Source organism: Dipodomys spectabilis, unplaced genomic scaffold (assembly GCF_019054845.1).
Source record: "Dipodomys spectabilis isolate Male_0828 unplaced genomic scaffold, ASM1905484v1 ptg000138l, whole genome shotgun sequence".
Classification (NCBI taxonomy): Eukaryota; Metazoa; Chordata; class Mammalia; order Rodentia; family Heteromyidae; genus Dipodomys; species Dipodomys spectabilis.
Window position 1 is genome coordinate 10908556 of NW_024870815.1, and position 144179 is coordinate 11052734.

At 36.1% G+C, this 144179-nt stretch overlaps 1 protein-coding gene across 1 annotated transcript; it reads right to left on the minus strand.

Moving 5' to 3' along the window:
• Positions 1-14535: 14535 nt before the first annotated feature.
• Positions 14536-86672, minus strand: Fgf10 (fibroblast growth factor 10). Its single transcript, XM_042690625.1, has 3 exons — positions 86294-86672; positions 16856-16959; positions 14536-14947 (listed from the first exon to the last, which is right to left on the minus strand). The coding sequence occupies exons 1-3, from the start codon at positions 86670-86672 to the stop codon at positions 14750-14752; spliced, it is 681 nt and encodes a 226-aa protein (XP_042546559.1). The 3' UTR covers positions 14536-14749.
• Positions 86673-144179: the final 57507 nt, after the last annotated feature.

Below are 144179 nucleotides of genomic sequence, written 5' to 3' on the forward strand. Positions count from 1 at the left end.
CTCTGTTGTCTAAGTTTAAGGTTGGAGTTTCCATTTGATCAAATTTGTCAAGGTAATTGACATGTTTGAAATATAGCTTAAAATAAGAAAATATTTATGAAAAGAAAAGGTAGAATAGTTGGTAAATGGGGGGGGGGGAACTACCTTAATTAACTAACCAATGTATTACAAATAGTTCAATTAAAATCTCAAAATGATGCATCCTATAGCTTTCTCCTCTTCTTTTCCCTTTTCTTTTCTGCCACATTTTTCATTAGCATCAATTAGTTGCACAAGAGTTCCATTTTGACATGTCTATACATCATACCTTGATCAAACTTACCCCACCATCCCTGTCCCTTATTCTCCCCATCCTTCTCAAATTAGTGTCAGATTTAGTGCTCCGTTTTCAAACACATAAATGGCATATTTTGAGGACATCCATCCTTTTCCATCATTTATACTTGTGCTCCTCCCTCCAACTAGTAGCCCCACCCAAACAGCACCTGTTTTACATTCCTGTTATTCCTAGTCTATAGTGTATACTACGGTGTGCAAAGGGGTTTCACCTTGTTATTTCACAAATGTATACATAAAACCATAATCAGATTGGAACCCCTGCTTACTGTCACCTTCCCATCCCTATTACTTCATTCATTGCAATAGCTTTCAGTGAGTTATGTTTTACTGTCTCCATCCATCGATGCAGTATGCAATATATTTCAGTATTGCTTACTCTAGCATTCTCTTCTTCCCTTGAAATTGCTTCCAACACTCACTCAATTACAAATGATTCTGTGTATTTACACACACACACACACACACACACACACACACACACACATACATTTATCTTTTAGGTCTAACATTCACATATGAGAGAAAACGTAATTCTGTGCAAATTTTTACTTGGTCCAGCTGTTTTGATTGCTTCATTACATTCTGTTTTATGAAAAATAATGTACATTTCTTTCTCCTTAAACTCATGCCTCTTGAGGATTTCCCTAACATTTGATGAACACAGAGATACCATCTGTCATGTACAAGTTCTTTTGTGTGCAAATCAAAAGATCTTTTCAACATGTAACTAAAGAGAGACTGTAGAGTTGGGGTATCTTAACTTTCTAACATGTTATCAAATTCTCTCTAGGATGTATGAAAAATATTTAGATTTTTGTATGGATTTATTGTATTATTTTAAAGAAATTCTGATTTAAGGTCATAAAATATTTCTCTTGTAATTATTTCTAAAGGATGTAATGATTTTTTTCACATTTAGATTCTAATTCAGATGGAAACTTCATTGCTAACGTGTAAAATATGGATAGAATTTTATTCTTTTTGAGAGAGAGTTCCTTTGGTCATTTATAAAATAACCATATGTATGTTTTCATCCACATCAAAAACTTTTGATCCTTAATTGTACTTAGAGATCAGAAACAATCCTAGCTGAGGTAAATATCAAATGAAATACCTTTGTACAATCATATATGCTAATAAAATATGTAGTTTATTGTACTTTGGTCATTATGCAAGTTTGTTATATAAACTAAAGTGATATAATAGGAAAAATACCCAGACACATTTTACAATTAAAACATTTTCAAAATTATTACATGATGTTAAATGTATATACACTAAGACACCATTGAACAACGAACTTTACAATTTAGGTGGGGGTGGGGGAGGAGTGTAGTTGTGGAAGTGTGAAAGAGGGGATGGTAGGAGAAAAACAAAAGAGAAGGCAACAATGCTTGATAAGAAATGTACTCATGCTCTCTCTCTCTCTCTGTTCGTTTCTAACTCTCTATCCCTCTTGCTGTTCTTTTCTAGCTCTCTCTCTCTCTCTCTTGCTCTTCTTTTCTAGCTCTCTCTCTGCTCTAACTCTTTCCTCTCTCTTTCCCAGCCACGTGGAGTGCCAACCTTGCCTGGTCCCAGCAGGTCTACTGAATAAACCTACCCCTTACCTGAATACCACGTGAGTGCTGCAGTTCTTACTCAGCTACCTCTTTTTAAAAACCTAAAAAAAAAAATAAAAAAAAAAATAAAAAAAAAGAAATGTACTCATTACCTTGCTCCTGTAACTGTAATCCTTCTGTACAATATTTTCCCAATAAAAAAAAACATAAGAAATTTAACTATTGAAAGGAGGGTTTAGAACTTTCAGAAAAGAAACACTATACATACGAGGTAAACTAAATATATATTATTAACAGTTTTCTTCTGTCAAAATGATAGTTACATCCTGTGATCAGCCCTACCCCTTGTTTTAGTCTGAGTTTGAGTCTGCTTTCAAAGACTTTTCAGTTTAGAGGCTGGGAAGTTGGCTCAATGGTAGAGTGCTTGCCTCACCTGCATGAGGCCCTGGCCCCTCAGTGCCACAGACTCAGAAAAAAGCTGGAAGTGGCACCGTGGTGCCAAGTGGTAGGGCACTAGCCTTGAGTTGAAGAGCTGAGAGACAACTTCCAGGCCCAGAGGTCAGCCCCCACGACTGAAAAAAAAAAAAAAAGCTTTTCAGTCTATATTGATCTGTGACTTGTGGGTGGTGTGGAAATATTTCCCCTGCTTCCATTAACTGAATACTTCCCTTTATCTCGCTGAGATTTCAGTGTCTTCAAAGTGCTCTTGTTTTTCACCTTTGCTTTTATTTCTGACCATGACTTTATCAGGGTGTTGAAACTGGGAATTGAGAAGTAAAAGAATGGATCTGTCTGGAAAGAAATGGTTTACTATCTCAGCCTGCACACAGGGTATTGACATTAAGGAATACCAACAGGGACTGAGGCTCATACAAATAATATACATTATATATTATAAACAATATATAATAATCTCAGAGGTACTGAGAGGTGTTAGTCTAGTTCTTTCATCAGTTTTAGTTTTGCTTCTTCACTTATGAGTAGAACATTATTCCTATTTCCTATTTCTTTTCTTTTTATATATTCCATAGATGGCAAGCAGTTAGTGTGAATGTACTGGGGAAACAAATGATGTTGATAACATTTTAGGAGATTAATCAAGGATTTTATTTCCTGGATTTTTAGCTCTTTGTTTTTGAGACAAGGTCTTACTATTTGGTCCAGGCAGGCTTGAAACTGAAGTCCTGAATGCTTGGATTATAAAATGTAGTACCATATCCAGCTTCAACTTTTTCCTTTAACTTTTAGTTAGAATTTGGATTGTATTATTATTGACAATGTGAGTTGTCCTGTTACTTTCTTTAAAAATGTCTTTAGTTTTCTGGGTGCTCATGGCTTATGACTATAATCCTACCTACCCAGGAGTCTGAATTCTAGATTATCTTGATTTGACACCAGCTCATGCAGAAGAGACTATCTTCAGCACGATTCCAAACTGGAGGAATGGATCAAGTGGTAGAGTGCCAGCTATGAGTAAGAAAGCTTAGGAACATAAGACCACTCTTAGTCCTCAGCACTGACACACACACACACACACACACACACACACACACACACACACACACACACACACACACACACACACACACACACACCCCTTTTGGAGGTATATACTTCAATGATGTATTGATTGTTTAGCATACTAGGTACCTGGTTCAATCTCAGGACTCCAATTACTCTGTAAGTAAATATTTCTTCCCTTATATTTTGGATTTGTTCAGAGGCGTTAAGGGCGTGTTCATTAGAACAAAAGCTGGCATATACTAATATGCTAAGCAACAATGCACAGTGACATCTGACTGTGAGAAGTTTGCCACCTCGTTTCTGTGAGTGGTTTTCGCTGTATGGTAACTGTTAGAGAAACATCTGGTTAGCGTCACCTATGTCAGCATCCGATCTTATTGCATGACTGTCCTCTGACATTTACCTCCATGTTGGGATTTGGAGTTGGAAACCTAAAATTAAGCTCCGCTTCCAACATAATAATAGAGAATTGTCTTGGATAATGATGTTTGAGGTTCTCAGTAATGGAATTTCAACACAGCTCATTGGGAAAAAAAATAGCAAACCATTATCAGTGATTTTTCTGTGCAAAAAAATTTGCAAATACTAAGACATACCTTGAAAAGTATTTGGAGAATTTACTATGACTGTCCTTTGATAACTTTTGACTTGTGATAGATTTAAATGAATCATCATAGCAAAGTTTATATACTTCTATATGCCTCTAATTTTACCATTATATCACCTTCCTCCCACCCCAGCAAATATGTGTGTAAAAATGTTTCTTGCAATACAACTGTGTTTGCCATTTCTCAATGGGAGTTCATTAAATAAAAGGAAAAGAATTGAGATTTTTCTTTTACCTAAACCTGATATTGGCAGATATACTAACTCATAGTCTGACATTAGACTAATACATCCATTCGTCTTCTCCTATGCTGCCTCTCTCCAAGTCAGTCCTAAGAATCAGTGTTTCCTTTGTCACTTGGCTGTAAGAAAGTTGTGCATTTTAAATCTTTTTTCAATGTATTTACTAGCTCACAATGATATGTAAAGCAGAATTGAGGAGATCATCCTGCAGAAGGTAGCTACATACTCTTTTTTTAACTGTCAAGCAATCCCTGCAATGCTTTAACTGTGTCCTCAAAGTACATGTGTTGGGAATTCATTCCCAATGTACCTCTGTTGGTACATGGGGCCTACTGGAAGGTACTTAGGTCACTAGAGTGCTGTTCTCATGAATGAAACACTTCTGATTATTAAAGGTCTTGAGGCTGTGAGTGAGATTCCTTCCTGTCTTTTGTTCTTCCTTTGTCTTCCATCATGGGATGATACAGCAAGAAGATCTTCCCTTGGCTTGACCTTCCCTGCTTCCAGAACTGCAAAAAGGCATTTTAAAAAAATTACCCTGTTGCAGGTATTTTATTATAGCAACTCCAGACAGACTCAAAGTATCTCCACCTTATAAACAAACTGCACATACAGGATATTTTATGGCTAGTTTGAGTAAACAGACTCTGAGACAGAAATCCTCATGTAAGAAGTTTTGTGATGTGTTCTGGGCATCATTGATGAGGAAGTTCCTAAGGAAACAGAATTGAGAAAAAGTAAAAGTTGAAATGACACAGACGATTAAAAAAATGTCTAGTTGGTAGCAGGGGATAACTGTGTCAAATTATCTCCAGTAGAAAAGAGAGAAAGGTTGGTGAAATCCAGAGAAAAGCCTCCACTGGATGTGGTTCATGCAGTGAACGTGTAAGCTGCTTTACTAGAAAAGGTGCCCTTGTCTTGACAAGAGGAACTTCTGTAGCATATAGGTAGCATATAAAATACATAACACATAGAATAGGTAGCTCTTCTTCCAAGGTAACAGTGCTTTCTGTTGCTATTGTTTTGCTTTTTGCCTTGAACTAGGGTTTGAACTCACCCCTGCACACTTGTAGGTCTTACTTGGTTGGTTGGTATTCTACCATTGCAGCCACGGCCCATCTTGCCTTTTTTTTTTTTGCTTTTTGCTTTTGGCTTTTTGCTGGTTATTTTGTAACTTGAGGATTTGACTGCCCAGGCTGGCTTCAAACCTCAATCCCCCTGTTCTTAGGATCTTGAGTAGCTGGGATGACAAGTGTCAGAACTGGTGTCCAGCTCTCAAGGGAACAATTGAAAATGTCACTCTTGTCTGGATCGTAAACTCAACTTTCTGGTAGCGATGCCACCTCTTTAGTGGAGTTGAGATGGTTGTATTCATGTTGAGTACTTTTCTAATATACTATCTTTGCTCCCCAGTATGCCTTTGGTGCTGTAGGAAGTCCATCTTCCCATGAGGAAACATTGTGAGTCAGGAACAAAGAACCTCCTCATGAGCTGACCCAGCTCACAGTAACCCAATGTGCTGAGAGAGTAACTTTATTAGAAAATGATGGTCAAGTCAATACCCATAGAAATATTGGTTGGAGAAGAAAGTATTACTATGTAAATTAAACTTGAAATAATACCTTGAGTAAATGTGAAGCTTGATGAGAGGCTATTATTTTATCACTTTAGGAAATTTTTAAATAAATACACTTGACCAGAAAATGAAGAAAACTGGTATATATTGAACAGTCACTACTCTCCAGGCATTAAACAAAATTGTTAACAAGTATGATATCTTCTGATCGTTACAACTCTTCCAGGTGTTTATGATTGCAGTTTATTCTTCAATTTTACCTTAAATGAGATCCATTTTCTAAATTCACAGAAGCAGAATTTAAAATAAGTTTCTTTGATCCCAAAGCACACGCTATGCTTTCCAAAAAGTATCAACAAAGAGACAAGTGTCGTTAAAATAAAGCACATTCATTATCTTTCAAATTACATTTCTGAAAAAATTGCATGTTGGGTTATAATGGACATGGTATTACTTTATTTTGTTTTGTAGAATGCTAGATAATGAACAGAAAAGTCATGTTAGAATTTGGAGAGCTGCTTTATTTACCTAGCAGAGAGTTCTAGGAATGAAAATGAACTTGGGTTCCCTTGTAGTTTATAAAATTAGGATTGAGTGGAATAAGATATAGAAATATAAATACTGGGGGTAGCAATGTTCAACAAGAAATGTATGCATTTGTTTACTTACGTAATTGTAACCCCTCTGTATATCACCCTTACAATAAAATAAAATAGACAAGAAAAGTACTGTATGCTACCATGTATGTGTGGAAGCTACAACATAGATCTCATGGGATTAGAGAATAGATCAGTGATTACTAGGATCTGGGAAATGTTTAGGAGAGGTGGTGAGTGGATGATTAGTAGACTCTGGGGTGCAGTTAGATAGGAGAAATTTTAATGTTCTGTAGCACATTAGGATAACTAGGGTTGACACAGTTAATAGTAGAGAGCATTTTGAATTTTCCCAACACAAATAATAAATGTGCAAGTTGTCTGTTATTCTGACCTGATCATTGTACATTGAGATGCCACTGTATCTTTTAAATAGATGCAATTATTAAGTGTCAGTTCAAAGTTAAAATGTATTTAAAAATAAGATGTTAAAATGGGATGATAGAAATCTTACATTTCAGCTAATTTGCTGTAGTGGAGACAGCACAGAAACCTGGAGGAAATTTTGTGATTTTTATTTTGTTAGTTGTGGGTCTTAAACTCTGGGCTTGGGTGCTGTCCTTCAGCTCTTCAGCTTAAGGTTAGCGCTCTACCACTTGAGATACAACGTCACTTCCGGTTTTCTAGTGGTTTATTGACAAAGAGTCTCATGGACTTTCCTGCCCAGGTTGGCTTTGAACCGCGATCCTCAGATCTCAGCCTCCTGAGTAGCTATGATTACAGGCCTGAGCCACTGGCTCATTTGTGATATTTTGAATCCCATGTTTTTTGATAACCACCGGACTGGCTTAGCATTGAGACTTCTAATGTGATCTTTTATTTCTGTAGCTAAGTTGATCTGGCAGAAGATCTCGTTGGCTTGTTTCTTGTTTAAATATTAGAAGTACTAAAGAAGTTGGAGGTTCAGATGGTGAAGAAAGAAGGGTAAATATAAATCCTGTATATTATTGATTTCATCACACAAGGATGAAATGATACCCAAATATTTGCCCATAAAATATCTTTTTGTGTGAACTGATAATTACATTAACTCCAAATCAGTCTAAATTAGTGACAACAGAGGATCACATCCAAAGGAGAACCCAAGATTGTGAAGATTAAAAACAGTTAGCAGTGAGAACAGGCTGGAGTAAATGAGAAGATAGAGCACATCCTTGGAGAAAACTCAGTGCTGAGAAGGTGCTTTGACATTCTTAGCTGTTGCGAGTGGAGAGACTGGCACTCAAACATGTGTCCACCATGTGGACAGCATGTCCACCATGCAGAGACTCAGAAACAGTATCCTCAGCAGAAGAGAGCACTGGTACCGAGTCTTCTGTGAGAAAACACAGTTTAAAAACAGTACTTGGTTAAACTACTCAGGTTTTAGGCTACATATTGTTAAATTTATAATTTTTTTTGTTCCTAGAACATCTTTCTGTATTTTTGTAAAGGAGATGGCGGCAAGATATTGAACGGTGATTAAGAAATTTCAGTGCTAAACCTAGAGAGATGATAACTCTTATGTAACATTTTAAAAGAAGTAAGTTAGGAGAGAGGTTTGGAAAATACAGCTATGTTTACTAAAGATAGTATTTCGGTATATAACAGAAACATCCCTTTGTTTTAGATATTGTTGGTTGTGGGTGGATTTACAAAAGTTTTAGAGGAGGGAGGTATTATTTACACACCTTGCAATTGTGTTGAGTAGGCTCACAGGAAAGGAATTAATTCAACTATGTATTCAGATTCAAAAGCTGATTCTGCTATTGAAACAAACAAGGTAGGATGTACAATTATTGTGATTCCTATAGTCTATTCATGCATAGAACATAGAGTCACTTGGACAAAAACATGATTTGGAAAGAGGTAAAAGTTAGTTAAGAGAGTATTAAATTTCTAAAATAAAGTCTATTACCATAGATGTTATGTTATAGTCTGATTAGCAATGCTTTTTCATTATGTAGTCTCAAGTATGTTTGTGTAAACTACTATGAGATGTATTTATTCATACAAATTACACATAATCAAGAATTAGAAGAGGCTTACATGAATAAATTTATAAACTATGTACTGGTTAATGATGACTTTTTGGTTGTTATTCCTCTAGGAAACAGGGAAGTTCTGTATTTTCAAGAATCAAACCCCAAATTGGGTATCTATTCCACACTAAACTTTCTTGCCTACAATGAATTCATCCAATTTGTGTGTTGAAACAAGTCAAATATAATCATTAAAATATATTTGGGGAGTTGGATTAGGCAAACTCTGCAATAAATTTGAGGGTAGACATAAAGACATGATTATGGAAATGGAACAAAAATCTATAGGTTGGATAAGGGGAGTCTGAGCAAAATTTTACATGTGGTTATAAGACATTGAAATGTCTTACAAGCATGTTAAGGTTTGTTGGTATAGAAGTTCTTGCTGAACTGAAAGCATCGTGACTGCTGATCTATCATACATATATCTTTTGAATGGTGAATCCTGTGGTCTTAAGTTATAGGCCATCTACCAATTTCTTTAGGCCTCTATAGAAAAATGCTACAAACTAGATGAATTGAACAACAGATCTATTTTACAGCGTTGGAAGCTAGAAGTCTAAAGTCAAGGTGTTGACAGGGCTAGATCCTTCTGAGGGCAGTGAGGGAAAATGTACCACGCTTCTTTCTTAGTTGCCATCACTGGTGTAAGGAACACCTGGCCTGACCAAGGAACACTGATCTTTGCCTTCTTACTCATGTGGTGCTCTGGTTGTAGACTGTGTTTGTCTCTTCAGAACTCTTATGTTGTATCCTAACTGGTGATATGACTGTATTTGCAGGGAGTGCCTTTGAAAGTTCTGTAGGAAGCCAGCATCTATGTTCTAGGAAGTAAACTTATTCCAGGGAAGAGGAGGAGGAAAGATTGCTGGTAGTAGCTTAAAATTCCTACTTCATTTCATTTGTTTCTTGCATAAGAGTAAGCTCCAGTTATAAAATGCATTTTCTATCCAGTATTCAATATAGCAGGACAAAACTAAGATACTGTGTGTGTCATTATTTACATGCAACATCATCTTTCAATGTTAGAACAAGCCTTGAAGACAGAAACTTTCCTTGAATACATTTAACAGATGTTGGTTTATAAATACCACCCTGAACATATTGATTCATGACATCAGAAATGGTTATGGAAAAGTCTGGTATTTAAATACCACGTGTTAAAATATTTTCAATGTTGAATTGAATTGATAAGTGACTCCTAACTCTAATGTTTTCCATAGCTATTTAAAAACAGTCTTTTTGAAAATTTATAATACTTCACAATACACTGTTTTTAATTTACTTCCCCTTGAAAGACCTCTCTGAGAATATTTGCATTGTCAGCAGTTTAAATTGACCACAGAAATGATAACTTAAATAAATTAGAAAATTGTAAGATGATTTAGACATTTAAGATGTGTAGAAAGTAATTAAAACCAAACTTCAAGAGGGCTAAGGCCATACTGCAGTTGGTTATTCTACAGCTGGGGTCACTGCCGAAGATGTATGAAGGCATATGTTCAATTTACAGTTGTAATGAGGAACATAGGATGTTTTGATTCTTCATTTGCCGTGCTCATCTTAGAGGATGTAATTGCCTATACCAAGAAATGAACGTAGGCTCTTTTGTGAGGAAAAATAAAATAAAGTAAAATGTGCAAAATAATACATGCCACATGCATGTATGGTTGACATATGAGTTGTCTCTGAGTACAGAATTTTTGCCCTTAGCTGCTATCATGATTTATTGTTCATTATTATGCACCTAGGATTGAGACCAGTTTCTTTGCTTGCATTAGTTTGATCATTATTATTTTAACTAACACATCATGTTTATAAATGTGCTTTTACTGGATTTTTTCCCCTTATAAATGCATTTAGTGTTTTATTTTCTTCTAGTTCTGGAAGAAGAAACAGAAATGCTAATTATTTGTTTTATGATGAATGTATACAAGATATAACAGAAATAGAGATCAAGACTTTCTTTTTCCTTTTCCCTTTATTTTCCAAGTAACAAACTAATGGCATGTAATTTTCTATATACTGGCATACTTGAATATACTATTGCATACTCTGGGATGAACTTATAGAAGTATTAATAACATCACATTGTAATAAGGCAAAGAGGATAGGCTTTTATTCAACAAAACTTACACTCACCCAATGATCATTTTATAAAGTTTATAGCTCCTCAGTGTGCTAGCTTGTATTTGGAGCCCTATTCTAGGATTAAATCAAAATAAGTGTAATCTTTTTTATTAAAATGCATAAAATTATAAAAAATTACTTGAACTCTCTCTGATTTGAACATATGGAGAATTATTGGAACTGGTAAAAATGTGATAAAAGTAAATATAAGTCAGGAGCTCTTTTGACCAGATGTAGCTAACAGCCATTCCATTTCTACACCTGCCAGCCACTGCTTTTATGTTCATGCATGGTTTTTCATTCATTGTAGTCCGTGGGCTACCAAAATCTCTACCTTCCCTCTTGACGGACGTGTTAGTGAAGACTGATCTACCTCTCGACATAGTGATTAGTCTAGAAGTTGGTCTGTGAGCTCTCATTCCTGATAAGGTTTTGAGTTTGGAAGTTGAAAGAAGTAAATTGGAAGCAAGCATCAGCCAACCACCAAAAGTCAGTTTGAAATAAGAGGGAACAGATCCTCGTTGGTTCCTTGTCCAGTTCTGGTAGAAATCAAGAGTTTCCCCTTTGCCCCTGTTATCTTTCTAAGAGGTCATTTTCTTCTTTCAAAAGTCCTGTCTAGGCAAATAGACAAGAGCTCATTATAGACATTTGTTGGTTCATGGGTATAGCGCTTTATCATATGGGATTATTTCCTCTGAAGTATTTCAAGCTTCCTACCTGTATCTTTATTTAGACCATGTTTAACTTACTGAGAGGCCAAAGGTTAATTTATTTCACTGAATAATCAAATCCTAAATTAACAGCATCTAAATTGTTATTAATATCCAGTGTTAACACTGAAACATCTAAATCATGTCTATCATCTTGCTAGAGTAAGATGGCAATAACTGGCACTCTGATGAACTGTTTTCCTCCCCACTTTGTAAATCGAATTCATTGGCTTGGTCCATCCCTTGGGAATCGTATTTTTCCATCTCTTGTCTCTTGGCTGTGTTCCAAGAGCATTTCATTGTTTCCCAAGCCATCCTTGTTTTCAATTCATTCTTCTTTATCCACTGTGTAAACGAGGGGACCCAAATGCTTAGGCAAACTGAAAGCATTTGGTTGTTATTAGAGTCAGGATAGCCGACTCACACATGTAAAACATTACAGAAACCTTACAAATGTTTGAGTAATTTTTTTCTGTTGTTGTTGTTTGTGGCCGTGGGGCATTTAGCCACATCCTGCCATGCACACAACCCTCCAGCTTCTTGCTTTATTACCAGGTAGAGTTTTAGGCTGATAAAACAAACAAAGACAATATTTGTATTTTCTTTTCCCAGAGCTTTTTTTTATTGTTTTTATTTAAAGGTAACATACTATATACTGTTCAGCCTTTTGGGAGGTAGGAGAAGGAAGTAACTCTATCCTTAGGAGTCTCCTCATGACCAACACTCACATGGACACACATTTGTGGTTGACATACCTTCAGTCTCTGGGCTCGGACCCACACTTTCCATACAGGAAGAACTCCCAATTTATTTATTTATTTTAAATTATGACATTCTGAAACAAAACTTCTTTTCCTTCAGTAGTTGCAAAAGGGACCAGAATTCTCTATTAATATTGATCAAAGGTGTCATTTAAAAAAATGCAGAAGAATCTCATTTCTCCTTACCAAACTGTTTCTGTACCTATCGCTAATGGGATGGATGTGGAGGAGGAGGATGGTGGGAGAGAGGGGGAAACTGTGTTCTAATTTTGGATACTGCAAGCTTTGATACATTTTGCTAGAAGCTGTTTTAGGGTCTTAAGTACTGTAATGATGACTGTTTATACACAGTCTCTTTAGTAATCTAAATGGCTATGTGGAATAAGAATCCAGTTTTTGCCCTCTTTGCTGTCAGATGTGGTCATCTAATACCACATGTGTCTCACCAAGCATTTAATTTTGGCCGTGGGTGGTCCTTGTTTCTATGTCAGGTGCAATTATTACTTTAAAATAAAAGAGAAAAAGGTACCTAGTTCCCATATGAATGCATTCCACTACAGCTCTCAGACATAATTACCAAGCAAATTTTAACATACAGTATCCAACTACAAAAAAGATTCAACTTTTTTTAGTGTCCGATTTGTCACAAAGAAAGGTGGAAGCAAAGTATCACAAAACACAACTTAGTTCAAAATACTGTGCCTCAAATATATTTTTTTGAAATGTCAACTTTTTTTAAAAGGAGTTATAAAATTTTGACCTTTGTGGGATTATTTTGCGGGAAAATTTCACAATAAAGCTAATTTTAAAATGACAGATTTAATAGGAATGCTGGTTAACCATTGGTACAAGGAAGTTATAGGAGAATTACAATACACCAGTTTTTGTCCAGGTTAAAATTTAGTAAAAAAAAGACACATTTTGGTGATTCCTTTCCTTGTGCCAAAATACGGTGTCCAAACAATAAACAGACTTAAAAAAAGAAAACAACAAGAGATATGAAGATAGAACTGCAGCATCAATATAGTCTTATAGTTATCACTTAAAAGTATTTAGAACACATAATATTTTTTTCTACATTTTAAAAATCACTACAGACACTGCAAATAAGGCTTATGCATTTATTTAGTGGAATACAAGGTGATGACTGGTAATCTTATGTACTGTTTCCTATACCTGCTCTAACAAAATGAAGTTTGATATGGTTATATTATGGAACCTCCTAAAGCTCTTTAACTTTACAGAAAGTGAGTTTTATTTGGTTTTGTAAAGACTAGATCATACGACTTGAACAGATTTCTGTATATGATTAGACATATACCAGGATATATTTGCTCAGGTTAAACCCCTGGGGCAGTTATACTTCAAACCAAATTCCTTGATGGCTCCTTGGGTGGGGGGGGGGGGATTCATTATGTGGGATTTACAAAGAGTTCTTATATATGCAGACAGTCTCTTCACCACTTACTGCTGTGACATATGGCAAAAAAATTAGGAACTCATGAGACCAGGCTACTAAAATATATTTAACCTTTCCTTCATTTAGCATATTCTTCAAGGTGAAGTAATATATTGAAAGAGAAACGCTTATCTTTTCTCACCTATTGGTTTTTGGGAATGGAAACCTCAGGAGGAGTAGCTATTGTTAAGTGTTGGCAGACACCTCTCACTCAAGCCATGGTGGCACACTGCCATATTTATCACCAATGGTTGTTATTGCAGAAGTGGAAATCAAGTCGACTGACAGCACATGGGACACTCGGACTGAATCCCTAATTTCATCTCCTATTTTTGAAGCATCTGCCAAGTTTTTTTTTCTTTGTAAATACTTTGTCGTGAACATGCATGTGGTGTGTTGAAGAAAAAAAAAACAGAAGGTAAGGCAGAGGGAAACTGCTGAGGATACTCTTTAAAACCCCAAAAGATATTTAACATCCTATTAAATAAATAACTTAGAAAGAAATAGAAAAGGATGAAGGCAGAATGCACAAGCATACCATACTATTTGTATTGTTAGAACAGTTTCACCCTAATGTGTTATGTTTTTAACGCCTATCCAATTCTTCCATGGTACCACACTCTAAGCTCTTTTGGTTGGCTATGTATATGGTATGACCCAAGTGCTTTTCCAGTAAATGCTTGCATGTCTTCCCGCTCATCAAATTACTAGGCTTGATTGAGCAAAGAAAGTCTTTGATATGAGTTCGTATTCCATAAATAACTTTCCCGAAGATCATTCAGCAGATTGTTTCATGTTCTATCTCAGAGGTTTCAAAAACAAAAGCTCAACCAAAAAAAAAATAAAAAATAAAAACAAACAGAAACAATCGAACAGCAATGACGACAATAATGACAAAAAAAATACTCAACCACAATGTTGTTCTCTTGGGAATAATTTCCATCTCATTCGATCTGCCTATATCTTGGTTATAAGGCATGACACAGAGCTAATGAAAAGAACATTATAGGTACGTCAGCAGTGAATAAAAACATCTCCAAAGGCTTCCTTTCATTACAACGAGCAGATGTCTGTGACGTGTTTGCCTTCAGTATTATCACGTTCATGAAGAATGGTAACTGTTCTTGGCCAAAGAGCCTTTGATATCCACCAACACTGTCTTCCTCTACGAGTGAACCACCATCGGAAGAAAGTGAGCTGAGGTGTTTTTCCTTCGTGTTTTCTGTCCTCTCCTGGGCGCTCCTTTTCCGTTCAATGCCACATACATTTGTCTGCCGTTATGTTGCCAGTTAAAGGAGGCGTAGGTATTGTATCCATTTTCCTCTATCCTTTCCTTCAGCTTACAGTCATTGTTAAATTCTTTCTGCAAAGGAAAAACAATATTTCATTCCAAAGGTGAGGATTCGACATGACCCAAACCATCTGAAGAACCACCACAGCCCATAATTATGACTGCAAGTTGTCATTTTACTCAAGTGGTGTGCTTAATATGTAATGTCAACCACAGTAGAGTAAAACTCCTAATCACAAAATAGATTATGCGTTTGAAATCATATGGCTCAAATTACTGAGTCAGTATTATAAACACATTTTTAGACTTGAATTAGTGCTTTCAGGTGAGCAAAACCATGAGTTTTACGTGAACTATGTTTTATTTCCTCACATTGATATTGGTATAGAGCCTCCAACATGTAGTACAACTTTGATAGTTAGCTTATATACTCCTCCTAGAATGGGACCCAGAAATAAAAAGTTTATTTCATTTAGCATTTCCTTGATCAAGCTGAGACTGGGATAAAAAAATGCAACTACAGTCACAAACCAGTCAAGTTATGTCACCCTTTGAGTAATTAAGATACTAACGCACAGTTCCTACCTTTATCACAGGGCTACCGTGCTGTTCTCAAGTCTTCCTTGTATTTAACAAGTATGGGTTATGTAATTATTTCATAATTGTTAACATGTTGATATATATTAAATTACTTGAAATTAAGCCTTATCAAAGATATGTCCAAAAGTATCTGGCATATGGCAGGTAGATGTTCATACACTTAATCAACATATTTCTTCACAAAAGAGCAAATGGATAATTTTTTATTGTTATTATAAAGGCGATGTACAGAGGGTTACAGTTAAGTAAGTCAGGTAATGAGTACATTTCTTTTTGAACAGCGTCACCTCTTTCCTTTTTTGTCCCAGTTTTTTGCCTCACAGCCTTCTCCCCCACAAATTGTACAGTTTATTTTCAACAGTGTCTAGTGAGCGTCACGGCTGCATTTGCTCACCCTTTGTCCCACCATTTCTGTGCTCCCTCTTACCCTCCCCAAAGTGTACATGAACTTACATACAAAACAAAAACAGTGACAAAGGAGACAAAAGAACAAAACCAAAGCCAAAATAACAAGAAAATCTCTTGTTTCCATTGCTTGGAGTTCATTTCAATAAACATCATTTTATTTGATCATATACCTATGCTATTGAGCCTTTGTGATCCTCTCCTAAGAATATCTTCCTTTGGTCTCATTGTGTGAATGTCTAGAGCAAGATAAATTGTTATACTGTCTATAGTTCAGTTTTAATTACAATTGCAATGTTAATGACTTTAATTCTAAACTAGCTCTTTGTTAATTTAAATGTGACCATAAGAGAACTGGGGCGAGTTTCACTGCAGGCGGCAGAGGAATTCACACATACTAATACTTGGTATTGCTTGCAGGCACTATCAGCATAGTGCCTGCAATGAATGGTATAGAATATTTTTCCATTGATGATGTTCAAGAACAATACAAATTAATGATTATTGTCTAGAAAAAAGGAATCTTTAGGCTTCCTTGAATAACATACAAAACAATGTGTTTTTTGGTATACTTCCTCATTTCTGATTTTTAACAAAATGTAAACCATAATCCCATTTTACCTTCAGCTATAAAACAGCACACACACACACACACACACACACACACACACACACACACACACACACACCGCCAACCTACTCAGTTCAGAGTCTTCTTCCCCAAAATTTCTGCAGCTCCGGTGCCAATCTGACCAGATGCTTCTATGTATCTGATTCACAAACGCCAGCAACAGCCTGTGTGGCAGAGTTGGATAAGCTGCTGTGTGGGCCCTTGAGACTCAAAAGATCTGTCCATTGTGCTCTATTTACCAGCAATAGAACAATGACAAGCTTTTCAATGTGTGGAATAAACATTCCCAAACTGTGGCCATGGATTTGTGTGGTGGATTTTGTAAACAAGAGCAGAATACTTACTGAGCCATAGAGTTTCCCCTTCTTGTTCATGGCTAAGTAATAGTTGCTGTTAATGGCTTTGACGGCAACAACTCCAATTTCCACTGATGTTATTTCCAGGATACCTAAAACATATAATTTACAAAAGCTGATTGTAAACATTGTACAAATTTAGTTGACAAAGTAAAATCAGCTGAAACGATTTTCTACTATTTATGTATACATACATATATATTAGAATTTTTCATTGTTATTAAAAAGGTTTTGTACAGAGTGGTTTCTATTACATATGTCAGGGAAGGAGTGAATTTCCTTTTAGACAATGTCTTTCTTTTCTTTTTAACTTTATTTTACTTTATTGTAAGGGTGATGTACAGAGGAGTTACAGTTACATAAGTAAGGTAATGAGTACATTTCTTGTCAAACATCTTTACCTCTTTCCTTTGCTCTCTTCCAGTTTTCCCTCCCATCCCCATCCACAAGTTGTATATAGTTCATTTTCAACATAGTGTCTAGTGAGATACCACTGCTGCATTTTTTGGTTCACTTTTTTTTTTTCGTGGGGCCTGAACGCTGGGCCTAGGTGCTGTCCCTCAGCTCTTCAGCTCAAGGCTAGCACTCTACCACTTGAGCCACAGCACTACTTCGGGCTTTTTCTGCTCATGTGGTGCTGAGGAATCAAAACCAGGGCCTCATACATGCAAGGCAAGCACTCTACCACTGAGCTACTTTCCCAGCCTGGTTCACCTTTTGTCTCTCTTATTTCTGTGCTCTCTTTACACCTACTTGAAAAGACAGATAAATGACCAAGACAAAAAGAAAACACTTGTAATCTATTATGTATATTTTTTCAGCTCTAGAAACAAAGGCTAAAAGAAATTGGGGGTGAGGGAAAAGAAAGGAAAGCAAACCTGTTTAAATGTGTCAAAAACAAAAAACAAAAAAACAACCCAAACCTAACCAGTATTTCAAGCAAACCCAGGGAACAAGTAGTAAAGCTTTAAAAGGATTCCCTTCCATATACAGGAAAATATTGTTTTAATTAAAATGCTTCCTTTGCTAACTCTGCATTTTCAAACCCCATAAATATTGAAACAACTTTACTCATCTTAGCCTAGATTTCACAAACCCTTATCAGAGCCCACATCTGTACTATGGTATTAAATTAAATCCATAGCATATGTCAATGATATGTCAGATTTACCTCAATCTGTAAAAACATTGGTAAACTATTTTTCTTTTGTAGGACACTTAGATAAACTAAATCTCTTGGCTATACTTAACTGATAAGTTCGTTTTTGGCAAACGTGTGGACATTCTGAGATATAGACTGATTACTTCCAACATCCACACAGTCTTTAAAATAACAGAATCAATAACCTGGATTGCTGAAATTTTTTTCTAGAAAGAGGGGAAAACTGATGAGAGTTAGTAACTAACAGTCAGGTCCTTTCCCTTTTAATAGAAAAGTTTAGATTGGTGCGTCTAAAGATGATTTTGTCTGAACAGTTTGGAGATAGCTTTAGGGAAAGCATTTGATATTGTGCTCAAACAGCCCACACATTTCAGGTTAAGAAAATCTCAGGAATGAAAACCACTTATTTCACAACTCTTTAGAAAGGTAGGGTAGGGAAGTAGCAGCACAATTAGCATGTGGACTCTGGAGCCAGAAGATCTGGTTTTGACCCCTGGCTCTGCATGTGTTATTAGTAATGGCCATAGGACAAATCACAGAACTGTCTCTGTGTCTCAATGTTATTTACAAAGTGGGCACCATAGTAACTTCTCTCTTACAATCTAGTGTTGATAAATGAGACAGTGCATGCAACATGTTAAAGAGAGCTTAGGATCTCACTCATTTTTAGAGGGAAGTTTTTCTCCATAGTTCTACATTTTGGAACTTCATCATTTAAATGTAAATCCTGAATAGAACAGACAACACTCCATAAGATGATCACAAATTATAACTTTTCAGGTATCACCTAGCATGAGAAACACTGTAATAAACATTACATACAAAGGGTACATTCATATGCGTTCCAGAGCGGCACAGTAGCACACTCTTACGATGGGACTAGCATCTTACTCTTCACAAGCTGGCTTTTTGGACTAATGGAAATGCTAGCACTTGGTAACTGCAAAGCCTAATCAGAGACTTGGGCCAAGACTATATGCTGTGGAATATTCTTTCTCTGTATCCTGTACAAAGTGTCTGATCTAGCACAGAGAAAGTACATTGTTCTAGTTGTAAACTCAAACTAATAAAAAATTTTTGAAGAGTGAAGAAGACAACATTGTTATATTTAACAGTCCTTTCCTCATGCTGGCCATTGCTTTCATTGTAATCCATCCTAGCGTTTATGCCTTCTACCATTAAATACATATACCACATTTATTTGCATATTTTAAAGTATTTTTAAAATATTTCTTTAACTTCCATAGTAGCCCTCTAAGGAGTTATTGTTATGTATAATTCCAGTTGAACAGGCAGAAGATACTAGAAGATGCTAGGTGATATGATGTATTACAGTACTCTATGGTGCTACAGGGCATTATGCTTGGCCTAACATCTAAGCCTCTGGTTTTTCAGCTTGTCTTGCTCTCAGTTTCTCACTTTTCTCTCTTTAATACCTTTCTTCTCCTTCCTATTTCTGCAAGTGAGTCCTCTTGCAAAACTGTCTAACCACACTGATCGCACATTAGGACTTAATGCATGTTGCTATGTCATGAAGAGTAATGTCTAAGTCCTAAAGTCTTACCACGTGATACAGAGCAAGGCAGGAGGTTGAATTCTGGCATTAAATATTTAGGGTACTACCTAATTGTTTTACTCAAAAAGCAAGTGCATAATGTCACTAAATTGCAAAGTGGAAATACACAGAAAAGACAGCAATAAGGAATAATTTAGCCAAGGAAAAAATGAAACAAATGAAAAGTGATGGTGGGATTATGATACAGGAACAAGATTGAGTTTACTTAAAAGTAGAAGCTTATGATATAGATATTACCAAATCCTTCACTGAGGCTGCATGAGGTAGATCACATTTAGCTAAGAAGTCCCTGTCTATTTTATCACAAATGGAAACTCAGTATCTAAAGAATCACTCAACTTACCTAGATAAAGCTAACTTGAAAAGGATTTTAAAAATTTATAACATATTTTATATCTCACAGGGCATTATGTGATGCTCCAACACATCTGTATGCTGTTTTGTGTGTGTGTTTGTTTGTAGCTCAGGTGGGAAGACACTGTCAATATGGGCTCTTGCATAGCATGCATAAGGCTCTGGGTTCAATCCCCAATACACAAAAAGGATGAAAGGAAGAAAGGAAAGAAATAAAAAGGAAGAAAGGAAGGAAGGAAAGAAGGGAAAAAAGGAAAACAAAGGAAGGAAGGAAAAAAGGAAAGGGAAAAGGATAGAAGGAAAAAGAAATACCTAGGTGATTTATAGCCCCCTTACATTCCAAAAACAAGTTTTAGGTGCACCATATATCAATAAGTTATACTTTGGACAGTGACTATATTTTATTTATTCATTTATATATTTTGCCAGTCCTGGGGTTTGAACTCAGGGCCTTGGCACTGTCCCTGAGCTCTGTTGCTCAAGGCCAGCACTCTACCACTTGAGCCACAGCACCATTTCCGGCTTTTTTTCTGTGTGTATGTGGTACTGAGAAATCAAACCCAGGGCTTCATGCATGCTGGGCAAGCACTCTACCACTAGGCCACATTCTCCCAGCTGACAGTGACTATATTTATTTTAAACATTTACAAATGTAAATGTGACTTTCTGAAGGATTGAGACTAGAAGACTTCTCTACTTTTTCAAAAGGAATTTCTCCAGTGTTCTCTGCTCTTTGGTGATGATGATCTAATTTGCTGTAAAATTACTTTTGAAATAGAGCTTCATTTTGGAATGTTGTCTGATGATTTTTACATAGGTAGCCTGTAATTTTCTAGGTTTATATTTGGTATAAAACTCAATGTTCATTCAAGAGCTTCCTGAGAGAAAGTGAATGAAGAAGATACTGAAGCTCCCTATGTTTCCAGTAAATTATATGACTCGTTCTACAGTTATCTAAAAGTGATATAATTTCAAAATCAGTTTGTTTTTCAAAGAAAGCAATATCCCAGCAGTTTATCATCAATAACAGAAATTTTCATTCATGCAAATAAGGTTCCCTATGAATTTAAAGACATATTCAAATAATGAATTTTTGTGATTGTCCCTCAAAATATGAATCTCTTGGTTTTGACAATCTGTGCACTTTGTGATTTTTTTGGTTGTATGTTCTTCCCCCGTGGTACAACCCCTGTTGTCATTGTATTTGATTCTGGTGCCCTGCATCTTGTATATACATTTTTCTAATTTGGGGAGGGAAAGGGAAATAATAAAATGCTGAAGTAAGGATACAGGATGACCCATTGTAAGGATGAGATGCACAGGACGCTATGTTGAAAACGAACTTTACAACTTTGCCGGGAGGAGGGGGTTGAAAGGGGGAGGACCTAAGAAGATAAAGGCATTGTGTTAGGAACTGAGAATGCAGACTCAGATTAAATGTGGTTTTGGTTTTGGAAATTCCTCCTACTTACTGTGAACAAGAAGATAAATATACAGAGAATCATGATTAAAACATGTTACAAGGAAACCTAGCGTAATGACGAGGCAGCTTGTACAAGCTGGGTTGACAACACACACGTATCACTGGACATGAGACTTAAGATGAACTATGAAGAGTAAGAAGTGTTCAGTGGGGAAGGTGGGAAAACATGAGCAAAATCCTAAACATGAGACAGTGGGACATTTTCAGAAATAAAACAGAAGTCTGGCTTACCAACTAGAATGCAGGCAACCAGATAGAAAGTGGTGACAAGCGATGGTAAGAGTTAAGGCTCAGATTTGTAACAGCTTGTACAGACTAGAAGTACTTCACCCAAAGTAGATACTGCTTCAAAATACATGTTGTTGGATTGTGTTTGTTAAAATGTAATACAGTGATAATAATAAAATGTAAGTTATTTCTATGATACTGTTCATCATCTAGTAAATTAATAGACTATTTTCTATATGACACATGTCTTATTTTGTAATAGAGTGATTTGTGTTGTACATTGTGTATTTTTTTCTTTCAAACTTTTATTCATTTTTGTTTGGAAATATCTTAAACAACACATTGCACATAATATGTTCAATAATTAAATGTGGCTCCATAGTTAACTGTTTACTGTGAAAAGGTTAAAAAAACCAATTACAGTTCTCAGCAAGCCCCCTGTAATTCTATTAAGAAGTGCAAAAATAACTTTAAAAAAACCCACAAAAACTTATATGTTGGAACAAGCCAGGTGCCAATGGCTCAAGCTTGTAATCCTAGCTATTCAGGAGACGGAGATATTAGGATCTTGGTTCAAAGCCAGTCCAGGCAGACAACTTGAGGAAACTCTTATCTCCAATTAATGAGAAAAAAAGTGGAAGTGCTAGTCATTAAAGGAGATTGTCTTGTCCTTGAGATCAAGCTTTAGTACTGGAACACACATTAAAAAGAAATCAGCTCTTATCTAGTAGCAGATGTTCTGTACGTGGAATAACCCGAAGGTCAAGATTTCCATGTAAATTGCCTTCTCTTTTCTAGATGAGAACATATACTTGGTTTTTCTTTAGTTTTGTTTAATTATCTTATAGTAGTTGTGCAAAAGAGTTGCCATTTAACAAAGCAGATTATAAATACCATGTACCTAGAGCCTCATGAGTTCAGAACCACTCACGTCTGATAGTTTTCTCTTATAACTTACTTCTCTTAACTCAAAATAGATTATGATGCTCTATAGTTTGATAGCTTTAGTCACTGTACTGAAATGTATCAAGATTCGTATACTGAAATATATAAATCCTAACCCTAAAAACGAAAGCCCTCTCTCCTTCTCCAAAATTGTAATCAGACTCCCAAACTAATCTTTTCGATTGTAATCTGAAAACACCTGTAGAGCTACCCAGGGTTGTTAACTGCATTTGTGCTTAATGGCATTCTGGATATAGACCACATATGGACCACACCCAGTAGTAATGGGACACGTTGCTTCTAGATTTGGTCACTGAAAGCCTTTCTTTCCATATAGTCTATGGCCTCCCCCTCCCACACACACACCCTTTATTTTTTTTTACTTCCCTAACTGTAGGGAACATTTTTCTTCCCTACTAAGGTCTGAATGTGCCTGACAAAGTTTAGATGTTAGAAATTTAAAAGGGGTGACATTCATCAAGATGCATTGTACTCATAAACTGACCTGTTCAGGTGAAACCCCTTTTGTACAAATACTTAAGGTTAATTTTAAGAAAACGATAAGACTCTCAAATCTTTTGTATAACAGAGCAATGAAATAAAACTCATTAAAAAATCAAATCCCAGATTTTTATGTTAATTGTATGTAGGAATGGCCTATTGATTGACACTGGAGTCTTACAAACTTCTGTTTGTCCCCACACCTTCCTTCCTTCCTTCCTTCCTCTTTCTTTCTTTCTTTTTTTCTTTCTTTCTTTCTTTCTTTCTTTCTTTCTTTCTTTCTTTCTTTCTTTCTTTCTCTCTTTCTCTCTCTCTTTCTTCTTTCCTTTCTCTCTTTCCTTCTCTTTCTTTCTTTCCTTCTCTCTCTCTTTCTCTTTCTCTCTCTTCCTTTTCTTTCTCTCTCTCTTTCTTGGTTATTTTCAAACTTCTATCTGCCAATCTCCTCCTCTCAAGTTGCTAACATTACAAGCTGGAGCCACCATGCCTGGCCACTTCTTCAAATTTTTAAAGGAGAAGTAAAGTTATGCCAGGAAATTTGGAAGGAGGTTAGTGGAAATGGGAAGAAAGTAAGTAATAGCTGTTCTAAAGCACTTTGAATCTCAGTTTAGATACTTAATAGCTATGTTAGCTTAGATTAGTGGATTATATACTCCCTGTGTCTTAGTCTTTCATTTTCAAGTTGGGACTAATTGCATGTGGCTCACAGAACTGTGTGCAGCCTACCTTGGTATTTGTTATGTATTTACTACCTGTTGAATCAGAAGGTGATAAATTAATTTATACCAGTGGTTCTCAAACTCCAGCTTGCATCAGAACCATCTGGAAGCTAGTTTAAAAACAGATTGCTAGATCTTTGACTTTGTAGATCTATGTGGGAGCTATAGAATTAGCTGCTCTAGCATATTGATTTCCAGACTGTGTTGATTTTGTTGGTCTATGGACCACACACTGCTCTGTGCATTACCAGTCAGAGGCTTTGATGGGAAAAGACACTGGCAGAAACATGTGCAGAGAAGAACCACAAACAGGAAGAGGCACAAATAATGGCAGCAATCTACCACTAAACATTGCTTTTTAAAACTGTGAAAAGAAGACATTTCTTTCGTTTGCTTTTGACAGCTGTAGGATTCTTGACACCGACATTAGGAGAAGTTTGGAATTTGTGTACAAATATATAAGACGCATTTTATGGTCAGGGTTTTAAAAAACTTGCAATAGATGATCATCAATCAGAATCTGTGTTATTTTCCTTCTTAATAAGAGCGTAGAATTGCAGGTGGAAGGAAACTGAAGGGTTTTCAGCTACATTTACAGACATTCTGAAAGGGCTAATTATGTTGAAAGGCATTTATGGCCCCCTAAAGTGATATTCATTGTCATGAAATTGCTTCAAAGCAACAGAGATTCATTTTATCCACCATTCTTTATCCAGGATGGAAAGAATGTATTTTCTCTGGAATGATCTCATCTTTAAAAGGATACCAGAGTAGGCTGATCATTAATCTAAGGCAAATCCACCTTGCCCTGCCTGTTACAGACCTTAGCTGCCTTTTGAGTGTAATGTGGTAGAGCTATTTAGTTTCTCTATCTGCCATAGTTCTTTCAGATGCCCTTGACATTGACTTGGAATCATAGATAGAAACCAGTCCTGAATTAGAAAAATTTTTGCCATCTCTCCATAAATAATTAAGAAAAACACGTCTTTTCTAATTTCCTGAAGATCAACTAGATGGTTATTCAAGTCTCAAGATAAACTCAGTGGTCAGCTTGAGCTTGTTAATGAGGACAATAGTAAATTCTAAAGCACTTGTTAATTCCAGGCTTTACTTGATTAACAGATGTCATTTGATAATTGTCATTGACCTACTATTAAAAGCATGAGAAACTTGCAATACAATTTAGGGACACTATTCTAAATTTGTAAATAAAGCATTGAATCATGTTCAAGATCAATTCTTGTTGAATTTTAATTCCAAGTGAAATATGAGTCCAGGTCTTCTATCGATCATTTTCAGTTAATATTGGCATATGGTCATCTAATTTATTTTCTTCATTAATGGAGAGGAAGTTTAGTCTATTTAAGTTCATGAAAATGTGTTAATAATACTCAATTATTTATCAGTACTGAACTAGTACTCTGGCTTCAAATATTACTGTAAGGTCTACTCCTGGATGGTGAGCAGACCCCACCCAGTACCTGTGTTACCTAGGCAACTGGGACACTGCTGAGGTTACATCTGGATCTGATGTGGCCACACCTTTCTCCCACCTGGTCCCACCTTCCTTTACCTGGTCACACCTTTCCCTCCCCTCCCCTAGATAAGGCCTCGGCCATGGCCAGACGCCCTCTTTGCCAGCCGCATGGAGTGCCAACCTGGCTTGGTCCCAGCAGGTCTACTGAATAAACCTACCCTTTACCTGAATACCACGTGCATGTGTGGTTCTTACTTGGGAACCTCTTTTTAAAAACCTAACAATTACAATCTGTATTTTTAGGAGGTATCTACAGTGAGGCATAAATGACATTTTCTAGAGCAGGCGGTCATTTGTGACTCTTCATAACAACCTCTACTAATTCAACTAACTCACAAAGTGAATGATGGTTCTTTTGCTAGTTTTTGGAAATGTAAATACCTAGAAAATCTTGTGTGTCACTCACGATTATTGACATTTAGACCCATTCTGCAATGGGATTTAGGGTGGGAAATAGCTCATAACAGAAGAGTCTTAAAACCGCAGATAACTGGAAAAAGATGGGGAGGTTCATTCAAATGATAGCAGAGAAAAGAGCCAGTTCTTAAAATGTTTCTTCCTGTGAGGGCAACCACTCTGCTCTCTCAGAAGATATATTTTTCTAAAATTTTATAAAGCTATTTATTCTTTTTGTCGTTTCTCTCTACGTTCTTGTAATGAAATGCTTCAAAAAGTCTGGAAAATTAGAAATCCTGATTTCTTATCATGGCATCCTAGTCACACCTCAGATTTAGCTACAACACTATTGTTATTGTAACTCTTGAATTTCACATTTAGGAAAAAAAATCTAAAGAGATCCCTTGAGCGGCTTCTCTTTTCATTGAACGCTAGAAGGAAGGAGATTCTGCTATTTTGTATAGGAAAAGCTCTATACATCAGCCATATGAAAATAAAGGAAAATCTATGAAAAAATTCCACATACTATTTGAAATTTACCATGCACTAGTACAAGAGTCCCTAAATTGGAAGTGTTCTGATAAGGAAGTGTTGGAAAATATCCTGATTGCCAGACTTTCTTTCTCACCCCAAAGTTAACTTCTAGGACATTTTGAAAGCCTCCTAGGCACTATTAAAAATTCTGGTCAGGCTAATTTAATAAAATACGGATTTCAGGGTCTCAAAAATGAATGAAAATAATGAAAGTCCACTGTATAATTTTTTCTAGTGGGAAACACTGAAAGTACTTAAAACTTAAGAAAAGACTATGTTTTTAGCAAATTGTTGAGTTAGAGAAGAACTTCAAGAAATGTAGACACTGTGTGCTTCCTATACCATTCTCTTCTGTAATAGATGATGCGAGAGACTCTGAGAAACAGAAGGCTTAGCCAAGTACCTGTAGAAAGAACTTCATCACATTTCCAAAACTGATGTCCATGAGCATCCAAACATTTAATGTAAAGACAGCACAGTACAATGCCAACCATATTCACTAACTTTATGAATTTCTTTAAGGTAACTAATTATAGTATTTTTCTTCTTAATCCTAGGTAAAATGGATTTGTAAAGTGCACCTTGATGAGATGTTTTCCATAAAAAAAAAATCCCACCTGATGCATTGCATGATTCATAAATTATAAATTTGTAAGGACAAATAGTTCCATGTAGAAAAATATTAATGTAGAACAAGTCTGAGAGGGTCCAATTTCACATATATGTTGCAAGTTTGGCAAGCCTTCAACCTGGTGTGGAATAGCACATAATTAGCCTCTGGTTAGAAAGCAGGTGATTATAATAATTACTAAGGAGCATAAGCATGTTGATGTGGTATGTACATTTTGAAATTATTATATATGGACAATCTGTGTATTTACAGTCTTGCCAAACTGTAAAACGGATTTATTTTTATCTCCTGCTATACAGTGGATTTTGGTAACTCATGATATTGATAATAAGACATGCTAGCCTCTTCTGGAAAGAGAATACTTAATCCAGATATTTGAGCAGGTCATGGCTCTCTTGGTTAGAGATTGCCAGTGTTTGGTCAGACACTGAGGTACTGAGGATGCTTTATCTCCAACACCTATAGAGACTCCCTATCATTGCAAAACGTGCATTTGGTAAATAAAGAAAGCAGAACTCTAGGTTACAGACAGAAAGAGACATAGTCACACATTCACCTGTTGACAGCAGTATTGCATATAGCTGGTGTATTATAGAGTATTATGGAGAAAGGATTTTCCCAGAAACAGTAAGTTTTTGCCATGACAGTTTGCAGGCATATAAAAACATATAAATATGTTAAAACAGATGAATCAGACACTTAAGCATAGACAATATGAGAAGAGAGGCACTGAACTGAGAGATCATCTGAGAACAGGTATTTGCCTTTACCAAATGGGAGGAGGGAGAATGTTCACTAAGTGAGATAAAACTAAGAAGAATGAGCACTAGGATGCAAATAATGTGACTTGATTTTGTCTTTATATATGGGAAATGGTCTTTTAAGTAACATCCTTTTATAATGTTTATTGAATACTTCTGTTGCCCTTAAGTATTGGATTAACGAATTATCAAGTCGTTTAAATAGGGATACAGGTGGACCCATTGCAACAATGAGAAGTGCAAGTCGTTATGTCGAAAACGAACTTTACAACTTTGGTGGGGGGGGGTGAGGAGGATTGGGTGGGGGTAGTGGGGGGAGGATGGGAAGGGATGGGAAGGGGAAACAAAGGAGGAGGCTACAATGCTTGATAAGAAATGTACTCATTATCTTGCCCATGTAATTGTAACCCCTCTCTACAGTATTTTCACAATAAAAAAAAAGAAAAATTAAAAAAAAGAAAAATTCTACATCACCCATTATGAGCTGTGTTTATAATCTCAGTATGATATTTTATGTAAAAATCTCACTTTTAAACTGGTTCAGCATATGTTCTTTTAAAAATGCACCTGCTGGGCTGGGAAGTTGGCTCAGTGGTAGAGTGCTTGCCTTGCATGCCTGAGGCCCTGGGTTCGATTCCTCAGCACCACATAAGCAAAAAGAAAAAAGCCGGAAGTGGCGCTGTGGCTCAAGTGGTAGAGCACTAGCCTTGAACTGAAGAGCTGAGGGACAGCGCTCAGGCCCAGAGTTCAGGCCTCACGACTGGACCCAAAAAAAAAAAAAAAGCACCTGCCTTTTAAGCAAAAACATGATCCCAAGTTCCCATGTAAAAACTTGTGGAGAAGGTGAATATTTTCAGGAAGAACGAGGCCCTGAGTTCAAACTCTAATAAATTTCCAAACAACAAAAAAAGCAAGGACACAAATTGACTTAATTGCTTTTCTTTTTGATATCTTGCAATGTTTATTTATGGCAGTACTAGAATTTCAACTCCAGGCCTTGGTGTTTGCTATTCAAGGACTCTTCCACTTGATCCATAACTCTGGCTCTTTTTGCCTTTAATTATTTATCAGACAAAGACTTGAGTTTTTCTCTCTTGATGGCCTTGTGAGACCATTCTTCTACCTGTAACTCCAGCAGAGATGGTATTGCAGGTATGAATCACCACACCTGGTTTGTTCTTTGAGACAGGCTCTTCCTAATACTTTTTCCTGAGCTTGAATCATAACCTTTATATCTCTTTCCACAAAATAGTTGGGATTGTAGATGTGACCCATGGCTTCTAATATTTATATACTTAAACTAATTCTAAATTTAAAAAAATTATCTTTAAGTAGTTGTACAAAGGAGTTGCCATTTTATAAAGCAGTTTATGCATCTGATGCATCTAGATCCATGTCACCCTTTTTAACATTCTTATTCTTATTCTTGCCTCACTATTCTTAACTTTGTAGGTTATATGCTGGATTCTTTTTTTTAATTTAATTCTATTGTAAAGATGCTGCACCCCACTCCATCCCTTTCAAATACCAGTTTCCTGATGTTTATTTTGTTGAACTAAATGTTTAATTGTGCTCATTTCAAATTTTATCTACAATTCTTAAAACTTAACAAAAACCTGGAAAAACAACATTTAAGAAAAAGTTATCTCAAACTTATTTTTGGTATCTCTGGCAGGAAATTCAGGCTAAGGGATAGAATACTTGCCTAAGAAGGCCCTCAGTTCAATGCACAGCACAGAAAAAAAATGATGGAAAATTTCCATTTTCGTTTACCTGTCAAAATATTTCTCATTCGAAAGAAAGTCTCTTAAAATTAAATAACATACACAATAAATTGCAAGGACTCTAAATTAAATCATTTAATTCTGATTAGCTTTTAAATTTTGACAGATATTATTACTTAAACTTAAATAATTTGTTATAATATATAGTGATTAAATTTTTGATGGATATCTTTTGGTGTTCTTCCTGCTTAGGGAAAAACAGAAGCTTGACAACACTGGGTAAATATAAAAATAACTTGTTAAGTTACCATCAAAATGGCAAAACACAATTCTGGTTGAAGTGATTGGCTTTTTAGCAGGTTAGGTTAATAAATTAATGGAAATGTCAAATAAGCATTATCCAAGAGTTTCATAGTGTTCAATTTTTATTTAAATTGCTTCCACTTCTCCTGATCTTTATAGACTAGACAGGAACAATAACAATACCTGTAGCACAATTTTAATTTAATTCAATGACCGAAAAACTTGAGTGAGAATTATTATTGGATTAAATTCAAAGTAAGCCCTGTTTATTTTCATATAAGAATCTTACAAATGATGTCCAAATTAATGTTAAATTTTGTGTTCTAATCTAATTTCTAGAGAGATTTTTTTGAAGTCCTCATATTTTAAATAGATTCAGGATCCACAGTATGGTGTATATATCATTGACATTGTTATTCAATTGATACAAACATAGGTAGGTAGATCAATGATACACACATGTCTTATAAAAAAAACAAGCTAGAAAAATAACTTACAATAGAAATTAAACCAAACTTAATCAGAAGAAATTATTTAAAACTCAGTATGCCCTTAAAAAGCTTGGAAAACTTAAACTCTGGCACACTGTGTACCTTGAAATTTGAAATGAAATTCCTAAGCAGTTATTAAAGACAAGAAAAACACGCATATTTTCATTTGTTGCTTATTTCTTTCTAAAAATCTTATTTTCTTATTTGTTTATTTATTTTTATTTATTCATTTTGTGGTTCTGGAGCTTGAACTCAAGACCTGAGCACTATCCCCAAGCTTTTGTGTTCGTGGCTGATGCTGTACCACTTGAGCCACAGCTTTACTTTCAGCTTTTTGGTGATGACAGTCTCATAGAGTTTCCTGCCTCAGCTGGCTTTGAACCATGGTTTTCAGATCTCAGCATTCTGAGTAGCAAGGATTACAGGCATGAACCACCTGTATTTAGCTGTTATTTCATATTCCATTTCTGTTGTTTCAAATCTCTAATCTTTGATTACAAGGAAGGAATGAGAGTTATAGGGAAGAAAGTAAAGAGGAAATTTGGCTAGAGTGAGGAAGAGGTGAAACTTATATGTAGTTTGTTGGGAACATCTTTCCTGCTTCTCTTTATGATTCCCATCAACCTCTCTTACTTGCTGCTCTCCTTGCATAGCATGTACACAAAAGATAGTTCTGCAATAAACTAGCTTATGTGAAGACACTTATGTGTGCAGTACTCATCTGTACTTTGTCAAGCTCATCTTCCTCAAAGAGGAAAGAAGAAGGGCTGTGTGTTCCTTTTGCTGTTCACTATAGTTCATTTCTTGAGTCGAAAGAGGACACTACAGGAAAAAGGAAGCTAATCTCCATTGTCAAGTAAAGTATTCTTTCTTACACGGCATATTACAGCTCTATTCAGGTGCTCAATGGGTAAAGTCAAAAGTCCTTATCAGGGTAGGTAGAATTACAGAACAGCAACCTCAGCGTAGTCTCCAGCCCAGAGACTGATTCTTCACTTTGTGGATGTTTTGTGGATGTATATTGAACTCAGGGCATTGAATATTTGGAGTTCGATGGCCCACTTAGGAATCATATAAAATGTCACTGACCATATAAAAATCCACCTACTGGGACAAGCATAGGGAGAGAAGGAATAAAACAAATTCTAAGCCTAAACCAAAACTATTCAACTATTTAGCTCAAATTTTTCCTACAAAGTCCACTTATTTCACCCATAACAAAAGCCAAGGACTACTTTGTCCCCTTTCCCGACACACACGTGTGCAGTCATGGGAATCTTTTCAAAATGATTTTTTTTTAAGTCTTCTAACTACAAAGTCCAGTATCTTTGTGCTTATCCCATTGTTCTTTGTCTCCAAAACTTGGTCAAGGATGTGAAGGTAAATGAGGTTTGCTGCAAAGAACCAAATATAAACAATTGCTTGTTGACTCTAAAACTCTGGTGAGTGTTTTCATCCTGAGTGCTTAACAGCTTTCTGACTTTCTGACATGTTAGGAGATCCTATCTTTCTTCCTCTAGCCAACAAACAGGCTTCTCATCCCTCCCTGCCTTCTCAGTCATTCAACACTTTACCTCTGAAGAGAATGACAAAGGCTTTTCTTTAGGTTGGGACTTAAAAGACTGCTAGAAAGAGCACGACCATTTCACACCCTTCCTCTTTCATCATTCTCAGCTCTTCTTTTTATTGTTTCTCCAACTTGCCAGTTGACAGAGACTGCTAATAATTAGGTTTATGGTCTTGGGCTCTGTGATCTAATTGAACAGGCTTGTGGCTCATGTCCTGTCCAGTTACACAAAGTTGATTTCCAAAACTAGAGCTTCAGAGGCATTGCCTTCTCTGTCTTCTCACTCCCAAACTTCAAGGGCTATGCTTGCTATACTGCTGCACTTGAAATCTGTTTTCCATGCATCTGCTTTCACCTTCATTTAACCTCTCCGAATACACTTAGCCTATGTGGAGAATGAGGAGGGTACCTCTCATTGGAACCTGATAACTGTGCTCGTTTTCAGTTGCCCTTGCTAGCGGACTACTATAATAAGAAACTACATTAGAAAGTCAGAGATATTTTTGACTTTGAAATTGAAGCAAATTATTGACATACACATGCTTTTGGAGGGAAATTTTGCTAGCAATTATATTATTGGCAGGGAAAAAATGTAGTCATTTATCTGTGAAGTTACTTTCTTAGATTCTGTGTATTTCCCCCTTACCCTGTACTATAATTGCATCTAAAAGAGCTATCAGAACACGTGCTCTGTGTTCAGAAAATCATTTTGAGTGGTCTCAGAAGAAGAGGACCATATCAGGAAAATTATTTCTAATAAATTTCTATGTAGAATAAATGACTGGTATTCTTTTTTTTTTTTTTTGCTTTCCTCTTAGCAAAGAGGTTCAATAATTGATTCCTTTTGACTTTCCCAAGTCAAATCTAGTTTTTACGAAGTGTATTTTTTTTTTTTACTATTTTTGTTAAAGCATATTTACACATAATTTGGCTGACATATTTTGATCAAAGTCCTTTCAGGTGAATTGTTTTGTACTTTATCCATACCTCCAGCCTAAAGCAAAACTAACATAGTTTTGAACAATCTAAGTAGTTTATTTGAAATGACCACTACTGGTATCACAAAACAGCTGTTTCTGCTGGCAAAATTTTGTTAAGGTAAAACAACCAACCTTTAACAATGGATGACTTGCAAGATCTAGTTCCTGTTCATTTTTAATTTTAATTGAATTTCCGTAAACAACTATAAACTTGGAACAAATTCCTCTGTCTGTAATAGGCAGCTTGGCTTCTCATAGAGAATTAGAGCCTCTAAAGCCATAGTGTCTCCAAAGTATCTGCTGCTACAATGCTAGTCTAGGACAAGCTATATTAATAGCAGTTTCTTTTTTGTCATTCTCAAACTCCCTTTTGCATTTATGAACTTGTAACCATAGAAGTTAAATATTTTCTGTAATTTACTCCTCAACATTTACTTAACACCTGCTTAGGACCTGTAAATTGTTTAACCTATTAATAAATAACCTTTTTTTTTTTTAACATTTCCAAAATACTACAGTTTCAAAGCCAAGCTGGTTTAAGGAGCATTATAAATGAGGTTCAAGGAGACAGTGACAGTTGCTCTTCTATTTCTCAACATAAGGTTTATGTTTCCACTGAGCCGGCCAGCCCCCAGCTTTTATCTCTGGGAGCTGTGAAGTTGACTGCTCAGAAGGTCTCAATATCTAATTAATCCTTACTTAAAATTCGCCTAAGTCAGTCTTACATGAATAGGAAGTTGATTTTTGTTCCTTGTTCCACCTTTCACCCTGCCACACATCTGGGAAATATTCCCTTTTAGATCAGATCCAAGCCTTCTGGCATTAACTCCCCTAAAACATTAAGATATCACCAGGAATTTGCCTCTGTTTTAGAAAATTAAAAGCATATTTGAAATATAAACATGATTGTGCCACTGCTATTACTGGCAATGATTGAGAGACACATTCTTCCACAACATTGGGAAGGGAAAAGATATTTTCAGATGAAATAACTAGAATAAGTATAAACAGTATTATTCTCCACATATATACACACATATATGCATGTATATGTGGATATATAACTTTTGCAAATTCTGAAGACAAGGGGTATTGCTTACTACTATTTTCGTCATGATTGTTATACTATTACTATGACAAAGAAAATATATACACTGTTTGCATAGGATAAAACCTAGCTTATCAATGGGAAAATATCAAAATCACAATTTACACTTTTCCAGTTGTAAATTTAGAGATAAATAGCTTAACTGGGGGGATAGCATCAGATTTTGGTAAGATTTCTAGTGATTAAATTTGAAATAGAAAGCAAAAACACTACTTGAATGTTTTCTTCAAACTTTTAACATCATTTTAGTACTAGATCTCATACTTTAAAAGTGACTTTGTGGAGGAAACTTTCATTTTTTTTGTTAAAAATATTTTTTAATTATACAAAATTATCTAATAATCAATAATTCATCAAATGATAGAACTTTTCAATTGTCATTCAACAAGATGAACTTATTAATATTAAAATATTCAAAACCAACATATTGGTAAATATACAATAATGTGTATATAATAAATAAGAATATATAATATATAATACAACTATATATTGCTAAGATTAAAATATTCAAGACATCTGATTGAAAATTTCAACTGTTTTTCTTATCAGGTATATTTGTGCTGGAAATACCCATTTATTCAATGAAAAAATGTTAAGAATATTCCAAGTATTTGACTATTTTGGCATTTTCCCTATTTTCCAATTTATGTTAAAGGATTATAGACTCCCCAGTCATTGACAAAAATAAAGACAAAATCACTTAAAAGAACAATTAGCTCAAACTAATATAAGAATGAACCTAAGCCTAAGGTTACTCACATTTATATGACCTACCTCTTTTTACCCAATTCCCATTGTTGAGAGTCACACATATGACCTAACTTATTTGCTTGGCGCTTATTTCTCCTTGTCTAGATAATGTTTCTTCTGGTCTTCCCTGATTGTTTCCTTTTAATATATTATATTACTAAGTTGTATAAACTAATGTCAAAGTCTCCCACATGGATATATCGTTAAGTTACCCTAGTGATATGACTTGAAATATTAGGTATTTTAATACTATAATGAATAACTTATTTTCCTTTAACTATGCTTCTTTTTATAAAGTGACATCTTTAATACAACTAAATTATCTTTCTGCTCTTTTGGATTATCTTTCTGATTTGCCTAACACTGGCCTTTCATATTATATCTTTAATTTCCACTCTTATTAATAATAAAATAATACAAACTGAAGTTATAGGGGTTTGCATATAGGATGAACAATTTAGTCATTAATGTTTACATTCCCTTGTTTGTTCTTTCATTCGTTTATTCATTCATTTTGTTGAGGAAACGTTCTAAACAGTGATTCTTGGTCAGATAGGGACACTTGGCTGTAACTTCATTAACACTACAGTCAGTAGCAAGGGTGGTTGAATGCCATCATAATGTCAATGTTTTAGGTAAAAGTGGAACTATGAAAACTGAGGCAAGGTCTGGGATTTGGAGAGAAGGCAGAATTATGAAAAGGGTGACATTGATCAAGATTCATCGTACTCAAACTGACATGTGGAACTGAAACATTTTTGTACGACTACAAAAGGATAATATTTAAAAAAAAAGAGCAGCCAGGCAGCGGTGGCTCACGCCTGTAATCCTAGTTACTCAGGAGCCTGAGATCTGAGGATCACAGTTCAAAGCCAGCCCGGGCAGGAAGTTCGTGAGACTCTTATCTCCAATAAACCACTAGAAAACCGGAAGTGGCTCTATGGCTCAAGTGGTAGAGCACTTGCCTTGAGCTGAAGAGAGCTCAAGGACAACGCCCAGGCCCAGAGTTCAAACCCGGACCAAAATAAAGAAGAAAAAAAGTGAAGGGGGTGGGGGGGGCGAAAGCCTGGAGCTAGAGACTCATAGTAATAATCCTAGCTACTCAGGAGTCTGGGATCTGCAGACGGAGTTGGAAACCAGACCACACAGACAACTCTGAGAGATCCTTATCTCCAATTAACCTGCAAAAGGCTAACAGTGGAGGCATGATTCAAGTGGTAGAACATCATTTGTGAGTCAAAAAGGTAATCAAGAAAGCAAGGCACTAAGTTCAAGCTCCAGTACCAGAAAAAAAAAAGTAAAAGTAAAAGGAGAGATGGCTAAGTGGGAAATGCTTTTCTGTGCTTTAAAGAGAAGACTGTGAAATATTCATCTGGGAATAAAATTTACATGGTTGTTAAATGTCTTCTCATTTAAGAGTGGAAATTAAGCTAGATAGTCATTCTGATTTTTATGCATATTTTGAGGAGCTCCTATTTGTTGAGGTCACTCCAAAAAGACTTGGCTTCATCACTTTTCTGGAGTTTCAGTCAATAAGCCAGACCTTTAGAAACTGCTTGCAAAACATCTCTTTACTTGCAAATGTTTATGCCGATAAATCTTATATAAGTCTAATTTTTATTAAAGCATCACATTGATAAGCGAAAGTTAAAAATGTGCCTCTGCTTTTCACTGGAGACACAAATTTTTCTCAAGCAATTTTTCCATGTTTGGCTTAGTGTTTTCTAAAAAGCACTGACATTTAAAACATTTTTTAGAAGGTCACTTTGAAGACAAGTCAGGGTGTTGTATGTGCAATTAGAGTGTTTTTTTTTTTTTTGTAACGTTTCTCCATTTTCTTAGATGAATGAGGATCTACCAGTGCGCTTTTCAACACCTTTTTTTTTTTTAATCTGTGGGTGTGACACAATGTTGTTGATTCCATTTTGCATGCAAAAAAACATGTGGGATTGAGAATTAAAAGCAGTTACCAGCCAAGCTATTATAACAAACATAACTAAAGACCACCAACAACAGAAATCATGCTAGCATCATGCTAAAAGGAATGTGAAGCAATGCCATATTGTGGTTACTCAATACTTTGTGATTGGTTGATATTTACGTGTGGACACTTTGGGGCTTGAGATGGAGATATCCAAGCTGTGTTTTGATGATAGTGCAGCTAAGAGGGAACAAAGGGCCCTACAGATTCTTCTCCGTCTCCCACCTTCTCAGAAACAACTACCACTCATGAAATAAGTAAATTGCAAAAGTGAATCATGTTTTACTAATGAGATAATACAGAGTGGTATTTCACATCCTGTTCATTTTTTCTTCTTTTGCTAGGGACTTATTTGATATTAGTTACAGCTTTGACTTGGCAAAGTGTAAGGTTGTGTAGCTGTGGAAAAGCTAATACACCTCTCAGAGTTTCATTCCTCATCTGCCACATCAGGAGATTGCCTCAGAGGTGAGAATCAAAAGTCTTTTTCCAGCTTTACAATTCTCGAATCTATGAACAACAGCCAAAATGACAAGTAGGATTTGGCACATGATTTTTTTTTTTCTTACTGCTGGTTCCATGAAACTGTTTCTTTCATTAATCTCACATGTTGAATTTACCTATGTAATTTGGATTGACTTCTTTGCTTTTCCTATAAAGGAACTAAGCTTACTATTCCTTTGCTTCTGTGAGTGAGATCTTTCTTGAGAACTTTTAAGCCTACTTGGGAATTAAATACACTGCCAAGTGGCACATATGTCCTACTGCCCTCTAGTGGATGAAACCATATCTTCCCCAGATTGCCCACAAAACTGAGTAAGAGAGCTTTTCAAACACTGTACACAAATCTCTTAGAGTGATGACTATGTTTCTGTGTTTTGTACTCTCAGGTGGTCTTAATGCTTCTGATCCTACGATTGCATTTTGAGTTGCATTAATGTAGATGATTACTCTTCTTTGATACATAATTAGTTGGGGATAGAAAGGAGAAGTTGCACTTGTGATACGTGTGATACAAACAAAATTTCTTTTTCTTTTCTTTTGTTTTTGTTCCATGGTAGGGCTTGAACTTTGGGCCTGGGCACTGTTCCTGAGCTCTTCAGCTCAAAGCTAGAGTTCTACCACTTCAGCCACAGCACCACTTCCGATTTTCTGATGGTTTATTGGAAATAAGAGTCTCATGGACTTTCCTGCCTGGGCTGGCTTTGAACTGTGATCCTCAGATCTCAGCAAGGATTACAGTTGTCAGCGCCTGGCTGAAATTTCTTGTCAGTAGTTGATGAAGAAGGAAGAAGGGAAAGAAGAAAAGCAGAAGTGAAAGAACAGAGGAAATGGAAGGAGGAGGAAAAGAACATCAGCAAAAAGGTGGAAAAGGAGAAATTAAATCTATCTAGGTTTTTATATGGTGGGAGACACATCAGGACTTCCATTGTGTCCCACTGATGTTTTATTTTCACATGTTAGTATATTTTAATTGAAAGATACGCCACATGCCAGATAGGGTGGCACATTTCTGTAATTCCATTACTGGGGAGGCAGAATCAGGATGATTGAAGTTTGAGACCTGCCAGGATAACATTGCAAGACCCTGTCTCCAAAACATAAAACAACAAATAAGTAAAAAAAAAAAAAAAAAAAAAGTAATGCAAAAGCACATATTCTGATTAATCTAGAGAGCAGATATTCTTCATTATTGTGTAATGGATCCTAGACGGAATATGTTACTAGGGTGGTTGAGTAATGCTTCTGAACTCCTCTCTGCTAGAACTCCTTTCCAGGTAACAGAATGGTTTAAGATTAGTGCTGCAAGCATGAGGGTCGCCTGTGAGGAAGCCAATGGCAGCATTTCCACATGAGTTTATTCTACAAAGGGAAAGTAAGAAAATGGCCATGTAGCTATGTTAAAGTGTAACAAAATGTCTAGGAGAGGAACCATCTCCCTGGCCAGTGAGCATGCTCATTGTCTTATTCCTGGGCCATTACTACTTTCATGACCCTCCTGTGCAGTGTATGCTAAGCTCAGGAGAAAGCTGAAGCTGCCATAGTCAGGTTCAAACTCACATCTGACATGAAGCCCCAACTATTAGATCATCTTACATGGCTGATGATTTTCAAAATGTGCCCTTTCAATAACAGGTAAAGGTTATCCTTCCCTCGGTTTGTTTCATTTTACCTTCTTAACAGTTGCTCTGGTGAAGGGTGGGCGGATGCCTAAGCTGCCAGTGTGAATAATAAATGACGGTAGCTCGCCCTCGCCTCTCCTCCTTCGTTTGCATCAGACAGGAGGGGGGTGTGGTGGTAGGACGAAGGAGGTGCAGTCAGGGGCAGGAGGAAGAAAGCAAGACTCTCTAGTTGCATCTGTGTTTTAGGCCCAGTTCCCTAACCTATCCTTCATTGGGAGCTTCCATCCCCTTCCACTAACTCTTCTGAGCCTCTGTCTGTCTCTTTCTTGTGGGCTTTACTCTGTCTCTTGAAAAGAAAAAAAAAGGAAAAAGTGATTTTTTTTCTTTTGTTACTATACCTTCCTTCAAATTTGTCTTCCCAATTATATACCCCCAGGTGAGACCCAGTTATCCCAAAAATGTAATACTCCAGGCTTTCTCTTTTTTCCCTGAATGAAGACATAATGCCTCCTTGTATCCACAACTTCATCTTCTTTATCTACAAGTTACAATCTCTTTACAATAAGAATTAATTTGAGGGCTGGGAAGGTGGCTCAGTGGTAGAGCGCTTGCCTTGCATGCCTGAGGCCCTGGGTTCGATTCCTCAGCACCACATAAGCAAAAAGAAAAAAAAAAGCTGGAAGTGGCGCTGTGGCTCAAGTGGTAGAGCGCTAGCCTTGAGCTGAAGAGCTGAGGGACAGCACCCAGGCCCAGAGTTCAGGCCCCATGACCGGACCCCCCCCCCCCTCAAAAAAAAAAGAATTAATTTGAAAATGCTGCTGCTTCTGGCCTTCTAGAATCTTCTAGGCTATTCTTAGGATCATTCTACAAAAATCTCTTGAGGCCAACACCACACATAAGGTCTCTCTCCTTTCCTTCAAATAAATAAATACATAAATAAATAAAATATGATTGACTGAAATTTTTTGCATAATCATTTTAAACCAATAGCTTTCTTTTTAAATTACATACTCAAAACCTTCAGTGTGATTATTACATACCCACAATTACATGTAGAATCTAAATTTCAGTCTGAATCTAATTCTTACCTTATATAATCTCAAGCTATATTATGTGGAAAAAAGGAACTTTACAACTTTGGTGGGGGGGGGAGGATTGGGTGGGGGGCTGGAGGAGGATGGGAAGGGATGGGAAGGGGAAACAAAGGAGGAGGCTACAATGCTTGATAAGAAATGTACTCATTATCTTGCCCATGTAATTGTAATCCTTCTGTACAGTATTTTCACAATAAAAAAATTTAAAAAAAAAAAAGAAAGGAGGAAGATGATCTAAAATGGCAGTATTGTTTTGAAGGGTGACATTATTGGCAATTTTCATGGCTTTGTACTCATCAGTATATTCTATAACCAGTATTCGTAACTTATTTTTCTGAATACAAAGTTGATTTGCAGAAAAAAAAATGACTTAGTAATTCAAGTTGAGAGACAAGCAGAGATTCTGAATCTCTGTGTTGACCTACAGGTTCTATTGCTGTGACCAGAAGGAAGTACCATTTCTATACTGGAAAAACTGCATTGCTACCATTCAGGTTGACAAAGCATTGGTCCAGCCTGTTTGGGTTCTGAAGGCTTTTAATGTGTTTAAAAGATCAGCATAGCTTTCCCCCTTCTCTTCCCTCATTGCTGGACAAGTTCAAAGAAACACTTATTAGGAAGAGGCTAAACAGTAACAAAAGCTTCTTCCAGCTCTGAATTACAATGTAGTTTCTCTATACTTTATTTATCAGAAATGCTCCCAGAGCTAAGTTAAAGTACTCTATTAATTTTCATTAGCTGTTTGTGATTAATACCTTCTGTTTCAAGTAGCAAAAGCAAAAGAAACCTTTCTATTTCAAGTATCAAAGACAAAAGAAGATAGACATTTTTGTTATTTAGTGAGGAATACAAGGAGATCACTAGAAAATTAGTATTGTAAAACAAGTTATTTCTAGACTGAGATTATTCGATCAGCTACTTGGTGATTAATTTAAAGCACATTAAGAACATCCATTAGAATATAGATATTTGTTCTCATAATGTCAGATCAATTAACTTAATTCCCTGTTTCTTTTGGACCAACCATGTTTAATTGGCATAAACTTCTAAGTGTACAAGTGATGAAACAGTCCTTAGGGTATATTTCAAAGATTTGGGATTGAAATAAACAGAAATGAAACACAAAACTTAGAAACTCTTGAGAATAACTCTTAAGTCTATTAGGGAAAATTTCCTTCTTTCTCTGAATGGTCTTTGTTCTGTTATATCAAGACAATTCCTTGTGTATTTGCCAATTATCTAAAATGCAGTGATAACCTCCTATCAACACTCTCCACGTGAAACAGTCACCTATTAGGCCCATGCTGAGATATGTCCACTTGCTTCTTTTTCCACTTTGAGATCCTTTGAATGGTGTCTTCTTATCTTAAAGGCTTCCTTTGGCCATTTGACCCCTATCTGTAATGTCATGCTTCCTGCTCTTTGCTCTTCAGTTCCTCACCTTGCCACTTTGGCTAAATTCTTTCTCTCTTTTAGGCTCCTTATTATCTCAAACAAAGGACCAGCACTTTAGGCCATCTGCCCCCATTCTTTCTGTATCCTATCAGCACTCATCTCTCACATAGGAAGACTTAGGTCTCCATTCTTACATACTGCTTTAAAATGAGGTACAGCCTTTCCATTTCTCTTGACTTTCTCCATTATTTTGTGATAAATGGCAATAAATTAGGATTTATGGAAGACTAGGAAAAGGGAACTTCTTTGTATCCTATTTTAAAGGATATATTACTGCTACTTCACAAATGGTATTAATATATTTGTGAAGCTCATAAAAATCAAATTTAATTTTAAATTATATAAAATTCATAAAGAGGACAACCAATTAGGAAATACACAGCCAGAGATAGGACAAACTGAAAACATAAATTTGTTAACTTTCAAATAGCCTTAAACTCCAAAGTATTATGGTATAATGGAATAATTAAGAGATACGCACAGTTTTTAGAGAGCTTTAGACAAAGAACAATAGTGCCTTCCCATTGATTCCTTTCATCATTTCCAAATGAGATTTTTTTCAGAGTCTATGGGATTCATTGGAATGTGAAAAAGAGGTCATCATATTTATTCCATAATTAACCATTTTATTCCTTCTGCAATCTCTAGCTAGTACAGTTACTTAGTATCTCACATGAGAATAAAGCAGAGCTAAGTACATGTTTATCTGACTTAAAATTATAAATTTAATCCACTTTTATAGATTCTTACCCTGACATTTCAGGTCACACTTAGGGATATTTTCTGTTTTTCCATTTAACATCTAAACTTTACCCCTAGTTCGAGCTACCGAAGTTCACTAAATAATTTATATACCTATTTTATCAAGAAAGAAACAATTTGTGAAAAATTAAATGTTTGCTATAGATGTTACAAATATATATATATTAAATGATCAGCAAATAAATTACATAATCACTTTAGTAGGGATTAAAAGAACAGAGTGTTTGGATTAGGAGTGTTATGGGAAGATTTATGGCCAAACAAAAACTTTTCTTCAAACTATATAATGACTGCCAACTATAGGCCAAGCAGTACTTTAAAATTTAGGCAGAGGTGAGAAACTTTAGGAATTTTTCCAATAAAGAAAATAAAAATGTGTAGGATTTTTATAACGTTGCTCACAGTGAAGTTAATCTATTTCTTAAAAACATAAAGCAAAACAAAAAAACCCTCCGATTATTTGCTTTTAGATATTTCAATAAACATAGCAGTTTAATGATGATTCCAAATTTGGGAATATTAACTCAGTAAATAATATCTGGAACGTTAAGACAATTCTAGCACAATAAAGATAATCTAAGGCTTTCTATTGAATGATCTACTAGAGTCAAGGAATTAACCCTCTTGATAAATTCATGACATAATTTGTTAGAATCTCATTGTTATACAACAATGTGTTCCATTCACTTTGTGAAAGTTTCCCAATTGTGGAGGAGAAACATCTCACATATTGGTCCAAATTTAAGTGTGTGTGTGTGTGTGTGTGTGTGTGTTACATTCTCATGAGTAAATGAAGCAAGCAGTTCAGAGGTTGTATAAAATCGTATGTAATAACATGCATTTTCTTTACCACAAGATTTATGTTTTCATTTAAAGTCACTCTGCCAAAGTCAATTTTTCCATGTAAAGTCTCACTTTATATACAAATTCAGTAATTCCTGAAATCTTGTGCTACAAAGCCTAATGAAGTTTTCTTAACTGACCAAAGCAAGAAGAATCAATCATAATCATTAATTTAACTTGGATTCTTAAAGGTCTAAAAATCCATGAAGTCTATTCCTAACAATACTACAGCTCAACCATAAGAACTATGGCTGAAGGTCATTCATATCCAATAGCATTAGCCACTTACATCTATGTTTAACACAGTCTCTCTGATGGGTAAATTCATATTTAAATACCATCTTCTGGAATATGATAGACATAACATTTTAGATATTGAATAGTGTAAAAACACATGAGATCCTCCTGAGGCATAGACATTTTACTAGAATCATAGAATGAGACACTGCTTTTCAACCTTTATGATTACTTCAAGGAAATTCCTTGTGAGTGCTTAGTATATCCTTAACACCTTTAAAACGCTGACTTACATCTCGAAGGGAAATCTTGGTCCTCAAATGATATCTTTTGCAGACATTCAGTATATGATGAGGATTTAATAATGTGTTGTTTTATTATATTTAAATATTATATTATTGTTTATAAAATGGAGATCAACTTTCCCTTTGGGGAGTGTGACAATAGCCATTTCTAAAGCTAGAATACTATAATACCTTTAGTATAAAGTTAGTAAGTTAAAAGTACTAGGGTGGTAGCAAGACATACCACAAAATTTGTATGAATGACCCACATTGTCAAATCAATGCCAATGATAGCATTGTAGAGAGAAATCCTGCATGTGGAAAGAGCAAGACAAGACTTGAAAGCAGTGAAGAAACCAGAGCTGGTGGTGCATTCCTCTATTCCCAGATACTCAAGAACCACAGGGAGGAAGATCAAGGTTCAATGGCTGCCCCAAGCTCCACCATTGGCAAAGCACCTTGCAAAGGAAAGACAAAACCCTGACTTCAATCCCCAGCACTTCCAAAAGAAAAAGTACAGAAGAAAAACCAAACAACATAGAAGTGGGAATTGTAGTAGGCATATGTAACCTCTGCACTTGGGAGCCTTGACATAGGAGAACCACGATTTGGAGACTAAGTTCCAGAAAGAGATCTATCCTCAAAATAAATAAGAAACCAGAGAAGTGGACAGATAGGAATCTATATGTAAGAACCTAAATGGCAAGCCATGGTGAATGGTCAGAGATCTTATCAGAAGAGAAAACAATGGCTATCCACAGCGCCAAGACAGGCGAGACTGAAATTGCAGTGCAAATGTGAGCTCCAGGGCTGAGTAAGTACTTACTGGGACCCATTGCTATGGAGTCTACTCAACTTTCTCGGACACGGGGATAGATTTAGGCAGGTAATAACACCAAGTTTGATTAAAGGCGAGCTTAGGAAAGTAGCATTTGGCACAATTGGGCTTGTCAGTACATTTCTGTAAAACCATCAGTTACATTATTTGAAAAGGGTTGAAAAGGTTATGTGGATACCTTTTGATTTCCAAATTTCAAGCATACAGTAAAAGTATTATCCTCGAACCAAGTGTAGAATTCAGGGAAGAGCTTGATGATCCTTTTAATTTTTGCCAAAAAGTAAGATTTTTGCCTTTCCTTCCTTCCTTCCTTCCTTCCTTCCTTCCTTCCTTCCTCACTTTCTCTCTCTCTTTTTAAACTGATACTCTAGTCCACTTCTGTTTTGATAGGCAAACACTTCGTGTTTCCAGTGCTTAGGATAAAGTACAAGTTTTCTTCTTTTCAGGGGAACATTTGCTAATAATAACAGCAAGTTTCAGCACTGTTCTGATTTTATGGTATGTACTGGGTCACTGGCTTCTAAGGGTCAGTAAAGGAAAGGAAGTTTTGGGACTTTCAAAGGATTCCACTTGAAAAATAACTTTCTGAATTTGGATGAAAATCAGTTGTCTATTCCTAGGAACTTCTCTGACTTGGACTACATATAATTCATATAATTATTCATTTGTTCTGTGTGTGTGTGTGTTTGGAACCTCAACCTACGGTCTTTGGTGATGAAAATATTGCAGTTACTGCAACTGATAGTCATATTATATATTTTAAATAGCCTTTATAAGCATGTCTTATGCAAATTACTACTTTTCCAAATATTTTAGAGGTAAATGAATCTTATTTTAAAGCACTCAGACTTGTTTCTATTATGATGTCAGTATATGATTCCATCTCAGAGCCTGCAAAATATCTTAACCATAAAAGTAGTCTTCAAATGCTGAAAGGTTGGAAATTTCTGGCAGCATGCTTTTCATTTTTATTATATAATAATGAATGATAGTATGTGAAAATGAGATTGGATTTGAACATGCAATGAGAAAAATATAAGGAAAATAAAATGAAACCCAAATACTACTTCCTGAAGACATTAGATTTCAACCATACTTTAATTCTTCTGTTAATAAGAATATTAGTACTCTAAAATTTCCCATTATTATTCAACTTTCATTCATTTTTGCCTAAACAAATTATTATTTCCTGAATATCTATATATAGATATATGAATTTATTCTCTGCAAACGACTATCTTTCATCTCAATATAACTTTTCTTTGAGGCTTTGACTCTCTATCTTCCTGCCTGTAAACCCAGATGCTTGCAAGGTAGAGAGGGAGGATGAGTGTTGGAGGTCAGTCCAGACCAAAAGAAAAATGCACCAAGGTCTTATCTCAAGAACAAAAACAACAAAGGGTTTGGGGCAAAGCTCCAGTGGTAGAGCTCATTACAAATATGCTTCAAATATCCTGGCTTCAATTCTAGTACTGCAGAAAAAAAGACAAAAAAAATCAAAAATAAAAAAGCCAAGAAGTCCTTTTCCTTTGATTTTAAAGATTTTTCTGCGTTTCTATTTTTTGTGTTCTGTTCCTCTTTGTAGAAAAAAGCATTAAAAAAGCATAAAGTTTTCTGCATGTGAAATCACCGGTGTCTCACTTTAGCTCTACCTTAGCATAGTGAAATTGTATTTAAATTTGCCTTTTTCTAAGCAACAAGGCCCCATATTGCTAAATTCCTAGGGTCTTTCTCATCTAACTCTTCTCAGTGGTATTTGATGTAGAAATTTTCTTACTGGCTTTGGAAATAACATATCCTTAACTTCTGTCCCATTCCTGCTCAGTTCCTTTTATTTTAAAGCCCCTTGCTTTTTCAATATAAAAATATTTTTTTGACTTTGGACTCAGGCCCAGATATTATGTGATGTTTCCATAGGGACCTCATTTCTTGAGTTTCAATTCCAACCATATGCTGGTGACCACAAACACATCTCCAGCCATGACCTCTTTCCTAAGCTCATAAACTGGTTAACAGCTGACCTTGAAAATTTAATAGTGACCTTGATATCCCCAAAATGTCCCATAGGCTTTCCTCATCGCAGAACCAACCAGTACTTCCTTCTTTATTCTTCTTTCAGCTCTGCACCTTTCAGCCCCATTTATAAGGAAACATGAAGACCTCCAAAATGTGTCTCTATACCATCACTTTTTTACAGCTCCATGGTTAGTACTAGCTAAAGCCACATTTGCTCTCCTGCATAATGCTTTCATTTTTCTCTCCCATCTCCTGTCAATTGTAAAAACAACATACAGTATGTTATGCAATTAATCTAGATTACTCCCTTCAGTGGCTTCCTACTGTTAGAATAAATGCCTGACTCCTAGAATAGCCTTCAAGCCATAATCAACTTTTAAAAGCTACTCCTCAATACTTTTCATCAATAGTCTAGCTGCTCCTTCTTTTAAGATTGACTTATATTAAATCGTATATACTGAGGGCTTTTATCATGACATGTCTATACATATGTATAATACACTTTAATCATATTCGCCCTTATATTACATTCTTATACTCCTTCTTCCTTTTCCCTTCCAATATCCCCTTTTACTTTCATAATCTTGTTTTCATGTTTTGTTTTGCTTCATTCTAGCTTCTATAGATGATAAAAAAAAACACATCCACTGGCTTATTTCACTGAATGTGATGATCTGTAGTTCCTCCATCAGTCCAGGAAAAACACAATTTCACTCTTCTTTATGGCTGAGTAAAACTCCATTATACATATGTAACATATTCTCTTTATCAAGTCCTCTAGTAGGTGGGTACTATGATTCCATAAGTTGGCTATTGTGAATATACCCCAATGTCCTTTCTTATTTTGTGAACGTATTGATTTTGTATTCATTAGTTTTATTTCCCCGATTTTGATAGTTTACTGAATTCCATCATTCAGACCTCAATTCAAATATTATCTATTCATAAATAGATCACCTGACATGAATAATCTGATTCAAAGTAGTGTCATGATCAACATTGTTTTGGGGGGGGTGTCTGGTCGTGGGCCTGAACTCTGGGCCTGGGCATTGTCCCTCAGCTCTTCAGCTCAAGGCTAGCGCTCTACCACTTGAGCCACAGCACTACTTCCGGCTTTTTTTTCTGCTTATGTGGTGCTGAGGAATTGAACCCAGGGCCTCATGCATGCAAGGCAAGTGCTCTACCACTGAGCCACCTTCCCAGACCAATGATCAACATTTTATAATAATAGAAAGGTTTGATGATAGAAATGTTTGATGCTATTCAATATATACACCTGCTGAACACTTAAGAAGTGGCTACTGATACTGGAAAAGGTACATCATTTTATTCAACTTATCTCTTTAAGTTAACTTGGGGTTACCGTATTGAATAGCACAGTTCTAGTGTAATACTTTATTACATTTTTATAAAGTAGAATTAAAAATAATGTTTATGTGTAAATTTATTAACCTGCATTTGAAAAAAATTATTTCTCTTCTCTAATGGGGTGGTCTATCTCTTCTTCTATATACTCAGTACCTAGAAGAAGGCTAATGTGTAGTAGATTCTCCACAAATATGAAAAAAATAGGTAAATCAATGAAGGGATGAATTCAGCTCTCTGCTTCTCACTTAACTTCAGTCTACATTCTAGCATCTCTTGTTCAGACTAACCTACTATACCTCAATCAAACCTCTCTTTCATGTCACTGTGAAAGTAGATGCTTTTAGTTACCTGTGTGTGAGATTAAGTCACACTCACTTGCTTAGGCTGGTGTGAACAATCCTTCCTTTTTACATTTGCCAAAGTATAGTCACCTTCAAAATCTTAAAGAACTTCTCCAGTGATACTCTTCTCTGGCAAATGTTATTTCTCTTGCTAAGAATCATTTTGTATATATAGATGTGTGTGTGTGTGTGTGTGTGTGTGTGTGTGTGTGTGTGTGTGTGTGTGTAGCTATAATATCTTGACTAAAAATTGATTGTTACATAAATACATGGTGTCTGCTGGCAGCAACTGTGATTTCTTTGTGATGGACTTACTAGTAGGCAGTGGAAGCTTAATGAGTAATTGCTCATTAAACTCAGCTTTGCTTATGGCAGAGATCACTTGTAATGGTGATTGGGAGCCACTTGCTCTGGGTCAAGATTTTTATCAAAGAAACATTACTTCTATTTTATTACATAGGACAAGCATTTTTAGTGACTGGGTAATATAATTCTGTTTTTATCCAGACTATGACGATTTTCTTTAATTTTGATAATATAGAAGTCATCATACAATTATTTAAGCAATGTCTTTTTTTCTAAAACTGTCAAATGTGGCATAAGTGTAAGATAAATAGCAACTCCTGAAGAGTCCATTTGCTTTTTGACTATAGCTTAGAATAAGTAGTTAACATTTTCAAGGCTGTAGGAATGGCTAAAGTGATGTTAAAGGCAACAGTTATTTATGGAAATCTTAACTATCCTGAAGAATCATTCGTTCATAAGTGGGCTAACGATATGTTATCAAATGCATAATTTTGAAATCACTGGTAATAGCTAAATAAAATATTCTATAAGTATTAAACAAAGTTAACACTAATAAAACATACTAATGGAATAGCGTTGCCATAAATGGAAACAGAAGAAAGGGTGCTTAACTTGGGATCTGGATTTTATAATCATCCTGACACTAATTGTGCATATTTGTGCTCACCCGACCTACCCAGTTGCAAAGAAAGTTCAGTGCAAGTTTTTATCACTCCCATTCCAGATAAGGTGAAACCTGTCATTTTTCTCAGTATCTTTTTTGAGGGAGAGGGTTCCCTTAGGAGCAGGTTGCCAAATTTATACAAAATAGCCAATTAAATTTGAATTTCAGATAAACAATTGCATAGTTTTTATTTTGTGTATGCATGTTCCATGTGACATCTTGGACATATTTATACTAAAAATTACTTGTTTATCTGAAATCTGTATTTAACTGGAAATTCTATAAGGCATTAATGGGCTTGCAACATTTCTTTAAGGAGAGATCTGAGCAGATAAACATCTGGCAGGTCTATATGGGAGGAGGTGTCTTACTCTTCTTCTTATCACTCCTCACTCTAAATTCTTGCTTGCCTTAAATGCTCCATCTTGTGTATTCACTAAAATCTCAGTCTTGCTCTCCCCTTTATTTACATCATTAAGGAGCTTAGTAAAGCCCAATAAAAATCACATGTTTACTATATTACACATGTCCAAGACTTTATAAATTATTTAAAATTAAAGTTCTCTGATTAGATTGTTTATTTTGGCAGTGTTGAACAAAATAAGTCAATGCAACTTAGCCTACATTAAAAGTTGAATAATCTTGGCTCTACAATAGTTTTATTCTATACAATAACCTATTAAAAGAGCATTTGTATCTCATTCAGAATAAAATTAACAGCCACACAGAGCATGTTTCAAAGACATGACATGTCTTTAAAAATTCTTGGGTAAAGTGATTTAATTACTAGTTAAAAATAGACATAAAATTGATAAAAATGAGTCCTTGATTTATTCTTGTATTCTTAACAACTGCAGGTTGTATTGAAATGTCCCATGCTCTAATTAACTTATTTGATGTAATTCTTTTCTATGTAATTTTCTTAATATTAGGAAAACAGATAATTCTCTGAGAGTTTCAGAATTTCAGAACTATTAATAAAACTTGGACTAAACTATGTTTACTTAAATAAAGAAGCATTCTATAATAGGGACTTCTTTGTAAATAAATACAGGCTTCCAAAGGCAGCCTATCATTGGAAATTTAACTTGCTATGGATAGAAAATTTCTGGTTGTCTATAATTAATTTTATGTTAATATTTCTATTTCTATTTTGCTCTTTTTTTGTATATTTTTGGATTTGAACTCAAAGTCTGATGCTTTCTTTGCTTGATTGTTCAGCTAGTACTCTACCACTTGAATAACAAGCTTTTTGCTGGTTATTCTGGAGATGGAGTATAAGTGGACTTTCCTGCCTGGGGTTGGCTTAAAACCATGATCTTTTGGATCTCAGCCTTCTGATTTGCTAGGATCACATGCATGGGCTAACGATGCCCAGCTTGCATTTTCCTATGATTAGTAAATTGATATTTGGAAGTGCTGCACTTTGCTGTTATTAATAAACTAATATTTGAAAGTACTGGATTGAGCCATATAAATATGCATTTTCATAGAAATAAATGTGGGAAAATAGTGTCTGAGTTAATATAATAATTTATATCACAAGATGCATTGAATAATATGATAATTTATATCAACATTTGTATTATAATTTGTATCAACCAAAGAGTGAATTAAGCCAGGCTCAGGGAAACACAGGTGGCATGGTTTTCTTCATCTGTGGTAGCTAGAACGTACCTATAAATCTATAAATAAACTGTGGGTAATATGCAGGTGGCTACAAATAGTGTAATTCTTTTAAGAGACTAAATCAAAGCCCAACAAAGGAAGTACCAGGAAATGGGTACTTACTTACAAGAGGGGAAGGTGGAATCAAAGGGAGAGGAGTAGGAAAAGGAAGGGGAAGAAAGGAGAATACAGGCAGGAATTCATTGTATAGATCACAGAATTGAGAAATGCAAGAGGAGTGGGCCAAAGGGGGGTGAAGCTGTTGAAGGAATGACACAGACCAAGATGCCTTGTATATCTAAACTGCTTTGTTAAATGGCAAAAGATCAATGCATAACCTAAAAATTAAGAAAAGTGAGGAGGGAAGGGATGTTTTGGGAGAGGCGGGTAAGAAGGTTGAAAGGGGTGACATTGTTCAAGATGCATTGTATTCATAGACTGCTTTGGGGAATTGTAACTCCTTGGTACAACTACTTAAAGGTAATAAACATTCTAAAAAAATGAGATCAGCAGTCAAACCTGCAAAATATCCTTGAAGGTATTCTGAGAATTTAACCCTAAGAAATTCCTAGATCCTGAAACTATAGTGGGAGAATATTGCTTTAGATCTATTCCAGTTTTACTAAAAGAATTTATAATTTAGAGCATATTTGAAAAGACATATTTGGTGGTTCATGCCTGTAATCCCAGCATTGGGAAAGGTTCAGTAATAGGATCATAAGTTTGAGTATGTACTGGCCACAGAGAGAGACTGTGTCTCAAGAAAACGAGTTCTGGAAATATAGTTCAGGGGTAGAGTATTTATCTCGACGGCCCTTGGTTTGGTTCTTAAGATGGAAAAGAAGGAAAGGAGGAAGGGAGGAAGGAAGAAAAAGCAAGCCCTACATTTATACTTAAGCGCAATCTATAGTACAGCCTTCAAACTATTACAAGTAAATCCTCTTTTTTTAACTTCTATTCTCATTCTTGACTTTCATCGTTTTGTATAAATATATTTATACTTTCAAGCCAGTCTTGATTAGGTAAAAAAATAAGCAAAATAAATCTTGTTGAAAGTATTTCCAAATATTACAATGGATTTTTCTAGTAATATTGGGGTGAATCTAGATATTTTTTTTGGTGTGGCAGTGTTCTGCATTATTAGCTTTGAGACAAGTTTTGAATTGGCCTGGAATAAAATCTGTACCTTTTTGATTTTTATAAATTATTTCTTTTTATTGTAAAGGTGATTTATGGAAGCGTAGATACATTTTTTATACAAAGAAGCTTGTAAAAAAGGGGATTGGTGTAGCCTTATAATATCTTACTATTAGCTTAAAGACCAAGTGAATTCTGTAGAAAGTAATCACTAAGTAAAAAAATTCTATCTAATCATTAAGAAAAATGTTCTTGTTTTTCCTGCTACAATATATTAAAGTACTCTTCTAGTTTACCCAGCTAACTTCATATATTTCCACTTGTAAAACATAATTAAGTTGTAAAAATGGACTTAATTGCTTCATAAATAATCTGAGGATATTTTTTGTCTTATTCACTCATTGGCAGCAGTACAGCTGTGATATTCAGCAAGATTCAAAGCACAGAATAATACGGTGAATTATCAGCTGTAAGTCTCTGGAGATCTTTTCTACGTTTAGCTGAAAATTCTCTTACTCTTTCAAATTAGAAACTCCTATTTCTAGAAGAGAATACAGGTCAGTTGCCAGTGGAGACTGTAATCAAAAGACCACAGTTCAAGGCCAGACTAGTCAGAAAAGTTCTTGAGACTCCATTGGAAGGAGAGAAGCTAGGCATGTTGGCATCTATGTCATCTCAGCTATGATGGGAGACATTAAAAGGCAATTTGTGGAAGAAAGCAAGATCCTACCTCAAAAGTAACAAAAAATGGCTGGAGATGTGACTCAGTACAGTACATTACACTATATCTTTTCTGACTCGAGGATCCTCAAAATTTGTTCATTGTTACAGGATAGCTGTAACTCTCACTTAATAGGTGTATCTTAATTTTTCATCCTGCTTAGAACATGTCCAAATAGTCATCTGTGCTCATATACATGTTAAAATATCTGAAAGTGGTGCTATGTTGACAGTAGTAGGAAACTGTGTATGCAAATTACGTCCATCGGAAATGTATAATACATCTGGAGCTTTAATGCTAAATTTTGGATGGATATAACTCAAGGCTACTTGTTCAGCTACTGCCTGGCCTTGAGTCATACTATCTCTTCTCCAGAACATATGTAACATATTAACAATCAGTAATTAGCAGACATTTCTGCCTGTGCCTTAAAACCCCACTCCCAGATGCAGCTTTAGTGGGATCTTGGTTTTATTAGCTTTCATGATTCACTACTCTTGTAATACTAGTTTCCTTTCTATTCATTAAGCTTTCTCTCTGTCTAGGCAGTGTTGCTATCAATTCAAACTTTAGAAGAGCAGTGACTTCTAGATTAGGTGTCAATATGGTATAGACATGAAAATGAAACAAAATTTACAATAAAGACAATATTCTTCCACTTTCATTTACAATTGGGGAGATAAGAATGAAGACAATTGATTGACGACATACAGTCATTATCTCCTGGACTATTCAGAATGTGTAAGCCTTCATTTTACCAAGCTACTCTACATACATGACTCTACCTAATAGTAAAAATAGTTTTCAAAGGAGGGTGGTTATTTCTGTACAGGATGAGGCCTTTGTGTGAACATGACTAAAGAAAAGATTAAGCTAAATGAGAAAGTCACAAGATTCTGATTTCAGAAGAACAGGACATTTTTTGACTCTGTGCCACAGCTTGCTATATATGTAACCTTCTATATTAAAACTGTACTAAGAAGACAGAAAGTGAACAAGCATCTCAGATTCCTGAGCATGAAACTCTAAAAGAAGTGTAAACTGGTGTTAACATACAGAAGGAATCACAGAACAAAGAAGATAGAATGGCTCATATTTTTCTGAGATACTGTAACAAAACTAAAGTGCTATGAATGAAGTACAACCAAGCACAGAAGATTTAAGTATATGACTCTGAAAGTGGTGTGCAATTATATTTAAAGCATTACCATTCAGGTTTTCTATTCTATGTTTCATAAGTAGAAGTTAAGATAAATTATCTTAAGTGGTACTTCATGCTGAATATTCAAAGCATTGTCATTACCTTTCCCAAGAGGGTTGATTCATTAATACTTAAACAAGAGAATGCTGATCATACAACTCTCAGTGTCAAGAAAGGGAGACAGATAAAGTTGTTAGAATTTCCCCTAGGAAATCAATGATGGTAATCTAAGGACTTAGTTTCAATTCCATTCTGAAACTTCCACCAACTCAGTCCATAGGTCAACCAACAGGGACAAAAAAAAAAATGATATGCTTTGCCAACTGTGTTTTAACAAATTTGGACATCAAAATCAATTAGACGTCCATTAGCTATTCAGTTACAATTGGCCAGCTTTTCCCACTGAAATAAGGGAGGGAGATCCCTTGGGCAAAATCTAGATAAAGAATCTCAACCGCTGTTATCAACAAAAAGTTGGCTAAGTTTCAGAAAATTCCACTCTTTGTCCTCATTGGTGAATTAAACCCAACTTCCACTTAGATTTAAGCCTAAAATAAGTAATTTTATTAGCTGATCTACCTAACACTTTATTACACAATGCGTTCAATGTTGTAAACATGATTTTTGGCAATCTCTGACTTTAGTTCAGAAACTAACTTGGAAAACCCTGAACAACATTTGGATAATGACAATCTCATCTTGTCTTCTTTGGAGAGTAATAATGTAAACAAAATGAGCTCTTTACTGGCAGCCAAATGCAATGGAGTTTGTGTCTGTTCCTCTTCTCATATAAATGGCCCAGGGTTCTTTTCTGAGCATGTTTCTGGAAGCGGAAAGACTCCAAGTCTGTATTTAGTATAAGGATGTAATATGGCATTATTAACTGTGGTGTTTTTTTTTCTCCCTCAGACTTTTCCGGTGAAAAGTATTACTCAAGAAAATCATTAATTTAACTATGATTTTTTAAATGCAGTTCTAAAGTTCTCTGGTAGTTTAATGGAGGGAGTGTTAAAAAGGTGTCTAGGATGAGTTTAGTGGTTAGGAAGAGTAAGGGAGCCTTATCAACCTGATGCCGTGTTACCCAACTGCCATTCTGAACAAGCAAGAATGAGGTGAGAGAGAAAAGAATTACACACTTTAGACTAACAAATGACCTTATATCCCTTTTCCTCCCAATATAGTTGGCTCTAAAAAAAACCTGATGTTTCCCTGCTTCCTGCTTCAACTGCCAAATGTGTTAGAAAAAAAGATGGTTGCAAAGAAAATATATATATGTGTGTAAGTAGGAGATGCCACTTAGATCACTGGCACTACTTGTAATTTCCTAAGATTTTATGAAAAACACATTCTCAGGCAATTTGGAAACACCATGAGTAATTCTGGCTTTGCAACAACAAAACCCTGACATTGCAGTAATTGGATGCTAGACGTGAAAGGAGCTATACAAATAATCTCCTCCAACCTCCTCATTTTACAGCTGAGGAAACTTGAACCATTGGGTAATGGTACAAAGTCACAGCTTGCCAATGTGTGTGTGTATGTGTGTGTGTGTGTGTGTGTGTGTGTGTGTGTGTGTGTGTGTGTGTGTGTGTGTGTCCAGTCACTTTTTTCGCATTAGGTTATAGATATAAAAATTATAAAAGTTGTTCTACATGTAAATCCCCAACCACAAACTTGCTGTCAGAAAATAGGATAGAGTTAAAAATTCCCATTTGAAATGCTGTTTAACACTTACCAGATGATATCTATCAATTCACTGAACACTCACCAAAGCCTTGAGCAGGGTACTGTCAGTATCCTAATTTCACTAGGAGGTGACAGGCATATGACATTCAGTAACTTTGTCAAATCACAAACTTCTTAAGTGATGAAGCCAGGATTCAAATTAAACATCAGTTCTGGGGTCCTTCCTGCCAACCATTCTGCTGCTTGCCTCCCTTTGTGGTAATTTAGATAATTTAGTAACAAAGATGCCAATTTAAGGTGAAATTCTCCTGTGTTCTCCACATCTTAATAAATATGGATTCTTCTTTTAGCTACATAGAAGTACTTTTTTAATTTACAAGTTTATCAGAACTCTAAAACCTTCCTAAACATTTTTTCCCCTAGGAAAGTCTTAGTAGACTTGCAGGAGCAATAAATTTCCCTCTATCTCCTATAGAATTTACCAAATGGATCATCCTTGCAAGCTAATATAAGGAGATGTCAAACTTTATTGAGGAAAAGTAGCGCTGGTATATCTCATGGGATAAATGACATCAAATCAGGAAGCTTAATGAAGAGAAAAGACAATTTTAGATCAGTTGAGACTATCAGGTTCTACTGTCCATCCACTTAATATTTTCTAGTAGTTAAGAACTGAAATTGGTACTGACAAGAAAAGTATGGTTTCTGGAGAATTTAGAAGGTTGCACATTGTAGAAGTCCCAGTAGATGTACATTCTAGGGAGATTTTCAACTTAACGCTTGTTGGCCAATTTCTTTCTGAAACTTCAAGTAATCTGGATCACTTGCAATGCTCTACTATGTACCTAGAAATTGTAGGGTAAACATTTTCATGTTTTCCCTGGGGTACAATGGTATTCTATCATGGGGCATGTAATCTTGAATGAAGAACTGCTCCTAAATGCAGAGAACTTGCCTTCAAGAGTTTTGATCCTCTTGGCTCTTAATGATTTGGCCTTATAAGTACACATTTGATTAATCATCCATTAAATAAAACAGAAGGGCTATTAGAGTCAGAAATACTAAAAAACAAAAGGACATTATAGAACACAGACAGCTAGCTGCTTTCTTGCTCTGCTAATAAAGGTCTCCCTCCAGACTGTTTATATAGCATGCACAGTGTCAACTGATGTAGATTATACTGGAAACTTTCAGACATAATTGACTTCAATAGCCTCAGAATGCAGTTTCACCTATAATCCACAGTCCAGCTTGTACCCCAGAAGAATCTAACAGCTAGCTCACCCCAGCATTGCAACATTTCATGAAGATTCTGTGATTAAAGCCAGACATATAGACAGTAAGAAACCATGTGGTGTGTATTATCTCCACACATCAGTTTTAATGGTACATGCTCTACCCATGACAACACTAAAAGTTAGTACATTGTATCTTAAATTGAGAGATCTATTTTAAAAGCCAAGAAAAAAATTGAAATTACATAATTAATAAGATTAGCTTCTCAAAATAAAAATCACAGGATAGCAGTCTCCAAGGCAAGTATTGTTCACCTACCCCCACCCCAGGGCATTTGTTCTCTGCATAATGTAATACATACATGATCAAACTTCAGTGTGCACAACTGCTCGAGGCTTTCGGCTGTTGATTATGTGCAGTGTTATACCCCACTGAGAGTCTCCAAATCCCATAAACGCAGGTCTCCATCTTGCACTACTTTTGAACCATCCACAGTACCTTGTAGAGTACTTAATGTGCTAATGATGTCAGGGTGGGCGAGTGGGTAGGAAGGGGGTTCCTTCCTGTTGTTAGGTAAGCCCTGGTGAAATTGCCCTTTTTCGCATGGAAGATTTTTTTGCATAAGGGATTTTACAATCAGGAAACGCTATATTGAGACTTATTGGATGGATAGCATTATGGAACTCTGATACATACATATGCAAAGACACTGCCTCAATAGTCCAGATCGCATAGAAACACAGTCCTTAATTATTTCACCTGGCGTTTGTCATGGTGCTGTGTTTGAGAGAAACGTACCTCACACAAACATCCACAACCAGAACTCTACATTACAGCCAAAGCTTTTGGGCTAGTGTTGCAGATTGAATTAAAGGGAGTATTTTGTGCATTACATTTTTTCAAGAGACTAGCTTCAAGTCATAAATTTATTAGTCAGGATAAATTCAGCAAATTGACCGTCTTGAAATCTCTTTAATGGCTTTTATTCTTTATTGGCTCATTACCTTGCTTGTCGGGTAGCTTAAGCTGGAGAGGTAATAGTGGTGTGATTTGATTGGGATAGAAGAGTTAACTCTCTGGAAAACATGTGATTGAATATTAGCACTCTGACTAAATCACTTTTGAGGAATCCTGTGACCTATTGTGTACCCAAGAATTGTCCATCAAATCATCTCAATCCACACAATCCTGAGAAATACAAACTACATTTCCCAATGATTGGTATGTACTCAATGCTTTGGTTCATAATGACATATCTTGACTTCATTGAATGGCTATTGCAAAGATTCCCTTGATGAATTTTGAAGTCTAAGTTCTACTATTCATTATGCTGCTGTAAAATGACATACTAATCACATCAAAACTATCTTTAGTTTAAACCAATATAACTTCATCAAAGTAAAGGGTAAGGCATAGCTTTGTTATGTCCACTGAGTGCTCCTTGTTTATCTCCTTCACAACAATCCTGGTATCAGCCATTCATTCAGCATCTGGTCCTTGGTCCCTGAATATATAGTACACATTTCCAATTTTGGCTAGGCCACTATTTTGAATTCTCTGTATCCCTTCCTCTAGACTGTGTAGTCCTTTCAAAAAAAAATCTCTTGAGTGTTTACCTCCATGGCTTCTTCATAATTGCCTCTTTATTAATTTTATATGCCATTCCCTAAGTACTCAACAATGAGAATTTTACAGGTATTTAGTATTATGCTATCAGCACTGATCCCTAAATTAGATTGTAGACTTTTAAGCAAGGAGATGGTCTTTTTTCTTTCTTATTATTGGGGGTTGAGAGTCTTGCTTTGTGTGGTCCAGGTTGACCTCTGCCTCAGTGTACCTAATATTGGGACTATAGCTGTGCACCACAATGCCTAATTTTGTCTCTTTAGTTTATATATGTAGTTATTTGCTGGCTATTTATAGCATATGATAGCATTCATCAATAAATGACAGTCAATAAATGAAATAAGGCAGGATACTTGCAGCAATGTAATCACTAATAGAGTGATAGCCCAAATATAATTGCCATGACCTTACCTAAAAGTATTTTTGCAACAATATTTTAAGATCTGGATTTTTTTAAGGAGGCCAACTGCTGCTGAAAAGTGGATGTGCTCCCTAATTTTTCTAGCTTCAACCTCTAACTTTCTTGAATAAATGTCCTCCAAGATAATTCATTGATCATCAAGCACAAAACTAAGTGCCCAGAAATGCCTGTGGAGAGGTACTATTTATATTTACATGCCATGGTTAAAAAAATGAAAAAAAAAAAAAGGAAAGCATTGCCTTGTAGCAGCTACTCTGTGTCAAGATTATTCTTCAGTGTTGAAATCTTGATGACAATCAGAAGGTTTGCTAGTTCAGCTAAAAGCAGCTTCTGCTGCTCCACAGAAGCTCCCTGGGTCTTCTTAGCTCGTAGTTTATTGCTTTCTGAGTTCAATTTTTTTTTTAACTTAGAGAAGAAACAGCTGAGAGTTTTCAGGCACTCACAAGAGCCTTCTATTTTAATGCTGAGGCATTTGAAGGCCACTCAAGGGGTACACTCATCCATCTCCTCCCCAGAAGCTATGTCACAGATTTCAGAGACTGACTGTCCAGTCTCTAAGAACTGTTGGGGGCATGTGGATGGCCCCAAGGGTTAATTAGAAGAGCAAAGCTTGGTGCATCACTCTGAAAACTCAATGGAGACCAAGAGTTCCACTCCAGATGATGGATCATCAAATAAGAATTTGGAAGGGGTCAGAGCATCTGGAATTATCTATCTAGATAATAACGCTGTTTAGGAGCTGAGCCAGGGAGGCGAGAGAGGTTCTGTCTTGCATAGTCTGGCAAGATTTAGGAGCATTGGGCTTCTACAGATTCGTTGTGCATTACAAACTCATTATTATATTGCACTCAATAAATCTGCATCTGATATTTTTCTGTAAGTTAGCTTGACATTTTTTCACTGATTTTTATTTGTTTGCTCAGCAGTTTTGTAGGCTCCATTTTTGGGGGGTGGGGGGGAGGGAGTTGGTCGTGGGGCTTGAACTCTGGGCCTGGACACTGTCCCTCAGCTTTTCAGCTCAAGGCTAGCAATCTACCACTTGATCTACAGTGCCACTTCTGGGTTTTTGGTGGTTTATTGGAGAAAAGAGTTTCACGGACTTTCCGGCCAGGGCTGGCTTTGAACTGTGATGCTCAGATCTCAGCCTCCTGAGTAGCTAGGATTACAGGCGTGAGCCACTGGCACCTGGCTTCCTTTTTTTTTTTTTTTAAAGTACCTGTATACCATCCCTTCTCCCTTTTGCCTACATTTGCATAAAGTCTCTCAAACACCCACACACACAAAGCCATTTCCTACCATACTCTCCATTGTTAGCTTTATAAAAAAGGTTACCTGTTTTATTTTGCCTAAATAAATCATCATTGCTGAGGGTCTCTCTCTCTCTCTCACTCTCTCTCGCTCTCTCTTCCCTTCCCTCTCTCTCCCCTCCCTCCCTCTCTCTCCCCTTCTCTCTCTCTCTCCCTCCCCCCCTCTCTCCCTCCCTCCTTCTCTCTCTCTCTCTCTCTCTCTCTCTCTCTCTCTCTCTCAGCTTTTCAGCTCAAGGCAAGCATTCTATCATTTGAGCCACGGCACCACTTCCGGTTTTCTGGTGGTTTATTGGAGATGAGTCTCATGGACTTTCCTGCCCAGGCTGGCTTTGAACAACAATCCTCAGATCTCAGCCTCCTATGTCACCAGGATTAAGGCCTGAGACACCAGTGGCCTGCTAGGACTATACTCTCTTGAGCAAACCAGATGGAACACACAGAAATGAGAAGGTAAACCATAGTGATTGAATCCAAGTGAATTTAGCTTGGCATTATGGTTCTGCTATGTGCTGAACTTGTCGACTTGGATAAATTAGCTCTTAGTTTTCTGGACAACTGGAGATATTACTTATCCTTATCCTTTTTGATAGACTATAAGAAAAGCTCCTATAGTTCAGTACGCAGCACATACCACCAATCATACTCTTCATATTTGACATAACCAATATGATTCACACTAGCCGGTCTTATATTCATTTTATATTCATTTTGTAGAGATACCATATAATGCCAATGGATACTTTAGGCTAGGGATATAAAATACTAATTACTAAAGTTTCTTTTACTTTTTTAGATGCAAATTATTCTAATTTTGTCTACCTTAATATGTTGATCTTTCTTTTCTCACAATATCTTTAATACTGTATCTTAAAGATATTCTTTCTATTCCCTGTTAAAGATAAGTTCCTCTAAGAGACACTTGAATTTTCATATTTCATCCCTGAGAGTTCTCACCCTAAACTTCTAGACCTAGGTAAGATGAACTGTTCTTCTTTTTTGTGCTTTGCTTTCAATCACTCTACTTTCTATAGATTATGTGTGTATGTGTCTTTCTCTCATTCTAGGTTGTGAATAGTATGTAGGATACATCAATGATTCATTCTGTTGTCCCCAAATATTTTCTAGACCTGGAAGAACTCAATACGATTCACTTCTGAGTAAATGTGCACTGTAACATTTTCAGTATTCAAGAACACTACCAATTTCCCTGAAGTTGAGCTTTTTAGAAAAACAACAAATGAGTACAATGGATTTAATATTTACATGTCATTAAAAATATGTCACTTGCCTTGATCTCTAAATTTCTGTCACCTGCTGCACTACTAATATAGTTTTAACTTGCAATACAACGATAAGTACAAATTTACATTTAAGGAATAGGTTAATCTCAAATATAATCTTCTATGTGTATGCAGGAGGAGCATCTAGGGGCTTGAACTCAAGTCAGGGGTGATGTCCCTGAGCTTTTCAATTTTGTTTTCCAAAGCTAGTGGTCTATCACTTAAGCTGTACCTCCACTTCCAGCTTTTTTGCTGATTTATCAGGATAAGAGCCTCATGGACTTTCTTGCCTGGGCTGGCTTCAAGATCCTCAGATCTCAACCTCTTGAATAGATAGGATTACAGGCATGAGCCCTGTTCACTTGGTCTGTTTTTCCCCTTCATAGTTAATTGTGAATATCACCAAAATATTAGATAAATAGAGGTGGTGAGATTAGAACTTTAATATTTCATAATAAACCATAATTATACTTACAAAAACTAGCAAGACTCAGCTATTATGTATTCTTGAAATAAATAGCAATTTTAGAACCAGAGAATGGAAGATCTAAATAAATTTCAACTGAAGCTTGGCTGCTCTAAGCTTTCTCTGAGCACTTTGGACCAAGTAAGTTTGACTAAGTTTGAGACTTCATGTAATCTGTTTCCTATGCCTTAAGAAGTTAAAAAATGTATGTTTCCTGAAAGTGAAAATTGTGATTTGTTGATGATGAATTGAAACCCTTTTGTGCAACTAAGGATAATTTTTTAATTAAAAAAGATCATTGACTGTACTGTTTTTATTGAAAGATCTTCCTTGCAATGTGAAGTAAGTCATTTCTAGCAACCTAGTATTTCTCCTCTATCTTTAGGAAACTTATTTTTGAGTTAGTGGGTTATTACCGACCACATTATCCATTTGAAATCACTCATAATTGATGTGGAAATCCTCAGGATTTTTAAAATTATTTTTTTGTTCTGAGTAATTTTTTTCCATAGTTTATAACTCTCTAATTCTCTGGTATAAACCACATAGGATTGGGGCAACAAATTAGCCACTGAATTTATCATAACCTATTTTATATTTGACTTAGATTATGTAATTGACTATGTATTTCAGAAACTCATAACTTCAGGGAAACTATAAAAAGTAAAGAAAACTAAAGAACTCAGATCTTGGCTATAGACGAAATCTTAGTGGCTAAGGGACTCCCCAAAATCATCTGAGTTATACTTTCCTTTGACAATGTGAACTTTTAGGAGAAAAGGAAATGACATCTTACAGTCATTCTTTGTAAAGGAAAGGATGAAAGTTTACTTTTTGATGGGAAATGGAAATTCTTAGAAGTATTAAGAGAAACTACTAAATTAGATTCTGTATGAGTGGTTATTCTTTTGAAATGTGACTAAAAATTTTCATGTATATTAATAAGAAGATATATATATATATATATGTTACATTTGGTGGTTTTCATGATAGTTAACAGCAATTAAATAGAGTTGATCTCCAAATAAGATCAGGTTGTCAGTGCTTCAACCAATTGCCTGTGACAATGAAAAAGAGGTTTTCATAACAGGCAGCCAGTATCACTGTCATGCAGTGGGTAGAGACCAAGGATTTTGTTAAGCATCCTGTAACAAACAGAGAAACCTTCTATCACAATTAAGTATGTGTTTCAAAATGTCAATGGTGCTGATAAGCCATGACCTAAAAGAAACAGAGAAGTATAACTGGAGGTGGTTAATTAACGATTAAAGGAACAAATTATGATTTGAATGCAAGACGAGTTTTCTCTCATATTTATTGAAGCTATGACTATGTAGCTTCCAAATGTATGGAACTATTATGAAAACCAAGCACTACCTCAAGTATAGTCATGTTTAGAGTAATGAAAGCACAATTTGAACTCTTTCGCTTCAAAGAAACCAAGGTAGAAATCTGATCATACAATCTCTGTGAACAGTTTTTACCTAGAAAGTATAAAGATTCAATGCAGGCTTTTTAGACTCAACTATATCTATCTCATGTTCACTAAGAAAATGAGCAAAAACTAGAGAATAATAAATAAACATATGTATATACATATCTGTATCATGTTATGTGCGTATGCATAATTATGTACATAGCATATATATGACACATATACAGATACTTATATAAATAGAGATAGAGATAGAAACAGAGATGCATATAGATTTCAAACAGCAGGATTGAATATCAATGGATACTGTAAATTTCTACTTGTTCCTATTGTCAAATATCAATGTGGATGAGAGACATTTAAAATGGCAAAAACTATGGCTTGAGGAGACAGATCAAAGTGACCTGATGATCTCTGAAATCTTCTTCCTTTGCTAAGACTTCCTCTCAGACTTCATTCTCCAAGATTAGCTGTCAGTAGGCTTTGACAGGTTGTCTTGTAAGATTCTTGACATTGCCATATGTGCAAGCTCTTTAAACCACCTTCTTTTGGTCTCTCCATGCCTCACTTCTGGTGATCAATTTCATTCTTAAATAATTCCTCCTACCCTCACAGCCCCCCCCCCCCACATATTTTCTTATTGTTTTTTTTTCTTCATAAGCCCTGATTCTTTAATGCTATTTAAAACTACATTTGGAAGGAAATTCAAAACCTTCTTCTTGTCCCTCCCCCTTTTTGCTCCATAAAATTCCTACTCTACCCTGAGCCATGACTAACATGTACAGTATGCTTGCAATGAAAATTGTTTTCCCCTAACTCTCCTAACTCCAGATTTTCACTCTATTGACGCTAAGCTTAGATTAAGACATAGGTTGAAAGTACAAATATGTTTTCATCTCAGTCCTAGGTTCTTTCTTTTTTTTTTTTTTTTACTAAGGTACTTGATAGGAAGATGTAACTTCACTCAAACTGCAGCTAGTTTCAGCATAGGAGACCACAAATAGCCAATGCTACTATAAAGGAACAGTAACCAAGATTAGAAAGGGAATAACTAACTAGAGACATTATAAGCCACAAGTGTCATTGTTTGTAGCTGGACAGAGAACATTTGGTTCATCCTATAAAGCACAAAAATAAATATATATATGAGAAGTGTTATAAAAGTAATACAGTTTAGACACAAGAGACCAAAGCTGGATAGCTTCTGGGAACCAATAATGAAGCTAAATTATTTCCCTTCCTCCTCTTAATGCTAAACCAGTCATCTTTCCTTGACTATTTCATAACTGCCTTCCTATCACTACAATTGTAATATTCCCAGATTTTAGCTAATTAAATGTTAAAAGTTATTCTTTCACCTGGGTATCAATTAATTCCTATTTTGTGTTACTTTATTTTCCTCCCTCCTCCTAATGGAGGCCATTTAGAATAATAAGGGCAAAAGGTTATATATACATCTGGCCCCTGCATTTAACATCCTGGTTTATCATATATGCTTTGTGAGAACAATGGTGAGAGGTGGGCAGGGACCCCTTTGTATATATTTTCAATGCCAGAGAAAAAGAAACCTTTTGCATTTTTCACATATGTGACATCTGAAATAACTCAGACATGGCAACATTAAGGAAATCATTGCGTCTTAGTTTCATGTTGAATTGTCAGAGCCAGGAAAGAAGGAGGTGAAGAAAGAAGGCAGAACTTGCATGGGCTGACGCTTTTTGAGGGACTGGGCTAAAACAGGCATGGCTTTCATTATATTTAAGTGAATTAGTCTGTTTCCTTTAAACAGAAAAGATTAACAAGCCACCAAGGGCTTGCTGTGGGATTCTGACACTTTTAGTTGCTTGTGACTTATGATTTGTGAATATCAATTCGCCTTCAAACACAGAAAGCAAATCTGCCATTAGCATGAAGTATGCCAAAAGACCATTCTAGGTTAGTTTGGTTAAATTCATTAGGAAAAGCATCTGCTAAGATGGGGGAATAAATCTTTTATTTGATCCAGTGATCTGATAATTCTGAAGTTATCCTTTGGATTTAGAAATGGTTATGTGTAAATGTGGTGACTTAATATGAATGACTTTAATAAAGACGAATACTTCAAGTCTTGAACTTAGGAACTATGGGGAAATTAAATAAAAAGAAAAATATCAGCAATCCTAAGTAAACATCTCTTAAAATTTTGCTTCTTTAATAAAAGAATGTTTCTCCAGGCAGTATGGCATCAAGACAAATATTTCTCAAAACTGTAAGATAACAAAATAAATATCTTTCCTCATATGTGAATAGGTCAAGAAAACTTTGATATTAAATGAATGACATGAGAATTTAAGTGGAAAGAACTAACAGAAAAATGAATTCACATTAAAAATGACTTTAAAACGCTTCCAGTTTACCATCCTTTGAAAATTTACTAGTGAAAAATTGTGTTTTTTTTTTTTTCACTTAGTTTGTACTTGGGCTACTTGTGTATCAAGACAAAAATGACCAGGAGCCAAAGTTTTGTAGCTGCAGGTAAAACTTTGTAGCTAGCAAGAGGAGATTTTTTTTTGAATTTATATGGAAAGAACTTAGTAAAGAAATTACAGAGTATTACCTAAGTTTTCTTCAGCTATTGAGTTCAATTTTCTTATGTAACATGGCTGAGGGGTTTAAGTTATCCTAGTTAAGTTATGCTAGTTGTATGTTATTGATGAGCACAATAGAATAGTGGTTAAGTACATGTGAAGTACAGCTGTAGTATCTGGGTTCAAATCACGTGTAACTGCTTATTATCTGTAAGAGTTCAGTGAAGTCATTCAGTGGGTGACCTTGAATTCCTCATCTGTAAAATGGGATGATGATGACAATATCTGAATCCGGGAGGTAGATTTCAGCAGCCAAGATCATTCACCCAGTTTATATAAAACATTCAATATTGATGAACAAAATATGTACACACGTATGCAGGTATAATATATACATATACTATACTTGCTTAATTAATGAATTATACAGTTACCTCAAATGGTGAAAAATGTAACAATGATGCATGAAGCACTCATACATTGGTGAGAACTGAACTGCTGACTAAAATATAAACATTTTCCATACTAAATAGGGAAACAGGGTTTTTCTATCTAACAAAACTGTGGAAGCATTGCAGAATTCTTCATTTAATTTTGATTTTAAATAAAATGAATTTAGTAAGTCAATTCCAAGTTGCTATTTGTATGTTTTTAGCTCCCAGTTCTACTTTATTACTAAATGACACTGTTACTAAAGTGTTTAAAACGATTTAGTTTGAGCATTAGTCACTGAATAAGAAGGATTTATGATCTAGGATAATTCAACGCATGATTTCATTCTATAGATCTTGTCACCAGAAAAGATACAATTCACAATATGATGATTAATAGAAGGTATTTTTTCTGGTAAAGAAATCTTAGTAGTATGCAATTCTGATTTTTCAACAAGAAAAAGAATCTCATGCCTTCTTTGAAATATGAAACATCATGGTGAAAATGCTTTTGCCAGGAAGAAGAAAACATGAGTGAGTAGGATATAAGTAATTCCAATTCCATATGAAGTCCTCTGGAAACGTTTGAAACGCAATACTCGGTCAGTTAAATAATCTCAGACTAATTTATAGTTAGTTTCAGTGGTAGATAATATTAAACTCAGCAGTACCCATTCTGATTAAGCTGGTTAGGTAACTTTGAATCTTACAGTATAGCGAAAAATCTGTTTAAATACATAGAGGGAAAAATGTTCTATGTGTTGCAAGTTTTTTATTAATGTTTTCAGCTTCTGATTTTCTGTGACTTTGCAGAAGTGATTTCATGAGAAGTAAGCCAGACTCAAAGAAACATAGGTCCCATGGTTTCCCTTATTTGCAATAACTAGTATATGTCTGGGACAAGCAGAAAAGGTCAGATAAGATGATGTTAGGCGAAATGAACCCCAAGATAAGGACACAAGTGGTTTTTTCTTTCTTGCTATTGTTTCTAATGTATTTATAAGGGATTTTTTTTTGTTGCTTTGTATGTCCCTCCCCCACGGTATAATCCCTGTTTTCACTGTATTTGATGTTGATATAATTTGGGGAGGGGAAGGGAAAAACAAATTGTTTAAATAGGGATACAGATGGACCCCTTGCAATAATGAGATGTACAAGATGCTATGTCGAAAAACGAACTTTACAATTTTGGCGTGGATGGGGTAGGTGGGGTGGGGAGCGTTAGTTATAGAGATGGGAGAGCAGAGATGGTAGGGGAAAAACAAAGGAGGAGGCAACAATGCTTGATAAGAAATGAACTCATTACCTTGCTCATGTAATTGTAACTCCTCTGTATGGTATTTTCACAATTAAATACTTATTTAAAAAAATGTAATTTCATGAGTCACATGGGATACAATTCTGTTAGAAGGTCACTTTTGGTGGGTATAAAAATGACATTTATACTTGAATTGGGCTTATCATTTGCAGATTCATGCAATACTTGATCAAGGTGGACATAGTCACAGCTTTTACTGCAGAGCCAGTCCTAATCATCTGAGAAAAGACTTGTATACAAGCACTGAAACTTAGTTTCATAACTGTAAGAATGTGTCACATATAGAGACATTTGTTTCAATACACCATAAGACATTGAAGAACTGCTTGAATTCCAAAGATAGCTCCAGAAGAGCAATAGAATCCATCGGTGTTCTTTTTTCACGTATCTAACATTAGAAGTTGTACTTCAGATTTAAATAATTGCTTTGAGATTGCCAACACTTTTGAGATTAGAAGAATATCTTCCAAGTTCTTATATTTATGTTTTCACTTCCAAGTTCTACTATATTACCAAATGATATTACTAAATGTTTACAAAATTGTTTGAACAGTAGTCACTGAATAAGAAGGTTTTATGATCTAAGATAGTTCAGAACATGATTTCATTCTATAGACCTTGTCACTAAAAGAGATACAATTTACAATATGATGATTTATAGGGGGAAAAAATCCTGTGAAAAAGAGAAAGAAAAGAGAAAAAAAGGAAGGAAAAAAGGAGGGAGGGAAGGAAGGAGGGAGGAAGGGAAGGGAAGCAAGGTGAGGCAAGATGAGGCAAAGTGAAGGCAAGGTGGGAGGGGTGAGAAGGGGAAGGAAGGTAGAAGGGGAGAGAACAGGGAGAGAATGGAAGAGGAAGAAGGGGGAGAGGAGGGGAGAGTCAAAGGAAAGAATTCTAAATCTCTAAAATTTTGTTTACACAACCGTCCTCGGGTTCAGAATTCCAACTCTTCATAAATAACAGTCATAGAACTCTGTCATGATGAAAAAACAGCCACCTTGAGGTGAGAATTAGTTGGTCTTCTCCCTCCATTACCACACACACACACACACACACACACACACACACACACACACACACACTTACATACAAGAATATGCTGGAAAGCTGACTTCATTTTAGGTCTATCAGAAAAATCTCTGTCACCAAATAGGGAGCTTAAACATATGCTCTAATGAAATTTTAAAACTATTTTCCTTTTATGGAACATACTGGCATGTTCTTTGCCAGGCTATATGTAAAAATGGAAAATATACCAATATAATATGTTCATGAAATTCTTATGTCAAAAACTTTAGATTATCTGAAACTTGAAACATTTTTGGCTTTTCTTCCCATTACCTCCCCATTTAGGCTTAATGTCATTCCTAATTTTATTTTTCTTTAGAGTTTTGCTACTACCAGGAAAGAACAACTTGAGGATTTTTCTTTTTTAAAGTTCAGATTACTGAATATAAACCTTGTCTGCTCTACTCCCACCTCATACACTATTTCTTGACTAGATTCATAATTTGTATTTGCATATTCGCATTGTTTCACTCTATTATGTGCCCTAAACCCAAGCTTGAGAAAAACCTATTATTGTCTGCTGTTATAATCACACATTTCCAATCTGGCCTCCCTCTCCTCTACTTTCCAGTCTCTACTAAGTGCTTATTAGAAGGAATCTTATCTTTTTGAAGAGAAATAGGTTGGGGCTAGATCTCATATAAGATTGTGTACAGCCCTGGTGGCCATTTATCACTCAGAAAATTCTGAAAACCTGGAAATTTGAATGGGCCTATGCTATTTGCCTGGCTTACGAGAATATAAATGAATTTTTGTTCTTAAGGTAATCCTGGGTCACGTTTAATACCAGAATTCCATTCCTAATAACTGCCCCTTTATTTTCCAACATCCTCACCATTAAATCTCTTCTTTAATTTCTATATCACCAACATTTATTTCACAGAGTATAGAAAAATGAGTGAGAATGCCGGGTGCCAGTGGCTCACTCCTGTAGCTATGCAGGAGGCTGAGATCTGAGGATCACTGTTCAAAGGTAGCTCAAGCAGGAAAGTCTGTGAAACTCTTATTCCAATAAACCACCAGAAAACTGTAAGTGGAGCTGTGGCTCAAGTGGTAGAGTGATATCCTTGAGCTAAAAACCTGAGGGACACCCAGGTCCAGAGTTCAAGCCCCATGACCGACCAAAAAAAAAATGAGTGAATTCCTCAACATTAATCTAGTAGTTCATGGTCAGCCTCTACTTGGCAAAAGCCTCATTGCGTTAATACTTAGCAATGAAATGCTTATTTATTGTTCTCATTCTACTAGATCCTACTGTTATGAGATAAACTAATTTTCTGAACTGCCAATTGTAGAATCATGCTGCAAAACAGACATGATTCTAAGTTCTAGAAAAGAAAATGATTTTGAAAATACCTTGTTAGAGAGACTTAAACAGAAGATGCCTTGTAAATTTGATGAATACTGAAGAGAAGATAGATGATGCAAGGAATTAATTTCAAAAGAAACAAATATACAGTAACTGTGACAAAGCTTAACTGTAATTAAGCACCGAAAATTTTCTCAGAAAATACTTACTGATTTTTAATAGCATTAAATTATCTACTTTTATAGAATTTTATGAAAATTATCAGGGAGACACTTTACATAGATGCTCTTGCAATGGCTGAGGAAAACCTTTTCATTGCAGTCAAAACACTTATTCTTATTAAAAAATAAACCACCTATGTAGCCATCTCTGCATCAAACAACAATATTTTCTGCTATTGCAGTCACTAACGGTCAACATAACTGGATCAAATAAGCTGTGTATCTCAATTAATATTTAAACACATGTAGTCACTTAAACTTACTATTCATTTAGATGTAATTAAATCTGAGGTCCTGTTATGAGGCTGGATTTCGCTGGGTATTTTTGAAGTAAAGCATCTGTTTAGTCCTTTGTAGTTGGAATGTTGAAGCTACAGCATGCAAGCATCTCAGTCTCACAATTAAGCAATGGGGTCAAGTACTGGAACTTATATCTATTTGAGTCCATGCTCAGTGCTGTCTACCAAATCCCAGTGTCACAGGAAGCTATCATAGTTCACTATATTAGGTTCCTAATCATCTTCTAACAAACTACTACCAAATTGGTAGTTTAGAACAACCAAATTTGTTATCCCCTAGATTTGAAGGTGAGAAGTCCGATGTCAATTTCACTGGGCCTACAACGTAGATCAGCAGGGGCACATCCCCCTCCAGAGCACACAAGGGAAGCATCCTTGCCTGACTCTTTTGGCCTCTGTAGCCCCATTCCTTGGCCTGTGGCTCATCCACTCTGTTTGAAACAAATAGTATAGCATCTCCAAATCTCTGCTTCCATCATTAAGCCATCTCCAGCTTCTCATGAGCAATCTTACTGCCTTTGATTTTCTCTTTTGAGGACATTTTTAATGGCATTTAGAAACCACCTGGCTAATAATGATAATCTCAGGATTTTGAATTTAATCATAATGGAAAAACTTTCTCATATATGTAACATCCATACATTCCATCCATAGATTCCAGACTGTTATTCAGTCTTTATTGGGATATTAGTCCCCCTTTGTCCCCCCAATTTTGTATAAATTATGAATGCAAAGACATTTTTCCTTCCCCCTACATCTCTCTAAGTTTCTGCTCCCTATGGCATAAAGTCCCAAAACACATTTAAATGTCATCAGCCCATGATTTCAAATATCATAATATAATCATGTATGAATATGATCATAATACATCTTGAAGTAAATTATTCTCTTCAAGTGAATCTAAGAAAAAGAGTTGTCAGTTTCCAAACTTCAATAGCTGGATAGAGAATAGCCATAATAATCACATTCCAGAAAAGAGACAAATGCAAAGAAGGAGGAGGTAATCAGCTAGTCCCAAACAAATACAAAATCCAACATGGCAAATTCCATTCTATTTCAAGACCTGAGAATAATCTTCTTGGTCTTAGTGTCAACTTCTAGGACCATAGTTAAAGACTGAGTTCTTTCCATGTTCAAGATTATGCAATCACAGTATCCTTTTCTTTAACAATGGCTTGTGTTAGTGGCTGAATAATTTTATTCAATTGATTCTATTAACTGACAGTAGAATTTGGATGCATCTGACAACTATCCTTTATTTTGCCCTATTTTTGTCTCTTTATTTTTGTCCAAATTGGTGTTATTTCCGCTGATTGAACCTTTTCAAAAACTATATAGTTCCCCTGTGTATGTCTTAGAGATTTATGCCATGAAAGGAAACCCATAGATCTTTCATAAAGGGTCTTGTTTTTATTCCTGGCTATTGTTGAGAAACCTGAGGAAGCCCATCTATTATATTTCTTTTTTTTTTTTTTTTTTTTGGGTCCGGTCATGGGCCTGAACTCTGGGCCTGGGCGCTGTCACTCAGCTCTTCAGCTTAAGGCTAGCACTCTACCACTTGAGCCACAGTGCCACTTCCGGCTTTTTTCCTTTTTGCTTATGTGGTGCTGGGGAATCGAACCCGGGGCCTCATGCATGCAAGGCAAGCGCTCTACCACTGAGCCACCTTCCCAGTCCCCATCTATTATATTTCTTATCTTTTAGACATTAGCACAAGATCTAACCACTCTGTTGCCCTGTTTTGCTAATAATAACTCTGTAAATTAACTTTTTTGTGATCTGAATGGGTTGGGAATTTCCCAAGTCATCAAATGTCTCTATGGTTACTATTTCCTTCTCTTGAATTTCCTATAAACACACACACACACACACACACACACACACACACACACACACACACACACACACAATCAGACTGATCCTTCATGTCAACATTTGAGTTGGAATCTCTGTCAGCTAAATACTAAACTTCATTACTTACCAGTTCTACTTTCCTCATAATATCTACTCATCCTTCACTTTCCAAGAACATACTGCTCTGAACTCTCATCAGAAACATTCTGCTTATAATGGTGTCTTCTCTAAATGGTGTACAATGTCTCTACTGCACCATTCATCTCTTTCTAAGCTCTCCCTAAATGTCTTTTCTTTCTACATTTCTGCCAGATATCTGTTTAAGAAAATCTAGGCTTTTAAAAACTCATATTCTTCAATGACCCTCAGTTTGTGCTTTTACCCAATTCAACTTCTGAATGTCACTTGTACACTTTCAGGTCTTTGTTACAGTGACACTTCACTTGTATCTGTTTCCTGTAGCTCCTGTAACAAATTGCCCCAATGTCGTGTCTTAGCAGAATTTTTTTTAAATGATCCTGGGAGTGGAAAAGTCCAATAGCACTTTCCCTAGGTCTACCTCTGGGAGTCAATAAGGCCCATCTCCTCTGCAGGTTTTGGGACGACAATCTTCTATTTTCCTACTTAGCTTCTAGAGCCACATTCTTTGGCTAATGGCTCCTTAGTTCAAGGGCATCTCCAAAGCCAACAACATTGCATCTTTAAATCTTTCCTTCTCAATACATCATCAAATCACCGTCACTTTTTCTGTCTAATCTCCTTCTGCCTCTCAAAGAAGGACATCTGACATGGAAATTCAGGGCCACCTAGCTAATCAAAATCATCTCATCTCAAGGAGGTGACAAATCTTGTGTAAAGCTTCACCATATAAAGTCACGTCTATATGCTCTAGAATACTTTAGAGTATACTACAGCTACTACTTTCTAATATAGGTATGCTTTTGGATTTTGGTCCACAAAACAATAAAAATGAGTATACTGCAGTAAAGTGCTTATAATTTAGTTTAGTACAGTGCACTAATCTTGTAGATTAAGTCTTAGGGGCCAAGATAAAGTGAGCGACCTGCTTATGATCATACAGTAAATGTTTTGACAAAGCCAAGACTACCAGCTATATCCTTTTCCTCCCACCCTTTGCAGTACATTATTCTTTCTCTCTAACAGTATTACTAAGAAACGTTCATTTCTTATTTGTCATGTATTATCCAAGAAGTCAAACAGAACTCTGATACCAGAAATAAACTATCTTGTAACAAGTAAGAATTTTGAGCAAGTTTAAAGTCATTATCATTACCTACTGTGTATGATAAGTAGTAATCTTAAATGGAAGAATTAAGGAAGTATAAAAATAAAAAAAACTTCATGAGTATACAATCCTTATGCAGAAGTTTGAATGAGCTGAAGTAGTTCACAGTAAGTTAAGTAATATCCTCCCCTACCACACACACACTGACATGTTCCGGAGGACTGACTGAAAAATCTCAATAACTTGGTCAATGTCATGCAGCTCAAAAAAAGAGTAATACACTTAATAATAAATAGAAAAAGAAGATCTGTTATATACCACAGACACCAAACTAAGAGCTTATAACCAAAGATCAATAAATATGGTCTGCACTGTCAACAAGTTTTCAGTTGATGAGGGAACTAGATGGGAAAAGTTAACTAATCAAGAGTAATATTGTGCTGTGATTCTAGTCTTAGAGTCTTTGTAGGAGTGTAAGTTTTGTACAGACAGAAGCATAATCAGAAAGGCTGCCCACAGATGATCTATAACTAAAATTTGAAGGAAAGAAGAACAGGATTATAAAAGTAGAGACATTGTTCTGGGCAGATCTTACAGAGTCCATAAAGGTTAAATATAAAGAGGAAAAGGGTGACAAAAGTCACACAGCTTTGAGTATGCATAATGGATCTATAAAAGTATATACTAAAGATGAAGTTAAGAGCTTGCTGCAGAGCAATTCATGAGGGCCTTACCTATGAAGGAGTGTGAATATTATCCTGAGGATGTCAGGAAGAAATGAAACATCTGGGGGGAACTGGTTTTTGTAGATGTACCTCACATAGTCTAGACTGACCAAGTCTGTGGAAATTTTACATTAGGATGCTTTGTAATGGAGTGGGGGGCTTTTTAACAAATACACCAGAATGAGAGGTATTTGCTGTGACTGTCCTAAGAAAACCAGGACAGATCAGTCTCACCCAGATCAGTCTTTCTGCTGGGTTTGAATACTGACTCACTCATGCTACTAACTTCAATCTGGCATCATGACTTTCAGGCTAAACTTTCTCATCGATAACATGGTATGGGGTAACAATGGCTATATATATATATATATATATATATATATATATATATATATATATATTATGATACTATCCATATCATAGAATATTTTCTGAGTCAATTGATGAAAACATTAAAATACTTTATAAGCTATAAAATAAAGTTGGGTGGTATAATTTCAATCATCTGCCTACTTTTAAAAAAACTTGTGGCATAAACTTGGAATCTTTTCAGCTAATATGATAATTAAATAACAATTCAAGTTACTCATGGAATAAAAGATGAACAAGAGTTAACACATAAGCTCTTAAAATGTTCCAGCTCTCATCATTACAATTTTTCATATATATTCTCATCTGTATGTCTGAACTCATTATCCTAGTGATAATGGGTTAAGATATATTGTTATCTTTATCTAACTGAAGAAATCAAGACTTAGAGGTGGGTGTTGTTACTTGAGTTGGCCAAGATCAATCAGCTATGAAGTGTTTGAATATGGATTCCATATCAAAAACCCTGACTCCAGAGCTCAAGGTTTCATTAGGGGATGTACTTGTTTATACACTGTCAGTCCCCTGCTCCTAGTTTCTTTAAAAAAATATTTAAGTATACCTTTTTGCAAGAAAAAGAGCGATAGCCTCCTTTGTTTCCTTTTCTAATCACCAAAATCAAGTAAATCTAAGACAATTTAGATCAGGGATGACAAGAACAAATATACAAGGGCAGCTATAGTGATATTAATGCCTCAGTAGTTTCCTTTGGAAATCTGCTTAAAATTACAAAACCCTTGCCAGTGATTTGTACCTATTAAGAACTATTAAGGAGGAAGTATTTAAAAATTTTAAAGCACTATCATTTGACAAGTCATGAATGATGTAAGAATGTTATTGAACCAGAGAACTGCATCTTTTTTCATCTATTTAGTATAAAAAATGTTTCCCTCCCCCTTTTAAGATAAAATTTTTGCCATTTATTTAGACTGTCAATCATAATACTTTGTAGAATTTTTGAAAGACACTTCTGCTCTCATTTTGTGGTTTCCTTCACTTCAAAAAGTAAACAAATATAGTAATAAAATAAAGGTCAATTTTAAGTGAAAATCCTGTTAGAGATTACTTGACCATAATTTATGTCCTCCAGTAGAGGAATGGGTATATACTTCCCTCTTCCAGAGTAGGAAGTCCTAATGTTCTATGTGATATATGCCCATCAGCCTGCAAAATGTGTCATTCTGATCACCCGTGGTCCATTTCACAAGAAACTCATGTTTGGTTCTGCATCCACATGCTGCTAGGTTTCTTTTAGGCTCTTCTTTTAGAATATTCTGTTAGGATATTCTTTTTATCCAAGTTGCTCCTCTAGCTCGTGTGGGGTAACTCTGATGTCACCTCTCTCTCTTTCTTCCTTAGTTGGAGAGAGGTCACTCTTTAGTAAAATTCTACCATTTCTTGACATTGAATTCAAACTATAGTTGATGATCTCCCAACTCTGTCATATGTTTCTGTTTCTTGCTACAGATTGCAAATCTATGAGATAGGAACCAAGAAAATCAGAAGAATGAAAATATGACAAACATACAAGGCTTTCTGAGCGCTTAGCACCTGTGATAATACTATTTCAAACACACATCATAACTTTATATAGACAGGATGTGGTTGTGTACATTTGATTATGCTTCCTCTATTTTTCCTTCTCCCTATAACCTTCTTTCAAGTCTCCATGATTATCTGTTTTGTTGCTACAGTGGTTTTTCTTGTAATCTAAATGTCCTTGAAGACATTGATCTTCTCATTATTTTCAGTTTTTTTGTTGTTGCCTCAACTTATCCTTTAGTTTTCACTTTTCTTTCTTCCTCTTTCCCTTCTTTCTTTTTTTCTTCTCTTTTTCTTTCTCTTTGTAGCTTTGTCACTTTCTCTGTGTCTTTCTCTGTCTATCTCTGTCTCTGTCTCTCTGTCTGTCTGTGTCTGTATCTGTCTGTCTGTCTCTTTCTCTCTCTCTCTTGCTTGTTCACTTGCTCGCTCTTTTGCATGGGGTTTGAAATCAGAGTCTAGTGGTTGCTAAGTAGGCACTCTATCACTTGAACCATGCCCTTAGCCCATTTTAAAAATTTCTCAACACTGGGGTTTGAAATCAGTCTAGTGGTTGCTAAATAGGCACTATACCACTTGAACCATGCCATTAGACCATTTTTCAATTTGTCAACTCTCTGTCTGCTTAAAAAAAACAAAAACAAACTCCTTCCTCCAAACTTGAGAATATAATAAATGCTACAATTCCCAATCAAATTTCTGATAGCTTTGCTATTTTTCTTTATTTAGAACAGCCCATGTATAGTCTCAGTTCCTGTTTCTTTCTCAGCTCCAGGGCCATTAATGAGCAATTCATCCCCTTGCCCTGTATCTGAAGGAAGCATTATATTTATTTTGTCGATGTCATACAACACTGTTCCATGTTGGTTGATTTCTCCAAGCTTCTGCCAAGTCCCACCACAGCGGGTATTCTCCCTATCTTCTGCAAGAAGCTCCTAGCTCTCCCTTAGTTCCCTTCTTTCCATCCTCTCTAAAGGCTTTCCTAGCAATGCTGATCTCAATGGTTCCAGGTTGTTTTCTGGGAAGGATCCCTATTTGCTTCCTCTGTAGCTCTCACTTCTGTTTTCCCTGTCTCTTGGCTTACTTATTTGTTTGTAGATTTTTATTTTGTTTTGTTTTGCTCTAACACTACAGACCGTAAGCTCCAGGAGAGCAATTAACTGCAGCTCTTCCAACACCAAATCTACCCAGTGCTTCACACAGTAGCTGACGCAAAGTAAGCACTTGCCATATCTGTTGAATTAGGTAACGAGTAAACACATGATTTTATTTAACTTTACCATGTAAGAAAGAGTATATACTGTAAGAAACTTTGTTTTACCGATGAAAACCTGCCCCAAACTAGATGGTCTTGTCTCACTATTTGTACCCAAGCCTATGGCTTCAAAGTCTTCTTTCACTTTGGGCTCACACTTAACCAATTGAATCAAAGCCCACACATTTTCTCACTAATATACAGTATCTTTAGCAGGATCTGGTTCTGAAGTTTTCTTATGTTGATAACCTTGGCTGTGAGGACTTCTATGGGATTCCTCTTAGATCACATGTTTTTATTTCAGTCAATTTAACATCTGGTTGGATGCCACAGCTTGGGTCTTATTTCCTTCACACTGTTCTTGTCATGTCAGACCTTTTGCAGTGCTACTCACTAGTCTGATCTCTTTCTTGGAAGTTCAGAACCCGAGTTTTCATCACTCTATCAAAGTATCCCCTCTTTCTTCTAATATGTGCCTAAACACTACTCTACAGCCTTTGCTGCATTCCCATTTTTCCTTTAGCTTCTGGCGTGTTCATTGTTATTTATTGTAACCATCTCTCTTGCTTCCTGATGAGCTTTGAAGCATTCCTGCTCATTGGGCTTTTACTCAATAATGAGATCCGCATCCTCAGCACTTCTGATCCCATATTTATGATACGAGGTTCTTCTATACATCCATTGGAACATTTCTATACCCCAAAAGCCCATGATTCTGACCCTGACAGTTACTAATACCATTATAAAATAATTTCATTTTTGATCATAAGATTTACATAGTAAATCAGGTATGTGTTACCATTTTCTCCAATGTTATAGAATATTAATTCTCCTTTTAAATAATTATATTGGTAAAATAGTTACTTAAAATTGGAAAACAATTGACAAAAACTTGTTTTTTATTTGCTAATACAATGGATAAATTATGTATATTTATATACCCATTACTATTTTTAAACTTTTATTGATGCTTTAAAATATTATTAATAAAGACGTGCAGTTCTATATTTTTGTCAACATGAAGTATATATCCTTGTATATTTTAATTGTTTCCCATTGGTAACCAATATTAAGGATAGCTTGAGTTTTAGTAGATTTGGCACAGTGAGACTATCAGTCTGTCAGTTGAAAAGTAACTTCAAATGCGTATTTGTCATCTACTATAGTCAAAGAAAAATGTGTTCTTTTTCATAAGTTGTCTTTACTTCCCTCCTCCCATGTGCTTTGATTTTCAAGCTATGAAAGTAAGGAGAGTGACAAAGTAGCTAATAACTTATGCAAGTACAGAAAAAAAGTTACAAGAAAAGTAAAATCACCCTAAGAAAGGGATAGTGAACATTTAGTTTAACCTGTAATCCTAACTACTCAGGAGGCTGAGATCTGATGACAAGGTTCAAAGCCAGCCCAGGCAGGAAAGCCCGTGAGACTCTTATCTCCAATAAACCACTAGAAAACCAGAAGTGGTACTGTGGCTCAAGCGGTAAAGCACTCGCCTTGAGCTGAAGAGCACAGGGACAGCGCCCAGGCCCAGAGTTCAAGCCCCATGATCGACCAAAAAAAAAAAAAAAAAAGAGACAACAAGTGACTAACCTGGGGTTTCCCTACTTCACTAGAGAGAAATTGCCATACAGGCTGGGGCCAAAAAGAATTAACTGATTGGCTGCCAGTGGCTCACACCTGTAATCCTAGCTACTCAGGAAACTGAGATCTGAGGATCATGGTTTGAAGCCAGTTAGGGCAGAAAAGTCCCTGTGAGACTCTCATCTCTAATTAACCACTCAAAAACCAGAAGTAGCGCTATGGCTCAAGTGGGTAGAGTTCTAGCCTTGAGAGAGTGCCCAGGCCCTGAGTTCAAGCCCCATGATGGACCAAAAACAAAAAAAACAAAAACCTGCAAAAAGCTGGAAATTCAGAATCAGAAGAGAATGTTGAATTTGAATCATTAAAGTATGTACTTACAGAATCTAAACTATCTGTTTTAGATATTACATATCTGAATATCACCGGGTGCTAAGTAATAGTAGAAAAACAAACAAACAAAAAAAACCAACAAACTTTCTCTGTCCTCAGAGGTATGTAGTAGAGAGGGAAACCAGGGGAAAAAAATAAATGAACAAAAACACAAAAATAAAGGAGGAGAAAATGATAGACTAGTGTGTAAGTAATAAAGCTAATATGTCTGAAGCAGTGTTGTCACAGAGTGCCTCAAAACAGAACTATTTGTAAGGACAATTGAAGATGACAATTGTCTCAGCAGGACAATGCCTCAATTAAGATCAATGATAAGTAACATATTTATTTGCAAAAAAAAAATCTTAACAGCATCACCAAAAGGAAGTGATAATTATAGAAAAATATAAAATGCCTCTTTAAATAGTTGATAAACTTGACCTTTACTTATACTGTATAGAATACAGTTACAGTTAGGGATATTACTAGATTTGTGTGGTTGACCAAAAAATGTGTACATACTCCATCAGTATTTTACCTAAGTTTGTTCATTAGCATCTCAATGGCATCGTTTATTGTAGGAAGTGTGTCAAACATTTGAAAATTCCTCATTAACGATAATGCAGTGACAGATTAGGTATAGGTAAAGGTAGACAGGTTTAGATTGAAGAATTATTAGGTGAACTATAAAATGAGGCAATGCTTTACTGCCAGCACTATGAATCTATCAAATGGTAATTGGATGCACGTGTTAGTAGCAGTAAAAAGTCACTGTCCAGTTGTCCACCTTACATGGGAATCTACTCTGTGTGTCTTCTTTGATTTATTGTTCCAATTAGAACACAGCGTTCAAAGAAAGAACATAACTGACCTCATTTAAAAGCAAGGGAGCCTTTAAGGCCGTTATTTTGTGGATGACCTGGCTTTTTTGAGATAACTTGAATGTTTCTATTTGTGAAAAATCTACACAAATTAGTTATTAGATTTTAAATAGATTCTGTGAAACATCAAATTTTTATGTTCCTTTATCTGGTATTATAGTGTCAGTGGTGGCAGAGTGGGGTACAGATATCTTCTCACTCATTTTGAAGTCACACTTCTAGGTAATTTTCTGATATACCAAATGTCTAAAAACAGGTAGTATTTCTCACACATGGTGACAAAAGAATACTGTGATTTTTTAAAAAAGTAAATATTTAAATTGTGATTAATGCACACCTTTTCTAGAGTGATAAATGTAAAAGGTCTTAAATCATTGCAATATACCATGAAAGGTTAACATACTCCTACATGAGATTTTGAACAAAACAAAGTTCATTATCTCTCTAGATCGTGGTAAAACTATGCAAAAATTACAGGCACTTGAATCTTATAACCCAACTTACTGCCACATTCAAAGAGGTCTTTAATTTCTATGAAGGAAATGCTAGCATTTGACTCACTTATATTAAGCAAACATCAGCTATTAATGTTGACAAATGTTGGAACAGTAACACTAAAACTGTCATCTGAATTACTCCTCATCACAAAGTTCACAGAATTAATGTTAAGACAGATTAAAATCACTTTGAACTAATACACATCTATTACTCTTCCTTCTGAAGCATAATAAAGCAATATCATCTGCACTACAATTTTGGATAAGCATACAGACCTTTAAGGCTTAGGAAAGATGTAGCTATTCATAGGCAGCTCATAAATGTGAGAAGCATTAGGTCCCTTTCAAATGAGCTGTCAACTTTTTTCTACTATGTTGGCTTGTGGGAAGTTAAATGCTTGGATAATAAATGGGGTTTGTCTCCAAACATTAAGGCAATTGTTCCTTAAATTGTAAGGAAATGCATTGGAATAGGTTTAATGTTTATGATGGAGAAGAAAATGTGTACACATTGGCATTTCTTTTTTTTTTTGTAAGATATTTCTCTTCTTTTCCTCCTCTTCTTCTACCTCTTCCTCCTCTCCCTCCTCCTCTTCCTCCACTTCTCTTTCCTCCTCGTCATCCAGCTCTTCCTACTCCTCATTCTACGATTCTGTGCTTAAATATCATTTTGAAACATGAACTTTTAAAAGTAGATTGGACCTTTGTGTAATAGGTTAATGAAACTCTTGTGACTTAGAAATTGATGTGTCTGAATTCTTCTCTTCCAATATTGACATGTGATTCCTGCCAACTGTTTTCTTGGGTATCTTCTAGTAGGTAGTTATGAATTATTTTTATAAAGGGCAAACTCTCAAAGTACTCATTTTTAATGGATTTATGATAGAGCCATCAAAGTGGAGGGTCTATATGGTAGGATTCCAGTAAAGGTAATAGGACAGTGTCATGTAAACGTTAAATACAGTGACTTCCACCTTCATAAATCCTTGATGCTCATGATTAAATGCTGCCCAGTTATAAATTATACAACCAAATTCCAGACAGAACCACAATTTTAAATAAGACACCAGTGGAAAGTCATAAATTGTCTATAGGTTTTCTTTCCAGAAGACTCTTGAGAATCCCTATTTTCTTCAACAATTATTTTTAACTTTAACTTCCTAGAGTTCATTGTAGCTCTGATTAAAAAGTAATAATGAAAATCATTAGCCCTAGACAGCAGTCTGCCAGATTTATGGGGTAAAGTACCTTTTTGATTTGCAGACTCATTTTAAAGCATTCTTAATAAATATAGCTTTAAGTCTCCAGGATAGTACCCTTTCTAAAGTCATATATTAGAAGTTTCTGCTACAGTCCAACTTCCCACAGGTATTTACAATCAAATTATTTTATTACACATGGGAACAATTAAGCATTTGACTCTCAGCTGTAAACAATTATTATATATAATGACATTCATGGATTTTCTTAAATAGTCATGTATTCCTAATGACCTCTGTTAACATAACTGAGATTGATGTATGTACTTTGTGTGTGTCCATAAGCAAATACATCCCATAACATAACACTGAGAGATATACTGTACTAGCAGTGTCTGAAATGGTGTGATTATCTGCAATGAAAATTTTTAACCGATTTGCTTCTGTTACACTTCTAATTCAATTCTAAAAGCCACTGATGCTCACAGCAAAAAGCAAGTAAGGTTCTGGACAACCCATTATTAGGAGATTTCTGGTGAATAGCTCTATTGTTCAAAGTAGCAGAGAAGATTAGATTAGAATTCTGGTTCTGTCAAATTTTAGTTGAATGACCACAGGCAATTTACTTTCTTCAGTCTTTGTTTTCATATTGGAAAACTTGGGGATAGTTCAATCAGAATCAGAGGACTATTATGAGTATCAATGTGATGTCTATTTAAAGAGAAAGGACACATACCATATACTCAGTGCATATTGATTTCTGCATTCTCTCTCATCTTCTTTTCTCAGAAAAGACATTAAGCTGTGGGAATCTGTTTTGGGAATATCCATCTTCAAGTTGTCTCAAGTTTGAGGATACGTTTTCTTTTCATTAGATTCCTTTTCCCTTCAAGTGACAACCATGGAGGAAGCTTGCAGCTGTTTTACTCACATCTACAAATAAGTCAACCATTTCCAGTTGCAAGGGTACGACAGCTGTATCCAGCCTTGATAGACCAGAACTGGAGCTGTGTGGTAATGTTTCAAGGGCAAAGTTCTAGATGTAAAGAATGATAAAACAAAACCTAAATGAGCCTGCACATATCTAGTGACAGATATACCACAGCTATTCTAAATTATTCAAGGTTTCCCAGACTTCTAACAAGAGAAACAAAATTAAGCTCTACTCTTATTCTTCTCTCATTGAATGGCAAAGAACAAGCAAAAATTATACACCTTCATTAAAAAGTATCTATAATAATCATCCAAACTGAGAAGAGCTTATTTAGCAATATGTAGCATTATTAAAACCATTCAAATTCTAGAACTGGCTTTGGAGGTATAAGTTAAAAATGATTTTGCAACACTTATGGGTGATTTCCTTCCCTAATTCCATTTTGTTAGTACTTTACTGGCAAAAAGCCTGTAAAACAGTTGTTTAATTACCCAGGACATCACAAACATATGACTCCTTAGATAAGCTGTTACTGTATTTTAACAGCAATAACAGTAGGGTCAAAAGTAACAATGAAAATTAATCTTCAAATAAGCAAATGTCAGAAGAGCAGCTTTGTATATTGAAAGTAATTAATAATTTGTTCAGGAAAATGTTACTGAAATATGTTTAGGGGACAAGGAGTTGACAACTCTTCAAAGGTATATCCTAATACTGAACAGGCTACCATTGGTGGGCTGACTGGCTGTCTACCCTATAGGCAGGACAAAGGTTTGTTCACGTGTAATTTTGCAACATTTAGACACTATCTTAATGATATCACATAGTTTAGCTGAATCAATCCAGCTGGAAATTACAGCAGCATTCTAATTACTGGGCCACATGTGAAATGAAGTTTTATTCAACCTTTTCACTTGTTATTCAGATACTGATGTTCTTGGAAAGTTTATATGAGTTGTGGTTTGACAAAACTTATCAGTGTAATGCCTTCTCCTTTTCATTTTTAACCATTCATTAAGATTGAATTGCTGTAAAATGTGTTTGGCTTGTAACTTCCAAAAGGAATTTATGACGTGGAAACATTTGCATATTTTGATTAGTTAGGATGGAAATTTGCCATACTTGTTTAGATGATGAAAAAAAGTATACACTTCTTTTCTGAGATAGTTCATATTGTACCAATAAAATTTAGCATATTTCCTGGAAACCATTTGGCCAAGTAATTAATCACAGGGATCATTATTTTAGAAAATAGTAATTTAACTTGCATAAACTGAACAGTTCAGGCTCATAATTACATCACAGCATAAAGATCCTTAAAATATAGCAGTGGAAAAAATCAAGTTATTATCAAAAGTTTTAAAAAGAAGAAAGTTAGCTCCAGGTGATCATGAAATTCTGTTATGTTTCTTTGGGTTTTACCTATGAACTAAAACTACAACATCCAATCTATGAGGAAAAAAATATACATATACATTCCCACCTCCCTCCGCCCACAGGTTCTTCTCTTGGTACACACTGAATTCCACCATACCATTTGGTTTTAGAAGTAAACAAAAACACTAAATTTTAATCAGAAAACTATAAACCATAGACTCAGTACCTCATGACTTTCAAGCAAAATCAATAATTATTAATGACATTATTTCTGCAACATTTTGTTATTCCAAGTGAAAAACACATAGAGAAATGTGGATGTTTTAAATATATATACATAACATATATGTTATGTATCAGAGCATATATATTGCTTAAATGTGTTTAATGCGTTTAATGTATCTAACACTAAAACTGAAATGGAATGCTCTAAATATTTCTACAAATATTTGTATTACTTGTACACTATTGCTAATTATAGCTAATACAAGCAGTAGCTAAGGAGAAACAGAAGTTAATGCTGTATGCGTGTGAGTCCCAAACAAGAAGCTAAGATTTAATTTATGTAAATCTTTACTTAAAAATAAGATGCTAAGAGTCTGGTCAAGTGTAATTTTCACTGCTACCCATTTCTTTGTAGGCTAAGGAATCTTGAAATATACAGTGCATATAGTTAAGTCAGCTGGAACATAATATGCTTGGAAATCCTGAAGTGCTAACATAAAAAAGTTCCTTGAAAGATGACTTGTAATTTACCAAAGAGATAAAGCTACATAGTCTTTTACAACATTTAAATGTCATTGTCTACCATCTTCAGTGTGCCATTACATAGCCTTGAGATCCTTTCAAAAACAATCAATAGAGAATGAATAAGTCTTCCCACTTGAAAGTAGCTAGGAAAGGAAGCCAACAGAATACTCTGGCTTGGCTGGATTGATTCAAGAACTGACACAATATCCACCCCTTCTCTCCTCATTCTCCTTCTCCCTTTCCAGTCCACACCCTTGTAAGAAAGACAGAAGAAAAGACAGACAGAAAGAAAGACAGAAAAAGAAAGAAAGAAAGAGAGAGAGAGAGAGAGAGAGGGAGGGAGGGAGGGAGGTAGGGAGGGAGGGAGGGAGGGAGGGAGGGAGGAAATCTAAGGATATCAGGCAGAATTTATATACTGAGGGGAAACCCTCACACTATGGGATCCGCTATAACCATGGAAACAGACTTATGACTTTTACTTTGAAAATAAAAGAATGACAATGAAATTTGTGTGAGGTCTGTGTGAATCCAGTCCCAGATGTTTACAATGCTGTAGTAGTATGGCTGTGCAATATGAGAGGTTTCAGAAGAAACAGTACAACAGGACACCACAAAGCAGCGCAGATGCTATTGACAATGCAGACATGAGCATCATGTTACCAAGAGAGAATGCAGGCAGAAGACAAATAGCAGCAGTGGTGCCTGAAAAGCTAACTTCATGGACTGCAGTCACTCAGAGCACCATGAGGGACGTGACCAGGAAACAACACCAACAACCAAAACATCCAAACCAGGAAAAAAGCAAAGCAAAACACAACTTGTGCTCCTATTTAGAGAGGTGAAGGGGAGACAGTGGAAGAGACTTTTGACTTTGGCTTCTTGGTTTCTCCATAAAGCCCCTACGATGCACGTGGAGGAGGAATTACTTTCAGCTCGAGGAGCCTGTCCCAAAGACTGCAAAAGGAAGGAGTCATACTAGGTTTACCTGAGCCATTTTCAGAAGGGGGCGGGTGGGAGAAGGGGAACTTTTCTGGGGAATGAGATGCAAGAAAGTACTGAGCACGGAAAGGGTCATCTGTGCCCTCACAACTCTAGGGCGCCCTGCGTGGTCAGGCAAGTGACAACCCAGGGGGCGAGAGCAGGGCTGGATTAGGGTGGCCAGGGGAAGGGTGTGTGTGGAGGAACTCGCCTCCGGCAGGGGTGCCTGCTGCAGCACCGTGTATACACGGGAGGGGAGTGTGATGTAGTGTGAAAGTATTCCACTTAATCATTTTACAGGGGTTGGGGACGTAAATATTTAGCTGGCCACATCTGGAACCGATTTCTCCCCCCCCCCTCCCGTATGGGGTGGGGGTGGATAATTGGAAGGAGGGGAGCGCGCGTTCGTTACTTACTGTACGGGCAGTTCTCCTTCTTGGTTCCGCTGACCTTTCCGTTCTTCTCAATCTTGAGAAAGTACTTGGTGAAAGAGAATAATTTCCTCCAGCGGACATCTCCTTGGAGATGATTGTAGCTCCGTACATGCCTCCCCACACTGGAAGGAGAGGAGAAGGAAGAGGAGGAGGAGGAGGAGGAAGAGGAGGAGGAGGAGGAGGAAGAGGAGGAGGAAGAGGAAGAAGAGTTGGTGGCCTCCGGTGACACCATGTCCTGAGCAAGAGCTTGGCAGGTGACAGGGAAGGAAGACACCAAGAAGAGCAACAAGAAGCAGCAGCAGCAGCAGCCGGGCAGGTGGGGAAAGGCTGAGGCACCATGTGTCAGTATCCATTTCCACATTGTACTGGAGCTCTGGGCACTGGAGATTGTCTCATCAGAAGGAACATACTGGAAGGGTAAGACCTGGTGCAAGACAAGGAGATCGTTGGAGGAGGTGGCGGCTGCTGGTTAGCTCCCTCAGGGCACGTATCTGGCCAGAAGTGAATACACCAACATCCATAACTCCTTGGAAAGTGCCGGCTGCCTCTTCCTGCCGCTCGGTGCTCGGGGACCCACTGCGCGCGCGCCTCTGCCCGGGAAGGGTCTGCCCGTGGACGCTGGTGGACGTGGGTGGGCGCGGGAGCGGCGGGTGGCGGCGGCGGGTGGCGTGGGTCACCGGCGCGTGAGGTCGCTCCCGCAGGAGTTACTTTGTTCTTTTCTTCACTCTTTTCTTCACCATGTTCGATGCAAAAGGAAGAAAAGTCTCAAAAACAGATGACAGCGCGTTGAACAATACCCGCAGGTCGGGTAGAGGGGGGATAGCTGCGCCCCTCTGCGGCGGGCACTTTCGAGGGTGGTGGAGTGGGGGGGTCCCCTTCGCTGCGGAGCCCCCAGCCCGAGCGCCCCTTCTCCTCCGCAAGCTCTCTGCCCCCAGCGCCTGGTTGTTTTCTTCTCTCTCTCTCTCTCTCTCTCTCTCTCTCTCTCTCTCTCTCTCTCTCGCGTTCTCGCTCTCTCTTTGGTGGTGGTGTTGCCTGTTGATGTGAAGTCTGCCGTAGTCACTTCTTGGGTGTTTTTTCCCCCTCTTTTATTTTGGGGGGGGGTGGTAGATGGCGGCTGATGTTTTGTTTGGCTCTCTCCACCCCCCTGCCCCCCAACCACCACCCTCCTTCGCTTTGGAAAACCCGCTTGTAAACAGGTTGAAGCCTGGAGTCGAAATGTCAGTGATTCTCAGCCAGAGGTGGGCTCTGCCTCTGCGGGTCAAACCTCATTTGCAGGGGGTGGAGAAGCTGCGGGGGGGGGGGAGGAGGAGGGGGAATGAGGTGGGAGGGGTGGGGGTGGGGGGGGGGTCAAACGGCGGTGGGACATCTGAAACCCTCGGCTGCTGGGAACGCCGGGGAGAAGGAGGAGGAGGAGGGAAGGGGCCGGGAGTTGGGGAGGGGTGGGGGGGAGGAGAGCCAAAGCCGGGGAGCGAGCGAGCGAGCGGGCTGAGTGCGCGCTGCCTTCGCCGGGAGCCGGGGGCCCGCGGGTCCCGCCTGGCCGCCGCCGCGGGCGCAGCGGCCGCCCAAGGCCGCCTCGGACTAATTGCGGCTCCAGCGTCCGGCGCTCGCCGAGCCGACCGCCGGCGCGAGCGGCCGGTGCCCCGCGCGCCCTCCGAGGGGTGCCGTCTTCCAGCCCCGACCGCTCCCCCTGGGGGAGCCCCCTGGCCTTTCCCACTGGCTTCCTAGCGCAGGATTTCTTCCTTGTGATTTCTCACCCCACGTTTGGCTGTAAAGTTACAAGTTACACGGGGGGGAAAGCTGGAGGCTGGCGCGCGCCTTTCCTTTCCTTTTTCTCTCGTTCCCCGCAGTGGGAAAGGGCTGCACAGAACACAGCAGACGCCGGGATACACTGTCTCAAAGCCGCAGATGATAAAGCGGTAGGCAGGAGCAGAGGCGAAAAAAGGAGGCATCGTTAGCTTGCCTTCCCTCTGCTCTCGGCGAGCAAGGAGGTCTCCTGCTTTAATGAATCACTGATTTCTCGCTTCCGTTGCTGAAGTAAAAAGTTCACACTTTGGCCTTCTCTGCCTTTTAAGCTCAGGGAGATTTATCGTCACCCTTTAACGTTGCCTCTCTCGCGGCGCAAATGAAATCGGGGTCCCCCAAACGACCGATTTCTAATTGCTAACATGAGCCCTCCCCTGAATCACGCGTGCACTTCAAAGCCAACGCGCTTTATTGAGATCGCGGAGTTTACTATACGATTTGGCTCCATGCTCGGCTGTCTGTTTTCTTTTCCATGCAATTTCCTCTTGCACTTTACTATCAAGGGGCGTTTTTTTCTCCATCTTCAGACTGACTCTTTAAAAGTCCCTGTTTTTACAATGCAACTACATGACCAGTTGCCTTCGCTCTTCCCCCACACAATCTTCCCAACTTCCCTATTGCTCTCAGTCACTAGCTCACATCCCAGATGAGAGACCCGAGTCCAAGCCTAGGAAGTCTTTGGAGTTAAAAGTCATAAAGAAAAACAAACAAACAAACAACAAACGCTAAAACACTGGCAACCCACTCCAAGCTGAGTAAGACAGGGTTCCTAAGAGATGACTTCTTAAAATTACACTTCCAGCTAGTCACAGTCTGGCTGGAAAGGACTACTGAACGTGCATTGACATCTTATGTTGGGCAGCTGGACATTGGGGTTTTGTTGAGGCATATGAAATTGCCAGCATTTGACTGCTTTCCACCTTCAAAAGTAGCAGTTTCATATGGTTCAACATAATAGGCTGCCAATCTAAGATGGAAACATTTCAAAGTGAACTTAGGAGTTGAACAACTGCAACTGTAATTTGGAAGGAACTAATCAGAAGAGCTTGTATACACAAGCCAGAATCCCTACAACGTGCATTTGGTTTCAATCTTCATTGTGAACTGAAGAAAACACAAAGAAATTAGAAATGTAGCCTTAGAGATGGGCACTAAGAATGAGTACCCAACCATATTGCTTAGTGATTTAAAAAATGGCGTTACATGCACTCTTATAGTTTCCTTTACGTTTAGAGCTTTTGAAACAAAACCAGTTAGTGCCAGAATCAGATGTTTAATTGCATTATTTATAAATCCTTGCAATGCTTATTCAAAAGATTTCAACAATGTGGTGAACATCACAGTAGATTTCTAAGTTTAATATAATTAACTCTTATTTTTGTAGCTATTAATTGGAAAGTTAAGCAAATAAAGAACATACGTCAAAGAAATTCTTCCTTCTTTAATTAAAGCATGGATATTGAATAATGAACCCACAGTGCTAATTTCAATTTCCTAGTTCACAGTTTTATACCTGAGTAGACCAATGCCTGAAAGAGAGTATTGTCAGGGATTTGAATTTGCCTAATAGTTTAGAAAACTCCCAATGTTTGAATTGACAAGTAATTAAAACTACATGTTATTTTTTTGAAAAAATATAGTTGATGAAACCATACAATAAAGATTCTGTTGTGAAAAGTTACAAAACACAGGAAGTTATTATTTTGGGGTTTCTCTGCACTGGGAACCAACACTATTGATGCCATCTTGAGGGTTTTTCTTTTTAAATAACTCACACCAGACATCCTCGCTTGCCATTCTCTCCTCTTTCTCCCTCTCCTCTCCTTTTCCCACCCTGTCTCTCTCGTGCTCTCCTCTCTCCTCTCTCTCTTTCTCACACACTTCTAATCGCTTTCTGCCCTACTTGACATTATTCAGTTCTGTCAGCCTTTAACTAGGAGTTTTATTTTTATTCTGTCTAAAATGGGGAAAAGACATCTTCAAAACTTCCACATGAATATCTGGCTGCAGCAGGTGCAGTGTTTGAAAGTCTGAGGTCCATTTCGCTGCTCTTCTGTACAGTGTGATGACAGGAAGGGCATTTACAATACAGCCCAAAGGAAAAGCTGACATAGCTTTTTAGATTATATCGCATTCTTCTTTTCTCTCTTCGGTACAGCCTTTCTTTTATAGCACAGTTGAATCCCTAAATACCCTCCTACTTTGCATTGTTAGGTCACCTCCTAGATTAGCCCGAGAAAGCCTGAGAAAAGTTCCGCAGGAAAGATGCACTATTTAACGGAATTCAATCTCTCCCAATAGATTTGAATCACTAACATAAATGTATGAATGTAGATTATATCTCTGTAATGAGGCCTGAATCATTCTCAGTTACTTCAAAGGGCTGAAATTCTACCTTCCTTTTTTAGCAGCAATAATCAGGTCTTAATGGGTTCCTTTATTAATTGTTTCTCTGCTAGGATTGAAAAGGACAGTACAAGCCTCAGATTAGAGTGGTACCTACTAATTCTAAAAGGCCGTCTTTCTCTTTTATCCAATCTCTGGAAAGTACTCTTTATTTCTATGCCCTAAACATATCCTGTTATATTAGGCCAAATCCTTATTGAGAGAAATAGATGCGGTCTTTTGTTAAATGTGGTGTCTTGAGAAATTATTGAGGCTCTTTAAAAGCAAGATCATAACAGTAGATATTAAAGAATCCTAAAATGTGGCTTTTACATGTATAGCAGGCAATCTGTGTGGGTCTCGGGAAATCTTTCAGTAGCTATTCTATTGCACTGGTTTACATTTTAAGCATGGAGTCTTTATGTTGCTCAGCACCATTTGTGGCTCAGTTACAAGATGTGTGTTCTATTATGTGTGATGTTATTGGCAGCGTCAGTAAGCTGCTTCAAATAATGCTTAGTCAGGTCAAAAGTCAGCCAGGCAGTTCCACAATGTAGACATGTGCAGGCCTTCTGAGTGTATGCCCAACTCATTCCCCTTTTCAGATATAAGGATGCCATTGGTAAGGTGCTGTGAGGGTTTATTTTGCTTCCATGCTGCACTAAAAATAATGGTCATGCTTAGTGATATTTAGACAAATGAAAAAGTGATACATTATGATTATCATCTAGCATTATTATTGTCATTTTTCCACTATTTTATTTTTAAATAAAAGGTCCAAGTAAGAGGAAAGAGATGTGGCTCCCATAGAGAATAGTCCAACACATTAGAGCCAGTATGATGAGTCCCATTCCCAAAATATCTCATCATTCATATCTGATATATATTTTACATATAGCCTGAAGTTAATTTTATTCAATATTTTAGTTTACTTCATTTGGGTTGCAACTCAGCCTGTGAGGTCAGGTGTAGAACTTTCTACTCCTGGCTTTCTGTTGGTCATCAAAAGGTTGGATTTTGATTACTTTTGATCTTTGGACTTTTACATTGAGGATGCTCAACCTGCAATCAAATCAGATTCATGCCTTTTATGGATGAGTGAATGGATGTTCAAATAACTTAGTGGTAGAATGGAATTCAGAATGCCAGTGGCAGTCTTTAGACTGTAACGCTACAATTTCTATACCTGTTTATCTTCTACCCTTTTCCATTCTTTTCTCACTCTACTCTTCTCCTTATCATTGATCACTCATCATTCTATATGTCTGACACACCAGATAAGAAAAGTTAGAAGGCTTTAGTTATGAAAAAACACTAGGTTTTACAGCAATTGTTTAGCAAGAAGTAATAAAATAGTAACCAAGTAGGTTAGTGTTGAATTATTAACTACCAGTTGATTAGTCAAAGTAAAACAAATATCACTCAATTTCTGGCAATTTTGGGGCTATTTTTATGTGAAATTAACAAATTTAAAGAGCATTGCATACTGTGTATTTTTTAGGATGTCCAGGGATTTTTAAAAACTTATTTGGAATTGTAAGTTCTTCTCTGGGAAATTGATGTTGCCGTTTAGGAAAGTAGATGTATAATTTAGTTCAGCTTTCTGAGACTTAATGTTGATTTGCTAAAGAAACATTATACTTCAAAGCATAGGTATTAGCTCAAATAACTTTTTTCTTTCAAAATCTGAAACTAAGGTAAAAGCTTTATTCCCTTGCCTTCAAATACTTGACGATCTGCTATTGGAAAGGAAATTTGGCCAAGATGGAAAACAGGAACATTGGAAAGAAAAAAAAATAAGTTATATATAGGAATGTTTAAAATATGCTCATAATAAATCAGCAGAATTCTGCATCTTGGTACCAAACACAGCAAACCTGTTTCCACAAAACTGCTGTTTGTCCCCTCCTAGATGATGGTAAACAGAATCTCCCCTTGACAAAGTTGTGAACTATCTGAAGACCTTTGTTTCCTGCTTCCAGCTGCCCCTTTGTAGGTGATGTGTGCTTCTACTTCAAGCCCTCTACATTTCTTGAACTATTACATATGTCTACATTTTAAATCTGATATTAGTTATTTTTGCTGGAGAATGAAGACAAATTACAATGTTTTCTTTAAAGTTTTGGTGTCTTGACACAACAGATATTTACAATGTGCTCATGTGGTTCTTAATTGGTTTGTATTCAACTGGTGCTTATTGAATACCTACTATATGCTAGCTGGACATCTTGAATAGTGCATAGTTTCTCTACTAAATGAGATCAAACGACTTACCCTCTGAAGGACATGCTTGCATGTGTATATAAATGGTTGGTTTAAATTGCTTTATCATCAATAAGGGGAAAATAGGGTTATTTTATGATTCTAAAAGCAGAGGAAGGGATTTGGGAAGAGTAAAAGAGCCCTTGAAATTTTTTTTCTGATTGTTCTTCTTCACAAAAACAGTTCAGCAAAACTGTGCAATTTATTAGCTTCTCAAATTTGCGTGTTCCTAGCATAATCCTTCATTCTAGATTTCTCCGACAGGATGAGGATTTGAGCCACATCCTTCTGTCAGCTCCTCTCACTTCTTGTTCTCCTTTCCTTATGCTGCCAGACTTGTGGTTTCATATTTTATACTTTGTATAATTATTTTCATTAACTCCCGATAAAATTCCCCTAACGTATCTTCTCTTCTTTGAAATATAAATATGGTTAAGTGCAATTTGATCTACTACACAATTTATTTAGTAAATTTGCTTGTATGCAATATACTTTAACAGAGAAGATATATATTTTCTACGCTGCAGAAATGATAGAAATTGTGTCATGGTAAGTGTCATATTTGTTCTGCCAGTGGTTTTTGTCTTTCAGATTAGGACTCAGCATTTTCCCCGTCCCCTTCTCTGCCATCTCTGTTCTGACATTGGTGCCTCCATGCATGCTCCTCTGATAGATGATTGACAGTTGACATTGCCCAGGAGACAGTGGATCTCCAGAGGATGGACACATAGGAGGGAGCTCAGGGTATTATTTTTCGTTTGCTGAAACCACCCTTATTTTTCTTCGAAATATATATATACCTCTACTTCAATACCTAATCATTTCAGGTAAACCTTTGAATCAGCGGCAATGACTTCCGTCCTAAATAGGACGCTGACGGCAGAATACAGTGTGGCCAGTGCGTGATTATGCAATTTTTGGGAATATACAAAGTGCATGAAAAGTGCAATGTAATACAAAACATAATGTAAAGCATCTAGTGCTTGGGTGGCGAAGGACTGGTTTCTTTGACTGTATAAAAGATAATGACATATGACATCTGTTCTCAAGAAATCTATAATCTATTATTATATGTATCTATGATTACATTATGATTGATTTGATTCCAGAGCTTTTTATTTAGCTAATGAGTTGGCAGTCCAAAAATCAGTCAATCACTTTAAAGTATGTTCAATAAAATACTTCTATATAACAGAAAAATAATCCAATAAAGTGAAAATTACGTGTACATATGAAATGCATTTATAGAAATCTGTGGTTAGAGCTCAGGTTTAAAACTGCCTTGCTTCTTTCCAGTTTATTATGACATTTTTAAATGTTTTTCTAATATAAGCTCTATTCATCTTTAAGTCATTATTTTTGTGAATAAAATATTATATTAAACTTCATTTGCAATATGATGCATAAAATGAGATAAATGATTTTTTAAAAAAATTGTGTCCCATTTTGAGCTATTGACAGTTTGTTTTCATCTAAAGAGAATTTTTCAAAACAAAAAGAGTGAGGCAAGAGAATCTGGGTATAATATCAAACATATGAAGATGAAATACCAATATAGTAAATTTTATAGACTGGTCACTGTCCAGACAATTCTAAAAACTTCACCAATGCTGTCTTAGAGAAATCAGTACAGATCAGAGCCTACAAGGTCAAACCAAGACTTTTTCCTTCCTCTTCTCATACTGTTATCTGGAGCAATTATAGAATTTTTTTTCATTCTTTAACTGAAAAGACTTTCATTTTCCTCATTCTATAGTCCTTGCTTTACATGTTTAAAAATAATAAAAAACAAAACCCTAAATAAAAACTGGCCGGAAAGTTGAAGCCAGTTGTTAGAACCAGCTAATCAGTAGTGATGAAGCATCACTGTGTAGGCACCAGACTAGAAAATAGTAAGAATTTAAGCCTACCGTATTTAAGGTGTAGACTCTGAGAACAGCAGTGATCCTTCCTGAGCCTATGGATCTGAGAGACATGAAGGGAAATCTCTAGGGGCATTTAGCATGTGAAATTGTGGAAAAGTCCACATTTCCTTTAATGAGTGTCATTAGAAGATTATGTCTTGAGGCTGAAGATGCACTGGACTATACCTAAATCAGCGGACTCATCTGAGTAAGTACCTTGACACACAACTAAAGATAACAGTTTAAAATGTGTCATTTTCCAACTAGCTTCTGCTCAAGAGTTTTTATATTGTTTTCTTCTTGCCTGAAGCATTAGGTGTGAAGTCTGGCTTTCATATTCCCATCTCAGTTATCAATGGAGGTTGGGATGCTTTCAATCAGTATTCAAGCACAAAGGATTTTGAAATATTTAGTTAGACCACCTTGTGGAAAAGAAACACTTTTTTGCCTTTGACCATAAAATTATGTTCATTTGCTAGAGGAATAATGCATATTCTTCCTATTTTATTGTACTAGAAAGAAAGATTTCTTGGGCTTATGAAGTTATCCATTTTTCTTTTACTATTTCAGTTTTGGATAAAATGGAATATCTATGCTATAAAAGTCTCACTTTTTTTTTTTTTTTGGTCAGTCATGGGGCCTGAACTCTGGGCCTGGGTGCTGTCCCTCAGCTCAAGACTAGTGTTCTAACACTTGAGCTACAGCACCACTTCCAGCTCTTTCTGCTTATGTGGTGCAGAGGAGTCAAACCCAGGGCCTCATGCATGCAAAGCAAACACTCAATCACTGAGCTACCTTCTCAGCCGCAAATTCTCACATCTTTATACAAACAACTTTTGTGTGCGTCAATATTACTTATACCATATGGATGGTACCAATGTGTATTATAGCTCGGTTCCATTTTAAATGTTATTTAGGTGACTCCTTACTGAATTCTATTTTAGGAGCTAATTTCTAGAATATCGGGAGTAATGCTAGAAAAAGAATTATTTAATACAACAGGACAATAAAGGTATTGTAAATGGAAATTTTGTAAGAAATTTAAATGTTTTAAGAACAGACTTTCCTGTCTGACTAGTTAGGAGAGGAGGTAGGAAGGAATACACACCACAGATTTGCATGTCCAAGTCTAAGAAGGTGGAATAATTTGCCCAAGTGGCCAGATACAGGAATTGTCCAAATTGGACACAGTCTTTTGCATGGAAAAGCTGTATGTAGTCAGATTAAGTGCTTTAAACCTCTGTAAGATAAGATGACAAAATTTGGAGGTAGCTCTGTTGGAAAGATTTAAGACTGTAGTGTTTTTATTGGTGTTTTTGTATTTTTGTTTTGTGTATCTAATTTTATTGTTTATTCTAAAAAGTTTTGGGTTCTGAATATATACTCAAATAAAAGGAATTCCTTTGCTTCTGTGTCATGTTCTCAAATGCAGACATTGGTTTCATACAGCTGCCTCCTCTGATGATTGATACCACAATAAGTAAAGAGAGTCTTTATCCCTGAGTGGGGAATGCTCTGTGTCAAATGACCCTTCTTCCCCATCCCCTGGGACAGAGACCTAACTCCTGGTCTACTTTTGTGCTAAGATGAAAGATAATTTGGTTATTTTGCTTAGAAACACAAGGCTGGAAGGCTGCACAAAGCTTCTATGGAATTTGTGGAGAACAAACTCTTCAAGCTAGTTGAGGACAGTCCCTGCTAGCATTTGGAGCTTCCTTCAGTGACAATATTGAAAACAAGATCCCAAGGTGACCTCTCAAGATTGGAGGCATGATGCCAATTCTTTTTTTTTTTTTCTTTAAGAGAACAAAAGAGGCTATGAAAAATAAATGTTTCTACTTATACTTTATTTAATAATTAGAATTTATGTAACAAACTTGTCATTTTTAAACCTATTTTGGAGTTGAATTTTTAAAAATGTATTTTGAAAGTAAACATTTAAAGTCTAACAAGGAAATCTAAAATAAAATTGTTTAAAATTTTAAAAAATTATAAGTAAGTGAATGGGAGATGACTAGTTTGGCTTTTGGTAAATAAGAAGGGGAAATAAAATACAGACAACAACAACAAAAACCCCCTACATTTGGTAAAGATAGAAATCTCAGATTCTATTCTTTTAATAAAGCAACATCCACATTTAGTAATAGAAAGTACGGCAGGTTTTAGTACTTAGAAACATTTTATTGATAAACACTCCCGTTTAAGGCCCACTGAAAATAAACATGGCTGTATGTTCATGATAGCCAACTAATAATTCAGGAAGAAGTTAATTGTTGTATGAAGTTTGGGGAGCAAGCTTCTTTTTTAAGTCTCAAAAACTTTTGCTTCTATCATAAGGTCAGAATGCTTTATTATTATTTTTTTCCCAGGTTGAAGTGATTTAATTGCAAAGTGAAATTTTCAAGACTACTCAGTGAAGGAAAGGATGAGTGACTATTAGAGAAAATTGGAAACTGTGGCTGGTATTATGTTGTTGGAAGGGAAATGGAATGCTTTGGTACTGTGACTTCCAGGAAGAAAAAGCACACTCTGTAAATGAGCTATTAAGGGAGGAGAAGGGAAAGGTTCAGTGTTACATCATGGAACTGTTTCCTACAAGCATCCAGTACAAGGGGTGCTAGGAACCCTTGTCTGGCATTTGGAGGGAGCAGGCATCCAAATCCTGGTCTTTCATTAGATAACTGCAGGAGTAAAAGCCCGAGTCTATGCCCCTCTTTGGTGGAGAGTAATGGAAGAGACACTCTTCCCAATTTGAGGAGTGTGTGAGGCTCCCCTGGCAGGATTTAGACCTCCATTAGGTAGGAACATAGCAGAATGGAGTAATAGATCCTTTTCAGTCCATCTTCCAAAAGTGATATCGTTTTAAGATTCCCCAACTCCCAACAAACAACCTCATTGCTCAGACAGACAGCACCCAATTGTACATTTTGATGACCATTTCATAATAAATTGACAAAATGTATAGAGCATGAAATCAATGTGTTCTAAATTGGACCAAATATTGGAACAAAGCAACGGTTGCCTCAGCAGATGATGTGTGTGTGCTTTGTGGTCCAGACTATTCTTCTGGGTTTATTCTGTGACAAAAGGACATTTCCTTGGAACACAACATGTCAGCCATCACTTTGAAGGCTTCCCAACTACTGAAAAACAGGGGCCACAGTTCAATGTTAGTATGTTGCATTAATGATTATTCTAAACATCATAGATTAAAGAATTTTAGAACTAAATCACCTAGTCTTTTTTTTTCTAAATATTATGGCAATGCCATATAACTGTTAGTGTCAGAACCAGATGTATATTCTCTAACTTATAGATCCAGTGTCATCTGACAATGGAATAATTACATTAAGCCTATAATAGTTACATATAAGCCCTAACAAGTATTCTCTATTGTTCCTCCCTTTCTCACTTTCCACCAAGCACAAGTTCAAGGACTAGTCAGTCTGGATAGACTAAAAAAATGTGATTAACATTTGAATGAGTAGATGGAATAAAGACTTCCCTTCCTACAATTGGAGGACCTCATGCAATCAGTTGAAGGCCAAATTTGAACATAAAAGACTAACCTTCCCAGAGTTAAGGGAGATTTCCTCCTGCCTAACTTATGGAGCCGTGATATCGGGCTTTTCCTGCCTTCAGACTCATGCAGGAAAATAAGTTTTGGGCTATCAAACCTATGGCTTGCTTTTGGTTTTTTGGTCGTGGGACTTGAACTCTGGGCCTGGGCACTGTCCCTGAGCTCTTCAGCTCAAGGTGAGCACTCTACCACTTGAGCACCACTTCCAGTTTTCTGGCAGTTAATTGCAGATGAGGCCCATGGACTTTTCTGCCGGGGCTGGCTTTGAATCGCCATCCTCAGATCTCAGCCTCCTCAGTAGCTAGGATTACAGGCGTGAGCCACCAGTGCCCAGCTAAGCCTATGGCTTTTATACTTACATCTCAGGTTCTCTGGGTTCAGAATTGGACTCAAACATCATAACCAGTTCTCCTGAACCTCCAACTTTCGAACTAAGGATGTTAGGGCTATTCAGCCTTTGTAATGATATGACACAATTCATCGTAACCATTCTTTCTTCCCCCACCCCCCACAATTTTTTTAAAGAAAAAAATCTTAGTACAATAATTTCCCTTTGTCTGAATGTTTTTCTAATGTGAATATCTATTAACCTGTACCTTTCTCCACTAGAAAACTATTCTTGTTCCATTTATACACATAGTTGGAATTAATTCTTATCTATAATGTTCTTACTGACTCTGCAATTAGATGGAAGTAAAGCTTACTTCTCACTTTGTGCATTTTTCAATTCTAGTTTTATGAAAGTTATCCAGTATTTAGTCCTAACAGCACCACACTGTATAATTGTGGAGCCCACAATTCCTATCTATCTATATGAAAAGGATTACTGCTTTTAACATGCAGATGTTTAGGTGGTATACATGAATGACTGCTTAGCCCGAGACTGATTACTTTGTTGACATTACTTTTAAATGATTGGGTGAGACCATTGTCTCCTTCAATCCATATAGTTCATATACCAAATGGAACATAAAATTGTCATTGACACAGGTGGTTGGTTTTAGGATAGCCATGGGACACTTCTGGTATAGAGGAAGGCTTCCAACAATGTTACTGATATTTTCTTATGCTAGTCGTTGTCATACTCAGATACGGTCCCTGGAATTGTGGAGAATTTGTGACTATCCGGGGTGAAGTTTGAGGGCCAGTTGTGGGTCACGCAAGATGATAAATCTGTAATGGAGAACTACAGCTTTGCTGCTTAAAACACAAAAAGAAAGAGTGATGATCTTGGCCATTGGAAAGTGAGGGACAGATCTAGAAACAAGAGGGCCAGGGAAGAGGAGCTGCAATGTCTCTGTAAAACTTCTATACAATTATCTGACTAACCAACGGAACATGTGTGGAAGGGACCACAGCTGGAGATGAAGTACGGAGCTGAGATGTGAGCTGTTGCAGAGCTTGTAGTTTGAGAACAAGCAACTTAATGCCTGGGAGGACTGTAACATTATACCACATGTCGTTTACCATGTCCCGTGTCCAGTCGAAATTTATTCAACATACGCAAAAATCAGTGACCCGCTCTCAAGAGCCAGGACAATCAGTATATTGGAGATAGCTCCAATGATGGAGTTAGCACAGAAGGGATTTGAAGAAGCTATGCACTATATTCCAGCAAAGGACAATGTCACAAAAAGACTACACGAGCAGAACTCTAAGCAGATGGCTAAAACTATTCAAAAGAAAAAAAAAGTAGCAATTCTAGCACCAAAAATCACAATGTTTACAATAAAAATTTTACTCAATAGTATGGATAATTTAAGGGACTCGGTAAGCTTAGCATAATTCAATGACAGTTATAGGTCTAAAAAAAGATAAAGAATTGTTTTTATTTTTGGAAACAGGCTGTAATCTTGCTATGCAGGGTGGCTCAAACTGTCCTCAAATTCATAATCTTCCTGTCTCAGCCCTCTGAGCACTGGGGCTGCAAGAGTATACTACCTTGTTCCTCTAGAAAATAATCAAAAAGCTTTTACAGAATAAAGAATGACACTGAGATTTATAGCACCATACTATAAGATTTCAATATAATATCGCCCAAAATAAAAATATGAAAGCATGTGACAAAAAGAAATGACCAAGATTTCTCCATAAAGTTGAGAAATATGAGTTTATAAATATGCATAATCTTCCTGACTCCCAAGCAATGTGAATAAGAGCCCTGTTAAAGAAAGTGAACTTCTCAGTGTGAATTTGGCCAAAAGAAAGCATGACAGATGATGTCACCGAAGAGTTCTCAGAAATACTACAAATGAATAACCTCAGTGTTGTAAAAAAAAATCACTAAAGGAAAGGAAAAGACATTTTCAACTTACTACAAGTCAGACAAAGTAGTCTGACAAAGACATTGCAAAAGAAATTTAAAGAATAGCATCTCTCCTGAATATATACAAATGGTTTAAAATTATCACGTAGAATAAAGTACATATAGAAGGCATATTAAATGTAAGCAAATTTTATCCCCCATATATATATGTATATATATATATGTATGTATATATATATATGTATATATACATACATATATATATAGATATATAGATATATAGATATTCAGTTCTGGAGATCAAGTGCAGGAGTTTGTATATACCAGGCAAGGATTTTACCACTGAACTATGTTCCCGGATCCCCTCCTGTGTATCTTCAGCATTTGAAACCAATCTATGTTAATCATCATCCTGATAGGATAAGAAGGAAAAGCCCATTTTATTCGGTGCAAAGAAAAAAATTAAGAAAATTCAGCACCCATTTATGATAAAAAAAAAAAAAACAAATCCCCAACAACTAAGAGGAGAGGCATTTTCTGATTTGATTTTTGGTGGGAGAGAGCAAGTTGGTGTGGCTAGGAATCTAGCTCAGGGATTTGTGTGTTATCAGCCGGTGCTCATCCACTGAGATTCATCTCTAGTCCAGAAGGGTTTTCCCCTCAAAATTACACAGACAAGAATAAACCTTTACAGTTGAAATGCGTAATGAGTAAGGGAAGACACAATTTATCAAAATGACTTAAAGCACATTAGAGATTTAGGAAGATCAATTACCTAAGCTTCTATCCCAAGAATAATATAATAAAAGAAAGTTAAGTTCAAAGTAAGCACAGCCACAGAAAGAATAATAAAAGAGCAGAACTCAATGAAATTAAAAACAGGAAATCAATAGAGAGAACACAATTTAAAAAAAACACATTCTTTGAGAAGAATCAATAAGCCTATACCAGTCTAATAAAAGATAACACAAATGATTAATACGGGAACTAAAAGAGGGAAAATTGTAGATCCTATGAATATTAAAAGGACAATAAAGGAATATTACACACATCATTTCCCCAAGTATTTTATAAACTAAATGAAACGAACCAATTCCTTGAAAGTCACATCTGTCAAAATCCATGCAGTGAGAAAAAGAAAATAAATACAAGCAGGCTTGTATCTATTATAAAGAAACTGAAGTAACAATATTAAGGTTTTCCAAGTCAAACCTACTGAAACAGAATGTATCAAGCTTAACTGTGTTCAATGGTGAATTTTAACCAATATTTAAATAAAATGAAGCCAAATATGTATAATCTCTTCAGAAAGAAAATAGAAACAGTACAGAGTCCAACTCATTCTATGCTATCAGCCTTATCCAAATACCAAAACCAGATATGTATATTGTAAGCAACAGAAATGATAAACTAGTATCTCTTATTAACATAGATTTACAAATTTTCAACAAATGTTAGAAATTGAATTCAACATCTTGTAGAAGTAAATTTATACACTACGATCAACTGCAATGTATCCCAGGGTTTCAATACCGACCAATAATTTAAGCTGATAAATGTAACTGATCTCATCAGCAGACTAAGAAAGAAACCATTCATATAATCAAACAGTAGATACAGAAAACAAAAGGTCAAAATTCAATATCCACTCATGCTAAACACTTGGGTAACTAGCAAAAAACTTCATAAACATTTGTTCACAGAAATATTTGTAGCTAATGTAATTCATTACTGCAAAAAGTTTAGTTTTCCTCAAAGTTTAGAAACAAGGCAAGATTGACTCTTCTTACTACTGCTTTTAAATATTGTAAGGGGATTCCCACTCAAGTAATAGGACAGGGAAATAAAGCATACATAAATTAAAAGGAGGGTCTGGGAAGGTGGCTCAGTGTTAGAGTGCTTGACTTGCATGCATGAGGCCCTGGGTTCAATTCCTCAGCACCATATAAGCAGGAAAAGCTGGAAGTGGCACTATGGCTCAAGTGGTAGAGCGCTAGCTTTGAGCTGAAGAGCTGAGGGACAGCACCCAGGCCCAGAGTTCAGGCCCCATGATGGGCAAAAAAATAATTAATTAATTAAATTAAAAAGAATAGTAAATCTGTCTTTGCAGATCACACGATCATCTATATAGAAAACCTGAAAGAAATAATTAAGTGTACTCTTGGAACTAATGCTGCAGGATATAAGGCTAAAATGCAAATCTATCACACTTCTATCCAAAATGAACAACTAGAACTTGAAATTAAAAATACAATTCTAGAGTTAGGTGGCTCAGTGGTAGAGTGCTTGCTTTGCATGCATGAGGCCATGGGTTTGATTCCTCAGTACCACATAAGCAGAAAAAGCCGGAAGTGGCACTGTGGCTCAAGTGGTAGAACACTAGCCTTAAGCTGAAGAGCTGAGGGACAGAGCCCAGGCCCAGAGTTCAGGCCCCACAACCAACTAAAAAATAAAAATAAATAAAACAATTCTATTTACACTAAAATGAAGAGCTAAGATGCAATTTTACAAATATACATATGTATATTAGGAAAACTACCAAATTCTAAGAAAAGATAGCAAAAAATCACCCTAAAATTAAGAAGCTATGTTTATAGATTGGTATATTGAACTCATAGACTGTAAGACCAAGAGTTTAAAATGATGTCAATAGTGGACTTGGCTGTGATAATGTAAGGTTCATGAATCATGGAGTAAATAAATGTAGGAAAATGTAACTGTAACTCCTCTGTACAGTATCTTTACAATAAAAATACATATTTAAAATATAAACAGTGAAATGTAGGTGACAAAAATTGAGTCATTCCAAAATTCCTTGCTACAATCTGTTGAGATTTTTTCATATCAACCTTTTCAAACTTAGTGAGATAAATGTGTACATGTCTGTCTCTGGAAGCTACACAGAATTGTGAAGCAAGAAGGGAAGGTAAAAATGTTCCACGTAACGTTGCATCTGTAATGATCAAAAGCAAATCTTACATATCCGTGTGTGTGTAGCAATGTGGGTAGAAATGTTAAAAATAAGCAAGCTTGTGACAGTAGATATTGAGGAGGATTAAAATATTTTTGCATTAAAATATCATTGTAAGCTGGGCACTGGTGGATCTGTCAGATGGCTATCTATCTATCTATCTATCTATCTATCTACCTACCTACCTATCACTTCATTTGTGATTAGAAACACTTACCTGGAGCCTGGCAAGAATTCATTTTCATAAAGGTATTTTTGTTGTAAAAGATCGTACATGAAACTAGGCACCGGGGGTTCATGCCTGTAATCCTAGATACTCAGGGGGCTGAAATCTGAGGATCACAGTTCAAAGTTGGCCCAGGCAGAAAAGTCCCTAAGACTCATATCTCCAATAAACTACTCAGAAAAAAACAGAAATTGCACTGTGGGTCAAGTGGTAGGTAGAGTGCTAGCCTTGAGTACAGGAAGGCTTCGGGACAGAGCCCAAGCCCTGGATTTAAGCCCAAGGACTGACAAAAATAAAAAATAAAAAAATAGAGAGAGAGAGATTGTGTATGTATCTATGATAATTAAACACTACAAGTATTATTTGATCTCATTGGGTTTGTATTTGCTTTTGTTTAATTCCTCATAAGTTAATGTAGATAAGTTTAAATCTCATTGTGTAGGGTATGTCTATCAAATATTTCCTGAATGTCTGATAGATTTTACAGTACATTTGAAAAGTTTTTATTTAGAATACCAGTTCTTACTTATGAAGCATTTTAATTAGCACTACATTTTATCAAAATGTAATTATGATCCTGTATGGTTTATATTTTTATTTTAATTGAACATTTAATATAATTCATGTCATTATATCCTAATGATGATGATTGTTTATATTTTGTTCAGCCATTATAAATGATCGAGCCATTATTATGTTGCTTTTTCTATTTATTATTTCAGATAATGTGTGTGTGTGTGTGTGTGTGTGTGTGTGTGTGCGTGCGCGCGCGCGTGCTGTAATTGGAGCTTGAACTCAAGGCCAGGGCACTTTCCCTCGAATTTTCATTCCAGGCTGGCACTCCACCAATAGAATGCTGGTTAACTGGAAATACGATGGCTTTTTCAGGCCAGGTTGGCTTTGAACTGTGATCCTCAAATCTTAGCCTTTTAGGAGCTAGTGTGAGACACTACTTCCCAGATCCAAATAATTTTTGTTACAGTTGCACTTTTTAAAAATATTTTCATTATACGTCCTTGGTGGTAATGATTGAGAAGTTATTTTATTTCTAATTTTTGTTGTGATTGGTGTATATTCTCATATACTAATTTTAATAAAATGTCTTTATAAAAGAATATCTTATTATATGATCACATAAAAAATTTTATTGCTACAGAGATTCATAATAGTATAGTTTGAAATTAGTGCCTCCCCAAAGTACTTATGTTGGGACCCAGCATCCAGTGTAAAAATATTAGGGGTGGGTAGTTTGAGAATTCTTTTTGCCATTGGCCCCACCCTAATGAATAGCATTAGTGTCTTTTTTCTTGCGAGGATACGAAGGCTTCACAGGTGACCAGATATATAGGCAACTTGATCTGGGACTTCATAGCTTCTTAAACTGTTAGAACTCTATTTCTGCTGTTCATAAACTACCCAGAGTATGGTCTTGTTTTTTTTAATCACATCTCAAATGGAGACTGATGCAAGACAAACATACACAAATATTAACCACCCTCCCATATCCTCTCAGATGCATTAATTGACTCATTAGGTTTTCATCTCAGGTTTGTTACATTTATGGTTCTATTAGCCTGTCAAAAATGACTCTCTTAAACTACTAATAAGAGAGCCAGAATTGCCAGCTCATTGGGAGTTGTAGGTAATGATGATTTGGTGCAATATCACAGTATAGAAGATACAATACTGACATTTTGCCTTGGGAGGATAACTGAGGTGAAGCCTGTACTCCAGAGATTCCTGGTGGGATCAAAATATAACTCTCTTTCAGAGGGGAAGTTTTGCCTGAAAGTGCATCTTATTTGGTGTGTTCATCTTTCTCTCTTGCCTTTCTCACTAGCTTGCTATTTCCCCCTTTTTGGAAGTACTTCATAAGTCACTTGTCAATGGATTCTTGCATCTTTGCTTGTTTCAAGGAAATTCAGTCTAAGATCATACATTACATTTCTATTCCCCAATTTTTGCTCTGTAGCACTTTATCTTTTATTTTTCTGGGGGCAACAAATTAAACTGCCCTATAAAGGGATTAATGAATAAGTGCCTTGTTAAGATTCTAATATTTTATATAAATCTTCTGCCAATAGCTTCCATATTAGTTACTTTATTGGTTAAAATTCAAAATTTTATTTGAAGATGAAGTCAATGAAGACTATGTTTAGGAAGAGCCAAGATTTATCAAGGTTTTCAACTCAAGTTACATTTGTAACTATTTATGTCATATTTCTAAAAGTCCTCTCTGGTGGTATTAATTTTGATCCCAGTTAGTTTTTAAAAGTCAATTTGCTTATTCACTATTCAGTTTCGAGTCCTTTAAATATTCTGGCTTGTCTCATCTTATGCTTCACCTCTAACCATGACGGCCGAAACTTGAGAACCTGGTAATTACCTCCCAGTTCCAAGTTTGGACCCATTGTTTCTTAATGTAGCTTTCCTTATTTCTTGGTTGTGTTGGCTTTGATTCTCAGACTTCCTTGCTTTGACAGCACATTTGGACACATTTCTGCAAATTGACCCTTGGCATCTCTTCTTGGAACATAACTTGGTATTTGGACTTTGGCATCATGTACCACATGTGCAAATAAGTGTCACTTTTACCTTCTAGGGGGGCCCCTCTAGCTGTAGCCAGCTTGGCCAGGCCTGTCCAACTTTCCTTCAGAGAGAAGGCGTGAAGACTTGACACTTATTTTCCCAAATGTCATTACTGAAGCAATATTCTGAAGACAATGCTTATTACATTCTTTGCTAAAGTTTCAACTCACAAATTCTATCATCCTCACTACAAGTCTTTCTTTTCCCCGCTTAACTTTACTTTGAATATACCTACATTCAACATAATTTTTCTAATCTTGTATTTGCTCATTAAATCTTTAACAATAAAAATCAGGATAGAAAACTTCTAACTGTTATCTCTGAGCTCAAGATGTACTTTAAAATCTTAGCGAAATAGGATTTGTAATCAATCCTATAAATATTGCTAAAATATGACAAATAGCATCTAGCAAATGTAATTTATAATCAATGTAAATATATATCTGGTTTATAAACCATGGAGTCATTTTTCTTTCACGGGATCTCAGATTTATAAACATAAGGAATCAATTAATTTCTAATGACTTTGTTGAGGCCTTACCTATTATCTAGAATTTTTCTTTAGCCAGTGGTCATAAAGCAATACTTTATCCAAAATGCTGCATATGTAGCTTATGGCTCAGTAGGCCTCTCTGGAAGCAAGAGTGAGGAGGCAGAATTAAAAATCTTCCTGAAATGTATAGATTCAGCCACATGAACTAATGATCAGAGTGGTATTGGAATTCTGTGTATGGTGTGGCATCAAGTCCTGAAACCAGTCACAATACATTGACTCTGGAAGACGTAAATACTAGGCATATCAAGAACTCTGTCTGAATTGCAGAAGGTGTTCATTGCTTCTGAAATACTTATGGATAGTAGAAAGTATAGTCAATTATCTAGCAAAAGTAGTCTATATATTTTTCATTGGAAAATGACTTTCCATAGAGATACTATATTCTCCAGCTCTCTTCGCCTTCATATATTAGCATGTGACTAGGCTATTATCCAATGGAACATGATAGGAAAGAGTAGTGCTATGCCAGACCTGGCTTCTAAAGTTCCATGTCCTCTGTTTCATGAGTCCCTACCTCCTGCCCTTGTTACCTATAGTACAGAGCTCAGTCAATTTTGAAAGCCATGTGTTGAAGATGACAGCATCTCAATAAGTATCTCTGAATGCATGAGAAGACACAACTCTACAAACTTGGTCTTTCACCTTACACCTGTCACATAATCAAGAAAATATCTGCATCGCTTTGAACCTTATGCTCCTTTGAATCTATTTGATATAACCATGAATTTACCCTAGCTAGCTCAGATGACCATATCAACTTGCTGTAGAGATCTACTCTTTCAATCACACTGAATGTGTGAAGATAAAACATTGAAAAGTTTACTAACATGCTGTCATTCTGTTAGAATTGAGAGCTTTAACTTTGCAAATGTAAAGGTAGAAACATACACCTAATAGGAACAGAGGTCTGTTTGAGGTAACTGAATAGCAATGATGGAGAAGGTAGATGCTAGAAGTCGCTGTAGATTCACAGTTTAAACTAAAATTATAGTGCATAATATAAGGCAGGTTTTGTTGCTGAACAGGTGGGAAAGGTCAATGCATTTGAATTCATAAGAAAAAATATAGGAAGTTAGGAACAGCAATATATAAATACTATTAATATTACTAGTAGTATTAATACACTTAGCAGTATGTATATGAATATTCTCATTACTCATAATAGTAATATTACTAGGAATAGTAATTAATATTATTATTACTAGTAATATGACTTAAAATGTATCATAAATTGGTGACATATTTATTTATTGTCTTATGCTATCCCATAATGACATGAAAGGCAAAAATTCAACCAATAACTTAGATTTATACATGAAAGCTGTACTGATAACAAAGTATTTATTGAGAAGGCTCTATTTAAGTCAATCAACAATTTGCAGTAGAAACTGTGCTCTTAGCCAAATCTATTCATATCACTATTGTTTACAGAAGTGGTGAAGTGGCAGATTTTGACTTATACTCTTTAAATTACTCAAGCTTTTAGGAATATTCACAGACATTTGGTATTTGAGTTTGTTCAGATGCCTCCATTACCAGCACATCCTGCTAATGGCCCATGCCCTCTTATAAAACAATTAATTTCCTTACTTATCAACTAAAATTTCCTGTTATCTATGTGTCCTACCGAAAGTAAGGAACTGAACGGGGGAAAAAAATACCTCATACTTTTTCTTATTTCAAGATCTGTTTGCTTTCCTTTATATTTCCCTTTCTTTAGAAGATGTTATGGTATCAAGATAATCCTTTCTATTCAAGATCCCCGAATCCCAGGCTCTAGAGAACTAGAGTTTCAAAGACATTGTAGCCCTTTTGAAAAACTATTGCATTGACATAAGCACACTTGCAAATCTCAATCTTTTAGTACCATAATTAAGTTGTTCTTAGCTCTGAAGCCTGTTTTTTAAAAAATAATCCAAGTCTCTCATTTTGAAGTGAATGTTAATCCAGTAAGTGGAAGGATGAGAGACAAATGATAAGATCAATCAAGTTCTCCAGTGCAAGGGATCATGAGATCTTAAACAGAAAGATTTTCTTGATATTATAGAATCTTCAAAAAGAAGCAAAATACGAAATATAAGGGAAAAGTATATAGGTCCAGAAATAAGGAAAATCATTTTTTTGTTTGTTTCTAGTTCTTTAGTTTGGCTAGAAAGAACACATAGGCTAATGGAGTTTTAGTTGGTAAGCAAAAGAATAAAATTTGGTTTCATAAAAGACAAGTGGTCTCATCGTTCATGTATGTGGTAGTTAAAACAGTATGATGCTAATTAGAAGTGACAATTTTGCTAGACCACCTTAGGCAAATATTTATTTGGTCAAATGCCAATTTAAATGTTGCAGTATTTTAGTCAGGTGAAATTAACATGTAAATCAACGGGCATTCATTAAAATAGGTTAATCTTTAAAATGAAGATTTGCCTCTTATTTTTCTCTCATTAAAAGAAAAAAAAAACCCAAAATGTTCTTTGAGGAAGAAGGAATTTTTTGCTTCTAGACAGTGTTAAGAATAAAACTTTAACATCATGTTTTCTTAGGATCGATAGCCTGACAGTCTTCATTGAAAGATTTGAATCTGTCAGTCTCCACAATTCCATGAATAAATCTCCATTCTCTGAATAAATATGCAATTTCTCCTCCCCCAGCTATCACCCCCTGCCCAGCCACAACTGGTTATGTTTCTGTGAAGAACTCAGATTTACACACAGTTTAGAGATTATTCTCTGAAATGTCTATCTGTATTCCGAGCCTCATCCAGCAAATGTTTGTGTATGCAAAGGCAGCACAAAAAACAGCTCAGTGAATTACCTTTAAGATGAGTATGGAAATGGCCAGCCTGTACTTGACCTTTTAATTATCACTTCATTTAAGCAGGAAAAAAATACCTGATGAAATCCAAGTATTTTCATTAGACCACAGTGTTTCAACTTTGGCATTAATATTATCTAAGGAACTTGTTAAAAGATACCAAGATTCTGAGACCCACTCCAAGTCATTTTGCCCAAATTTTGGGGGAATACCCTGGACATTATAGTTATATTTGTGTATTAACATAATGATTATAATAGGTAAATAGTTGTGGAATCATCGATCTAGATTGGCTAGCTCTGCAGATCTCTCCCTCCATTTCCTTCCTTCCTTCCTTCCTTCCTTCCTTCCTTCCTTCCTTCCTTCCTTCCTTCCTTCCTTCCTTCCTTCCTTCCTTCCTTCCTTCCTTCCTTCCTTCCTTCCATCCTTCTTTACTCCCCACCCTCTCTCTCTCCTTCCTTCCTCCTTCTCACTTTCCCTTTTTTAAGAATTGTTTAAAGAGGGGAATTTATTGTTACATTTTCAATATATGCATACAATCTGTCTGTCAATCATTCTCCCTAAGCCTCCTCTCCCTATGTGGGGGACTGAAGATGAGGACATGAAAGTTGGGAAATGCATTTGGTAATTCATGAATACATCCCATACATACATCCCAATCAGGCAGGGTGGCAATTCCATAAACATTGATTTGCATCAGAGAAGGAAAATCTGAATGATGAAATCTCACATCTTCTCTGTAAGGGTTAGTAGATAGATGGAACTCTGATGGTTTAGGTATCTTGAAATATGTATGTTGTTAGATTTTTCTTGCTGATGTTTAAGTACCTCATTACTTTATAAATTCCTTATTTTTAATTTGATATTCATAACTTACTGTAAGGGTCTGTCATTCCCCTTACTCCTACCTCATTATGTATCTCAGCCAAACTTACCCTAACTCTCTCCTAACCCTACCCCTTATAAACCAGATTGGACAGGTTCCATTTTCTCTTTTCTTATATGCAAATAAAGTAATTTGACCATATTTACTCTATTCACACTTTAAAATTTGGAAGAAAATTTCACTGAAAGTGTTCATTTTTAGATTTAGGTTTACAATGTTGTTTTCTTAAATGCTCTATTAACAAAGTCCAGAGAGTTCTAGCTATTGTTGGCTTTGAGTGATGGTATCATTGCATCAAATTAATGAAGCTTCTTCTTTTATTTATTTATTTTTGTTAATGTTGTTGGCCATGGGGCTTGAGCTTTGGGTCTGGGCTCTGTCGCTGAGCAATTCAGCTCAAGGCTAATGCTCTACCACTTAAACCACAGAGCCATTATTGGTTTTCTGGTGGTTTATTGGAGATAAGAGTCTCACAATTTTCCTGTCGGGGCTGGTTTTGACCATGATCTTCAGATCTAAGCCTCCTGAGTAGTTAGGATTAGACCCGAGCCTGCTAAGCTTCTTATTTTAAATGGCATCTTTTCACTTTAAATTTCTTTTGTTGAGATAGTTAAGAAGCCCAAACCAAGCTAGAATTTCAGTTTGCCAACTTTAAAAGAAAAAAGAAATGCCAGAATAAGACAATTGGGAGTAGTCTAGGCTGCCTTAGATGGTTGGGACAGATATTTTCAAGACTTAAGATGGTCCAAATAGTCCAATTTGTTATGAAGATGAGCAGGGTATTTACCTTTCTGTTCTCCTTTCTACTTCCACCTATTTTACATCTGATTATTTTTCTCCATGGAAGAATGCTTTCTTTTTTTCCCCGCTTATGTGGTGCTGAGGAATTGAACCCAGGGCCTCATACATGCAAGGCAAGCGCTCCACCACTGAGCCACCTTCCCAGCCTAAAAGAATGCTTTCTATGTGTACACTACCATCCTATGACCACTAAAAAACTGAAGTGAGATATTAAAAATAAATGGACTTTAAAATTATTTATTTTATTTTTTGCATAAGGTCTCATGTTTCTCTCCTAAAGGTTGGCCTGGACTGTGACTCACCTCTTAATGCGTAGCTAGTATGAATGGCATGCACTACCATACCAGCTTATTGGATGAGAATGAGTTTTGTTCCATGTTTTACCTGGGCTTGCTTCAGTCTGCAGTCCTTCTGATCTTAGTCTTCCAAATAGCTAGGATTACAAGTGTGTGTCACTGTTCCCGTGATTTTTTTAAAATATGATGATAGGGAAAGATTTGAATATTCTAAACCTGTTTTGTGTCAGCTATTATTATATTCTTCATGAATTATGTAAATAAGACTAATGAAGTTGTGTATATTTAAATGAAAAAAGTGTCAAAGTATTGTCGAATACTAAAGGCATTTTTGAGCATATGTGATTGTAAGTGCTTCTGCCTAATTTTTAATGGGACTTAGTGGTAAGGTTACTAGAAAAGGAGGTATCTCAGGTAGCCACACATCTCACAGCTTCTGCCTTGATGCCATTTGACAGTGAGATCTGAGAACATCCCAATATGCAAAAGAGTATTACATTTATTATTACATATTGGTATTTATTCTTACATTTATTATTATATATTACATATGTTATTACATTTATTGCATGCTACCCAATTTAGTCCATTGGTAAGGGAAAAATAGAACATACTTTGCTTAGAGAAACTTAAATCATCTTGAAATTCAGTGAGCTCAAAGTAACCACATTCTGATTAGCATTGCTAATTGTCCTGGTCTCAATTCACTGTAAGTCCTATTCCTAGATCTACTCTTGGCAAAGATGCTGTTACATTTTATTACAAACTAAAGGTATATGGAAGCTTATGGAGAATTCAATTTCTGTTACTGAATGATAATCAGATTCATTTGTTTATAGATAATCAGATTCATTTATTTACAGTAAGTTTATAAAAGAGATTATTTAACGAAGAGGTAGTAAAGGAGAATGAGCAGCAGGACCCAGAAACTAGTTGTGCCCATAGTAGGATTCTTGGAAATTCTGGAACACTTTGCTCCAGATCTTCATTTAAAGAAATATTTCTTGGTTTGGCAACCAGTGCCTTCCTTCCATGCTCAATGATCTTATAACTACTATCATCGGGTTCTGTAACTTTACTCTTGTCTTGGTCCTGACAGCAATTACACCCTTTTCAAAACAGTGGAATAAATAATTCATAAACTGGAAAAGAGGCCCCTGTATAATTGAGCTATTACGTTTGAATAGATAATAGAAATCAACAGACCACATGTCATTTTAGGGAATCATTATAGTATATAGAGGTATTAATGTGTATTATATGACTCAGAGACCAAGTCACAGCTATTTAAATTTAGGAGTACAAACTTTCCATGAAAAACTATCCCCCCTCCTAAGATTCTTCTGAAAGTTTGGCTTCAGAACTGCTTGAGACTTTATCTGTTTAATCATGATGCATATTCATTAGTAAATTTTCTGAACGTTATTAAGAGTAAATGGGTAATTGAAGTACTATGATATGGTATCTTTTGCCTAGCATTAACTTAAAATGTATACAATATGTTTGGGATTAAGGAAAAGTTTTAAAAGTGCAGTTATATATTCCATTTTCCTTAAGCTGCAAGTTATTTTTAAAGTGTATGAATAAAATCTGATCATTAACATTCAAATGAGTGCATCTTTTCATCACATTGCAAATTATTGCTAATAATTAACTCAAAGAACTTAATTTACATAATGTGACTATTTATTGGTTGGCTCTTTTCAACAAGCAAAATTCATGGGCCACAAAAAATAAAGAGTTCCTTATTTCTCCCCGTTCAATGTAGAATTCAATACCGATTCTCCCAATCACCAATGAGCACTGGTAAACTATATTTGCTGTCCTTGAGGTCATAAACTTGGGGGCAAAGATTTTAGAAAAAGTGGAAACCCACCCAGCCCACTGTACAGTTCCTTGTAGCCATCAGAAGTTCTTCATACATAAAGAAAAAAAAGTCTAAAGAGAAATCATTGGAACAGTTATGATCATTTATTTTTTCCATTCTGAGTAGTGCTGAGAACTAAAATCTTGTGAGAAGAGCACTAAATAAAAATGGAAGAGATAGCCAGGCCAACAGAGACACAAAACAGAACTTAGCAACATTTGTTTTTCTAAGCAAGGCTAAAGCTTGATTTTCCAAACAGTTCATAAATCCTTAATAACCAATTACAAATCTACCTAGTGGCTGAAATGCCAGAAAAAAATTCAAAAGTCCACTTTTAAAATAATCAATAATTTTAAAGATAATACAAATAAATAAAATGAGACAGTCAATTCAAGATCTAAATATGAAAGTCATTAATATGGATGAAAAGCAAGGATTTTAAGATTTAAAACAAATAAACAATACTTCCCCCAAAATATTGGAAATGAAAAGGTTGACAAATTAAATGAAAGTATCATGATAAACTAGACAATGAGTTGAAGAAAAAAGTAAAATATAAAAAATAACATATATATCAGGGGTTGAGAAGATGGCTCAGTGGTAGAGTGCTTCCTTGCATGCATGAGGCCCTGTGTTCAATTCCTCAGCACCACATAAGCAAAAAAAGCTGGAAGTGGTGCTGTGGCTCAAGTGGTAGAGCGCTAGCCTTGAGCTGAAGAGCTGAGGGATAGCATCCAGGCGCAGAGTTCATGCCCTAGGACCGACAAAAAAAATTGTATAATCAGATAGCAATAAAATAAAAACAAACAAGCAGAACCACAGTTTTCACCACTCTGGGATGTAATTAGGAGTCCAGATCTAAGAATACATGGTCTTCAAGATAGAGCTGAGCTTGTGCAGGTAGCCTGAAAGCTGCCATCTAAGTAATGCAGTTTGCAGCCAGCAAACTGAGACTATTTTTTCAATTAATCACCAAAAAGCTGAAAGTGGAACTATGGCTCAAGTGGTACAGTGCCAACCTTAAGTGAAAAAGCTAAGAGACAGCATCTAGGCCCTGAGTTAAGCCCCAGTATAATCACACACACACACACACACACACACACACACACACACACACACACACACACACACACGAACTGAATTATAAACTAAAGGCATAGAAAACTTAATTAGTAAAATTATTGCAGAAAAACATCCAAATCTAGGGTATATGTATATAATTGATTGCAAAGTACATACAGAACCCCACGTAGACACACCCAGGAAAGATTCTGTGTGTATTGCAAGATAACCAACACGGTGAGACTACTAAGCCAGTAGAACAAAGAGTATCCAAAGCTGCAAATTAAAAAATGCCAATTTACTTTTAATGTTAATCCCTTCAGAATTCCATGTGATTTTGCAGAAGAACACTTAAAAGCCAGCAAACATGGAATAATGTATTCAAGCTCTCAAGTTAATAACAGGCAATCAAGATTACTATATACAGAGAAGTTATCCTTTAAAATAAAGACCTCTTCAGATAAGCACAAACCAAAGCAACTCATGAACACTAGATAGTCCTTGGAGAAGTTACTCAAAGTAATCTTACATACTGTTGGAATGAATGCAAATTAGAGAAGTCACTGTGGAAATTGCTGTGGAGGTTCCTCCATAATGAAACCCAAAACAGAAAGACTATATGATCCTGCTTTCTTACTCCTGGGTTGATAGCTAAAGGAATATAAATTAGCATATAATAGAGATCACTGCACACCTCTGTTTGTTATAGCATTATTCATAGTACCTAAATTATTGCATTGGCTTAGGTGTCCTTCAACCAATGAGTGACTAAAGAAAATGGGGCCACATATATACACAATAAAGTTTCATTTACCTATAAAGAATAAAATTCTGTCAATTTGGGGAAAAAATGGTCAGAAGTGGAGAGCATCTGGTCAAGTGAAATAATCCAAGTGCAGAGAAACAAAGACTACTTGTATAATTTAGATCTAAATTTTTAAAAAGCAAAAAAATGAAACTGGACATGAACATAAAAGAGAGGTTATTGCAATAGAGGACCAGTAGGAATTAGAGGGGAAAAGGGGGGAGGGAATGGGGAAAATGTGGTTGAAGAACATATTATGCACAGATGAAAAGACATAATAAAATCCATTAAAAACGATGTTAGAAAGGAATGGGGCAAGAGCAGGTAAAAGAGGAATGAATACAATCAGTACATTACATGTATATATATATATACATATATATATGTAGAATATATTTTAAATGATATTATAGGAAATTTTCCAACATTACCACCACCATTTTTCACCAGAGACCAAAACTTTTCTTTTTTTTTTTTTTTAATTTAATTTAATTTTATTTGTGAACATACTGTACAGAGGAGTTACAGTTACATGGGCAGGATAATGTGTACATTTCTTACCAAGCATTGCAGCCTCCTCCTTTGTTTATCCTTCACATCCCTTCCCAGCCTCCCCCCTCCCCCCCTAATCCCAATCCTTCTCCTTCCTCCCTCCCCCCAGCCCCCCCCCCCCCCACCAACATTGTAAAGTTCGTTTTGGACATGACAACTTGTACTTCTCATTGTTGCAACAGGTCCACCTGTATCCTTAAACAACTGGTTTTTCCCCATCTCCTCCACAAGTTATACTGACATCAAATATAGTGAAAGCAAGGGTTATACTGTGGGGGAGGGACATACAAAGCAACAAAGAGATAATCTTATAAATGTGTTAGAAACACATGCATGAAAGAAAAAAACATTAAAATACACATCTAAGGGTTCATTTTCCTGACATCACATTATCTGATCTTTTCCGCTTGACTCATACATATACTAGATATTACAAATAAGGGAAACCATGGGACCTACGTTTCTTTGAGACCAAAACTTTTCAAGAATAATGGATATAAAGAAAAAGTCTGATGTATGTTTCATTCTCAGTGTGACTACTGGTTCTCTTTTAATTTCATATGTAGGTACATTTCAATAAGTGTCTTCTGACTAGCTTGGTGACATATTTCTCAATTAGGATGAAATGAGTAGGTGAACAATGGACTGTTTACTTAAAAATAAAACATCCTCTTCCCACTCATGAAAATTTCCATGAGATTTTTCAGAAGAACCCTTAAAAGCTCTGTCTTCAGAGAGCAACACATCTGTATTTTTCAAGTGTTTCTGAAGCAACTTTTGTTAGAGAAGGGTTAGTTACAAAGAGGTGAGAGACACATCCAGTTATATTTCTCTTAAAAGGAAATATTTTCTTAGCAATGAAAGTACTTGGAAAGTTAGAGTATGGTCCGTAGTCACTGCAACAGATAATACTTTGTGGAGCAAATTAAAGGGTATGTCAAGTTGGAGACTTTGGAGTGGGTCACTGCTCTTGGGTTATGTGAGACCACAGGGAGAGAGTAAGCCTTGTTTTCTGGAAGCTTGGGGACTATTTCATCAGAAAGTTGTGTTGCTATACTAAGAAAGCCCAGTAAAAATAATCTCCTGTTCCATCTTAACCATGATCCAAAATTATCAGGAGGGCAACTGTGGCAATACGGAGGAGAATGATTGTAACTGATTCATTGTATAACCACAAATTAATGTTATTAGGCCAAGCTTATAAACATTACAATTATTCAAGTAATTCTGATCTAAGAAAACTTGAGAGATCCAGTGTACAGAGAAAGAACTTTCCTAGTTAAGCATGTTGGATATTCCCAGTCATAACTATCTCCTAAATATTGAATCTGTGTCAATTATCTGAGTTGATTTAAGCAATAGATGATAGAGTTCTAATATAACTATGAAATATTCTGCACAATATAAATCATGTTATTTTCTGTTAAACAGATCCAGATGATAAAAATCAGTCTGTAGGGTCCATGCCCCTTCCAATGGAGAGAATTTGACTGAGAAGAGCTGAGAAAATGACATCGCAATGGACTTTCAGAATGAAAGGGAGATTGATGGAGAACACAGTGGAGTGCACGAGTTCAAGTGCCGCAATTTACAGTTAAGAGGGGATCATTTTTCTTCCCGTTTTTGATGTTTTTAGTATCTTTAAGTAGTTGTACAAAGAAAGCAAGAAGGAAAAGAAAAATAAGCAAACAGAACTTGGGGGATGAGACTTTATAAGGACACATTTTAGACTAGCCTCCAGCAAAAGGAAGATGCTTCTTTGAAAACTTCAAGGAGCTCCACTTGCCTAAGGCAGGGCTTCTAACTAGAATAGTAACCAGAAGGACAAGCTCTCAATGGAAAAAGATCCACATATAAATATTTCTTCTGTTGTTAATGTAATGAATAGAATTCACTATACCTCAGGGACCTTACCTATACTAACACTAACTCATCTAATCTTTATAGCAACCACATAGGAATAGGTACATTTTTATCCCAAGTAATACTTCAATAAAGTAACAGAAGTGCTAGGATTCCATGTTAATTCATTCAAAATATATAAAGAGAGAACAGGAAAAATACTGAGAAGTCAAACAAAAAGGAAAAGATAATGAAAGAGTGTTTTGTTTATTCTATGATTTGATTCATTTACTTACTATCTAAGTTTCTTATGTCAGGATCGATGCTAAGTATTAAGCATATACAATGTAGGCACTGCAGGTAATGTACATGGAGTTTATGATGTCATTAAGGAAGACAGGTCATGTCACAAATGGAATTTTTTGTTCTTGCTATTGCTAAATAGAGTTTTAAGATAAGTAAGACCTGACTAGAAGAGTTTGCTTAACATTAGAAAAAAATGTCACCTGCCTACTTGTCAGTGTCAGTGAATGAAAGGATTATTCTTGGATATTTTGCTGGTGAATGAACGTTATGCCACTTTGAATACAATAATTCTGGGAAGACTTCCTTATAAAATCCAAAATTCCAGGTCAGCCTTGTCACCAATAGCAGCAACTCACCTCTGATGACCTCCAAGTAAAGAAGGACAAATTATAGAAAACATTTAAAAGCTGTTTTAGGGTTTATCCCAAAATACACCCACGTACACACATGAGAGGATAGTCCATAACAACTCTAACTTTAGCACGACTTTTTAAAACACAATCTGTATATTTGAAGAGAATTTGCCTTTATCTCTTGATTATTTTTGAATTTTGTTTTATAAATACACATAGTGATTTCCTTATATCTAACAACATAATATTGGAAAGAAAATAATTTTTTCCTTATCATAATGAAGGTTTTATAAAAATTTTCCACTTAGGATTTTTCTTTTTTCTTTCTCAAACATGGAATTGGTAGATAAAATAGAGGGTGTTTAGTTAAACTTGAATTTCATATAAACAACGATGGCTTTACTATAAGGACTTTGTCATTTGATACACATGGCAAACGTAAAGTGCTCTTCATAAGCTCCTGTTATATTCACTATTGGTCAATTCATTCATTTTTAATGCATTTATTCATTAAATTTCTTGAGTAGTAGTTATGATTATACCCATGCTAGGTGTACCAAGTCAGTCAGAGTGAGCATATTTTAAAGTCTTTTAAATGACATAAAAGTACATTGATTTAAAGAACTGCTTTTAGATGGTAGAATAGGATCTCTTCCTCCAAGATCCTCTCCTTTCTAATCCTTCAAAAAATCTTCCTTGAAGGTTCCTCAAAAGACTACACATAGAGCTCCTCTGTGACCCAGCAATCCCACTTTTGGGCATTTACCCAAACAATCACAAATAAAGCCACACTAAAGCTACCAGCAAAAGTATGTTTATCACTGCATTACTCACAATAGCTAAGATATTGAACCAACCAGATGCCCTTCAGTAGATGAATGGATCAAGAAAATGTGATACATACACACACACACACACACACACACACACACACACACACACACACACACACACACACACAATGGAATTCTATGCCTCCATCAGAAAGAATGACATCACCCCATTTGTTAGGAAATGGAAAGACTCAGAAAAAATTATATTAAGTGAAGTAAGCCAAGCCCAAAGAAACATAGGCCCCATGGTTTTCCTTATTTGCAATAACTAGTATTTGTCTAGGACAAACAGAGAAGGTCAAAAGCTATGTATATATGACCATATAAGATGACTTTAAGTGAAATGAACCCCCAAATAGGGACACAACAGGTTTTATCTTTCTTGCTGCTGTTTTTAATATATGTATTTTAATATATATATAAATAATGTACTATGTGGATTTTTTTTGTTTCTTTGTATGTTCTTCTCCCATGGTATAACCTCTGTTTTCACTGTATTTGATTCCGGTGCCCTGCATCTTGTATACACATTTTTCTAATTTGAGGAGGGGAAGCAAAATAACAAAAAGCTGAAATAAGGATACAGGTTGACCATTGTAACAATGAGGTGTACAAGACACTATGTTGAAAATGAACTTTACAACTTCCACGGTGGGGTGGAAGGAGGAGTTGGGGAGGTGGGCAGGGAAGGGCTGGTGGGGAAATAACAAAGGAGGGGGTAACAATGCTCAACAGAAAATGTACTCATTATCTTACTCATGTAACTGTAACCCCTCTGTACATTACCTTTACAATAAAAAATATATACAAAAAATCTTCCTTGATACTAACATTGACTTTTAGTAGAAAATAACTTACTTCAAGGCAAAAGAACTTAGGAATAATTATTTTAGCTAAATATTAATAAAGTTAAACCAATATTAATCCAGAAATTAGAATGTATAAGCTTCAAGCCTTTAAACATATTATCTTTAGTCTGCTAAATAGGAAAGTTGAGTTTTCCCAGTGTCTTCATATTTGCCTGTCCTTCTGGATTTGTGCTTTCTGATTCCGTTAAGCTGCTACAGCCACCTGTCTGTATTTCTGCCCTCAGCCACCTCCCATGCACTAAACATCCTTTAGTAGGATAATCTGAACACGCTGTTGGTCTCTGTTCATTGCTTTAATCATGAATTGCTTGCCACAAACTTTTCCATAACACACTAGCTCACCCTTAATCCTTCCGGCTTCTGACCACTCCTATTTTCTGCCTTGTCTTGATCTTTAAATCTGCCATTCAGTGCTGTTTTCCTTTCAACTGAGATCCAGGCATTTTCTCCAGCCACAGGGACTTTAACTCCTTAGGTAAACATTGTCCCTAATATGACCTTGCCTTGGATGCCTATGTAGCCATCTCTCGTCATAATCCTGGGATCCAAGCTTACTCTAGCTCTAGGGGCAAGAATAAGACTTTCTTTCAATAAGTAAGGCTTAGAGCATTTTCTGTGCCATTTCACTGTTTCTTCACTTCTTTTATCTTACTGAAATATTCTCTTTTATGCTAGCAAAATTGAAGAGTTCTACACAACCTTAAACTTTCATTATATGTAGTAGTGATTTACCTTCCCTTCCAAGTCTTTGCTTGAACCAAGAACAAGGTTTTATTGCTATGATAACCAGTTCAAACTCATCTCTTAACATTTTACTTCCTTGATTTGTACTCCAAATATTGCTGATGATCTGAACTCTCATTCACACAACTCTTGTCCTTCCTTTTAATCTTGTTTTAAGCTATGAATTCATTTTTTCGATAACATTTATCTAATGTATTCTATTGTAATAGTTGATGTTCATCATTCTATTTAGTTTTTTAGTTTTATCTGACAATGGTCCCTCTCCCTTCGATTTCTAGTCTGTAGAATAAAGCTGGAAGGTTTCTACACATTCTTGTGCAGTGTTTTCTACATGTTCATCACTCTTGGAGAATAATCCTGGCTATGCCAGATTCTGTTCTTTACTTCTTTTGGTTTATCCAATCATTAAATTTTTCTAATCCTCTATCTACAAAATTTCCACCTGTAAAATAGGAATGTAGCTAGTATTGTGTTTCAACAAATCATTCTGTTTACTGCTTCGGGTTTCTTCGTCCCCAAATTTCCTTTGTTTGTATTTAGCATGATAAGTAAGTGATACTAAGCCACAGGATTTATTAAACTTACTTATTTATCTTCAAATTACATTTTTTGACTGTCAAATTTGTTTTAGGTACAGTGCTAGGCCAGTAAGTAGGTAAGTCCCTGTCAACTGTCCAACAAGACAAAGGTAAATATTTTAGGAAGAAAAACCAGCTACTGATTATTTTTGTAAATTCCATACCATCTCTCTCTATTCTAGTTCTCCTCTGTGGATCTAGAGATTTCTTCACATTCTTTAACTATTGAAGACTCTCTTCTAAAGAAGACTTCTACTTTCTTTGCTTCAGTGGACCAAATTTTGGTCTCATTTTTCTCTCAGGTGAAATAATTTTACTTCTTTTACTATACTTTTCTTGTGGTGATTTCTCTCTGCCTTCTCAAAACCTTGCACCTTTCTGATTCTCAAGTTGCATTTCTGCTTCTAGGAAGATGTTTTCTTTTTCAATATTGCAAAGTATAAAAATCTGTTAATTCTAGTATTTTAATTTTTCCCAAGAATTTACTTCTCTGCAGTTACCAGCATAATATTTGATTCAAGTCTTTTCTTATTATGTCCTTTATACAGTTATTTCTATTTTTTCTTTCTGTTTTAATTTCTGTACTCTTTACCTTGTGTATAAGCTTATCTGATCCATGGAAAAGAAAAGGCATCACAGAAACAGCAGGACAAAAGATGAACTAATGCAACAATGATACTCACCAGATATTAAGTTGGAAATGAACTTTACAACTTGTGGGGGAAGGGAGGGGAGAGTGTTAAGCAGGAGAAAATGAGGGAGGTATAACAGTGTTTAAAAAGAAATGTACTCATTACCTCACTTATGTAACTGTAACCCCCTGCTCATCACCTTTTCAATTAAAAATTTTAAAAAAAGAAAAAAAGAAGTAACTGTTTATCACCTTTACAATAAATAAAAAAAATTCTTTCTCCCTCTAGTAGCATATGGAGTTTTTTAGGTGATTTTATGGCCTTCTCATTTCTCTACTTCTTGTGAACATTTGATTTGTACCTGATGCTAATATGTTAGCTTAAACTCTCGAATACTATACTAGAACTAGATAATAGTCATGGACAGCAAATAGAAGCAATTACTTAACCTTATTAAAATGCAAATTCTTTTCTCATATTATTTTTCCTACTTTGTAGGTAGCTGTTGTATCGACACCTACATGACACCTGAAATTTCTCTTATCTTTAAAGTATTCCTTTAGGTTTATAGTGCCTTTAATGGATCAATTAAACAACCTCTGTGGCCTAAAAGTTTTATATCTCCCACTGAGGAAGGATAAATGGGAATGGAATTTTACATAATATAATAGGTAGTAGGGGGCATATTAAAATCAATAAGTGTTTTATTACTCAAAAGTAAGTTTACTGCATTATGCTTCAAATGTGGAAAGAATTCCATGTAAAACCTGAAATATGATTACCAATGTGTTAAACAAACTAAAATGCTTTATGTAAACTTCTGGATGGAAGTCAATTCTGTTCACTTTTATGGCCTTTCAGACACAAAATCTATGAAATGTTTAAATATGTCCTAAATAGACAAGTTGATGATAGATGATAACTGTCCTCTGTCTAAATCAGATCAGATATAACTTGTGCCACTAATAAAAGGAGGGCAAATGCATGATGCAAGAACATCTTTTATGAGATACATGTAACTCATGAAACTTTATGTGCATAATCCCCCGAGACAGCTCTTTTTTTTTACATGAAAAGAAGCGGAAATTACAAAATACCTACATTTAAATAAAATTAGGAATGTAACACAAACTGAAATTAGCAGATGACTTCTTTTTTTCATCCGTTGTGGTTTCCAAGAAGAACTGGACTGAATTTAGAGTTCTCTGGATCTTTTGTGACTTAATTTAAAATCTTTTCTTTATTTTAAATGGAATAGATTTCCTATGACGTGCAAAGAGTGGTTGGGGATGGAAAATTCTGAAGTGTAAAAACCATGGGTTTAACAAAATTGGAAGAGCTTTCAAATTAAGCATAATGGGCAGTGACATGTTTGATCAATAATGGTAAGACATTTAATCAGAAATGCCATTCAAAAATAAAGGCAAAATTCCAAATGATCAAAAATGTGTTCTATTCTTAAAAAAATTTTTTATCTTAGTTACTAGTATGCAGCAACATCCCACCTTCTATTTCAAGTGTCCCCTATTTGAGCAGTTTCAGCAGTACTTGGTGATCCTATTCTGTAATGAACCATATTCTTTACAACATGGAAAAATAGAAGATTGGTCTGCCCATAGTTACATAAGGAAGCTGTGTGTGTGTGTGTGTGTGTGTATGTGTGTGTCTGTGTGTGTGTGTGTGTGTGTGTGCATAAGAGAGAGGTAGAGAGAGGTAGAGTAAGAGAGAAGAGAGAGACTGAGAGAACGTGCATGTGCATCTGATATCTGCATGGCAGTTGAATATTCAAATTCATTAACCAATGAGTGTGATAATAGACACACAAACCTCCTTGGTATTCCACACAGTTCCAAAGAGATATGATACACCATTCTAGGGTTTGAGGAAAAAGCATTCAATGTGGTTGTTCAATGGTCATCCACATGATGACTCCCAGGCTCTGTAAACAGAAGACAAGAGCTTTATGAAGAATGCATTTAAGTATACCATGAGTTTCCAGCTTTGCAGGCAATGAAGTAGCATTTCATCATCTTTCTTTGTCAATAGAAGGAGGGCTAACTGCCCTTCTGCTCAGATAAGAGACAATTCAAGATAATTCATTGAAACTAAGAGGAAAATATGACTTGAGTTGTAGAGCACTAGCCTTGAGTGGAAAAGCTAAGGGATGACACACAGGCCTTGAGTTCAGTTCCCAGGACTGGCACAAAGAGACAGAATGCAAGGAAGAAAGAAAAGAAAGAGAAAGAAAGAAAAAAAGAAAAAGAGTGACAGAAAGAGAGAGAGTGGAAGGAAGGAAGGAGGAAAGAAAGAAGGAAAGAAAGAAAGAGAGAGAGGACAGAGATGGGGAGGGAGGGAGGGAAGAAGGAAGGAAAGAAGGAAAGAAGGAAAGAAGGAAAGAAGGAAGGAAGGAAGGAAGGAAAGAAAGAAGGAAGAATTCAGTGTTTGAAATGTGTAGACAGGGAAAGCTAATGAAAGTTAAGCAAGTGATATGGTAATCATGGGAAGAGAAGAGGGAGAATTCTGAGAGCAGAGAAAATGGGAATTCTGTTCCATATTGAAGCAGTTCACAGAGGATGAGACAGAGTAGTTACATAATGATGGGTAAGATGAATACTCAGTGAATAATGGAGTAGAGATAAATAAACATCTAAGAGAAATAAAGTGTGATGAAAAAGAAAATGAGAAATATAAGTGTAGGGGTAAATGTATGCAAGGTCGCATTTATCTAAGTATTGTGATAAAATATTTGAGTTTGATGCCATGGAAAATGGATGACATTGGACATTTTTAACCTGTTAAGAGTACAAAAATATAATACCATTGTTGTGGTAGTTTACTAGAATACCCTTTCAAAATGAAGTGCCACAACTGGATGACTAAGCAACACAAGTTTGTTTTCATTCTGAAGGCTAGAAATCAAAGATCAAGGTTTTGGTAGGTTTGATTCCTTCTGGAGGTTGTGAGAAATAATCTGTTCCGTTCTTTTCCTTTTGCATCAGTTTTACTGGTGTTCATTGATATATCATTCCCATCTCTACTTTTACGTTCACATTCCTTTTCTTTATTCCTTTTTTCAGATTTCTCATTTTTATAAGAACAGCAGCCATAATGGATCTACTGTACTCTAGTATAATCACACACTAATAAATTACATCATCAATGGTTCTGTTTCCAAATAATTTCTTATTTTTAGTTATGGAATCTCAACATATGGTAATTTTGAAAAGTACACTAGACTGTAAGGATTATATAATATTAAATATTTAAAAAGATTATCCAAATACCATTCTTGACAGTATGCTTAAAATAAAACTGGAGTCGGGGAAGCACTGAGAAAATGCTTTGTAGTATTAAAGGAAAAAAATGGATTGAACTACAAAGAGAATAACATTTAACTATTCAAGAGGTGAAATTGACAAGAAAACACAAATTTGTTGAAGATGTTATGGCAAAAACAAAAGATGGAATGACTAAGCTTTCTAGGATATTGAACAAACTGTGGATAATAACTAAAATAATGTTGTAAAAGAAAGTTTGAGCAAAGATCATGAGCTTATTTTATAAAATTCAGCAGAACCTTAAGATGGACACAGCACATGAACAATAAACCTTATGAGTCAATAACAGATTATACATTTGGAAATCAGAATAATCAACATAGTAAGCAACACAATTCATTACATTCAGAGATGTAAAGGATCATGGTTTGAAGTCAGCTTTGGCAAAAAGTTCTGTGAGACTTGGTCTCTAAAATGACTAACTCTCCAATAAACAAATAAAAAATAAGGCAGGTCTAGCACAAATGGTATAGTACCAGAAGAGCATGTGTGAGGCCTGGAGGTCATATCTCTGTACTGAAAAGAAATTCCTGATTATAGCCATTCTAACTGGGGTGAGGTGTATCTCAATGTTGTTTTGATTTGCATTTCTTTTATGGCTAGGGATGTTGAGCATTTCTTTATGTGTCTATTGGCCATCCTTCTTTCTTCTTCAGAGAAGTTTCTCTTTAAGTCTTTAGCCCACTTATTTATTGGACAGTTGTTTCTTTGAGGATTTGTTGTTGGGGGATTTAATTTTTTGAGTTCCAAGTATATTTTAGATATGAGACCCTTGTCCGTTGTATGGCTAGTAAAGATCTTCTCCCAATCCGTGGGCTTTCTATTGATCTTGCTAGCTATGTCATTTGCCATGCAGAAGCTCTGCAACAACAGATGCTGGAGGGGATGTGGACAGAAGGGAACCTTACTTCATTGTTGGTGGGAATGTAAACTTGTTCAACCACTTTGGAAAGCAGTATGAAGGGTCCTCAAAAGAGTCCACATAGAGCTGCCCTATGACCCAGCAATCCCACTTTTGGGCATTTACCCAAATGTTTACAAACAAGACCACACTAAAGCTACCAGCACAACTATATTTATTGCAGCATTATTTATCATAGCTAAGATATGGAACCAATCCAGATGCCCCTCAGTAGATGAATGGATCAAGAAAATGTGGTATATATACACAATGGAATTCTATGCCTCCATCAGAAAGAATGACATTGCCCCATTTGTTAGGAAATGGAAAAACTTGGAAAAAATTATATTAAGTGAAGTAAGCCAGGCCCAAAGAAACATAGGTCCCATGGTTTCCCTTATTTGCAATATCTAGTATATGTATGAGTCAAGCGGAAAAGGTCAGATAATGTGATGTCAGGAAAATGAACCCTTAGATATGTATTTTAATGTTTTTTTCTTTCATGCCTTTGTTTCTAATGCATTTATAAGATTATCTCTTTGTTGCTTTGTATGTCCCTCCCCCACAGTATAACCCCTGCTTTCACTGTATTTGATGTCAGTATAACTTGTAGAGGACATGGGGAAAAACAAGTCGTTTAAGGATACAGGTGGACCTGTTGCAACAATGAGAAGTACAAGTTGTCATGTCGAAAACGAGCTTTACAACGTTGGTGGGGGGGGAGGGGGTTGGTTTGGGTGGGGGGTTGGGGGAGGCTGGAAAGGGATGTGAAGGGTAAACAAAGGAGGAGGCTGCAATGCTTGATAAGAAATGTACGCATTATCCTGCCCATGTAATTGTAACCCCTCTGTACAGTATGTTCACAAAAATAAAAGAAATAAAAAAAGAAATTCTTGAAACAACAATTAAAATACATAATTATTGTGTATCATGAAACTTGGCCTACAAGCATAAGAAGTCACCAATTTTCCAGATGTTCATCCAAAACAAACAAGTCCAGTTTCATGTTTGTTTTAATGCTTGGAGAAAAAGTAGATGAGGTTAATTTATAGAGAGATAGCAAAGAAGTCTTCACTGGAGTTCCTCATAGCACTTTTGAGGCAAATTGCATCCATTAGATCTTTGCTTCTTTGTTGACTTGAAATCCAAATTATCTATCTATCTGTCTATCTATCTATCTATCCAAATATATATTTATACATATATAATATATATATATATATATATATATCTAAACATTACTCCATCTTAAACTCCAAATGGTGGCATTTATTAAATATCCAAACTGCTTGGGATACTGAGAAAACAAGAATGGATGTAATACTGATGTAAAGTATAAAAAAAATCATACAAAAGCAAAATAAGTGGTTTGTACCAATCAATTGTGTTAATCTATTGATTCAATAAAGCAAGGTTACTTTCAACTATTATTTCCAGAAGGAAAGTGGAATTACTCCTAATAGTATTCAGATACAGAAAACCTAGAAGTCTTGTCTTACTCATCAGTCATCGTCATACTGAGCAAGTATAAGCAGAACACCAGAAGCCATGGAGTGTTGTCTAGGACAGAATGCTCTTTCATTACCACACTCTTCCAGAGTCTTGGAGCTGGAAGAACAAATAGGAACTGAACAGGGATTGATTTCTTCATCTCATATTTAAAGCATACAAAAGTTAATCACGGTGGGAGAGCTTACTCCCAGAAGCAGGGATGAACAAGATGATCTCAGAGGAGTCCTTACTGACCTCCAGGACTCTGTGAGATGTTGGGAAATTTCTTAAAAGGTATACATAGTGACTACTAAATGTTAGTGAGTGTAATTTATTATAAAGCTGAAAGGGAGTTTTAAGCTAATTTTCTAAAATAAGTACATGCATGGCAGTTGGTAGGCAAAGGAACAAAAAATAGAAGTCATCTTATGGATTTTTTACATGTTATGTAATGAGTGAAGAGTGAGAATGAATGAATAATTTTAAGTATGGAAAATTGGTAGAATGGAGTTCCTATGGGGATAATTGGGATCAAATAAGCTGACTATTAAAAACATGAGAGTAGAAAGGGGGAAGAATTTGTTGATGACAAAGTATTTAGTTTAACAAAGAGCAAAAGGAAATAAATTCTGGAGGACTATAAAAAGTAATAACTGATCAACACAAAAGCATCTAAATTCAACACAGACAAACAAGCACCATGGGAAAAAAAAAACTAATGACAGGAAAATTTGATAGTTTATGTATGCCAATAGTTTGTTAATGGTCTGTGGCCCTTCAGCACAAACATTTGTTTGTGTGTACATGAACTTATACTCAGTTTTATTGGTTTTAGCGACTTGGGGCAAATTTACAATCTAACAGTATGACATGGAAATTCTAAAAGGAAATGATTTGTACATTTTTCTTTTCCTCACTATTACTGTAATCATTTATGTTGTTCTTATTTATTATGATAGATATCCTACTGCACCTAATTTATAAATGAAATTGTATTGTTGGAATATGTATACAGGGTAAAAGATACTATATAGAGTTCAGTTCTCTCCCTGGCTTCAGACAACCCTGGGCATCTTAGCATGCCATCTGCTGAAGGTAAGAGAACTACTGATGCTCTTAAAGTAAGCTAGTTGAAGGAATTAATGAGATAATTGTAAAACAAATGTAATAGAGAATATATACTGGGGTTTAGTAATGTTCTAATAAGTTATTTGTGAATTCCTAGTTTTAGGGAAATATGGAGAAGAGGTTTCACTGGTTTCCAGTATTTGTAGTATTGATGATTATTCCTCATAGTTTTATTAGTTGTTGCTGAGAAGACATAAACATTACAAAAAGATCAGGTAAGAAGCAGAGGAGTAACTGGTTTGTAATGAAAAACAATTTTTTGTTCAAATTTTTACATAAAGGTAGGAGAAAAGAATATGGGAGGAAGAATCATTGTGTTTTCCCTTTCCCTTAGTAATAATATGCTTTCCATCTGTTTTTAACTTACTCAACTGTCAAACATGTGTTTATACATACAATCACTTCCTTAATCTCCTTCTGCTTACATAAAACATTTCATAGATGTTCTCACAGAATCTCAGTATTTATGGTTAGGTGAAGATGAAGAAATTCTGTACATGGCTTAGTGGATGAGGGAAAATATGATAATGTGCTTCAAGGCTAAAGGATTGGAGATATATTTAAGAGAAAAGAATAAAAGACTTAGTATTTCACTTATAAAGGAACTAGAGGTACTAATATGTTCACATGATGACATAAAGGTCATTAAACATTGAAATATACTTCCTTAACCTTTCAGCATTAGTTAGTTTTTACTAGATGCACAGTAGAAAGTCAAGTTTGTAAGGAAAGGTTTACTTTGGCTCACATTTTTAGAGGTGCTATTCTATCATCCTGTAGATTTGGGCCTCTGGTGAGACAGAACATCATGTAGAAAGTTACAGTGGAAGTTGTAATGGAGAAAACCGCTCAACTCATGGCTAAGAAGCAAAAAGAGTTCCCATTTAAGATAACTGTCCCCTACCCTATCACCTAAAGACCTCCCACCAGATCCTCTATCACCATCCTGTGGCTCATGAGCCCTTATGGGATAGTCATAATCCAAATTATAACACACACACACACACACACACACACACACACACACACACAGAGTGATCATCTGCTAACTCAGTTCCACTCTCTCATTATGTGTATGAACAGAATGGCAGATGCTGCAGATTACATTAATCAATGTACTGTTCCTTGTAACCTCCTTCTTTGGTGTTTTCTGGTTGAAAATCTTAAAGAAAAAAAAGCTCACTATTATCCTGGTGCTAGAGGCTCATGCCCTATAATCTTTCTACTCAGGAAGCTGAGATTGAGGATTGCTGCTTGAACCAGCCCAGGCAGGAAATTTCATGAGACTCTTATCTCCAAGTAACCGCTGAAAAGCTGAAAGTAGAGCTGTGGTGCAAATAGCAGAGTGTTAGCCTTGAGCCAAAAAAAAATGCCAAGGACAGCACCCAGGCTCTGAGTTCAAGCCCCAGGAATCACACACACACACACACACACACACACACACACACACACACACACACACACACACATTTTCTGACGTTGCTAGCAGCTATAAGTGAGCATGGAACATAGATGCAACTAAGGTTGCATCTTTCCTGCACACTGACAGTGTTATGAAACTAATGGCCACTGTACCAGCCATGCACTTTTAATCACTGACATCTGTCTACTTATGCTTAGCATAGCATAAACATGTTTTTTTCTGTCTTCCTTAAATGTAATTTTTAGTTGTTTTTATTTGTTATGGATTGATAGGAAGTACATAAAATAACGAGAAAAAAAGAAAAGGAAGAAACAATAAACATAAAGGCAAAAGGATCCTCCTTCTAGAAGGTTCTCTAGAGTGGTATGAATTTAGAAACGAAAGTCATCATTCAAAGGAATTTCACCTTGATGGTTTGTATCCAGGAATGTAAAACAGATTCTAGCTAGGGTTGGAACATGAGTTGGAGAGGAGAGAAAACGAAGTGGGTGAAGGCAGTGAATATAGTCAAAATCCTTTGTGTACATATCTGAAAATGGAAAAATGAAGCTTGTTAAGATTGGTTTGGAAGGGAGGGCTGACAGAGGGTATCAGTAGAGTAAGTCTGATAAGGGTACAGGGTAGACATAGACCTGTCAAAATTTACCTTACTGATACTAATAAAATGTGTCTACAAATCAACATTTTTTTAAAGAAATAAAAATATTCAGTGTCAACCCATACGTCAAATGAAGTATGCAAAAGACAATTTAATACATTAGGGTTGCTCTTAAATCAGAGAAGAAAGGGAAGGAAATGATAACACATCATTCCTTACTCAAAATTTTTATGGATAGAAGTACTTCAAGTGATTTTTCTTTGTTTATTTTGTGTTTCTTTTGTCAGTTGTGGAGCTTAAACTCAGGGTCTGAGTGCTAGTTCTGAACCTCTTTGTGTTCCACTTCCAGTTTTTGAGTGGTTGAGTGGAGATAAGAGTCTCAGAGGAACTTTTCTGTCTAGCTGACTTTGAATGGCCATCCTCAGATCTCAGTTACTGTGTAGCTAGGATTACAGGTGTGAGCCATTGGTGCTCTGTTCAATTTTATACATGAAATTTGATATTCCATTGCTTCAGTGATATTGGTACACATTAACATACATACATATGTAATGTACATACATATGTCATATACATACATATATAATGTATGTACATTAATATCTTTGCATAATAACATAAATATAGCTATATTTTTAGTACTTTTCAACATAAAAGCTAAACAGTCATATAATAGTTAAGTTTGGCACTTAAATATTGGTCATGAAAACTAAGTTTGGGTTTCCATAAGTCTTTGGTATTTGGGTTCTTGAGTAAGTAACTCAAACTATGTCAGTGAAAACTTGTTGCTTAAAAAAAAATATTGTAAAGGTGATGTACAGTGGGGCTACAGTTACATGAATCAGGTAATGAACACATTTTTTGTGATACTTTTATAATGGAGTATTCTCTCTATATTTATAGATGAATGGTTTGATAATTCCCATTTTACGACCAGAAAAAAAATGGAGTGGAAAACAGTAAGTTAACTTAGCCAGTGTCACCCATTGAGAGACTATGTTTGGACCTGAATACACAAAGCATAGTTCTAGAATCTTTGCTTTAACCAACATGCAATACTTCTCACTTAATATATTTACAAACACACAGATTTATAAAGGTTATAAAGTAGATATGTTTGAAGCATTTACTTTTATTTTTCTTAGATCTCCTCTAAATAAAATATGCCCAACTTTCATATGCAATTTAAACAAGTTTATAATATCCTCAAGCAAAAACTGGATTTTTGATTGGTCAAGAAGTGTTAAAGAACAGTTTTAGGAATAAGACAGAACAGAAAGAAGGAGGAAAATGAAAGATTCAAAACTGCAAGGAGAGAGGGAAGGAGAAAAGAATGAACGAGAGAGAGAGAAAGATTGAACTGGAAGCATACTACAACTCCTAGAAGTAAAATATATTTATTCAACAAAATTGCTCGACGTTTTTAACATCACTTGCAAATTTGACTTTAAATTGAAGCAGATAGAGTAGTTATCAGCCTAGGTAGAATTCATAAAAACCAGTGTTTATAAAAGGAAGTGGTAAAGCAGAATAGCAGAAAAAAGTCCTGGAGGAAAACAAAGAAATGACATTGTGTGTGGGCAAAGCGCCTCTATGTGTGATCACACTGATTTGGCTCTTCCTGGCACATACAGTTCCCTGCTTGCCTCCAAACTCCCAAAAGGTGAGGACATAATTACGTAACAGAACAACAGATACCGTTTGTGGAAGAAAAAGAAATCACACTACGTGAGATAGGAAGATAATTGCTGAGATGTTTAGATTAGCCCATACTAAGAAGCTCAACAAATTTTGTTTCTATAGGACAATAGGAAAAGTAAAGGAATTCTAAGAATGGCTAGACATCTCTCTGGAAAGATGCCTGCTTATAAACTTCGGATTTCACAATGTTAGGAGAATTTCACAAACATGTCTCAACAGATGGAAAGAGTGGCAATAGAAAAAGGCAGGAGGCAGAACAGAAGAAATTATCTTCATGATATAAAGAATTAAGAGTGCCTTCACTAACGCCAGGATTAGAAGGCCCAGTTCATTCAAAGCTGGCATCTAAGGAACAATAGGGTTTGGTGATTAGAATTTCGAAGCATTGGAAGATGCTCACACAATTTCTCATTATTTCGGTTTTTAAGACTCCAAACCAAACCACCACAACCAAAGCCAGCTTAAGTTTTCGAATTAACATTTGCTACCAATTAGTTCATAACGAGTGTTTGTCTGAACTGTTTAATGACCATGAGAAATCTTTTAAAATGGAAGAACTTTCATGTTTCAGACTTATGGTACCCTGTCTGATTTATTATTGCAACAAGTCTGATCACCCGAAGAGTTCATAAAGTTTTCAACATGAAGGCTTGGCCCTCAAGCAGGATGCAGGGTTCTGGCCCCTCTTTAACATCTTGCATAGGAAATAACTCAAACAAAGACTAGATCTCAATTGCTTGTTTTGTACTTAAATCTCACACTAATCCCATTGCCATCAATAGAAAGTCTGCATGTGGAAAGAGTATGGGCTGTCCATTCACAGAGCCACCAGGGAAGGAAATGCCCCTTTATTTCATTGTTAACTCATTTTCTTAGCGTTTTGATTTCCTTTGGTCTAATTAGTACCTCAAATAATCCTTCTTGACCTCCTTGGGAATGCTTCTAAAGGTTCACGATTACTAGCAAAAGTAAGCTTTTCTGTTCTTTTTTGGTTAATTTTTTTTTTTGAAAAATGACAAATGAACACTTTAATTGAACCCTTGATAACAAATTTCTATACAAGGTCCTAAGATTGTGCCACCCTGGAATATTATGTATCTTATATGAATGACTATTGTAAATTAAAATTACCCTTGCACTGCTTGGAAAAGCCATTTATTAGGTCATGACTTTTAATTTACATTCCTAAATTCCATTTGATACTATTTTATGTAGGACCTTCACACTGAAGGAAAGTCAATATTTATTTCTGCATTGACTATCAGGTTTCAACTAATCGTAGTAATAAACTGATAGCCTGTTTAGATGTTTGCTTTTATGTATTCAAAATTAAACTGACATGAAGTTGGTTGTAGATATCACTTATATTTTTATTTTAGTCATGGCTCTATCTCTAGTTACCTTCTCTTTATCATTTTTAACATTCATTCTTTCTTACTACTTTTCCCCTTAGTCAATCTTTCTAGGAATTTGTTTTATTAATCTTTCCACAGAATAAGCACAAAAAATGAATATCACCACATTGTAAAGCAGTACAATTGGATATTAAATACAGTTAAACATCTCCATAATATCCATAGAAATTTAGTTGCTTTTTTCTAGAAACATCATGCTATTTTTCTTGGGTTAACTCTATGCAGTCATTTTTCACTTAGCAATGGGGATACATTCTCAAAAATGTGCCATTAGACAAATTTGTTTTTCGTGTCACTATCAAAGGGTATATTTATAGAAACTAAGGTAGTCATGACATGATGGGCAATGTTATTTAATGGAACTACTGTTGTAAATGAAGTCTGCTCTTCACCAAATCATTTAATGGCTCACCACTGTATTTGTAAATTTCAGCCTATTCTGGGCTCAAACATCTCTATGTGGTTCATTACTATGTTTGTAAATAATCACATTGACCTTGGAAATATGTTTTTCTCTGTATGAATTATGTCTCCTTCAAAATGGTGCTTCTGTAATTGAGGAAACAGATATCACTTGAACAGAGCCATGACAGGCTGGAGACAGCAGGGAGAACCAGGCATTGGCTGTAACAGTGGATTTTATTCAAAACAAGCACAATGAGCACTGATGTTGGAGGAATTCAAAGCAAGGAGATTATTCATCAGTAAATCCAATATGAATGTTTATCACATTTTATTGCAAACCTCTTAATTCATGGACATCTTCTTAGGGTCTGTGTGAGAGCTAACACTACTAAAATAACAGTGGGGTATTATGGGTTGTGATAGTTAATTTTTTTGGGGGAGTCTGGTCATGGGGCCTGAACTCTGGGCTTGGGTGCTGTCCCTCAGCTCTTCACTCAAGGCTAGCACTCTACCACTTGAGCCACAGCGTCACTTCCGGCTTTTTTCTTTTTGCTTATGTGGTGCTGAGGAATCGAACCCAGGGCCTCTGGCATGCAAGGCAAGCGCTCTACCACTGAGCCACCTTCCCAGCCCCAATGTGATAGTTAATTTTATATGAACTTGAGTGGGTGATGTCCAGGAAGCTGACAAAATATTATATGAGTGCAGATATGGGGTCTCTGGGAAAGATTAGGACCTGAACTGTTGGACTGAGCATAGCAGATGGCCCTCCTAAATATGGGTGGACATCTAATCCATTGAAGACCCAAATAGAACAATAAGGCTGAGGAAAGGCAAATTCACTCTCCCCTCTTGAGCAGAGACATTTATGTCTTCTTACATGCTTGGAAATCAGTGTCTGGTTTGGGGGATTTAGACTCAGACTTGGATTGAATTAAACCTCTAACTAGTCTGCTTACCTAGTTTTCAGATAAGAGATGGTCATGGCTTACACAACTACATGAATGGATTCCTACAATAAATCTCTTCCTATATCTTCATTTATATCATTTCTTTTGGGTGATGTCATCTCAGTTTCCCCTTCTGTCTCTACTCTCAAGTTGTATAGTTTGTCTTCAGTGTAGTGTCCACTGAGTATCACTGGCATGTAAAATTTTTTTGTGTGTGTGTCCATCATGGGGCTTGAATTCTGGGCCTGGGTGCTGTCCCTCATCTCTTCAGCTCAAGGCTAGTGCTCTACTACTTGAGCCATAGTGCCACTTCTGGTTTTCTGGTGGTTAATTGGAAATAAGAGTCTCACGGACTTTCCTGTCCAGATTAGCTTTGAACCGTGATCCTCAGATCTCAGCCTCCCGAGCAGCTAGGATTACAGGTGTGAGTCACCAGCGTCTGGCTGGCATTTTAATTCTTAACATGTCAGGAACTGATGCTGCACAAGTATTTCAAATTCACTTTTTCTCGCTTATTGGAAGCTACCTATAATCAATGCTTTGGGTGCAGTTAAGCACATTGTGCATTGTAAATATTGTGTATTTCACTGATAACATAAATATAATGCTCAAGCTTACTAATCAACAAAGCAGCTTTGCTATAAAATAAGTTCTTCTTTTATGTTTCAATAAAGTTATTTACCTACCATTGTGATTATAGATAATTTGTAAATCATTATCTCAGTGAAATTATAGAACATACTACTACTCCTAAAATGTGTGTGTGTGTGTGTGTGTGTGTGTCTGTATGCCATTCATCCTTGCTCTTTCCTACCTCAACATGTTTTCTGGCTCTGTCTTCATTTATATTTACGCATAGCTATGTGTAGATACAATTATATTCTTCATTGTTTTATTTCCCACTCCAGGTGTCTACAACTACAAAGTGGATGTAGACAAAATGTAGCTGCATCTTGCAAGTTAGTATATTTTTCAGTCTTTTGATTGATCACTTGATGCACTTCTATTATATGGGTAGAATTTCATATTTTGTATTACTGTTTCTTGTATGCCTTACTTTTAATGTTGTATCTTCTACAGATTTCTGTTTTGCTAAACATTTTAGTGCATTACTTTTATTTCTCTGTTGAATTTAAACTATATTCTTGAACTGTTTTCTCATTTCCTGCTCTAGATGTTGCAACATACACTTCTGCTTAACACTAATCTAATTTTGTAATACAGTTCCCTTGTTCTAGAACAGCCCCATTGATCTTCTATTCTTTTGTGTTATTATCGTGTATATTACATGCTCTGTTGCTTAAAACAATAAAGTTTTATAATTTTAACATTAAAATAATCTTAGCTTTTAAGAGCAATCAAGAGAAAGCAAGTGTGTGTGCATATGTGTATGTATTATATTTTGTTAAATTGACAGACAGTTACTCAGCATTCTGTTCTCTTCTGTGTATTTGTGTCTTTCTATCTATATTTTTGGGAATTTATCTCCTGTCTGTCTGTCTGTCTGAGTGTCTGTCTGTCTGTCTGTCTGTCTATCTATCTATCTATCTATCTATCTATCTATCTATCTATCTATCTCATTCCTGGGGCTTGAACTCAGGGTCTAGGTACTATTGCTGAGATTTTTATTTTGCTCAAGGCTAGTACTCTATTACTTGAGGCACAGCACCACTTTTACTGGCTAATTAGGAATATCACAGGCATTCCTATAGGGGCTGGCTTTGAAACATGATCCTTATGTCTCAGCCTCCTGAGTAGCTAGGATTATAGGATGAGCCACTGGTGCTAGGCTAATCACTTATTTTTATCTTGTCTTCCTAGGGGTCACCTTGCTTATATTACAGAGTGGTAACAAAGCTGTGCTCTAATACTTCAAATCTTAAGTCTTCTGCCCTTTACAGATAATCTGTATGAGATGTCAGAGTGCATTCCATGCTCGGCTGAGCATGGAAAGTAAGAAACACATTTACTTTTGACAAGATTATGGTGGTTCTTTTGTCAGATGCACACAGCTTTCTGTTTAGCCAAATTTTATCTAGTCCTTCATTCACAGAATCTTTGATTTTCTGGCTGGTCTACTACAGAAAGAGGAAGGGGCTAAAGCCTGTCATTGGACGTCAGCACCAAGTTATTACATCTTTGGGTTTCCTGGCTAGTTTTCTGTGTAATTTTCTCCTCCTGTCTTTCTCTTGTGTCCATACTTCTCTGTAGCTTTTTTGTACTGGTATTTGTGGTCAAGTCCGTTATGGCCAAACTACCTGTTCTGCAGCCTGAGTGGGGAACATAGCAGCAGCTAGGCTAGAAGAGCTCAGAAATTTGTTCTTATTAGCTGAGGTTCTAGCTTAGTAATTTGTTGAAGAGAGAATTTGATAAACTCTGCATATCATAGCACCAAAGATCTCTTAAACCTTTATAAATATTGGAACATATATATATTTGCTAGTACTAAGGTTTGAACTCAGAGCCTCTTGTTCTTGCTTAGCTTTTCCCCTACAGTCTGTGACTTGGACCGTGCATCTCCTTCTGCCTTTTGGCTAGTACATTGGAGGCAAGAGTCTCTTAGATTTTCCATCTGGGCCTGCTTGGAATGGTGATTCACTCTACCTCAACCTTCTGAGTAGCTAGGACGATAGGTGTGAGCCACTGTCTTCCAGTGGGGAATGATTTTTTATAACAGAAACAACAACAATAATTACAAAGTCTAAGATAGTCCTCTATTTTACCTATCTTAGGTTAGATCCTGATTCTAGACTCATAACTTGGTTGGAAATATTAAAGTTTGTTTTTTTTTTCCTAAAATGTCTTTGAGATATAAGACAAAAGGAACTTGCTTTCTGCCTAAGACGCGTTGGTAATTGCGTCTGCTGAAACCAAAGAGGAGTAACCTATTCAAATTCCTTACCAGCAGGTAGCCAGGAAAGGAACGTGAGTTTCCTATAACTTAGTGAGATACTGAGGTTTTGATACTCTTTCTCCATAAAGGAGAAGAATATTGAGGGCTGTAGACAATTTTTCTAAATAGTTCTTAGTAGAGACCAATGTACTCAAGGAACAGACAAAGGTTTGGGCCAAACGTGTCATGTTTTATCACCTCTCTCTACTGTGAGCAAATCTTCCACATTGGGTGTGACTATGGGGAGAAGGCCAGACAATCATATCTACTAGAAGCTTCTCTCAGTCAGATAAAGAACCTGCAGAGAAAGCACTTCCAATTCTTCTGCACAGATAGAGGATGGAGTAAGTAGGGTGGGGGGAGAGGAGAGGAAAGAGAACTTGACCTGCTCTTTTACTTCAAATGACCCAGTATGTTCACTGGCATACTTTGAAATACTGTTTTCTGAGCACCCACACAGCATTTTCCTAAATGAAACACTGGCTTAAAACTATTAAGAAGATGGCAAAATGATACAATCTCTTTAATGGGTGGAGACAATTTCTCAGACCACGGAAAAACATCAGAAATGGTACAGAATAGTTGTCAGTTGTCAGTGATCCCTGAGAACTATTAGGGTGTTTTTTTTTTTTAAGGACTTTTAAACTTAGAAATGTAAGTGACCTAAATTGAATCTTAATTGCTCTTCCGCTGCAAAACAGTGACCCCCCAGGTGGACGGTTGCACTTTATAATGAGAAAGTAAGGTAAACCAGCCACTCCTTTTACAAAAACATCCTGTTTTGGTTTTTAGTGGCCCCAGGCAGTGGCAAAACTCAAGTGGGAAAATTTGTTTCTGAAGGGCATTTAATTTGAGAGTTGCTTTTGAGAACACACACACAAACACATGCACGTGCACACACGCACGTGCACACACACACGCACAAAACACACACACACAAGGCTTTCTTTCCAGAAACACTCTGTGATCAGAGGAAAGAGAGAGCTAACAGATGGTAAAACTCCCTCAGCATGGATTTAGCCACTTCAGACTGATAGACCTTAAATACTAGCATTTTTCCAGCTCTAACGAGGAATGGTTAGCCTTCAGGCAGAGCAGAGCTAGCCAGTGGAATAGCCTAAACATCATTAAGTGATTTGCTGATGAAAGAGAAATGTCTGTTGAGAAGATGTACCATAGAAGTGTTTTTATTCTGCAATAACTTCAACTTAGGGAAAAGGCATCAGGATTAGTGAAAAGTTTGAAAAGTCTTCATAAACTGTCCAGTTAGTTTTGGCGTTTATTGGTGTGTTCAAGGTGAGGGCCTCTTAAGTAAGTTTTTATCCACGTTAGTAGGGCTTTTTTTAGGGAATTGATAAAAATTAATCTGTAAGCAGCTGCATAAGGCTTACCATGAATGTGTTAGTGGTTTCAAAAAGAATGGGTGATTTTGTTTTGTATTTGTAGTCTTTTGCAATGTTCTCTATTATAGCAACTAAATATGTGTTTTCAAAAATCAATAGTCATATGTAATCTCCTCTGAATGCCTTTGCGGAATGTTTGGAGTCCCTAGGGATCTTTTAGGACATAAGACGCCATATCCTTTCCTACCCCATCTTGGACAGTTGGTGCACTAGCCCTCACACGATTCTGGGCAACTGGCTCACTATACTTGCAGGTCATCAGCTCTAACTCTGAATGTAAATAACGGTGATAAACAAACTGTACAAAAAGTAGAGGAACTTTCTCTTTCTACTCCAGTCATACCATTACACACCTATCCTACAGTCTGTGGACTTGACCTATATCAAACTCTAGCCTGACTTCTTTGTTATCTCTAGTTATAGGGAGAAATTATATAATGGTTAAGAGCACAGGACCTAGAACCAGTTGTGACAACCTTTTTACCATTCTTCTTAGACATGTTGATTTGAAGCTGAAGCTTAAAATAATAACCATATTTTTTGCTGTGTATTATCAGGCATTGTTTTAAAGTATTTTATTTTAAAGTATTTATTTTAGCTATTTCCTATAGCATCACAACTACTGGTATTTGTATATGGTGATAGTTCCATTGTAAGGAGGAGAAATGTCAAGCACACAGAAGAAAACTTGTGTGTTCTCAAGTTTGGTTTGGACCATAAACTAGTTCGTCATCCTCACAATCTCAAACACTTCCTGAGCTGACAGCTCAGAGTTCTACTGGAATCTTCTGCACAAACTTTCATTTGTGGCTTATTTTGTGCTTATGGACATGATTTTTTTAAATGGCTTCTTCCTTCCTTCCTTCCTTCTTTCCTTCCTTCCTTCCTTCCTTCCTTCCTTCCTTCCTTCCTTCCTTCCTTCCTTCCTTCCTTCCTTCCTTCCTTCCTTCCTTCTTCCTCCCCTCTCTCTCCTTCCTGCCTTCCTTTCTTCCTTCCTTCCTTCTTCCTCCCCTCTCTCTCCTTCCTTCTTTCCTTCCTTCCTTCCTTCCTTCCTTCCTTCCTTCCTTCCTTCCTTCCTTCCTTCCTTCCTTCCTTCCTTCCTTCCTTCCTTCCTTCCTTCCTTCCTTCCTTCCTGTCTTTCTGTAAGGTATATTAAATAGGTAGGTTTTACTAGGTAGCTGATGAAGAGAACATCACATGCTATTCAGGCAGGAAAAGAAGTTTATTTACCGAACTGCAGCCCCTGCCATGCATAGTGGAGAAGCAGGGCTAAAAAAGGAAAAAGGAGGGCAGGGGGAGGGGAAGGGGGTGACCCACCTCTGGGCCAGGACTTATCTAGGCCAGGGACTGGAAGAGGTGTGGGCAGGGGGGGGAAAGGTGTGGCAACACTGGATCTGGATGTGACCTCAGGGTCTGGGACCCTCCTAAGGTCAGATGGGAGGCATGTGACCAGAGGTGGCCCAGGATGTGACCTAGCAGGAGGGGAAGGTACCTAGGTAACAGATACTGGACAGAGACTTAGCCAAGAGGGAGGTGTCCCTGTTCAGACCTTTTTCTTTCTTTCTCCTTCTTTCTTTCCTTCCTTCCTTCTTTCTTTCTCTTTCTTTCTTTCTTTCCTTCCTTCCTTCCTTCCTTCCTTCCTTCTTTCTTTCTTTCTTTTTCTCTTTCTATATTTCCCTATAATCATTTTTAAAATCAATGATACTTATTCACTTATTCAGACGGTTCATCTAATTATAAAACTGACTTGTAAAATGTCAAGATAAATTAATGCTTCCACTGTAGTTTTCTTCTTCCCCTTTTGCTTTTCTCCCCTGATTCTTCCTTTTTTCCTTATCTGTATCAATTCATTTCTCCTCACAAAACATAGAAAAATAGAAAACATAAAAAACAAGACATAATAAAATTAAAAAAATAAAACAGAAAAAATAAAACATAGAATCTCATTTTCATTTCTTTAGCTTTTATCTACTTCAAATTTGAAGGGATTATGGATGTCATGAATGAGATATTATAAAGTCATGAATAAGTGCATATCCAAAATATTTGTAAGAGGAAACTAATGTCATTGAATACAATTATTTACTGAATTAATTTGTTGGATTAATTAGCTAACTGGGTTAATTAATTCATTATTCATTGAATCAATCCTACCGTATATACAGAAAAATGAACAAGCAAGCAAAAGCAAAATAAAATAGCAGTTCCTCCCCATTGTATATTGGTAGAAGATCAATTGTTAATGTAAATTTTCAGCATTTCCGTATTTTTTTTTCTTTGTCCGTCATGGGGCCTAAACTCTGGGCTTGGGCGCTGTCCTTCAGCTCTTCAGCTCAAGGCTAGCCCTCTACCACTTGAGCCACAGTGCCACTTCTGGCTATTTCTGCTTACCTAGTGCTGAGGAATCAAACCCAGGGCCTCATGCATGCAAGACAAGCACTCTACCACTTAGCCACCTTCCCAGCCCTCCATATAAAATTTGAAGGAAGTATAATAGTCACAAGTTATTCATTTAGCATACCTATCACCATGTTTTATTGCTCTGGCTTTATTATAGAACTTACAATCTAATAGACTTTCAAGATAGCTTTTTTTGTCTTTTTTTTTAATTGTAAAAATAGTGTACAGAGGGGTTACAGTTACATGAGTAAGGTAGTGAGTACATTTCCTTTTTTTTTTTTGGGTCCGGTCCTGGGGCCTGAACTATGGGCCTGGGCACTGTCCTTCAGCTCTTCAGCTCAAGGCTAGCACTCTACCACTTGAGCCACAGTGCCACTTCTGGCTTTTTTCTTTTTGCTTATGTGGTGCTGAGGAATCGAACCTAGGGCCTCATGCATGCAAGGCAAACACTCTACCACTGAGCCACCTTCCCAGCCCCATGAGTGCATTTCCTATCAAGCATTGTTACCTCCACCTTTGTTTTTCCCTTACCATCCCTTCCCTCCCCAGTTTTCTTATACATTTAAGTGAATAGTTGTTTAATTTTTTAAAATTATTTTCAAATGAAATACATCCAGTTACGCTATATACTGTCTCCTCCATTGTTAGGGAGCAAGTGGAAATCTTTTCTGTTAACTTAGGAGTTTTTCTGGAGGGTCTGAAACAGTAGGTTCAATATTTTAAAAATAGATGTTATTGTTTCCAGAATTCATTAGGAAATGTTACAAGAACCAATGCTTCCATATGCATGCATGCATGTATGTATGTACATATCTATGTATCATTTATTTCTCTTCATCTTTTTAGAAGGTATTTGCTAACTGCTTATTATATGGAAGATAAAAGCACAACCGATTCAAAGAATTGTAGGCTGCTGGAAAATTCTGTGTGTATCTTTTCCATAAGAATGAAATGTTTCTGTTTTTCCTCTGATCATTTTAGGTATATCAGTGGGAAGATGCTGCAAACCTCCTGTGTTTCTGGGAGAGTGTCATAGTACATATTTGGAGCTCAGTGTCTTTACCTAGATAGGGTAGGTGTTGGACCTAATCAATGCATCCTGAAAACAATTCAGGCCACGATGGGAACAAGATTCAGGGTTTCTCATTCATTTGCAGGAGTCTGGATTCGTGTCAGTGATCCCTTTTCTTCGGTTCCTGTTGTCAACAATTAAAGCTTCAAGTACGTCACACACACACACACACACACACACACACAAAACTAAGTGTTTTGTAAGTGTCTTCTATAATATATTCCAATACCCACATTTATGTCCATATTTATGCATATATCCATATGGAAGATTATAACTCATTTTAAAAAATAACTTATAGAAAGAACACATATGTAAATAGGATCAGTTTCAGCAAATAAATGGTAAAGAAATTAAATATGTGGAAAATAAATTATGTATATTTAATTATAAAGGCTCTAGAGAATATTTGTTTTAAGTGCTGTAATTTCTTCTATTTCCCAAGTATCACCAGGAGTAAGGAGAAGATAACAAAATAAATTTTTACTATCACACTGTTACAAGCACATGATATAGGACTAGAAAACACTATGCTTTCACATATTTTTGAGGGAAATATTGGATGAAACAAATAGTATTAAGTCATTTTGAACTTGAATAACTAAACTGCACACACAGACACAAACACAGACACAGACACACACACACACACACACACACACACACACACACCACATTTAGTCTAAATTTAGCAACATTGTTAATAGAAGCCAGTACATTCTCATGAGAAAGCATAAATAAAAACCTGACAATTTAAAAATTTTACTTTGGCAGAAGAATAGAGCATTACTATTGTCTTTAGACACTGATTCAAAACATTGCCATTAAACTTACTAGTTATTATTGCTATTGATATTTTGCTTCTTATTCTGCCTTCATGGAAGTGGTTATTTCAAGTATTTACTGATGTTTTCTATTTTCTTTCAGAAGTATCCAGGGCCTATTTTTCTTATTAAATGCATGTTATGTCTTTA

Coding starts and splice junctions, on each gene's coding strand:
- Fgf10 (XM_042690625.1), bottom strand. CDS start 86,672: ATGTGGAAATGGATACTGACACATGGTGCCTCAGCCTTTCCCCACCTG. Junction 16,960..86,293: donor GAAGGAGAACTGCCCGTACA/GTAAGTAACGAA, acceptor TATATGTTTTAG/GTATCCTGGAAATAACATCA. Junction 14,948..16,855: donor AGGGGAAACTCTATGGCTCA/GTAAGTATTCTG, acceptor TTTCCTTTGCAG/AAAGAATTTAACAATGACTG.